The sequence below is a fragment of the Coptis chinensis genome, chromosome 3 (assembly GCF_015680905.1).
Source record: "Coptis chinensis isolate HL-2020 chromosome 3, ASM1568090v1, whole genome shotgun sequence".
In the NCBI taxonomy this organism is placed as follows: domain Eukaryota; kingdom Viridiplantae; phylum Streptophyta; class Magnoliopsida; order Ranunculales; family Ranunculaceae; genus Coptis; species Coptis chinensis.
Genome location: NC_141458.1, coordinates 11,415,105 through 11,522,713, shown reverse-complemented (window position 1 = coordinate 11,522,713; position 107,609 = coordinate 11,415,105). Strand labels below are relative to the sequence as shown.

Here is a 107,609-nt window from a genome sequence, read left to right as displayed (position 1 = left end):
ACTCCAGAGGAAGAGCACGCATCGCCGAAAAATCTTTCCCCCTTTCCAAGGAAATCAGCCTGTATCGCGAATATTCCAAGGTAGTGGTGAATAATGATGATACTGAAGAATCTGGTTTTGGAAAAGAAAACTTTAGTTTCTCTGGGATTCCAACACGTGGAAAGGGGCTCAGAACCTTGGTTTTTAGAGGATCAAGTAAAGGAGGGATCAGAAGAGGATTTAGAGCTAGATCAGGAAAAAGCTCTGGTGTGGGAACAAAAAGAAAGCTGAACACAACGGTGGAACAACAGTGGCTTATTATGGCGGATAGAGGTGAGGGGAGACAAAGGTTAAGGATGGCAGCTCTATAGTTTAAGAGAGTTAAAAGAGAGGCTGATGACTTGAGGGCTAGAGGATTGGGGCATTTACTTATTCCTAAAGAAGCTCCTGTGATTGAGGTATCAAGTGATAGTGTTGTTTCTGATGAGCAAACTCGTTCAGACCACGCTCTGGATCCAAGTGAACCGTCAGAAGAATATGGACCAGAAGTACCAGAGGATCAGATACCTTCTGATGCTTTCACGGAGTGGGGGGAAGACTATTTCTCTGATGGTAGTAATCGGAATTTGGGGGACAATGTTGGGATGGGTCAGGAAGAGGTGTCTATAGGGACTGCTCCTTTGGATCTGATTCGAGGAAGTCTTGAAGAGGGGGGGTTATGAGTCTGAGGAGAGTATCTCTTTGCCTCTGGTCTTACAACCAACGCCTTTGGCAATGGATGACTATCTGGTGGTGAATATAAAACAGGCAAAAGACAAGCAGATACGCTTGAGTGAAGAGGAAAAAGGTCCAAAAGTAGCAGCTAGTGGGTACTGTGGGGATGTTAGTGCTAGTAGTGTTAGTGGTGAGTCTACAAGCATTGGAGGTCTGTGTGGTCCTCCTCCAAGGTTCGCAGCAGCTGTCCCCAAACAGCAGCCTAGTCAGAAATTATTCACACCTGTAATTGCCGGGGAATTAGTTCCTTCACGACGATTCAACAACTAAAGGACTTGATAGGTAGATATGACCCTGATATTGTTTGTCTTTCAGAAACTAAAGTAGGTAGTGAAAGTATTAGTAGGATCGGTAGAATGGTCAAGTACAAGGGTTGCTTCAGCGTCCCAGCGGTGGGGCGCAGTGGTGGACTGGTTGTACTCTGGAAGGAGGATGTGGACTTGGTTATCATGGGAGCTTCTCGAAACCAGGTGACAGGTAAACTAAATAATTATCTTAGTAATGAGTCTTGGTTTTTCTCCTTTGTGTATGGAGAACCTTTAGCTTGCAATAGACATAGAGTTTGGTCTGAGCTTAGGGATGTCTCTGATCCCTGGGCCTTGGTGCTTGTTTGAGGATTTTAATGATATTACATCTTTGGATGAAAAGATAGGGGGTAGAAGCATGTTTAATAAAAGTATGGTCGAGTTCAACGATCTGATTGATGACCTGGGGCTTATTGATTAAGGGGCCTAAGTTTACTTGGAGTAATAATAGAGCCCCACAGGACCATATTTATGAAAGGTTAGATAGAGCCATGGCTAATGATGCTTGGCTTCTCTTGTTTCCTCATATGCAAGTCAATAATGTTGTGAATGCTACCTCTGATCATCTTTTCATTAATATTAATCTTAATACTAAAGATGCTATAAAGTCTGAGCATGATAAACCCTTTAGATTTTTTAATATGTGGTTCTCGGATAAGTCATGTATGTCTGTCATTGACACTGCATGGAATTCTATAACTCACAACATGCCGGATATGAATGTTATTCTTAAGCATAAGGTGACTCAACAACACCTTGGCATTTGGAATAAAAAAGTGTTTGGAAACATCTTCACCAATGTAAAAAAAATGAATAAAGAGCTGGAGGAGGTGCTGAAAAAACCCTTTTCTCCAGCCAATTATGAGAGAGCAAAGAAATTAAAATATGACCTATTTGATTGGCTTAATAAATAAGAGAGCTTTTGGAAACAAAAATCCACCACCCATTGGTTGAAAGAAGGAGGAAGAAACACTAGATTCTTCCATATGTCAACTATGTATAGGAGAAGGAAGAACAGGATTGAGAAGTTACTCAAACATGATGGTAGCTAGAGTATGGGTAGTGTTGAAGTGGGGGAAAACATTAACACTTACTTTAGAGAGCTCTTTAGCTCTGACCATCCCACAAAGAATGACAGAATTCTCAATTTGTTCCATCCCTGCATCTCTTAGAAGGAGAATAGCATTCTGACTGGTGTGCCAACCAATGAAGACATCTGGAGAGTGGTTAGGAAGATGGGTCGTTTGAAGGCTCCTGCCTCCTGGGCCTGATGGGTTTCAAGGGTGTTTCTATCAACAGGCTTGGGAGATAGTAGGGCCTAGTATCTCTGCCTTTGTGAAGGATTTATTCATTAAAGGGATTTTGAATCCTACCTTCAATGAAACCTTTATTGTTCTCATTCCCAAGATGAGCAACCCTGAGGCTGTGTCTAATTTTAGACCTATTAGCCTCTATAACTTCTGCTATAAGGTGATCTCTAAAATCCTTGTCAATAGGCTTAAATGTCACTTGAACAAGATTGTCTCCCCTTTCCAGGGGGCTTTCATAAAAGGGATAAACATTGGGGATAACACTGGTTTGGCCTGTGAATTGTTCCATCAAATGAAACACATGAATGCTAGGAATAAAGGGTGGGTAGCCTTGAAAATGGACATGGCAAAAGCCTATGATAGGGCTGAGTGGTCTCTTATTGACAATATATTTGAGAGGCTGGGTTTTAATGTTAAATAGAGAAGCATGATTCAGCAATGCCTATCTACTGTGACTTTTCAAGTTCTTCTTAATGGTAGCCCTCTCAACAAAATCAGTCCTACTAGAGGCCTCAGACAAGGGGACCCCCCCTTACCTTTTTATTATCATGTCTGAGGCCTGGTCCAAGATGATTGCCAAGGCTGAGATGGAAGAGAAGATCCATGGGATCAAGATTAGAAGATCCTCTCCTTTTATTACTCATCTGCTATATGCAAATGATCTGATTCTTTTTACTAAAGGCAATCTTGAGGATGGAGGCTACCTCAAGAATATCCTCCAAGAGTACTGTGATGCTTCTGGTCAGAGCATCAATTTAGACAAGTCTAGTATGTTCTTTAGTAGAAATATTAATTTTAGAAATAAAATAAAGCTGAAGAAATTCTGGAGGATGAGGGCTTTTGACCCAAAAGACAAGTATCTGGGGATTCCTATCATGCTTTCACAAAAAAAGGCTGAGGACTTTGATTACCTTGTGGATAAAATACACAGTAAGATCAAAGGGTGGAAGGCTAAGGTCCTCTCACAAGCTGGTAGAGCTACCATGATCCAATTTGTGGTGCAAGCCACTCCTTTGTATGTTATGGCCACCTACATGCTCCCTGAGTTTACTTGTCAAAAGATAGACAGAGCATGTAGGAATTTCTTTTGGCATGGCACTGAGGAATCAAAAAGTGTCCATACCATTGGGTGGGACAACTTATGTAAACCCAAGTCTCAAGGAGGCTTAGGGTTCAGGAAGACGAGAGATATGAACCTAGCTATGTTATCCAAGCTACCTTGGAAAGCAGCTACTGACATACATTCCATTTGGACAAAAACTCTATCAAGCATATATGGAAAAAACTGGATTGGGGACATTTGGAAACCTCCTGGATATGCCTCCTATTTCTGGAAAGGCATACATAAAACTTTTAATATGATAAGTGGAGGCTTGATCTGGGGGATACATAGTGGAACCTCCACTTCTATCCTAGATGATCCTTGGGTCTATATGAATGGCAAACCTAGGACTTTAAAGGAGTTAGGAGTGGAAAATTCCAACCTAAATAATCTCCATGTGGCTGATTTGTTTAAAGTGGATGGGTTTGGGTGGGATGAGGCTAAGCTTGCAGCCTGTCTCCCACCCCATCTGGTTATGAGAATAAAAAAAGTTATTGTGAGACCTTTGGGTCTTGGCAAGGATAAGATGGTGTGGAGTGAGGACAAGGCTGGGAAGTTTACTGTAAAATCTGCTTACAAATTTATTACAAAGGAGAAAGAGGTAGGGCAGAGTTCTAGTTTCAATTCCCAGACCTCTAAGCTCCTCTGGAAAACCAAACTACCAACAAATGTTCAATTGTTCCTGTGGAAGGCATACATGTATGTCTTACCTATGGGGAACATGTTGGAAATGAGGAGAATGAAGGGGGACTTTGCTTGCCCTCTGTGTTTTAAGACAACAGAGAATGATACACACTTGTTTTTTGAATGTGAATGGTTTAGGGCCATGTGGTTCACCTCAGCTCTAGAGCTGAGAATGGAGAACCAAGGGAATAATAACAGCAAAGCTTGGGTCACTAAATTCATCAGCTGGTGCCATAGCAAGGACCAAGTGGAAGTGCAGGCTGGCATCAAAGCTTGTTATCTAATGTACAACATATGGATAACAAGGAATGAAGCTAAGTTTGAACATAAGAGGCCTAATAGAGAAAGAACTATAAGAAAGAGTGATATGGAGGCAGAGAAATGCTATGCAGAAGTGGCTGCAGAATGTCTGGAGAACAAGATCCCAAGTCTCCCTAGTTTCTCTTTAAAGCAAGATAAGACTTCTTATCTAGATGATTTATTTCCTATCATCCCTAATGACTGCATTGTCATCAGGTTTGATGCTTCCTACAAGGCCACAACTGGATGGGCTGCAACTGGCACCATTGCGTGGGATAATGAAAGCAAGGTGGTAGGCGCAGCAGTAAGAAGATATAAAGCTAGGTCAGTAGAAGAAGCTGAAATGGAGGCAGCTGAGGTGGCTATTTTGCTAGCAAAAGCTAAAGGGTGGAAGGAAGTGTTGATAGAAGGAGACTGTGATGAGGTCATCAAAGCTCTGAACAGTCCATCATGCTCTTGGGCTTATGCATGTTTGAGGGATTATGTGATAACCCTAAGCTCCTCCTTTTTGTTTTGTAAGTATAGTTGGATCAGTAGGGTGGGAAATAGTGAGGCACATGAGCTTGCAAAATGGATCTATTATCAGCAGCTTGTGAGTCAACTACCACAATGCCTACTGTCAAACAATGATGTGCCGGTTATGATCTAGTTTTCTATGATATATATATATATATAAGATATTATCGGAAAAAAAAAAAAAATAAAAAATAGAGAAACCAAAAAAATACTAAATATTTGAACCAAACCAAAAAAAATACCAATCAATTTTAGGAGCAGTATCAAATAGTTGACATCAAATAACGCAGTTGTGGATAAACTATGTTGTATAGCCCACACAATTTTCGTAAGACCGTGCCACAGAAGCCCACCTTAAAAGCCTAAGATTACGCGATTTTTTATAAAATACGTACTATAATCTTTTAACCCGTGTTTCTTGCGTGGCTCTCTTCATTTTTCATGTTCCCTCTAATTCTAAACTCGTCTCCTTAGCAAAAAAAAAAAAAAAAAAAAAAAAAAAAAAAAAAAAAAAAAAAAAAAAAAAAAAAAAAAAAAAAACTACCGAAACTCTTGATGATTTTTCAATTGATCATTAATCTTCTTCTTCTTCATCGAGCTCGAGCTCTTCAAATGATAATACTGCAATTAAAACTCGTAAAAAATTAGTGACTATTACTCTATCTTTTATTCGACATCTGGGTTTATTGCATCAACAAGAAGCGGAGTCTTCTTATAAACCACATGGTAGTTCGAAGAAATGAAGAAAATGCAATAATTGTCAATACGAGGCAATACTGGCTCGTGTAAATGTTAACTACTTTAACACAAATTCTATATTCACTGACCACGACTTTCGACCCAGATTTCGAATGGGTGAGTCATTGTTTACTCGTATTTTCAGTCATCTTAACCATAATATACCATATTTTCAACAAAAAAAAAATTAATAATGCAAATAAATTTGGGATTCACCCAAAAATCAAAGTAATTACTACTATACGAATACTTGTTTATGGGGTCTCCAACTGATCTAGTAGATGATATGTTACATGATGCTGAGCCAACTGTTTATGAAAACATGTGATATTTCTGTGATGGAATTATTATAATTTTAAGAGGTGAATACTTGCACAAACCAAATGTTGCAAATATTCAACGTTTGCTTGAAGAGTCTGAGGAACGCGGATGGCCTGGAATGCTAGGAAGCATTGATTGCATGACTAACAATGGAAAAATTGCTCATCCGCGTGGGGCAATGGTCTCACACTGGCCATGTGCATAAACCAACTGTAATTCCGGAGGCGGTTGTTTCTCGTGACACGTGAATTTATATTGTTTTTTTTTAATGATGGGTTCTCACAATGATCTTAATATGTTTGACCACTCACCAATATTTGATGATATAGTCAATGATGAAGTTATTCCTTATAACTACACTGTGAATGGGCATCATTATGATATGGCCTATTACTTGATTGATGGTATGTATCTTAATTATGCCACTTTGATTCAAACGATTTCTAAGCTGACTGTTGCACAAGACAAATATTTTACAAAGAAGCAAGAAACTACTAGAAAATACATAGAGCGGGCGTTTGGTATATTGCAGTCGCGTTGGGCTGTTTTAGCGAATTCATGCAGACTATGATATTTGGAGACCATGACTACTGTTATGAGGGCTTGCATCATTTTACACAATATGATTGTGAAAGATGAATGCGAAACGGATATCCCGTAATATATTCCTGATTATGAAATGCCAAGTAGAGAAGGTGCATCTGAAGAGGAACGTCACTTTGTTCTATCTCGTTGGGCATTTGGCGTCGAGAGGGTTCGTTCAAAAGTTGTTCGTGATAGATTGAATAATGACTTGGTCGAGCATTTGTGGAGTAAGCGTGGGTGGCGTTGATTTCTATTTCTATTTGGACTTTGTGTTTATTTATCGTTTCAATTTCTATGTATTTGTGTTACAAGTTTATTTCTATGTATTTGTAGTTTTATGAAAGAATTTGTGTATATGAGAATTTTGAAAATACAAAGTAGACTCTGCCAAATTTCTTTTAGAATAATAAAAAGTATCAACTTTAAATTAAGGTAACTCAAATTAAAAGAAAATATTCAATTAAAGTATATTATAATTAAAATCAAAATATAAACTCAAATTAAAGTACGTCATAAATTAAAAGACATAAGTAGGAAGTAAATCATTCATACTATGTACTACTTTGACTACTACTAGTGATATTGGTAACTCGATTTTTCAATTTTTGTCAAATTTATGCCTTTTTGAGTTGCCAAATTTCGCACTCATCTTCGAGTAATCATTCTAATTTCCTTTATAGTATTTTAGTATCATTTTTATCTTCTCGAATTCGGAGCGCATTTTTCTTCAATTGAAGTACCTCTTTTTAGGTTTGGAGCTTCCAATCCATCGCATTTTTCTTCAATTGAAGTTTTCCGGATTCCATCTCATCTTTCTTCAATTCTCTTTTGAGCTTCCAATTCATTGTCTTCTTTGGTGATTTTAGAAATTCCACAATAAAATCATCGAGTTTCTTAGCAGATTCCTCCACTTTAGAATCACCTTTTTATTTATCTTTTTGCCTTATTCTATTTTCTTATTTATTTACAATAAGCTTATCCTCAAACCCATCAACTTGGTGTGGATTATAATCCATTGGTTAAGTGGTCGCAGTTGATATTATAACTGATGAACCTCCTTCCCCACTATTTGACTTTGACTTTTTGGTGGTCGCAATTCATTTCTCAATTGTAGCCTCTTCCATTTGGGTGAGTCTTTCACCATATTATAGCATTGCATCCACTTCCAAGCCGCATTATGCATCCCATATGTACTTATTGCTTTCTCAACCTACCAATTAAGAAAAAACTAAATTAGAATTGAAAATGTATTTGTAAATCAAACTAACAAATATAAAGTAAATAATACTTACAACCATATTATCATTATATCCACTTGGAGGAGATGCTTTAATCTTAGAAATAATAGTATGAAACTTGTTGATATTAGCTTGAATGAGAGTCCAATAGTGTTTCATGCCTGTGAAGTTGCGTTTGGTCACTCTTCCTAGATTTGCATGAAATGCATTTAGAATCTCACTCCAAAATTTATTTGACTTTTGCTCATTTCCTACTACACCATCTTGACTAACTTGTAGCCAACTATTGGTGAGAGCAATATCTTCTTCTTGTATCCACGAAGCCCCTCTAGATTTTGTTTTTGGCTCTTCACTAGTTATTGTTGTTTAGAGTTGAAAGTATAGAGTGGAGAATAGAAGTGAGTGTAAAACCTATTGTGTGAGTGCTTCAATTTATAGTGAAATAAAAATATAGCCGTTTTTTCATTTAGAGCACGCAGTGTTGTAAACACCGCGCGGTTTTCTCAAAACCGCGTAATTGAAACCCACACTCTAGCCCAATCCCATACGGTATTAGATTTGATACAGCACTAAAGCAAATACCAAATTTTGGCTAATTTGGTGTTTGCTTTGGTGTTTTCATCAACGTACACGTGTCTCTCCTGAAGATGAAAAAACACCAAATTATTGATAATTTGGTGTTTGATGCTAGGATAGTGTCTCACTTAAAAATGCTCTAAGATTTATGATTAACAAAAAAAACACAATTTTAATTGGATGAACAACTAACAGACATTTGCATACAGACTATCAAGCAACATGAAAGAAACAATAGAGAACTTCATGTCTTGGTTGAATAGCTCCATGTCCAAAAAAACAATATATGCAAATCTATCGATAAAACTTGTAGAGTCTATCACATAATTCTATTATGGAGTATATAACTTCACTAATAAACAATGAAAGAGCAAGGAAATTTGTATCATACCACTCCAGCTAGGGCTATAGGTTTGAGAGTTCAACAAACACATTTACACCGCTTTTTACACAATTGAGTGAGTGTTTGCACCCAAACCACAAACTTCAACTGAAGTTATTTTGATTTTGTTGTTTTGTTTTTTTATATACTTAATTGTCATTGAGTCTATATGGTTTATAAGTATCACCACGATTAACTCATACGTCATGAATGTTTAAGGCATTAATTAATAATGGATTAATTATTTGATGTAGAACGTAAAACATATGTTTATTGTATAATTGTTTTTAGTAAATCCAAATATATTAAAAACAATTTATTTTCGTTTTTATTTTTTAAACTTAATTTAAAAGTGTCTAGAAGTCTAGTTTGTGAGTTATAGTAGTTTTAGAAAGTCACTATTATGCTATAAATAGATTATGAGAGTGTTTTTAGTGTTTTAGTAGGTTTCTGAGATGATTTTGTAGATTTATTTATATAAAGAGGTTTCATAGATGAAAATTGTAGTCAACTATTCAATACTATCAATAAATTTATATTTCAATTTATTTATTATATGTTCAAATGAACAATTTATATTACTTCCGTTGCTTCGTGATTTGTATTCAAGAGAGTGAAAATTGTTTTTGATTCAAAAAGAGCGGTTAAAACAATAAATTATAATGAAACAATTTAACTCCTTAAACAATTGAAAATGAAGTACACTTTAGAGATATATATGAACTTATTGAAGCTAAACATACATTAGTTAGAAAGCAAAACAAGAATAACAAAAATTAGTAATCGTATATTTATTTGTTAAGCTCATAGTATAGGCAAATAAGTGGTTTATGTTTTGATAAATAGTTAATTTGAATAGAAACAAAATAAGGAAATAATAGAATGTTTAAAAACAATAAAGCAATAGTTTAGGCAGAAATAGAAATGAAACTAAATTATATAAAGTTAGATAAGTTTTGACCGAGAGAGAAAGAGGAGAAAAATAACATACACTACTTAGATAACAAAAGAACGATAACAAAAACTATTAATTTTACATTTGTTATAGTCGAAGTACTATAAGATAAATGTTAGATTAGGAGAAAAATGTCACACGTTAGGCAATAGTTTGAGTAAGAGAGTTTGAGCGGGAAAGTTGATTGAACACACAAGATATGTGCATCCTAATAAACTAGGTGTTGACTGGTTTCACAAGAGGTTGAAGTTAGAGACTAAACCTTAAACTTCGATGAAGTTTTTTTTTTTTTTTTTTTTTTTTTAAATTGTTTTAAAGATACTTAGTTATTTCCCAATAATGTACAAATTGTATTTTCTATTACATCCACATTACATTCCAGTTGCAAATCGAGAGATCCAACTCAATATCTATCCAAAAACATTCATCCACTTTTGTTTTCTAAAATGTCATTAAACGAAAAATCAAGACTAGGATGCAAGTGGAAGATCTCTACACACATAATATCTACATTTGTAATATTGAGATTTACAACAGTAAACACCAATAGATTTGTTGCTTATAAGATTATTATAAAATAGTCTGGAATGTCTATCCAAACTTAAGTGGATTATTGAAACCGTCCATTTTGAAGTCAATATACCTTTGTAAAAAAGTACATACCTTATTATTCGCCGATCTATAAGCCCTACAAAACAGTAATGTTAGACCGACTTACTCTTTTAACCTACTATTTTGATATATTGATGTGTCAAAAGTCTTAATCATTGATTTACATAGAGATATATGTCCGTGTGTATTGCAATGCAAACCAACGTTATCCAAATAGTGAGTCGCAATAGTACGTCTAAAAAGTAAGTCCGTATAGCACTACTCCCTACAAAGACAATAGCAATTATATTGAAATTATTAGGTTTGAAACATATGAAAAACTTGCATTTTATTAGGTTTGAAATGTACGGAAAAATGTATAAAACAATCTATCTAATAAAAAGCAATGGTGTGGAGCCCGCAGAGCCTCCATCCAATGGTTGTTATTATCTTTTACCAAGTTGTGACATGGCATAATCAGCCGCTCCTAAGGAGTATGCTTCCTTACATCCAATACTCGGATCTACTGGATCTTCTTTTCTCATATTCTTCGAGCAAAACATCTATGCCCTATTCTTCCTGCCGCCGTCACTCCCACATTTTTTAAGAGTTGCTCACCAACTGCGGTCGGAGCACCAACCACCAGTAGCGTTTCTTAGCAGAAGGGATCTCTAAATCGAAGAAGGGGAAGCCATCAAGAGTGGGCTCAAAAGGTTTTATCACCTTAGTTGCTTACCACTTTCATAGGCAACTCTACTCACACAAACCAGCAAAAGGCAACTCTGCTCGCACAGAGGAATCAGACACACAAAGGAATTTCCTCAAAAGGTTATTACCTGATTGCGCCACTCCTTTTTTTTTTTGTTTCCAGAGCTCAGTCTCAATGGCTAAAGCAAAGAATACCTTTAATAAGAACAGAAACCAAACGTTCAGACTTTATCGAAGTCAATGTCTACCAAACTCTAAAAAATAAAATGTTTTTTTCCTTTCTTTTACTTTTATATATGTGTGCTCCACCCTCCACTACCCCACTACTTTTATATATGTGGTCCTTTCGGCTTTTAGGCTCCTCCCACTTACAATATTGACTTGTACAAGATTCAAAAATCACCAGGAGAAACTTCTGTCCTTAAAAAATGCATGAGGATATTGGATTGTCTTCCAAATGCTCTTCTTTGAGGTCCACCTTCTTTTAAAATCGAACAAATGGCAGTAATTTTTTGTCTAGCTTGAATATTGGATTGACTTGAGTATAGTAATCAAAGTTCTACTATGTATATGCTGAAATGTTAAATATGTATGTATCCCTTATAAAGTGGACTTCCAACTAATCATTATTCGGAAAATATTCTTTAACGTAATGTGTGATTATTTTGTTTTCCTAATTTATTTTGTTTTATCAAACCTGTTCAACCCTTTGTAGTTTGGGACTTCAGCTCATTATACTCACCGGTTCTCCAAAAAGTCTCATGGGCGCATAGGAGCTAGAGTTAGAAGGTAAGCAAGGAAACCTTTTAGATAAATTCTGTTTGGATATGGCTTAACCTTTAAATGGTCAACATTTATGTTAGTTCTCCTAAAGTTTGAAATGTATTTTTTTTTTTTTTTTTTTTGTGTTTGGTTAAAAAAAATGAAACTTTGAGTTGGAAAAAAGCAAAATAAGATCAGATGACACCCTGAATAGTGTCCCGTGTGTAGTTATATGTTTTTAGTACTCAATTTAGTCATATTTTAAATGTGTTAATTATATTGTTTTAAAATATAGGGGGTTAGATGTCACTCAATTAATCTAGGTAAAACTCTTTCTTTCTTATGGAAGGAAAATCAAATTTCCACCAGAAGCGATGTGACAGTTGAAATTTAAAAGTAGGAGAGAAACAGTAATTCATGATTGGTCAAGTTATAATGAAGCAAGTAACTTACATGGGATGTTGATGGACTTTTTCCTGAAAAATTTGCCCAGGCTTAAGCCCAAGTGCCAACTAGCCTACATTAATTGAGCTTACAACCGGTGGAGTCCAGTGTTTTTGTTATATATATATATATATATATATATATATATATATATATATATATATATATATATATATATATATATATATATATATATATATAAAAGTTAAGAAGCTTACCCTGTGGAGGAATGTGGCCGTGGGTTTGGATAGGGGCCACAGTAATTCCACTCTACTCCTTGGGGGGTGTCTCATGGTGGAGACATAGGTGTGAACACTGTTCGATTGCAATATAAGAGATGATGGTTATGAACAAGAAAATTCTTTTCGTTTATCTATGATTGTATGGATAGAACATGTACTAATCAATTTACTGATTTAGTGTGTTTTTAGTTGTCTTTAGGTCTTGATTAAGCTGATCAAGTACATAATCACTGCTGTTTTGTCGTTTTTTTAGGCACCATTTTTTGTTGCAGATTTGACTTTCAATGGTATGTTATCCCTACCTATCCTTTTATGTTTGTTTATACAGGTTTTATTGAGTATCTAGCTATTTCTATTTGTAAACGTCCAATGGACCCTTATAAGGACCCTTACAAGAAAAACAATACATAATTATGTTCCAGTTCAAGATGGACTCTACCTCCAGCCACCTACTACTCAACGACCTGCTCGCTCCCAGGTATTACTATTAACAATATACGTTATTGATAACTTTTATTAACATACTTTGAGTTACCCAAATTATCTTAGCACTCTTATTGGTTTCACATCACATTTTTGAACTCTCTTTCAAATATTTATAGCTTACTACGCGACCAATTCTTGACAAGGGAAAACGCCCTATGGACTCCTTTAAGAAGCCTTCAAACCAAAACAAACATGTATTTGTTGCCCCCCAAGGTAGGCTCAATCTTCAACCGCCTCTTGGCTTCCAGGTATTTCTTGCCTGCATTGTCTTATGCTAAGTTGCATTGCCTTATTTATTTTTCTACACTGTTGCTGACGTATATTGTATTGTCTTATTTCTTCTTTTGCTTTATAAATGTGCAACGCCCATCAGATAGTGTTTCTCTATCTTATCTCCCACCATCCGGTTCTCATGTAAGATGAGCTTTAATTAAAATGTAATGTTATAATTGCTCATGCATTGTCCAAAAGGTGTTTTTGTACACTATAATTGTAGTAAATTCATTGTCATTTAATGCCTGTTTATATGTATACTATTTACCCACTAACTATGTTGCATGTGGTCATCCATCTATTCATTTATAATTTGCTTTTGTTTTTGGGTCTTCAATCACTTATTATCCTTGACTACTTTATTCATATATTTACATTCCACTAATACTAACTGCTATATTTGCTATTCAGTTGATTATACTTATAATTAGGTGCATATAACAAATAGAATGTTAGGACAGCATGCTCGAAAGGAAAGAGAAAGGAACACTAAACTAATTTGCAACTCAAACTTCACCATCCAAGGTGCACAAGTAGTCACACATCATGTCATTGACCACCAACTGATGGGTTCAACATTGAATGGCTCTCCTTCATTTCCACAGATTCCACTTCAAACACTTCTCCCGCCAGCCAGTTCTCATGTAAGACGAGCTTTAATTAAAATAATACTATGATTGCTCATGCATTGTCCAAAAGGTGTTTTTGTACACTATAATTGTAGTAAATTCACTACCATTTAATAACTTTCATTTAATGCCTGATTATATGTATAATATTTACCCACCAACTGTGTTGTATGTGGTCATCTATCTATTCATTTATAATTTGCTTTTGAGTTTTCGATCACTTATTACCCTTCACTACTTTCTTCATATCTTTACATTTCGCATTTTCTAATTTTAATACTAATTGCCATCTTTGCTATTATCCATGCATTCCCTCTTCTCCCAATCTATTCGGTTAATTATACTTATAATTAGGTGCAGATAACAAATAGAATACTAGAACAGCATGCTCGAAGGGAAAGAGAAAGGAGCACTAAACTAATTGGCAGCACAAACTTCACCATCCAAGGTGCACAAGGTTCAACATTGAATGACTCTCATTCACTTCCACAAACTCCACTTCAAGCTGACAAGCATCAAACACATAATAGTCCAGTTACACCTCATGCAACACCATATCGACGTCTTTCTTCTTATGAGTCTCTTCGGAAATCTCTATCATTCCTTAATCCTATAAGGCTATTTACACTCCCCAAAGAACGTGTCACATCAAGTACCCATGCTGATTCATCGGATCAAAACAACACGTGAGTACTTCATTTAGCGGTTTTCCTTAATCAAAATCTATATATAACTCATCTGTGCAAGTTTCATTGCAGTACATGTATCTCTTCTGCTTCCTCATCCTTACCTCATGCAATTCCACATTCAACCAATGAAAACTTTGTACCAACACCGTCTCACCAAAATGCAAGGTTAGTACGTGGTTTATTACATCTTTCTCTTGGTTCTTTGTGGTTTGGTTACCATAAGATCCTACCTAACATCACAAGTTTCTTCAGAGTAATGCAGAATCGCAAGTCTTCTACCTCATCCTTTGTCCATCCAATATCACATTCGACAAATACAGCTTCTGCATCATCATCAACTAATCGAAATTCGTGGTATACTTCTTCACACTTATTGAAATTAGAATACCAAATAAATGGCACCTTTGTCTAAATATATACAATTATTTCTTTTGTAGACAACAACCATTTGGGGATCCTGCACAATATTGTGAGGAGGTTCACAATAATGGTTTTGACCGTCCAATTTCTGCTAATAATGCTGACATAAGTGATGATGAAGACGAAGTTGACAATGCTGTTTCTAACCATCTGATTGAACAAGGAAGACACTCCTTGGGGAGAATGGATGTTTAGTGTCCATTTTGTAGTGCACTCCATTAGATGGATGAACGACTAAAAGATTCATCATTATCACGTCCTCGATTCGGGACTTGTTGTTCGCAAGGGAAAGTCAAATTGCCTCCACTACGGCCATTACCTCTAGCCCTTAAAGCTTTATATGATGGAAATGATCGCAAGTCAAAGTCATTTTGGAAGTACACAAGACAATACAACCAAGCTTTTGCATTTACGAGCATTGGAGGAAATGAGCGTGTGTTTACTGGACGAGGTCCAATGCCTTTTACTATACATGGTCAATTGTGTCATAGAACTGGAGCTTTAATTCCTGACATTGGGCAGCAGCCAACTTACTCTCAGCTTTACATATATGATCCCAATGCTACATTGGATATACGTCAACTTCGTAATCCCCGTTTGAACACAGATGTTCTGAAGATAATTCATGCAACTATGCTTCTCTGCTACTTTTCGCCATGCATACGATGTTCTTAGATCTGCCTCTATTCAACATGGTGAGAACTTCAATGTACATGCTTATTTGCATTACAGTGCTACTAGAGACAGACGTCGTTATAACTTGCCAACCGCAGATGAGATTGCTGTCATTTTACCTGGGGATGGCAGCGAGCGGGATAATATACGATATATTGTGATATATCTTAAAGGAGGGCAAGAATTCATGTAGATCAGTGAATGTCACCCAGCTTACTTGCCTTTGCATTATGTGCTAATGTTTCCTTATGGAGAGCTTGGGTGGTCACCTAATATGAGGCGTTCAAACACTAATGACCGATTAACACAGATGGATTTCTACCCTTATCGGATGTTTGAATGCTCTGAAGAATATTCTGCAATCTTATGCGGGCACAAACTATTTCAAGAGTTTTTTGGTGGATGGATGGGCAGTGACTGAACAGAACAAAATGAGATATTATAGGCTACAACAAGACAAGCTTCAGGCTGAACTTTATCAAGGTATCACTGATGTCGCAGCTAAAGTTTTCGACCCAAACCAGATTGGAAGACAAGTGGTCTTACCAGCATCTTATGTCGGCAGCCCTAGGCACATGTTCAAAAAAATTCAGGATTCAATGGCCATCACGCGTTACAATAAATATCCTGATATATTTCTCACAATGATTGCAAATCCACACTAGGACGAAGTTGTTGAGGCATTATATGAGCACCAAACTGCAACTCATCGACCAGAGGTCGTGGCACGTGTCTTTGAACTAAAGTGAAGGGCCTTGATGAAGGAAATTAAAAAGAAAGGTGTGTTTGGTACTGCCGTTGCACATGTCTACACCATTGAGTTCCAAAAACGCGGGTTGCCCCATATGCATGCACTTATATATCTCCGACATTCCGACAAGATCCGTATACCTGCTCACGTTGATCGCATTATGTGCAGAGTTTCATGATCCAAAAACCGAACCTGAATTATTTCGACCGTCCTCATATGTATGGTTCATGGTTTATGTGGACTAAATAATCCTAACTCTCCATGCATGGTAAATGGTAGATGCAAGCATCACTATCCGAGGACTTTTGCATATGCTACCACCATGGATAAAGATGGATATCCTATCTATCATCGTCGTGACAATGGTAGATCATATATTGTGAGGGGTCATACAGTTGATAACAGGGATGTTGTTCCTTATAATCCTTATCTTTCTAAGATGGTCAACTGTCATATTAATGTCGAAGTTTGTGCTGGGATCTGTTATGTTAAATACATTCACAAATATATATTTAAAGGGCATGACATGACAACAATAGTGTTTAATGAGTTGGATGAGATCCAACAATACTTTGATGCGAGATACATTGGCCCACCGAAAGCAGTTTGGAGATTGTTAAGTTTCCATCTACATGAGTAGATTCCCACAATTGTGCACTTGGCACTTCATCTCCCTGGAATGCACCACGTAGTTTATAAAGTTGACGAACCAATACATGATATACTATCAAGAGCAGAGCGCCAAAAGTCAACTTTGACTGCCTTTTTTGATTGTTGTGTATCAGATTTAAGAGCAAGAAGCCTCACTTATCAAGAGTTCCCCGAATACTATGTCTGGAACAAACAATCTCAGACTTAGACAAGAAGGATACGAGAGGGAAAATTTGCTATTGGTAGAATGTATTTTGCTAGTCCTAATTCCAATGAGCGATTTTACCTGCGCTTACTTCTAACCGTTGTAAAAGGACATCAATCATTTGATGATCTGAAAATGATTGGTAATGGTCCTCCACTTCCAACTTTCAAAGATGCATGTGTTGCACGCGGACTTCTGGAAGATGACAGCGAATGGGTGCAATGTCTACAGGAAGCTTCAGTCATGCAGACTGGATATCATCTTCGCCGACTATTATGTATTATTCTCGCAGAGTGCAATCCTTTGCAACCCCAAACATTGTGGAATGATTTTTGGGAAAATACATGTGATGACCTTCCACACAAGCTTCGCACAATGTTCAACATTCCATAACCTACCCCTGCTGAAGTGCAAGATTATGGTTTATTTATCTTTAAATGAGATTTTGATAGAATCAGGTAAATCATTGGCTAATTTCCCTCCAATGTCGCTGCCTCTGTTAACTACAAGATGGAACTTAGTTGTTGCAAACTGACTCATATGGGATCAACGACAATTTCAGTTTGATCCTCAAAATGCAAAAGCGCATGGCAATAGGGTTCTCCTAATTGCATAGAAATGCTTTTCATATCAAACATTGATAGATTAAGTTTCCCAAAATCTAGGGAAACTCTTCTTTTTGAATGGAGCAGCAGGAGCAGGCAAAACTTTTGTCTACAACACAATCGTTGCTACGTGTCGTGCTGAGGGGCATATTGTTATTATAGTCGCTTCATCTTGAATAGCTTTATTACTATTGGCTGCCAGTCGTACTGCTCACTCGACCTTTCACATCCCACTAGATATTCTTGATACCTCTGTTTGTGGGTTTAGTAAGAATTCAATGCATGCCAAATTATTCAGGGAAGCTAAACTTATTATTTGGGATGAAGTCCCAATGCAAAATAAGTTTTGTGTGAAGGCAGTTGATCGCACACTTCGGGATACTCGCGATAATAATAAATCTTTTGGTGGAATAACAGTTGTACTCGGTGGTGACTTCCGCCAATGCCTTCCAGTTATACCCAAAGGGGTTCGAGAACAGATTGTTCGTGCTTCATTGCGGTCTTCCTTCCTCTGGAGTCACATTTATGTTCTAACTCTTGCCCAAAACATGCGATTGGAAAATAGAAACTCTGCAAATATTGCGTTCACAAATTTCTTAATGGAGGTACCAAACTGTGCATTTTTCTTTGTACTATTTTGCTTACTACTGATATTCATTTGTATCATTCTTTGTACTATTTTTATTCGCACTAATATTCATTACTATTTTCTGGTTAATTAGATATGAAGTGACCCAAGCGAGACAATTGAACTACCATCAACAATTTATCGATGTGCAAATCTTCAGGATCTCATTTCTACTACATATCCTCAGCTAAATCAACCTACCACTGTTACACCATAATATTTAACTGAGCGCACAATTCTATTTGCACGCAATGATGATGTCAATGATATTAATACAACAGCTTTAAATATGTTCCCAGGGGAAAGTACTATCTTTCTAGCTACAGACAAGATGGTCGACGAGGATGCAACGAATCCAGCCAATATTAATCAATACCCAAATGAGTACCTGAACTCGCTTGATTCAGCTGGTCTACCACCATTTCGTCTCAACCTAAAAGTCGGTTGTCCTATAATGTTGTTGCGAAATATTGCTCCCAAATATGGATTATGCAATGGAACCCGATTGATGGTGGTCCGTTGTCGACCTCACGTTCTTTTCGCAAGAATTTTGACTGGTGAAAAAGCGAGTAATTATGCATTTATTCCAAGAATATCTTTGTCACCATCGTCTTCTGATTTTCCTTTTCATATGACAAGAAGACAGTTTCCTATGCGTGTTGCTTATTCAATGACTATAAATAAGTCACAAGGACAATCAGTGAAGTATGTGGGGATTGACCTTCGCACTGAAGTTTTCAGCCACGGTCAATTATATGTCGCACTATCAAGGTGCACTTCTTCAGACAAAATCAATATTCTCCTTCCTCCAAATTCGGAAAGTCGCACCCCAAATTTTGTATACCCAGAAGTCTTACTATAATTCGTAAGTTATTTTCCCATTTACTTTGAGTAGTTTCTCATTGACTTTATAGTCATCAAATTTATACATGTGTATTGGCTCTGGCTTGGTTAATGTGCTTCATTCTATTTATGTAGTTATGCGACTTGGAGTGTATTTCCATTTTGTCTGTTTTTGCATTGGAGACTTCATTACGCACCTTGGTTAGTGACTTTTTCTCTAATTGGTTGCAGAGAGTATTCCATTGATTTGAGCTTTGATTTGGTTTTGGTGCTTTTACAGGATTGGTTGGACAGGCTTTGAAGGTATGATTTGTAGATGTTAGCTGTTGAATAAATTTGCTTGTTATAAAATAGAATGAGACTATATATTCTTGTGAAATGCAGGCTGTGTATGTACTGTACTAAGATGATCATGCCTTAAAGCTCCCATATTTCATTTCGATGGCTGGATTTGTTTGCGCCCTGTTTGCATTTGGGACTCCCCATTTGTCAGCTTTGAGAATTTGGATTGGAGTTTCAATAGTCTTGAGTTTAATATATATTGTCATAGCATGTGTGCTATCGTTTCAAGATGGTATGTGCTGTCTTTCCCAAATTCTTGTCCGGTTAATTAAATCTCTCTCCGGTTCCTATTTGATATGCTATCCTATGATACTGTATATGTGAAATTTAGGTTCTGTTATACTTTGAAACTTTTCATCTCTTACTTCTCATACTATTATTTCTTAGTTCATGTTTTCATGTATATGGAAACAAAGTAAGGAGCTTATTGAAGTTTTTATATAATACTCTGGTGATAATAGATATACCATGAGGTGGGGTGATGGTGAGGGAGGTGTAGTAGAACGTAACAATTGGTCATGGAAATCTCTAGATGTGCAGGAAGTTAGTTCAAACGGTTTTTGATCTACATACGAGTGGCCAAGAAAAGATAAGATACTTGCCTTATCCATATTTTTTTACCAACAAGGATGTAAAAACTAGGCTAATGTAGTCCCGATCCTCAGGGCTATCAATTTCCATACTATCTTTGAGGTGCAGTAGAACAAATTGTGGTATCTATCTTTGAACTCTTGATGCAAAATAGCCCCATGACGGTGCCCATAGTCATATACAAAGTATAACCTGGAAGGGAGTATTCACAATTTCTTATCCTAGCAAGTAGTTCCTGCTAAAAATGTTGAACCTTATCCCACACTTACTGTTATATTGCTTACTTTGTTTTGTACTTTTCTTTGTTTTGGTATGAAGAAGGACTAAGGAGATAATAATGAAAAACTGTTGTCATTACATTATGTTTGGTAGGACCGGGTTGTTTATTCCTGCATTACATGGAGTGGAATGACTAATATAGAAAGAATAGTTTCTAGAATCTTTCATATTTATTTTTGAAAGAGGCCATTGTTCCAAGCTTTATAGTTACATCATGGCAGTTCAGTTTGCAACTTTAGATGTTGTCTATTTCTTGATTTCTCACTTGACACATTCTTCAATGAAAAATTAGTTTTGATTGTGCCCAACTCATCTCTATAGGGAATCAGGGGGAAGTGCAGTACACTGGTTTGATCTGTTCATGTAACATGTTACCTTGCCTTGGGGTTATAATGTACTGATGCTAGATCAAGTACATTAGGTTAGCTGCCAATCTTGTTTTTGCATATAACACTGGAATGCTTCCAGAGATACATGTATACCAAACATGTCAAATTGTTGATAGTTTCTGTGTGTCCTTCATTTTCTAAATTGTCAATTTCTTCTTCCCTTCAATATATAGTCTTTCCTACTCACTCTATTTAATGAATTTGAAACAGACAATTACATACTTCTTCGATGAAATATCCTCAGGGCTCGGGATTTACGATAATGACCTTGACATTGGCGAATGAGGATGGGGTTTATAGAAGAGTTATGATTGTCAACAATGTTATTTGTACTTTCGCTACTTTTTTTTTTACTTAGTATACTTTTGTGGGTGCTATTTTGGTACTGTTTTGATGTCATCTTTCAAACCACTGGTGGAAGTTGGATTATGTATTTGTTTATCATATTGTTCTTATTCGATCATTTGCTTTAATTGCTGTTCTTCTATGTTTAAGTCTATTTAGATGAATGAGTTTAGAGGTTTTGTGCAAATCACTACCGGATTTATTGAATGACAATTAGTCTTTTAACAGGATCCAAAACATTGGAAAGTCATCAAATAATAGGGAGGTTCTGTCCAAATTACCCCTAAAGTGGTTAAAGTTAGTGTCATGTCGAGTTTCTCAACCTAATAATTATTTTTGACCATGAATGGAACAATAGCCAGTATAATACAATCAAAATGGGGGTTTCAAGTTTAGGCTGCTTCTACAGATTAGTGCCGCAAGCGACTCTATATTAGTGCCGTACGGCACGGGCATACCCTAGTAACATATATAAAACGGAGGCATTTCTAGCTACGCTTAGGACCCTACAAATTCTATAAATCCCAATATTTCGTATCGGACAATTTGAATTTAGTTTCATGGAGTATTATGGGCTTACAAATTCGAACCCATGGGCCTTCTCAAAAACCCGCTTCAGAAGCAAATACTCTCTAGTAGAATTCTAAAACCCTGAGCCCTAACCTCAAAACTCCATTCTTCTCCTCACTTCTCAGTCTCGCTCTCACTCTCTCGGCATTCAACAGGTAATCTTTTCATTTCACTTTATTATAATAATAATAATAATATTTCTAACTAAATGAAAATACAAATAACTCACTTTTTGTTTACCTACACGAATCTCGAGGTCATTATTATACTTTTTAAGTCTTTAACATTGTTTTTTCTGTTCAGATTTGAGGACATGGATGATAGTTTGTATGACGAGTTTGGTAACTACATAGGACCAGAAATAGAATCAGATCAAGAAAGTGATGACGTGGACAACGATGACGAAGACGACGACGTTTCCCCAAAGCCCACCGAAGCAACTGACCATGACGACGAAGAGCCCGCTTCGAACGGGTGGATTACGGCGTCGAATGAAGTGGATATGGATAACCAGATAGTTCTAGCTGAGGACAAAAAGTATTACCCAACAGCTGAAGAAGTATATGGTGAGGATGTCGAAACATTAGTTATGGATGAAGATGAATTGCCATTAGAAGTACCGATTATTAAACCCGTTAGAAATGTTAAGTTTGAAGTTGGGGTTAAAGATGTTTCGACTTATGTTTCCACACAGTTTTTGTTTGGTTTAATGGAGAATCCTACTTTAGTCAGGAATGTGGCTTTAGTGGGTCATTTACAACATGGGAAGACTTTGTTTATGGATATGTTAGTTGAACAGACACATCATATATCTACGTTTGATTCGAATAGTGAGAAACATATGAGGTATACTGATACTAGGATTGATGAACAAGAGAGGAGGATTTCCATTAAGACTGTGCCTATGTCTTTGGTTTTGGAAGATAGCAATGCTAAGTCTTATTTGTGTAATGTTATGGATACTCCTGGTCATGTGAATTTCTCGGATGAGATGACTGCTGCTTTACGACTTGCTGATGGTGCGGTTCTGGTTGTTGATGCTGCTGAAGGAGTAATGGTGAGTGGGTTTTATCTGTTTATGTTAGACCCGCACACACTACTTTTATATTTTACAGTGTAGCTAATATGATATAAGTTCTCCTTCATGTTTTGTGCATTTGTGCTTCGTTGTTTTGGTTATCTAGTACCTGGTTCATCATGTATTCTTCTAGGAAATGTTGATTGATAGACACTATAACATGAGAAGTATTTAGATTGAAGTTAGAATCACGGAATGAGGCCTCTTAGCTACATACAGTTATTCTAGCCCGACGTTGAGAAAACTATCAAATGTTATAACCATTTGGAAAAGTTGTGTCCTAGATAATTTGCTGCTTAACAAAAAATCCGTCACAGAATAGTCTGTCATTAAATGAACAAGAGTCTGTTCCATCTCTATTGATGATTTTTACAATATTTACACATGATTGCCATGGTAGAACTCACCTAATGTCATAGTTCCGAGCAAAATGTATCTCCAATGAGTAAGCTGCCTTGAAGAGTCATTAGTGAGAATAGATGAAGATAAAGTCACATGCCACTTTCTTCTTTACATAGGTGTTTCTTTGTTACTTCTGTAGTGGAGTAGTGGGTTTCTTTTGAGATGTTTGCTATTTCTTGGGAGCCTGTAAAATGCTGAGTTGATCTTTTAGTGTAGGTATTTCTTTAACCTTTTCCTCTTCTTTGGTTTCTTTCGTGGGGTCACACAATGCGCTTACAAAACTATGAATGGTTCTGTGAAAATGGTTATCCCACAAAGAAATGATGTTTTTTTTTTTTTTTTTTTTTTTTCATGCATCCAGCATGTTGGAAGTTATAAATTGTCTTCATCTGTTATATCTATTGAGTCAAGATATGAGATCTGTAAACCTAACGAAGTAACTATTAGGGTCTCCCTCGTGTAGGAATGTGTTTAGTTGTTACTTTCTACGTCTCGTATTTTTGGTTCTTTGAATATGATTTCTTTTTCATAGTAGACATATGAATATGAGTAGTTGGTTTTGTTGTTTTATTTTAAAGTGTTTTGATGACAGCATTGATGATCCATATTTTAATGTTATGTGCAGGTTAACACAGAGAGGGCTATACGCCATGCGATTCAAGATCGTCTTCCTATTGTAGTTGTAATCAATAAGGTATACTTTTTTTACTGTGGTGTGCTAAATTCTCTCTAACTTGGTCTACTGAGCACTATTTGTTTTTGTGTATGCACTAATACTTCACTTCAACTCCTAAGGTTGACAGGCTGATAACTGAACTCAAGCTTCCACCAAATGATGCCTACCATAAGCTAAGGCACATATTAGAAGTAATTAATAACCACATCTCTGCCGCTTCTTCGACTGCTGGAGGCATCCAGGCCATTCACCCAGCAGCTGGAAATGTCTGTTTTGCAAGTGCAAACGCAGGCTGGTCTTTCACACTGCATTCATTTGCCAAGCTGTATGTTAAGCTCCATGGGATCCCATTTGATGCCGCAAAGCTTGCTTCTCGTCTCTGGGGAGATATATATTATCATCCTGATACCAGGGTTTTTAAGGGAGAAGCTCCTGCGAATGGAGGGGATAGATCATTCGTGCAGTTTATACTCGAACCTCTTTACAAGATTTATAGCCAAGTAATTGGAGAGCATAAGAAGAGTGTGGAAGCGACTCTTGCAGAACTTGGCGTCACTCTTAGTAATGCAGCATATAGGTTGAATGTCCGGCCTCTGCTAAGGTTGGCTTGCAGCTCTGTTTTTGGGTCTGCGACAGGCTTCACTGATATGCTGGTTCAACATATCCCTTCTGCCAAGGAAGCTGCGTCTAAAAAGGTTGAGCATATATACACAGGACCTCAGCAAGACTCCTCAGTCTTTACGGGAATGAAAAATTGTGATCCTTCTGGTCCTCTTATGGTTAATATAACCAAACTTTATCCCAAGTCTGACTGTAGTGTATTTGATGCTTTTGGTAGAGTTTATAGTGGTGAGATTCAGACTGGACAAACTGTGCGCGTACTGGGTGAAGGTTATTCACCGGAAGACGAAGAAGATATGACTGTAAAAGAAGTAACAAAGTTATGGGTTTATCAAGCCCGTTACCGCGTTCCTGTAGCCAAAGCTCCTGCTGGTTCATGGGTACTGATTGAAGGGGTTGACGCTTCAATAATGAAAACTGCTACACTTTGCAATGTGAACTATGACGAAGATGTTTACATATTCAGGCCTTTGCTCTTCAATACTCTTCCAGTTGTCAAGACGGCAACAGAGCCATTGAACCCGAGCGAGTTACCGAAAATGGTTGAGGGTCTCAGGAAGATCAGTAAGAGTTACCCTTTGGCAATAACCAAAGTTGAAGAGTCAGGGGAGCACACTATTTTAGGTACCGGGGAGTTATATTTGGATTGCATAATGAAGGACCTTAGGGAGCTCTATTCTGAAGTGGAAGTGAAGGTGAGACTCAACTATATATCAGTGTGCGCTTCTGTTTTCTAGACATGATTTTTGGACTTGAAGTTTGACAACTATATGGTGTTTTTGTAGGTTGCTGATCCGGTGGTCTCGTTTTGTGAAACGGTGGTGGAGTCCTCATCCATGAAATGTTTTGCTGAAACACCCAACAAAAAAAACAAAATCACTATGGTAGGAATATATTTTTCTTCTTATCTTTTGAGTCTGTTGGTACGTGCCATGTACTCTTGTAATTTATTCTTTTTATACTTCAGATTGCAGAGCCTCTTGAGAAGGGACTAGCAGAAGATATTGAAAATGGTATTGTAAGCATTGACTGGAATAGGAAAACAATTGGTGAATTCTTCCAGACAAAATATGATTGGGATTTGCTTGCGGCACGGTCTATCTGGGCTTTTGGGCCTGACAAGCAGGTATGTTGTTTCTGGATCAGGAAGTAAAACAGAGTCCAGGTGGTTTGGTTGAAAATAGGTTTCTTGGTCGTTCATCGTTTTTATAGCCTATATATATTTATTTTCCTTTTCAATAATGGTCGAAATTTCATTTCTTTTGGGAGTCTCTTTGCTCTGATGTTGGCCCCTATGTCTGGAATGAGATATTGGAGGCTTGTTTCAGCTGCCTTTGTGTTGATCATGAGTTGTTCTGGCGTTTTCCTTGTAATTTTGTTTTTCTTTCAGCTTTCCCCTTCTTTTTTATTGCAAAACATTCATCCCTGATGTGGGTACAAGGATTTTATAATTTTTTTTTCACTTGTGGTTATTTCTTAAGTAGTATATAAAGTTCTAAACTGATATTGTGTTTGCAGGGGCCTAACATCTTATTAGATGATACCCTCCCAAGCGAGGTTGACAAGAATTTGCTGTCCGCTGTTAAGGATTCCATTGTTCAAGGGTAATTAAGTTTTGCCATCTTAGTGTGTTTTTGCTCTTTGGATTTTGGGATCTGACTGTGTTGCTCTCTTCAGGTTCCAGTGGGGGGCAAGAGAAGGACCCCTTTGTGATGAGCCCATCAGAAATGTGAAATTCAAGATTGTTGATGCGAAGATCGCTCAGGAGCCCTTGCATAGGGGTACTGGTCAGATCATTCCCACTGCCCGAAGAGTGGCCTATTCTGCTTTTCTGATGGCAACGCCTAGGCTTATGGAACCTGTTTATTACGTAGAGGCAAGTCCTTTCTTTTACTTTTTTTTTTATGGAAACAAAAATGGCTATGAGCAAATGCTTGAATTTCACTCCATATGTTATTTTCGCTGTGCAGTGAGTTTGTTAAGCCTTTCTATGTATTGTTTCAGATACAAACCCCGATTGATTGTGTATCTGCAATCTACACGGTGTTATCTCGTCGTCGTGGACACGTGACAGCTGATGTCCCCCAGCCGGGTACCCCAGCTTATTTAGTCAAGGTTGGTGGTAAACTAACTTTTACTATACATAAATGAGCTACATATACATGAACCAGAATTGTATACTTCTGCCTCCATAGCATGTTCTATGTTTTCGGTTAAATCATGCAATGTTATAGTGTCATCGTTAACCAGGGATTTCTTTGTCTTCAAATTTTTTTAGGCATTTTTACCAGTCATAGAATCTTTTGGGTTCGAGACAGACTTGCGGTACCATACTCAAGGCCAGGCGTTTTGTGTTTCTGTGTTTGATCATTGGTCTATAGTTCCTGGTGATCCCCTTGATAAAAATATTGTTCTCCGACCTCTTGAACCCGCTCCAATACAGCACCTTGCCAGGGAATTTATGGTAAAAACGAGACGTCGCAAGGTGTGGTTTCTTTTAGCACAAATTCTGTTACATGGGTCTGTCCAAGCTCCATCTCTAGGAATGGTGTTTTACTGCAATCTTTGTTGTTTCTGGCAGGGAATGAGTGAAGACGTGAGCATCAACAAATTCTTTGATGAAGCCATGGTGGTGGAACTCGCTCAACAGGCTGCCGATCTTCATCAGCAGATGATGTGAATGTTGCTGAAACACCGAGTCGGGAGCCAGTCACTTTACCAATCTCCTATGGGTTATGTCCAGTTAAGGAATTTTTGTTACATAAGCTCTTTTCTGACATCTTACAATCCCTAGGTTATGAATGTAAACGACCTGTATATTGCTTTCTTGTACAAGCAGAATGGCGGCATGTTGTTGTCTTCTACAGTGTATATTGTTATTTCACATCCTAGCACCTTTTAGCTGTTCTATTGTGTGATTTTCTCTATATGAAATGCAATCTATCCTGTTTTATTTCAATTTCTCTGTGAATTTTATGATGGAAAGTCTGCTAAGCACGACTGTCAAACTGAGTAGTGAATACTTCTAGTCTAGAATTTATTCTTTGTCATTCTTACTAGTAAGCTACTAAAGATGGTCTTTTAATCCGGATTTTTCGCTGCTTGATTTGACAATTCGGAACCAAGGTGTATCTTGGGAACCAAATTTTAAGTACCCCGACTTTGTGGTTAGTTCTTACTCTTTTCCTATTTTTTATGCTCCATAGTTGTCCCCGCTATACTACATATGTTCCCCAGTTGAGGAAACAAGTATCAATGCTTGGCCCTATATAGGAATAATTATCTTTTTTTTCCCCACTAGTTGGGGAATAGGTACCTGATTTAGAACATGGTTGGACGGAATAACTGAACAATAGGCTAGAGAAGGTGGGGCACGCCTTCATGGAGTCGAAGGACTTGAAGGTGCGGTGTGTGGCTTTTTATTTGGTGGAACAAATTGCCTTGCCTTTAGTTATTGTAAGTTTGATGGGGCATATAAGAATTCTATACTACCACTAGTGCCGGGAACAAGGCATCATATATTAGGTTTATGAAGTAAGAGATTAGGTAGTTTTAACTGGAAAGGAAATTCGCTTTTTTAAACTGATTAATATTGAAAATTTTGTGGGAAAAAGAAAGGAAATTTGTTGGTGGATATAAACAATACAATCTTTTTGGTTACCTTTTGCAGGTTCCAATACCATTTAAAATTATTTCCTTTCCATTCCATTCCATTATACCCATTTTATTTCTTTCCTTTCCATAAGTTAAAATTTTTGTTGGTGGATATGACCAATCTTTTTGGTCCGTGTAATTTGTATATTACATTTTTGTGGATATCGGTATATCACCGATTCTGGGCTGGGGTAGAGTGCAATCTTAATTTTTGGCTTTAATTTGGTAAAATGTAATTGCAAAGGCTAATGAGTTTAGATTAATTCTAAATGATCTCCTCAGTGAAGACTTATTATCTGAATGAAGAACCATATGGACACTTTCTTTGGACACAAGAAATGTCTCCTTTTCATGTCATATGTAGTCAGGTTGGATACAACGTCAGGGATGTCAGAAAGTAATTTTTAAAAAATTAATACAGTGAGGTTTTCCTTTCGATTTTATTTGCTTATAGATGTGCCAAATGTAAAATATTATTTGAAAGGTTGTCTTAGACTCTTAGACGTTTTCGGTTCCCATCCTCAATTATTAATTTGTTTTTCTTCAGATGCTGCATGGTCGTTTTCTAATGAGGTATCTCTCGCGGATACAACTGTAGGACTCGGGTTCTTTGAACTTTCTTTGGTTTGTAGTTGTACACTGTTGTTCTGAACTTTGCGGAATTTAGTTGAAGTAAAGATACATGCAACACATCACCCCCTTCAGTCCACACAATCTACACTGAAACCAAGCTTACAGAATTTAATTGAAGTAAAGCTACATGCAACACATCATCCCCTTCGGTCCACACAATCTACACTGAAACCAAGCTTACATACAACGTCCACACGCTAGGGGTATATTGATTTCAGTTATTTGTTGAGTCAGTTAAAGTACCCATCCATGCGGGTGGAAGCATTCCAGTCTGCTCATGTACTGTCTGAAACAATGGGGGCAACATTTTATACACTCCACCAACCTGGTTCAAGGCAGAACTACTAGTTCCTACTCCATCCACCGTTTCACCACCACTCCCATTAGTCCAAATACTTATCTTTGGCTGCAGTCCTTGTACGGCGCCTGCATTAATCTTTGCAAGTTCTTGGAACACACCACCGTTGATCATCATATAATCTCTTAATGCCGTGTAGTTACCTCCCAGTGCTTCTAAGAGTGTACGCAAATATGTGCCTTGTGCTTGAGCTAGTGCAATTAGTCCTTCCGCCTCTTTCTGCTTTGCATATAATTCTCCATCTGCTACTTGTTGACGGGCATAGAACGTTGCTGATGCAAGTGCTCTTTGTGCTGCTGCCTCGTTCTCCTTCTCATAGAGCTCTGCTTCTGCAGCCTTTTGTTTCTTGTAAAGTTCCCAATTTGCTTCTTGCACCTGAAGGAGGATGGAAGGTTTAGGAAAACGAAAGGGAACTATATTAAGTACTTTTGAATTTCTATTGTTATTTAATCTGGTAGTTGACTCGTTAGAACTTGGACGAAATCTGATTGAGAAAGACGAGTTAGGGGCATCTTAACGAAAAATGTGTGCCAATGTAAATGATTGTTATCTTTGTAAAAGTTGTCCATAATATCAATAATTAAGAGGTGTTCTCACCTTGGTTTCATATTCCACACTAGCTTTACTCAGAAACTCAGCTTTAAGCTTCTCCGTCCGAGTCAAAGCATTCATTACCTCAACCTCTCTTTGCAACGTAGCCTCTCGAATTGCCACAGCCTTCACTGCCTCCACCTCTGCCAACTGCGCCTGTTGGGCCCAGCCGGCCTTCTTCATACTCAACTCAGCATTTGCCTCGGCTATATCAGCCTCTCTCTTATTCTCAAATATTTTGACATCTGTTTTCACTTTAATCTCTTCCTTTTTCCCTTCTCCTTGTCTTTGTGTTGATACAACCTTCGTTTCTGCATCAATCTTTGCTGCATTTTGCAATGTTTGTCCTTCTCGAAGCTTTGATCCAATCTCTCCCTTCATTTTCGCTTCAGCTACGTCGATTTTAGCTTGATTTGCGGCCTCCATTTGAGTTTTTTGACCAAGGTAGGAGAAGTACTCATGACCAGGTACATCAACAAGTTGTTTAACATTAGCATTATAAATTAAAAGCCCAAATTGGTTCAACTCAAGCTGCACCTTACCAAAAACTTCATGTTTGAATTCTTTGGTGCCCTTAAATATTTCTTCCATAGTCATTGATGCAGCAAGTACACGAGTCTCGCCCTCAATGATACCCTGAACAAGATCTTTAACATGATTAGAGAGCTTGTCATGGGGAGAAATAAGCTTAGCATATTTAAGTAAGCTATCAGGGTCGTCGACCCTGGGGCCTATAGTAAATACAGCAGGAAGAACAAAAGGGAGCTTTTCCGCACTCATGGCTTGGACGCCGAAAGTGTAGTTTACAGGGGAGACGTCGAACACGGCGCATGATTGGCCTGGGAGGATCCATCCTTTCTTGGAAATCTTTATGTCTTGTATCCCAACACCAGTTATCACTAGGTACTCAGATGCATTTGCTACTCTGTACATGATTGTTTGAGTATAGGATGTCAGAGGGGGAAAGGCTTTTAATTTCCTGTTTAATGGTAGTTGGCGTTGGGGATTTTATAGTAAAGGCCAATGAATAGGTTGTGGGACTTCTTTCGATATTGGGGTAGAGTTTAAGTTTAAGTTTAAGTTTCTACGTGTATATGTTGATGTTTTCTTGTTCCTTGACTGTGATGGGTGGTTCTGTCTTTATTTAGGACAATTTTTTAGAGTGTCCAAGAAGGGTGGACGCCAGTGTATCAAACCATGATTATTTGAATGGTACCGCACAGGCTTAGATTCGTTTCCATTACCAATTATCATCATGATAATTATCTAAATGAGAAATCTGATCATTGTGAATATGAACCATTGGTTTTACAATATAGAAATGAGTTGCCAAGTGTGGCATACATTGTTGTTCTTGGAAAATTCATGTTAGAATCTCTTGTTAATTTCTAAATACTAGTGTGCGTGTGCAAAGTGGAAGAGATGAACAAGTAGTGTTCTTTCCACTTTAGTATATAGTAGATAGTCCCACACTGGTTATCCACCACATCGGGTCGGGTTCAGGCTTGGACTTGGGCTTACTGTTGTGGGTAGTGGTTTAACCAATTGGCTAAACTTGTTTTGCTTTTTTCTTGAGCAGCAAGTTTTGGTGTTCTATTAGGAGTTGGTCTCTCTTCCTTATCTCGTTTAGGAGACCGACCTAACCTCTATAAATAGGGATTTGTGAGTCCATAGGGGATAGACTTTAATGATCGTAAAACCCATCTCGCACAAACATAAACTATAACCTATCCTATTCTTCTTCTTCTTCTTCCCGTAGAGTCGAGAGAGAGAGTTATATTTCGTTTAGAGGGTAGTCCGTTTCTAGTGCAAAGTCGATCATTGTTAACCATTGAATCCTCGTGAGAAAGACGCCATCACGCCTTTCTCGCACCATTGGATTGGCGGGCTTAAATCTTTTCCTTAAGGACAAATTTAATCCGCGCCTTGGCTATTCCCTGTTAATTCTATCATTGTCTACTGTTCCTTCTGTTCTATTCTAGTTGCTGTGTTGATGCAACTATTCTAACAATCTTAAGGAAAGATTCGTAGTAAAACAAAGGAGAGTGCTTTAAATACGGTAATCAAAAGATAAGTCTTTTACTTTGAGTTATTGTTTGTGTTATTGGGTTATGACTTTAAAAATTTTCTGATAATTTCGTTTTTGTTAGGGAAACCAATTAAAGATTGAATTTTAATTGATCTTTTGTGGTTTATCAAACTCTATATAGTTGTAGACCTTTCTCCTATGTTTGTGGGAGTCAAATTTGAGATTTCTATAAAAAAAAACATCAAAGTTCGTTTTTTGACAGCTGCGTTGCTCGTTACGGAAACTGCTGTAACTTTCAGCTCAGAACTCGGTTTTGCAATCCGCTTTTTGTGTTGGATAGCTGATTCAAAGAGCTTTCCAGTGGTATAAGGCTTGATACCCAATTCGTTTTGAGCTGGTTCAGAATTACAACTCTTTTGAACTGTTTTTTCTGGAAGGAAGAAAACATGATAATCCGGTTTTTCAATCGGTTAGGTATCGTATTCTTTCACTATTTGCAATTCTTTTGGTTTGATTATATGGTGATATTCTTACCTTGAGTTGCATGCTAGTTTTCTCTTAGGAGGGAAATCCCTAAGCTTAAACTTCTTTAATAACCTAGTTAACAAATTATACGTGTTTATCACTGAGAAATTAATTGGTTTGACTAGAAGTAGTTTGATATTAATTTTCTTTGTACATATATAGATGGTCTAAGAGAGACCTTAAGATAGTTAATATCAACCACGCTCAAATCTTGGATAGTAATTATAATGTATTCAATGCATAATTGATTACCTCTATTGAGTTTACGTGTTGTTAGACGATGATTATGATTATAATGTTGTGAAAATATATGTTAGATGAAGTAACTTGTAGCTTATATCCAATAGAGCATATGTTAAAGTTGTATAGCATGCTAGGTTTGGATATTAATCATCGTGGATTTACTTTGAACTTGATGATAGTTTATTGGTAAATTTTTTCTAGTTTAAGACATTAATGGGTTAAGCCGTTAGATGTTGTAGTAGTACTTGAGGTCTTGTTGATAGGGTATCCTATATTGCTTGAGCTCATGTAAGGAGAGGAGGTGGAGTCCTCAGTTGTTTTGCACATTCAGTGGCTAAATTTGCTTAAATATCGTATACTTTTTGTTGTGAGGGATACAGTTAAAGTTTACTTTTCCTGAACCTATGATATGATATTAACCATGTTTGGCATGAATACATTATTTAACATAGGCATGAAGCTTAACCATGTCATATATTATTAAGTAATGAGCATCGTTATCTACGAGAGGAAATAATATGGGAAACAATCATATCTTCCTAAACCTAATTTAGTAAAGGAGATGTAAGGTTATGGATTGTCTTCTTAGACAATATCCTCCAGTGACTATTTTAGACAAAGAGATGTAATGCTTGTGGATTGTTTTATTAGGCATTATCCTCCTATGATTATGAATAAATAGCCAAGGTGATGTACAAGTGCGTGGATTGTCTCTCTATGTAAGTTAGAATATTGAATGATGAAAAGAAGAATGATAATGATATTATCTTGGGTAAAACCTTTTTCATCTAATTCTTCTATTCTTTAAAATTCATTTGAATCACTTGTGAATTTCCTTTCATATAAATAGCATGAACATAATATGACTATGTTTAATATGATCTATAATCATAGACTTCAGTAAAGTATATTCTTGTCATAAGAGTACATATTATTGTTGTTGTTTCTTTTAGTGTTTGTAGTGGTATAATGTGTTTTGCATGTAAGTTTGATTAGGAACTGTGGGGGGTGGTGACCCATATGCATGACACTGTTTTACCATAGTTCATCTCACAAGATAATTGGAAAGACACTGAACTACAAAGTATGTAAATGTCTTGGGCCTATCTAAAAATGTTTCAAAATGTGGGGGGTGTCTTGCCAAGGCTATTGTGAATGAATCTAAAAGAAATATTTTTGAGATCTAGAACTATCTAGTAGATGTTCATTGGTGAAACTCATAATAGTGATGTTTGTTTTAGTTGTCATGCGTGATAACAATCTTGTAGATACCACACTATTATTGAATGTCTTATATGCTAATTTTATTTGAGGATGTGCTCTCTGTGAAATTGGTGATCTTAGCACTTTTCAGTGTTTTTAGAAATTTACTTACTACGTGCTAAAACTCAATAATTCCTTACTCACTGTTTTTCTTTTAGAATGCTGTAGTGGTAGAATCCGCGACTATCGAGATCACAGGTCGATGGGCCGACGCAAGCCACAACAATTGAATGCGGGAGTAGAGGATAGCTGGGAATAGTGGGTCCGGCGAAGACAAGCGATCGAGTCGAGTGTGTAAAGATCATACCACGGAAGTTAAAAGGTGGACCAAAACCCTACACGTGGACGGCCGAGGAGCGAGAGATGAGAGGACAGGTGGACGGCTGGGGTGCGAGAGGGGGAAGTATAAAAAGAATAGTGTAAGGAAAAAGAAGGAGAAGGAAGGGAGGAAGTGAGACATCGAGACTAAGAGGGTAAAAAACACGTTCACACATTTGGCGCCATCTGTGGGGAAGTAAAGAGAGTTGAGCAGTAGGAGGTATGGTGGTGAAAGCAAAGAGAGGTGTAGGACGACCGAGGAAAGTTCCGGCTAGAGAGGAAGTGGCTGAATCGGTGGGAGATGATGGGGGAGAGCAAGGGATGGAAGAGACAGCGGCATCGTCTTCGGAAGAAACGAGACAATTAAGAGAGGAAGTGGCGAGGCTGAGGGAAGAGAATGAGGACTTGCGAAGGGAGAGGGAGATCGTAGAGGAATCAGAAAAGGAGATGTCAGAAACGGTGAGAGAGGAAGAAGGGAGACCCAACATGGAAGAGAAGGTGGTGCCGGGGCTTACTAGGGAACAGGTGAGGGAGATGATTGCCAATGATCTGAAAACGAGTTTGGAGCAAGCAAAAGGTACATCCGGGACGGCGAACCAGGTAGTGGCGGGGTTGAACCGCAACCCATTGGCGGACGCAATTTGGAGGGCGGAGGTCCCAAAGCGGTTCAACCAGCCTAGGTTTGAGAGGTACGACGGGACAGGAGATCCAGCGGACCACATCCACCATTTTCGGCAGCAAATGCCGCTGTGGCAGGAACCCAGGTACGACGGATTATGGTGCATGATGTTCCTAGCAAGCTTGAAAGGGGGAGCCTCGGACTGGTATTATAGATTGCCCGCAAAGAGTATACACAACTTCCTGGAGATGGAGCAAGCCTTCGTGGACCACTTCATACACCAGAAAAGGCGGGTGGTGGACATAGCGGCCCTGTTTAACGTAAGACAGAGGACCGCGGAGTCAGTGAGAGAATTCTTATGCAGATTCAAGGCAGAAACATTAAAGGTGGAGAACTTGGACGAGAGGACTGCAATGATTGCCTTTGAGAGAGGGCTGCGTCCGGGAACAAGAGTACACGAATCGGTGGCTAAGAACGAGATCATATCATTACAAGACTTGTACCCAAGGGTGGAGAAATATATACGGTATGAGGACACGCTACAGAAAGAGACAAGGAGGGCAGGGAAGGCCGTTCTGGCTTTGGATCGAAGCGAAGACCGTGGAAGATACGAGTCATCAGGTAGAGAGAGCGGTGGGCGCCGTGGTTACACTTCACGGCTAGAAAAGAGTGGCGTCGAAGGCCGGAGAGAGTATAGAGAACGGAAGCCGTATCGAGAAGTGGATCCGATACCAGTGGACAGGCCGCTGAGTGAACTGTTACCACTGATTCAGGGTTTACAAGGCTATGAAGGTCCGCGGAGCAACCCCAACGAAATACCAGGCAAACCTTATTGTGCATATCATCAGATACAGAATCATGAAACAAACGAATGCTACGCCATCAAGTGGATGGTACAAAAGATGATAGGGGGAGGGATGCTTAAGGAGTTTACTAAGGGGAAAGAGAAAGCGGAGCGGTTGCCGAACTCGGGGAGAATTATGGGTACAATAAATGTCATATTTAGTGGGGAAATCTTGAGTCACAACGCTCATCGGGATCGGATACGGCGGACAGCTAGCATCCAACAAGGAGGCAGGGTATTCTCGGCCAGTCCCTTGGCCTGTGACCGGCAAAGGAAGTATCGTGTTTACAGACGCGGACTTGAGAATGGTGGATAGTCCACATGAGGATGCACTGGTGATCACGGTGGCCATGGGAAATTACATGGTGAAAAGGGTCTTGATCGATCGCTTGGCGGTCGCGGTGGATTTGCTATTCGTGGGGACGATGGAAGAAATGAAGATAAGCAGGAAACAGCTGAGGCCATCGCGGATTAACTTGTACGGGTTCAATGAGAGTATGACCGAGCCACTGGGAGAGCTTCTGTTGCCCGTGACCACAGGACCGGTGACGGTGTTCTCGCGGTTCAAGGTGGTGGACGCGAACTCACAGTACAACGCCATTCTTGGCAGACGATGGATCCATGAGATGAAAGCGGTACCATCCATGTATTACCAAGTGATCAGATTTCCCACTCCAACGGGGATGCATGAAGTCCGCGAAGACCAGGTGACAGCGCGGAACATCCATCAGGGAACAGTGAAAAGGATGATTCGGAGGGACGAGGATGAGACCTCGAAACCGAAAAAAGCGGAGCATAGCATAGCAAAGCAGTGTGCCTCCGTGGAAGAGGAGGCAGAGACGCCAGTGGTAACAAAAACGCTGGATGAGATCGAGTTAGTAAATGTGGGAACTAGGGAAGAAGAAAAGTTCATATCGGTGGGGTCGAATTTGTCGAAGGAGTGGAAAAATAAATTGGTGCAGTTCCTCTCGGAGAATGAAGACGTATTTGCTTGGACTATCGAAGAGATCACTGGGTTGGACCCCGAGTTCGCGTGTCATCGACTACACATGAGGGAGGACGCCAGGCCGGTGAGACAGAAGATGCGCAATGTTAGGCTGAGATATGCGGAAGAGATCCGCGAAGAGGTTGTGAGGCTGAAAAGAGTGGGCATAATTCGGGAAGTAGAATTCTTAGACTGGTTATCCAACATAGTCGCGGTACCTAAAAAGAATGGGAAGGTCCGTATGTGTGTAGACTTTACGGATGTAAACTCCGAAAGTGCCCTGGGCGACGGTTATATCAATGCCGCTGGTGGATGAGCTAGTAGATCGGACGGCGGGATTCAAGATTTTCTCTTTCATGGACGCCTCGATGGGGTACAACCAAGTCGCGATGTATGGACCGGATCAGGAGAAGACATCATTTGCAGTGGAGGGGGGGGGGTACATATTGTTACATAAGGATGCCATTTGGTTTGAAGAACGCCGGGGCTACGTTCCAGCGATTGGGGGAGAAGATGTTTGCGAGCAAAATAAGGAAGAGCATTAAGGTATACATCGACGACATGGTAGAGAAAAGCATGTTAGAAGAAGAGCATATGGAGGGGCTGAAAGAGACATTTGGCATATTGCGGGCACATAATCTGAAGTTGAATCCCGAGAAATGTACATTTGGAGTTACCACCGGGAAGTTTCTGGGTTATATTGTGACTCACCGGGGAATAGAGGCCAATCCCGAGCAAATACGAGCACTAATAGAGATGTCGTCACCCCGGGACGTTAAGGAAGTATAGAGGTCGGGCGGGTCGGTCAGCGCCTTAAATCGGTTCATATCCAAGTCATCCGACAAATGCAGGCCGCTGTATAGATTGTTGAGAAGGACGCCAGATTTTGTGTGGACGCCGGCTTGCGAGGAGGCTTTTCAAGAATTGAAAAGGTACTTGGGGCGGGCGCCTTTGCTATCGCGACCGGAGCCCGGAGAGAAGTTATACTTATATCTGGGGGTGTCCGAATATCGCGTAAGCTCGGATCCCGTCGTCCGAAAGTGGTAGACAAGATCGAAAAGACGGTGTATTTCAGAGCAAAACGCACCGGAGGCGAGACTTCGGTGACAACAAAGTGGGAGAAGTATGCCTTGGCACTGATATTTTCAGCGTTGAAGTTGAAACCTTACTTTGAGGCGCATTCAGTGGTGGTGTTGACAAACCTACCTCAAGGCGGGCTTTGGTATGGAGAATCGGGGAAGAATGCTCAAATGGGCGGTAATGTTGAGTTCCTATGAAGTACAAGATCAAGTGAGGACCATGAGAAAAGGCTCAGCGATAGCGGAGTTTCTAGGCGATTTCAGCGAAGACCCCACTTTGGGGAAGAGATGCTCATGGAGCCCGAACGGGAGGGAGAGCCGGATGGATCGGATCCCCGGATAAAAGGAATGGGTGGAGAGTGTTCGCGACGTCGCCGACGGATGCGGCAACGGAATAGGCATAGTGTTGGTCACCCCGCATAAACGACCGAATCGAGTTATCCATGAGGCTCGGGTTCATGGCCACAAATAATGAGTCGGAGTATGAAGCCGTGATAGCAGGGTTAGAAATGGCCGGGGAGTTAGGAGTCAGCGAGTTAACTGTTTATTCGGATTCCAACCTAGTGATATGTCAAGTGAATGGTGGATTCGTGGCTAGGTGTGCTCGGATGGCTAAATACTTGGAAGTGGTGCATCGCAAGGCAGCCGAGTTCAAGAAAATCAGGTTTGTACATTTGGGCCGCGGAGAGAATCGGCATGCGGACGCCCTTGCCTATGTCGCAGCAGCAATGCCGGGGTCAGAGGAGAGAACCTTGAGGATAAGGAAATTAGAACGGTCAAGTATTGCAAAGGAGGTCGAAGTATATCAAGCTGCGGAGGGGGAAAGAGGTTGGATGAGCCCTATAAAACATTTCTTGGAAGGAGGAGAGGTGGTGGACAAGATGGAAAGGAGGAGATTAGAGCAAACTGCGCGCAGGTATATTCTGGTAGAGGGAGAAATGTACCGAAAGAATTTTGATGGACCACTACTAAGATGTCTGGAACCAAGTTTGGCACGAGAGGTATCATGGAGCTTCATGGGGGGATGGAAGCCATTCGGCGGGAAGAACAACGGTACAAGATCGATTGTTGACGCAGGGGTACTTCTGGCCTCATATGAAGAGAGACGCGGTGGAATTTGCCAAGAAATGTGGGAAATGTCAGCGATTTGCTCAACTAATATTTGCGCCAGCGGAACCGCTGCACAACGTATCTAGTCCGTAGCCATTTGCCATGTGGGCCATGGATATCGTGGGTCCGCTGCCAATGGCGAAGGGGAAGAGAAGGTTCATGCTAGCTGCCACGGATTATTTCACTAAGTGGGTGGAGGCTGTGGCCTTGCAACAAGTAAGGGAAGAGCAGGTGATCAAGTTTTTATGGGAAAACATTATCTGTAGATTTGGGTTGCCACACACTATCATCCCGGACAATGGAACGCAGTTCACGGGGTCAAGGGTGAGAGACTTTTTGCGCGATAATGTGAAAGCGGAGGATTCGGCCCCGCATAACCTGAGAGGGGAATGGTCAAGCCGAGTCGTCGAACAAGACAATCATGAACAACCTCAAAAGAAAATTGGAAGACCGTAAGGGAGCATGGGCTGATGAACTAAGTTAGGTACTATGGGCGCATCAAGACTACATCGCTGGACGCCTACAAAGGAGACGCCGTTCTCATTGGCGTACGGGATCGAAGCCGTGATCCCTTCGGAGATGATGGCAACCACCACACGCACCAGGGCAGTTGACAGTGGATTGAACTGGGGCATACTGGCTAGGGACTTGAACTTAGCGGAGGAGAAAAGGGACACTGCACGCATCAGACTTGAGGAGTATCACCGTCGCCTGCAGAGACAATACGACAAGCGACTGAGGCCCCGCAAATTCCAGACCGGCGATTTGGTTCTCAGATGAGTCATTGCAAGCACTAGAAGGACAAACGAAGGAAAGTTGGGACCTAATTGGGAAGGGCCGTACATAGTGGTGGGCATCGGAGGAGCCGGCACATACCGACTACAAACCGAGGATGGCAAGATGATAGATAGGCCTTGGAATATTAGAATGTTGAAGAAATTTCATGTCTGAATGTAAGGCCAGTCCGAGCAAGAGATGTGGGCTGTTTGTACATATATAATACAACGGCTCTTTTGGGTAATTAACAAATGACCGTCACTCTTAGGGGCAAGGCAAGGCCTCAGCCGGCCTACCGGTCATAGAAAGGGGGGGGTAGAGCCCTTCGTGGAAATTTTGTCCAAATCAAATTCAGGGGCAAGGCAATGCCCCCACCGCCTACCGGGTCATAGAGAGCGGGGAAAGAGCCCTTCGCGGACATTTTGTCCAAATCAAATTCAGGGGCAAGGCAATGCCCCAGCCGGCCTACCGGTCATAGAGAGCGGGGGGGAAGAGCCCTTCACGGACATTTTGTCCGAATCAAACTCAGGGGCAAGGCTATGCCCCAGCCGGCCTACTGGTCATAGAGAGCGGGGGGGAAGAGCCCTTCGTGGACATTTTGTCCAAATCAAATTCAGGGGCAAGACAATGCCCCAGCAGGCCTACCGGTCACAGAGAGGGGGCCTTCGCGGACATTTTGTCCGAATCAAAATCAGGGGCAAGGCAATGCCCCAGCCGGCCTATCGGTAGTGGAAAGAGCGAGGGGAAGATCCCTTCGTGGATATGGAGTCCGAATCGAACGAAGGGGCAATGCAATGCCCCGGCAGGCATATCGGTTGGAGAAATGGGGGATTAGAATCAAATGTGCACAAAATTAGAAACAGCAAACATTGAAGTTAAACATAACATGTGAAAGCGGGACATCTCCGATAAGAGACCCACATGGTCAGCAAGTTACAATTTCATGCAAAACTCTTTACATAAGGAGAGAATTTCACATAACAGTGTTCAAAAGTGTTTGGGGCGCCACAATTAAGACATTCAGAGCCTAAGGAAAACACAAACAAGGCAAGTTCAGAATCATGGTGAAGCTAAACGGGCATCCGAGGTGGCATCGACAAAGTCACCAACAGGGGTCTCTTCAGCGGAAACATCAGCGGTGTCTTCGGCAGAAACGGTAGCGGCCCTAGCACAGGCTTCATCAACGGCTTCCCGGTTTTCTTCTAGCTCTTCAACATCGTCCCCAAGTCCAGTCGACCCCTCCGGCCCGGGTGTAACCGCGGTGATCACCTCCTCACCAACGGGGCTCGGCGACACCTCAGGCAGGAGGCGGCCTTCCTTGAGAAGCCGGAGTGCTCCTCTTGGATCTTCCTAGCAACTCTCTTGTCAGCCAAAGACCGGTAATGGGCCTGGAGGGTAGTCATATCTGCCTTGTGTTGGTCTAGAAGTACCACCAGATCTTTCGGTGCCGTTGGAGGAGAGAGGCGCGTTGGCCGGCTCAAGCGTCATTGACCGAGTCCATATAATCCTGATGGTTGCGCTCCGCGATCCTTAGTTCATCCTGAGCTCGGGATTTCACCAAGTCGGCGGCGTCTAGCTCTTGTTGGAGTCGTACACAGGTGGCTCTCAGACCGTTGGGACCGCCGACCTCTTTCTCCAGGGAATCTACCTTAGACCGAGCATTAAACAGACCGCGGATCATGTACGACATGTTCAAACTCACCTAAGTATAGACAAGATGAGTACATCAAAAAAAAAAAAAAAAAAAGGGAGGGATGGAAAATACCTTCTCCCAGTTGGTATACAGGGAGGTGCGGTGATGTTCAAAGGTGCCGGCGTCGGCATAAGCCCGGTCCTTTGGCAGATGGGAGCCGTAGAAGATTGAGGATGCCACCGCGGGATTCTCAAGAGCCGAGTCCTCAACATTGACTTTGCGGTGGCGTACCTTGAAAACTGGGGCAAAGTCGGCGGGAGGAGCAACTTCTTTTCCTGGACGCCGAGGGGCGGGAGGGGGAGCATCTTCTGTCACGCGAGCGGGGGGAAGGGGGTCCTTGATAGCTACCGTCCTTTGACGTTTGGTCGGCGGCCCCTCAACAGGAACGGCCACCGTGGAGGGGGAGACTTCCGTTACTTCATCCTCATCCCTATCAAACAACTTCATCTGGGAGAGATCCATGTTCGCGGAAGGGGATTGGGGAGGGTGTATTGATCTTCCCAAGTGGAGATGGCTTTATAGGAGGGAAACCGTTCGGATGACGCGGACCGAGGGGGAGATGATGGTACAGTGGGCGTGGAGTGAGAACTTCGAGTAGGTCGGCGGCGATGAGGGTGAGAGTGGTAACGGTTTTTGCGGGGTGGTGAGGCTCTGGGTCTGCGTTCCTTGGGAGGGGGTGGACGGTAAAAAGGGGCAGAAAAACCCAGGAAGTCACGAAGTTGAGGGACTTCGAGCAAAGGAGTACCAGTAGAGGGATTAACGCTCAAACGCTCCGCAAAGCAAGCATCACCAAAGGTCCACGGAGTCCCGGCCGAATATGGGGCGAGGTAGCTGGAGTATACTCTGGATTTGGAATCAGACCGCCAACCTGAGAAGAAGCACAAACAAGAAATCTATGTTAGTTCGCGAAGCTGAAGCCGAAAGAAGAAAAGACGGTAGCAAAACTCACCGCTAGATTGGAAAACAAGGTGATTGAGTGTCACTCCTACCGGGAGGTCTGTAGGCAGGAAGTTACCAGAAACATACAGCGGGTAGTGATGCCACTGTTTACCCGAGGTAGTGACGCGGAGTAAGAAAGTTTTCTTTTGGGGGCGGACACAGAAGGATTAGTATCCTATACCCACATCCTTGGTACTTTTCTTTAGGAAATATTGGGAGATAAGGTCGCGGCAGGTTATCTGAGGGTTGCCGGTCCTGTTGTAGTAGTTTGCGGGCATACATGATCCGCCAGAAGTTGCCGATGCCTTGGCAGGGAGGGATGTTGAAGTGGTTACACACCTCCACATCTAGTACGGTGAGAGGGAGCCGCGACCGGACAATCTGGACCTCCATCGTCGCAACTAGGCACCCGGACCGCGGAGGCACTAAGTGGGGATAGTGGGTGACGGACGGCACGTGTTCTATCAAAATGTCGGCTGGAATGCCGTAGGCAGCCCTAATCGCATTTAAGTTCGGCCTACGATATCTAGAAGGTGACAGTAAAGGGGCAAGGAAGCTGCCAGAAGTAGAGGGGGCCGCCGTAACGGCCATTGGAGGTGGAGAGGCCACCTCGGTAGATCTAGAGGGTGAAGAATCGTCAGAGGGAGAGGAAGAGGGGTTCTCAGAGGCCGTTGCTGACATCGACGAGAAGATGAACAAACTAGTGGAGAGAGAGGGTTCTAACAGTTATGGGTGGAGCTGTAATGGGAAGGTGTAGAAGCAAAAAATGCGGATAAAACGATAAGAGTAGCAAGAACCAAGAAAGACAAACCTGAAACTGAGTCCAACAACGTCAAAATTCCGACCGGAGCCACGCCTAGGAGAATGAATTCAAGGGAAAAAGTGCAGTGAAGTTGGAGAGGGGGAAAGAAATGTAAAGCAAGAAAAGCCAAATGAAGAAAGTGGGAGAAAGAATGGAAGCAGGAGTTTAAATAGGGCAAGGGCAAAAGGGTAATTGCCAAGGTGTGGAAATCGAAGGGACAGCAGAGGAACCGCTAGGAGCTTGACACGTAGGGGTGAAGAACACGAGGAGGCACAGGAACGGCGCACGCAATGAGTGGCCTGCGGCGTGTGCAAACCCCGAGGGAAGACCAATCAGATCCAATTAAAGAAAAGAAGGATAGAATTCTCAATCTCGGACCAATCTCATAGGCCGTGGCATCGAGAAGGGGCATCTGTAGTGGTAGAATCCGCGACTATTGAGATCACAGGTCGATGGGCCGACACAAGCCACAACAATTGAATGCGGGAGTAGAGGATAGCTGGGAATAGTGGGCCCGAAGTAAGACAAGCGACCGAGTCGAGTGTACATTATCATACCGCGGAGCGTAAATGTGGACCAAAACCCTACACGTGGACGGCCGAGGAGCGAGAGATGAAAGGACAGGGGGACGGCTGGGGTGCGAGAGGGGGAAGTATAAAAAGAATAGTGTAAGGAAAAAGAAGGAGAATGAAGGGAGGAAGTGAGACATCGAGACTGAGAGGGTAAAAAACATGTTCACACAAATGCTAATCTAGTTTGAGTAGGGATTTCGTTCCAACTTCTAAAACAAGAATCTAAATGATCACAACTGAAATCTACACCTTGGAGAACTAAGTGAGAAAGATTTGATAGATAGATTTTTTTTTAACACAAGTTATCTAAAATTTGTAAGTTTGTTTTGTAGTTAAATGAAAGAGAGAGAAAGATAGGGAAGGATTAATCCTACTTATGCAAGGTCTAGCTACAAGTCTTTTAGAAACAGGTCACTACCATCTCAAATCCCTAACATAATATACCTATCTCTAAACATATCATGCTAGCATGTGGAATTGAAATAATATTTCATCTCTGAAATATCATTCCAACTCCTAGTTCTACTTTACAACAGTTGATCATATATTTGTCAATCTCTGTCATTTTGGGACAGGATGAAAAATAGAACCTAAGTCTTTTAAGTAGTGATTTTGGAATCCTAAATTTGTAGCCTGATCCTCACATAAGCATCATTAATCCTCCCCTTGGGAGAGTTTTAGCTCATGATCCTAGGATTTGATTAAAACTACAAGTAAGATAAGTAAAAAGAGATAGAAATAAGAAATGAATACAAAGCCAACTAATTACCTAAGGAAAACAAAAGTTTTTATTCAAGAACTAGAATGTGTAGTCCTCCATTAACAAGTTACAAGCTTTTTTTTTTTCTTAAAACTAAAAACTAAAAACTAAAAGTAAAGACATGGAAGTAAATAAAAAGTAAAAGTCAAGGAAGTAAAAGCTAGCAAACTCCCAAAATCAGCCCCCCTTTACATAAGAGAGCTTTTTTCTCTTCTCCCACGTGAAACACTCTCATCTCATTTATTTTTCACTTATCCACAACTAACCCCCATTTGACACCTTTCATTTTTTTAGATAAACATCACCTAAATCCAACCAACTCATTAACTTCATGCAAGGTGTTAAATTTGCATGACTCATCAAATCTTATGGGCCCGCCTAGTGGGTCCACGTGCATTGTCCAGTGGCAGTCCGGTCTTTTGGCATTTTTACAACTTCCTGCCTATGCGTAGAGTTCGTCCCACTGATCGTCGGAGCAGCTCACTCGTCACATTCGGAGTCCTGGTTCAAGAGATATGAGCTTCGGAAGTTTGACGCTTCTGTGCACGTAATCCCGTTTCTGACTGGATTCTGTATTATTTGAGTCTTTGGGCTTTAGTCTGGATTTGTTGGGCTTCACATGGGCTTGATCGGAAGGCATGTGTATACTCCCTATTCCGTGCTTAAATGCTGGCTTTATCATAATTTTTACATTAGCTGCTCCAACCTGCAAAAACACGAAGATGCGATTATTTCATGATTATTAAGCACAAAATTGACCGAAATGCTATGTCTCTACAGGTTTTTATAATACAATTTTGGGTGCTTATCAATTGGCATAGAGTGGTTGGATGTTCATAATGAACTACATAAGAGGATCCCATAATTTTTTGAATAAGAAATTTGGAAGACTATTAGTGAGTATATCCACCTTTCACGGTGATGATGTTTATATGTTTCTTGAGGAATATTCATTAACCTATAAGGAAGTTGTCTGTCTATGAGAAGTGTCATTTTTGGAAGGATACAACTCCTCTAAACTGGACTCTTGTTTTATTGGGGGATCTATAGGTTGAATTGGATATTCAAGAGAAAACTAAAATGTGATAGTTGTATTGCAAAATACAAGACTAATAATAATAGCCAAGGGGTTTCAATCAGAGACAAGATTTATACTACTTTAAAACTTTGCTCATGTAACTAGAATTTTTTCTATAGAATTCTAAAGACTCTAGTTGAGTAGTTATGCGGAACTACAATACCAAGTAGTACCAAGTGATGAGCTGAAGGTATATAATTTAGTTAAATCTTTGTATGAGTTGATTCAAGCGCCTATAAATGACATTCAACAACATATTAGTGTTATATGGATGTCAAAGTACCGTTGTTGATAAAGGTGTGTATTTTCTTTAGAATAAAACAAGACATATGTGTTAATCTCTCTTTGTTTAGATGATTTAATATCATGAGTGCTAACATTGAGAATATGTATGAGACATAGAAATTCCTATTTGAAACACATAATAGGCCGTCATTGAAAATGATAGTTCATTATGTTGTTAAACTCATTTCTGTAACTGCTATATTTAATTGTCAAAATGTTAACGTTTGAATATGGTTGAAACCCACAGCGTACCTTAAACCAGACCGACCGGATAGTCTAAGAGAATTTCGGGCACTACATAATTGAATGATTGGTGAATATAGAAATTATAACTCATGTTGGTTTTATTATATTATTTTAGCACGTAGTAGAAATATTTTTCATTGAAAAGTATGGGTATTCTGATAGTAAGCATGCGTTAACACCTTTTGTGGCAAATATCCATCTTATGAAAAATAATCTACTTGGGTTTTCTCATCCTAAATATGTCAATATCATTGGTAGCCTATTGTACTTGATGAATTATATATGTGAGACATGACATTGCCTACATTAATGACATACTGAGTTGATAACCCATTGTTCTTATAATAAACATTGGATGTATATTGTAAGTTTATCCAAGTACTATAACGGAGGCATTGATTATGGACTTATATTTAGTAGATTTTCATCATTGTTGGAAGGGTAATGTGTTATAAACTAGATCCAGTAATGTTTATGTGTTTACCCTTGGTGGAAATTAAGTGTCTTGGATATTATCCAAGCTGGCAAATCTTCCCATTTATAAAAGGCATGTGATGATGTTAGTGGGTTAGCAACTTCTTGGCAAATCTTCCCATTGGCTAAAAATTTCAAGACTCTAACTCTAATATTTTTGTATTTTGTTTATAATTTCTTTTAACTTTTGTAGAAATTTGAGATATATGAATACAAACATATGAAAGAAATATCATATATTCAAGGAAATGTATATACATAAGTTTGAGATATAACTTATTCATTTTGAATTCTTTTAGTTTAGATTATTGTTTTGTTAGGTCGGACTTAGTTTGGCCAAATGGTAAACAATAAATGTCGACCGATTCAAATTCAAGTTTTTTATTTTTGGAGGCAAGTGGTTATCGTAGAATGTTTTTTTTATAGTGGGGATGAGACTTATGCCCATATATAGGGCGACACTAACGGCAACTCTACCTATGTGATTGGAGATCCTATGAAGTAGGTTCAAAGGGAAAAACAAGTCATAAGTTTGAGATATAACGCCGTTTGTCTGCTTGAGTACTTATCGTCTTATTTATTTATGAGACGTCTCACCTTATGGCGAGATGGTACTATAGTATACTTTATATAACTAGAATTGCAATGAGTAAGGATGAGTTATTTTACTCTTATTGGAATCCATAGTCCATTTTATAATGAGATAGTGTATTTTAACTGCAATGTACACTTGATGGATATCCACCTACGTGAATGTAGAACTGGGTCGGTTCTTATGAGTATATGGGCAAGTACTTTAGAGCATTCATGGAACACAGGCAGCGCAAGCGCAAGGGCCAAAAAGCGCAACACCGCAGAACAGACATATAATGAAAGAGCAATGTGGGTGCATGTGATCTGTTTTACTACAAGGGAATGTTGGTTCAAAGATTTTTTAATCCACTACTTTCACGTATTATAAGACATGTTACCCTATGACTGATTCAAGCCCGTAAAACACCAGTATCTTATGCATTGTTTTTTCGATTCTCTCTGGCATTTAATTAACCTTTTTTTTTGTAATATCCTATTCCAAACTAGTGGGGGACTATTAGTATTTTGAAATAGTAGGGGATTGTTGGAATCTCTTGTGTATTTCTAAATACTAGTGTGTGTGTGCAAAGTGGGGGAGATGAACAAATAATTTTCTCTTCACTTTAGTACATAGCAGATAGTCTCATATTGGTTATCCACCACATCGGGTCGGGTTCAGGCTTGGACTTGGGCTTACTTATTGTGGGTAGTGGTTTGACCAATTGTCTAAATTTGTTTTGTTTTTTTCTTGAGCAGCAAGTTTTGGTGTTCTATTAGGAGTTGGTCTCTCTTCCTTATCTGTTTAGGAGACCGACCTAACCTCTATAAATAGGTCTGTGAGTCCATATAGGAGATAGACTTTAACGGATCGTAAAACCCATCTCAAAAAAAAAACGTAAACTATAACCTATCCTATTCTTCTCTTCTTCCTTGTAAGAGTCGAGGAAAGAGTTATATTCTCGGCCATTCAGAGAGTAGTATGTTCTAGTGCAAAAGTGAGGCTGGCTGTTAACTATTGAATCTGTGAGAAAGACATCACTCTTTGTCTTTCTCGCGACTATGGAAGGGCTTAAATCTTTCATGGGGACCCTAATCTGCGCCTTGGTTATTACCTGTTAATTCTGTCATTGTCTATTGTTCTTTCTGTTCTACTCTAGTTGCTGTGTTGATGCAACTATTCTAAGAGTTCCAAGGGGCTGATTTCGGCCTGATGGTCCTAACAATTGTGAACATTATGTCTCCACTCTCCAGGACAACTGAAGGTTGGACGCTTAGTGTCCAAAGAAGCTTAGAGCTTAGACACACTCCCCCTTCATGTATTCTATTCTAATTCCAATAAGAAGTTGCACGGTAGGTTCTTCTGTCAATTGCTGGCTGTCAGACATAAACTGCTGAGTCCTCATCACATACCATTCAGAGTCCTCATCAACGATGCATTGAACAAACAAGTGTTTGGTAATCTATCAAACTTTTTGACAAGTTGGTGTAGAATAGTATAATACATGCTTATACAGTTTTTTTTTTTTTTTTTTCGCTAATCATGCTTATACAGTTATACACCTTTCATCCTTAATGAAAATGAGTTATTCTTTTTTGCCTCTGTTGCTGTCATCCTCTTTCCTTTGTGTAATATTTCGTGTTCTTTAATTTTTGAAGAAAATTTAGAAAATGTAACTAGTTATAAGTTATTTTCGTTATATCGTTTGTTTTATATTCGAACCTTATTTTTTTTTAACTCAATACAGACTACAGTCTACAGAGACAACTAAAGGTGAAAATTCATCATCTTGCTGGCGTTGTTATATTGATGGATCTGCTAGTGCCTAGGTTAAAGCTTTCAGTACAAAACATGTGTACAGGTTGTTCAAATATACATGTACTGTAAGAATTTAAGTACTAAGTACCCTCGTATATAGTCAATATTAATTATAAATACTAATTTTATTCTATGGATTCTTGTTATAAATACTAATTTTATTCTATGGATTCTTGTGAATTGTGATTACTTGTTGTCTCGAGGGATGTTGCCAAATACTAAAAGGTTATTATCAAGAATGCAGGAAAGTCGTCCACCAGGAAAAAAAATTAGCAATAAGGATATATTATTGAAAGGGGAGAAACCCGCCGTCGTGCACGATAAAGTTGGAAATATTGATGACTATAACAACTCAATCACACGGTTTCTTTTGTAATTGACTTTAGTATGATTAGTTATGTTGCAAGTCCAGTGCAATTGTAAGGAAGCCTGTTTTTAAGGTACACATAACTGAATTTTAAGCGCTCTTGGGATAAATCAAATAACTGAATTTTATTCGTTTGGCACTATCGACATAAATCAAATAAGTAACTCGGTGTGTCGAGAAGCCATATGGCGAGGCGAGGCGAGGGGCGATGTGCACAAATGATATTGGGAGTCTTCCTTTGCCAGATCAACATTTGGGGGCTTTCATCAAATTGCTCGAAAGTCCATCATATTAAATGAATCATGAATGAACTTCGTGCTAGCATCTTAGATGGGCTTAGACTTTAGAATAGTACATAATTACATATTGTTGGGCACGAATTTAAAGTAAACTAAAAACAGAGGTACTTATAAACTTATATGGTTTTAACTTTGGGCCTTCACAGGCCAGGTTGAATGTTGTTAAAACTGTTAAAAGATTATATTTATATCTTAATATTAAAGCTCTTACAAAAGATATTTTTTGAGCTGTATTAAAATTTTACGTCATCAATAATAGTTAACTTAAAACGGGAAATTATTTTCTTTTTAGAATCCAACTTTAAACGGGAATCTCTTTTTCTTTTAAAACCAAAACTAAAATAGTAGCATAAAAACTCTTTATTTCCGAATTAAAATGGGATCCTTCCCCCAATTAAAAAACATGAGTTTTAAAAATTGAATTAAAACAATTTGTTAAAAAATTAAAACGGATTTTTAAGACTTGATTAAAACAATTTATTAGGAAATTAAAATAGGTTAGTGACGAAAACAGGAATTACAGTTTGTTATAATTGTTGAACAAATTTTTAAAAAACCGGTACGTATGTACGGGTCTACTTTCTAGTCTTAATATTAAAGCTCCCACATGGGGTATTTTTCGAACTCTATTAAAATTCAACGCCATCAACTTAATAGTTAACTTAAAACGGGAAACTCTTTTCTTTTTAGAATCCAACTTCAAACGGGAATCTCCTTTCCTTTTAAAACCAAAACTCAAATAGTAGCATAAAAACTCTTTATTTCCAAATTAAAATGGAATTCCTCCCCCAATTAAAAAACACGGATTTTTAAAACTTAATTAAAACAATTTGTTAAGAAATTAAAATGGATTTTTAAGACTTGATTAAAACAATTTGTTAGGAAATTAAAACAAGTTAGCGATGAAAATAGGAATCACGATTTGTTATGATTGTTGAACAAAATTTTTAAAAAACCAGTGCGTATGCACGGGTCTACTTTCTAGTCTTAATATTAAATTTTCAAGGGCATTTTTCTAGCTCTCTTAAAATTAATATTAATTAAAATTTCCTCCTATTGAAAAGAGAAATTTTAGCATTTTTCGGGAATCTTTCTCTATTTAAAAATTCCTATAGAAAAAGAAAAATTCATCAATTCATATTAAAACGGAAATTCGGTTTTTTCTAGAAAATTGAAAGAGTTAGAAAAATTATGTATAGTTATGATTGTTAAAAACCGAAAACTATAAAATCAATTAAATCCTAAATTAAATCAAAATTAATTTAAATCCTAAATTAAATCAATTAATTTCAGTCACACAATTGATAAACATATACAAAATTAATCATAAATATTACTAAAATGCCATTTTATCGGTTCGGTGGAGGACAAACCTGAAACCAAACCAATATCTTATCAGTTCGGTTAGGTTTCGGATCGGTAGAGGACAAACCAAATTACCAAAACCCAAACAATTTTTTATCGGTTTGGTTCGGGTGGGTTATCGGATTATTGAAACCATTGACAGCCCTACGCAGACCTAATACCATGCAAATAACATCCTGGCGACCAGGCCTAATAGCAAGTTAACAAGGCTGGAGACTTGTGGAGTTGTTGTGGATTCTCACCAGCAACGCTATTGGAGGTTGTTGCAACAGGTCTTAATTGGGTTCCGTATGGGGTTGGCGAGGTAGAAGATGGGTTAAAAACTTTGGTTTGCGCCCAGGAAAAATGAAAGAAACTCCGTTGTGCCCGTCTGCTAATTTTCCTACTCCAAATTTCCTAAGCTTCGTTCCCATTGTCTTAAAGTAAAGACTGCCAAAGGATTTTGATGATCATGTTGAACATTAGGCTTCGAGAGGGAGTCAACGTTTACTGCCTGAACGATATTTTACGCCTTTTTCTTATCCCTATATGAATTTTTTTTGGCCTGGATATATTCCACATATCCCGAATTTTTAGTTAGCATCAATATTTTGAACTACGGAACCACTTACTTAGGGTAAATACTTGACCCTCATTTACTTGTTCCTGTGGTTTTTTTTTTTTGTTTAGAGGGTAATTGATTAATGAAATAAATGGGAGGTTACAATTGTTCCAGTGGCCTTGATCAAGACACATAGCAACGCCTATCTGAGGCGAGGTAAAGTGTTTTCCATCCAACTTGAACTGATATATTGGATTTTCTCACATTTGGTATGCTCATGTGTTGTTATTGCATAGTCGTTAGTTTCGACCAGTGCTCCACTAAATCCTGTAAAATAAACGAAAAACGATTAAAAAGGATATCGAATTTACAAGTAGTCAGAACCAAACTTTTTAATTTTTGTAATGTCTAAATTTCTCACACGGTGTTTCATAATTCACAAGTTGCATATATTGTTATACACCGTGTTAACATTCTACAACCTCATGACCATAGAAATTAATTCGAATTGTGAAACACCATGTGAGAAATTTAGATGTCATGTTACACATGTCCCCACATTGCAAAAATTAAAAAGTTTGGTCTCCAAATTTACCAAAAAAAAAATTTAGCCCCATATTGTCAAAACTTGTAAAGTTCAATACCTTTTTTAATCGTTTTTCGTAAAATAAACTCCTCTAAGCTTGTCGAAAAAATCAGCTCGCAAGACCCTTCAAGGTTGTTCGAAGAGGTCTTGAGCTTGAGTTGGGATTTAGAGAAGAAGTAAAGCGATCACAATTTTCCTTTAAATACAATTTGAAATTACATAATATAAAAAAATGGTATCGAATTTAAAAGAGGCCATGCTACCCCTTTATTTTTTACAAGATAAACATTATTCAGATCACACCAACATGGCAATACGAAGAACACTATGCGTAGAATGGTGCACAATTTGGGTGCACATACATACTTAATCAGTTGTAGAGTCAGTTAATGTACCCATCCAAGCTGGTGGAAGCATTCCAGTCTGCTCATGTACTGTCTTGAACAATGGTGGCAACATTTTATACACGCCACCAACCTGATTCATTGCAGAGCCACCACCTCCCACTCCATCAACAATTTCCCCACCATTGCCATTAGTCCAAATGCTGATCTTTGGTTGTAACCCTTGCACAGCCTCGGCATTGATCTTTGCAAGTTCTTGAAATACACCCTTATTGATCATCAGATAATCTCTTAGGGCATTGTAGTTACCTCCCAGTGCATCCAAAAGGGTACGCAAATATGTGCCCTGTGCTTGAGCCAGTGTAATTAGTCCTTCGGCCTCTTTCTGCTTTGCGTAGAACTCTCCATCTGCATACTGTTGGCGGGTATAGAATGTTGCGGACGCAAGTGCTCTTTGTGCTGCAGCATCTTTCTCCTTCTCATAAAGCTCTGCTTCTGCTGCCTTTTGTTTCTTGTAAAGCTCCGCGTTTGCTTCTTGCACCTTATATTGTCCAGAAAAGATTGAAAATATTTAGGATTCATTTTTGTTTGGATTTCAAGTGTACCTACTTGTTAAGTCTTTTATTTCAATCTATATGTTCATATATGCTAATATGCACTAGTATTTTTCTGAAATGTGTGATTGTTCAAAATTGACTACAGTAACAATGACAGTAGTTCTTACCCTGGTTTCATACTCCACTGTAGCTTTACTCAGATGCTCAGCCTTAAGCTTCTCTGTCCGAGTCAAAGCATTCATTATCTCAACATCTCTTTGCAACTCAGCCTCTCGAATCGCCACGGCTTTCACTGCCTCCACCTCAGCCAATCGTGACTGCCGGGACCATTCGGCCTTTTTCATACTCAGCTCAGCATTTGCCTCAGCTATATCAGCTTCTCTCTTATTTTCAAATATTTTTACTGCTGTTTTAACCTTGATCTCTTCTTTTGTCCCTTCTCCTTGTCTCTGTGTTGATATGACCTTTGTTTCCGCATCAATCTTCGCCGCATTTTGTAATGTTTGTCCTTCTCGAAGCTTTGCTCCAACCTCGCCCTTCATTTTTGCTTCAGCTACGTCAACTCTCGCTTGATTTGCAGCCTCCATTTGAGTCTTTTGTCCAAGATAGGAGAAGTACTCATGGCCAGGTACGTCAACAAGCTGTTTAACATTAGCATTATAGATTAAAAGCCCAAATTGGTTTAACTCAAGCTGTACCTTACCAAAAACTTCATGTTTGAATTCTTTGGTGCCCCTAAATATTTCTTCCATGGTCATTGATGCTGCGAGAACACGAGTCTCGCCCTCAATGATACCCTGAACAAGCTCTTTAACATGGTTAGAGAGCTTGTCGTGTGGAGAAATGAGCTTAGCATATTTAAGTAAGCTCTCACGGTCGTCAGCCCTGGGGCCTATAGTAAAGACTGCTGGGAGAACGAAGGGCAGCTTTTCGGCACTCATGGCTTGGACGTTTAAGGTATAGTTTACTGGGGAGATGTCGAAAATGGTGCTTGATTGGCCGGGGAGAATCCATCCTTTCTTGACAATCTTTATGTCTTTTATGCCTACACCAGTGATTACTACGTACTCTGATGCACTTGCAACTCTATACATGGTAATGTGTTTTGTGTTAAAAGAGACCAGCTATTTGAGTTTTTATAGTGAAGAATGGAATACTCTTTGCTATTGATGAAGTTATCAATGTACTTGAGTTGTAGTTTCTTCTGAGGATATTTTTGATTGCGAAAGATGCTTTAAATTTAAATGGGAAAACATTAATTAGTATACACTGTGGCTGTACGAAAATGTATCAAACCATTGCTTATATGAGAAAAACGTAGATGTTTAGATTCAATTTTCTATAACGATAAGCTTTCATCATGACCATATATATTAGTTGAAGATCCACATTTCGTAAATTGAAAGTAGTCTGATAATTACAAATTTGAGGAGGTTTGAAATTCTGAATCCACATGTTTGGTCAGGATGATATCTACAATGTCAACTAGCTATTAGCCTATTCCGCAATCACAGCCTGAATGGATGCCATATGTCCAATAAAACTGCGCAGCCTGATATTGGACACATTTGTGTCAAACCAAGTTGGATGTTATTGACAACTTGTTTATATTTTTTTGTATGAGCTGAGAAAGTTGCAGTGTAGCTTCCTAAGGGTGGATTGTCGAAAGTCAATTGTAGAACGGATCTTTATATTTCTTGTTCATTAGGTGACAGTTATTGCAAGGTAGGTTCTCAGCTCAATTGGCAACTCTTGAAAAATGACGAGTTGATCATGACTTTGTTTTTATATTATTGTATGCTGCTACATGCCTATATGTAGAGTCATCGTCAATGCAATGGAGTAATCCTCTGCTTAAGTTGATCCTCTAAGCAAATAACACAATTTTTTTTCCTTTGCTAGAATCCTTGCAGAAATATTTGCCTCATCTGTGGTGCATATATACTAAAAGTCAGAAATAGTTGCATTACTGATCTAATAAAAAGTCAAAACACAGTTTTCTTTGTAAGTACCTACAATGGCTGCAAGTTTGTTTTTTAATAGTCATGTGAACTGCGAAGTATGGTTTACAGCTGACGATCACATTTCCATCAGTGATACGTATAATCCTTCCCGTCACGTATAATTCCTTAAATAATAGGTTTTTTTTCCGATAAACCTTAAATAATAGTTATTACAACATATTCTGGTTATTGAACACCCAGGTCAGTTGCAACCATTACTGAAGTTTCCAATCCGTCTCTCTACTCCCCCCTTAGTGCCTTACACATCCATATATAGCAATCATCTAACGTTATCTGGTCATTGTATACTGCATATATATTAATTATTAAACACATAACAAAATGGTCCAACTGAAAGAGTATGAGTAACTTCTATGTTAGGTGTAAATGCGGAATGTTGATGCTACCGTCTTTCAGTCATGCTATACATATGGTCGACTTACTTATTTACAGTTTCTCCCAATCAGGCTCTATATGTGTTCCCAAAAAAAAACATCCATTTTATATGACAGTGTCATATATACGGTTTGCTTTTCACTGTTAGTTACTCAGTTTATGAACAGAGAAAATCAAGTGTAAAGAAAGGCTAATTATGTTGGTACAATATATGGTAACATATAGGGTTGCATAGTTCTAGTTTTCTAAAACCATTTAAGATATATAAGTGAGAATTTGAGACATTGGAGAAAATCAAATGTTGTAACCAATTTTATAGTACTATGGTTATTAACCTATTCATCTTTGATTCTTTCCATTATATGTTAATATGTTTCCTCTTCATTTGGTGAAGCCATGGCTAGCAAGTTGTAACTGTTCGACATATGCAAAAGCTATTGTATCATTGAAACAGAGTTGAAGTATTAGTCACTTCCACTTATTCGTGACAAAGCATTATTCACCTTGGGATAGAGCTAATAAAGAGTACGAGTGTTGCTACCATAGGCTTCACACATCACTAAGCTAGTCCACCTTGTTTTCAAGGATCGATAAATATATCAATTATACCTAAAACTGATATATATCGGATATATTTATTTTTTTCGTTTAAATTATTTAAAATGTGGATATATTGTAAAGTTTTATATCCGATATATATGAAAAAAGTTCTATATTCGGTAGATATATATATAAAAATATCCACCGATATATATGTTTTGTCTATGGTTTTTTCATCATAACAAAGAATATATATATATATTGTAATAGTTCTGGCATTTATATGAATACAGTGATCATAAAGCTTAAATGCTTCAACACCAGACATTAACTGTGTGAGAGTGAGAAGAGCGATAGCACTTCGCAAACTTTTGAAACATTTCTTAAATTTCGCGATATACGTTTATTTCACCACTCAAATTGTTCAACGGAACTAGTCTGACTTACAAAAGACCAACGAGAATAACTACTTTCAATTTTCCTACCAAAATAAATGTACAAAATAAACTGTTATTCCTCTTCTTCTTGTTGATCACCTTCCTCGTTTCACCAAAACCCCTAAACAAAACAAATTTCAATAAAAAAATGGAAACCAAAACCCCAGTTCACAATCTCTTCTCTACAACAAACCACACACAAAGATCCCATCTTTATTACCAAATAACAGTACTTCTCCTCACATTCTCAGCTTACGCTTCATTTCACGCTTCTCGTAAACCCCCAAGTATTGTTAAATCAGTATTAGGCCCTCCAGAAACTCATAATTCAGATGGTTGGGCACCCTTTGATGGGAAACAAGGTACACATAGATTAGGTGAATTAGATCTTGCATTTTTATCTGCTTATTCAATTGGTATGTATTTTTCTGGTAATATAGCTGACCGTATCGATCTTCGCCTTTTTTTAACATTTGGTATGTTAGGTAGTGGTGTTTTTACTATAGTTTTTGGCCTAGGGTATTGGTTAAATGTACATAAATTATGGTTCTTTATGGTTGTGCAAATTGTTAGTGGTGTTTTTCAGTCTATTGGTTGGCCTTGTGTTGTTTCTGTTGTTGGGAATTGGTTTGGGAAGTCTAGTAAAAGAGGGTTGATAATGGGGATATGGAATTCACATACTTCTGTTGGGAATATTATTGGGTCGGTTGTTGCATCGTCTGTTTTGGAGTTTGGGTGGGGTTGGAGTTTTGTTTTGCCTGGGTTTTTTATTATTTTTGTTGGGGTTTTGGTTTTTTTGTTCTTGGTTGTAAGTCCTGATGATGCTGGGTTTGAATCTGTTGGAATGGAGATTGAGTTGGATTCGCAAGGGGAAGATGTAGAAGGGTTAGAGGAAGTTGAAAGGGAAGAAGATGAAGTCGGTCTTATTCAATCTGAATCTTTGGATTCGACAGCTGCTATTGGGTTTTTAGAGGCGTGGAGGTTACCGGGTGTTGCGCCGTATGCTTTCTGCCTGTTTTTCTCTAAGCTTGTGGCTTACACTTTCTTGTACTGGTTGCCATTCTACATTAGGCACACAGGTATATTGAGTTTTGTGAATCAGTTGCATTAGTAGATATATGATAGTTGATGTGAAAACTGAATGTTTAATAAATTTATGTTAACTTTGAAGAGGTTGCCGGTGTGCGAGTATCTCATAAAACTGCGGGAATCCTTTCCACGATATTTGATATAGGCGGAGTAGTTGGTGGAGTATCGGCTGGCTACATTTCTGATAGAATTGATGCTCGAGCAGTTACTTCCATTACATTTTTGTTGTTCTCGATTCCAGCGCTTATTCTGTATCGAGTATATGGAAGCATCTCAATGTATACAAATGTTGGTTTGATGCTTCTTTCTGGATTGTTTGTGAATGGTCCTTACTCGCTTATTACAACGGCTGTTGCAGCAGATCTTGGTACACAGAGTGTGATCAAAGGGAATTCTAGAGCTTTGGCTACTGTTACGGCAATTATAGATGGTACTGGGTCTGTTGGAGCTGCTTTGGGTCCCCTATTAACTGGGTATATATCAAGCAGGGGATGGAACAGTGTCTTTGTGATGCTTATTCTTGCAATATTTCTTGCGGGGTTGTTCTTGATTCAACTTGCAAAAGCTGAGATATATAGCAAGATGAATAACGGGAAATGGTTTTGGCAGAACACAACTACACAGTAAGTACATTACAGTATGATGGGTGGGTTATCCTACATACTACATGGTGGGGAGGGTGATGCCCCACGGCTGTCATTCATGTATGTTTTTCCTATTCATTCTTTGTATTTTTTTCCATTGATTAGTGGTTGTACACATACAAACAATAGTTACAAAGAAAGTTCACCTTTTTTTATCAGTATTTTTTTCCTATTCATGTATGTTTTTCCTATTCATTCTTTGTATTTTTTTCCATTGATTAGTGGTTGTACACATCCTATTCATTCTTTTGATTATCACCAAAGTTTTGATACCAATGTACCTGGGATTGTTCTTTTCACATCTCTTTCACGATGAACTTCTTCACTTTTACTATTTGCATTTTTGTTAAGATTTTACAGTTTCTACAAAATGTTGTAAAATCAAGCTTCTCGGAATAAAATACCCTTCCTGCATGCTGTAATCGTCACATCAGATCCTCCAATTATTCAAAATAATAAGTGGATATAGAGGCTCCCTTTGTTATTATAATAACTATTAGCTAATTCACCTAGTATCTAAGCATTTTAGGTAAGGTCTATGCATTTCAGCAATACCTTTGCCTTTTATAAGTTACACATGCTTTACATGAATTGAGAACTAAAGAGAGTTCTGTTAAATACTTGATTCTTAGGATGGATGAAGTTCAAGTCACTCTTGGGGTGTAACAAGGACTTTTACAAGCAGCAAAACTTCTGATATCAGCAAGCTTGGTGAAAAACTTTCCTGAGCCATAATGACACTGAAGCTGTTACTTATGGTATTGAATCTGAGGGAGCAGTGCACAGCTCTAGCCACCCTACCAGCTGGATATATGTAATTTAGGGGATGATCAGTTTCTTTAACAATTCTATTATTTGGGAAATTCGTTGGGGAGTTTCTTTTGATGCGCCATGCGTGGTAAGATAAATTGCAGGGTGAATGAGAGGAAAAAGGATGTAGCACGGCTGTATTTGACGTCCATCTTGGCTTGGAGGAAAGAAAAGCAGAGAGAACTTACAAGAGAAAGCTTTGTTGACGTTTCTATTTCTCGTGATGAATTTTTAGGCCTAAAAGCTATGATAGAATGTGCTACTGATTTTCTCCTTAATGATGGAAGAGTTGCAGTGACATTAAGCATTGAGAACTTAATTACCTCGTGTGGCCTAGCAGTCACCATTGGAGCCTTCAAGACGTGAGCTATTGCCAAGGAGAATCGGGTCTACATCAGGGAGATAGACTAGCTGTCACATGAAAATGTTTAGTTGGAAGCACCACATGAGTTCATAGGATTGAACTTTGCTGCCATTGGATTGGTTAAGCATGAATACACAACTTTGAGAAAAACAAAGCAGTCAAACTCGCAAGACATGTCTAGGTGCTTCCGCAAGAGCTGAGAGCCTGAGATATATCAATGGACTGGCATCAGTTCCACTGTTCTCACAAGAAGAATGACATCGAGCAAGAAGTCATTACACTAGAAAAAAAGAACGAATCTTACAAAAATACATTTGCTTCTAACTGCTTGCTTCTACATGGAACTTCTGAACAATTGCAAAGTGCTGCGCAGAACATGCTTGGTTCTAAGCCAATGACTTCTATTCTCACAAGAAGACCAAGCCTTTGAAAGAATGCACTTAGATTCAAGTGTTTTCATTCCATTTGCATCTACGTCAGAATACTGACCTAAATCCAGAAGTTCTTTGTGTTTCAGACTTTCAGAAACTATTATACTTTTGTTTACTGTACTGGTTGATAATTTTGTTTGGACAAAATTACCAAGGCACGAACAGGAAATCAATGGGTGGTGCGTTGTAGAATCAAGGTGCAGAACATATTGTCTGTAACACCAATCTTAACTTTAGTATCCAAATGTATGTTACTGCTATTGAGTTCTAGCTAGCATGAGATGCATTTTTCTCAGATTGTACGTCTCGCCGCTTTAAAGCGTTTGTAATGGTTGATAAACAAATAGAAGAATCGACAAGCATTTCAAATGGTCTCCTTACTTGTCAATTTAGATTATAGAAATAGGTAAATTCTGAAGACAGTATAGCCATTGAGTAAATTATTTAGTCCCACTTATTTTCATAAGCCTGTACGATCATTTATTTATATTTCAGCTCACAGAGCAACATGTGACCAAGAGTGGGTTGTGCGACAGAATTATGTGCTGCTGAAGGCACCAAGCAGAGTGGAAAAGACAAAAGTTGATTTAGGAATCACTTGAAACGCAAACTGACTTCAGGCGAAGACACCATTTGATCTAAAACAAAGTGATGAGATGCATGTGTGTATACTAATTTGTTCCAGGAAAAATTGTTAGTAGTTATTTCAAGCTTAGTGAGCTATTGAATGGAAACAATCAAAGCAAATTAGTAGATATTATGTTAACCATTATAACCCATTTGGATTTAATGCCCATTCTCCAAATTAGTAGATATAACGCAGTACTCATTTGCCATTTGTAAGTGGCTTAAAAAGTAGAGAGAACATACTGTCTAAAGTTTTGGAAGTTCGTATGCAAAGTTTACACTATTTGATTTATTTATGAGTACACTGACATTGTTTTAATCCACTACGAATTATTTGTACAGGTTTCTGTGTATAATTTTACGTTACAGGTCAAGCTCCTTGCTCTTGATCTGATAAACCTACCTGCAAAACTTGACCGTGAAGTCAGTGAACCACATAAATATATGTACAATGGCGTCAATCAATTGCTACTAATTGATTAGTTTTATCCCTCTAATAGGCATTTAAGACTGTGAAGTCCCTCCGCCGATATGCTTCTTCTGACTCTCGACCTGTGTTCTAAAACAATAGGAAGCAGTTCTGAATGAAAGCACACAATGACAACTGTCAGATTGTCTATTGCTCCCCGCTTTATTGCCTCCTCCACCATTTCCTTGCAGCATAGGTGGACATCATTGTGCTCTTGGAGTCTCCTCCTAGTAAAGTCTATGGCATTCTGGCTTGTGAATACATCCCATATTCCGTCGCTGCCAATAATCAAGAATTCATCTTCTTTGGTAAGGGTTATCAGTTTCAGTTCTGGTTCAGCACTCAAAGGTCCACCGAGCTCATTTGTTTCCTTCATCCCTTCAATGTGCCAATCACCAAGAGCTCGAGTTACACCCAACTGCCCATTCAAATAGCCATCATCAATGTAGCCGCCGAGGGATTCAACACGCCTCCTTTCCCTTGTACAGCCAGGTCTGTGGTCCTTAGACATCTGAACAGCAACTCCTAGTCTTGACAGCACCGCCCTGCAGTCTCCAGCATTTGCTACTAGAAGAGATCTGTCCGAGCAGTCTCAAAGCAATTAGTTTGCTTATCCAACAAATATAGAATCATAAAACTATTAGGTTTCAGTTGTGCTTGGCAAGAGTGATTGAGGACCACGGGTAAGTTTGTGAAGTGCTCTGGTGCGTGCTGGTAATAGGGAGACATAGACCAATAGCACTATCACACGTTGGGGAGTCTTGATCTGGTGATCTCCTACAGGATGATGGTGTCACATCAACCACCCAATAGAACAGGCAGTTTAAGAAAGGTTATATGGACAATTTAATGCATTCCCAGAGTATAAACATAAGGATAAAAATTAATCAGTAGTTGCAAATTTTGGCACACCTTCCAAATATCATTGCAGTAAGTGCAGTTGTGCCTGAAGACAGGGTGGATTGAAGAGAGCATTTCTTTGCGAAAGCAGTATCAGTCTTCATGAATGATCTTGTGACTACTCTTTCAAGTTTCAAAGGGAACTCAGCATCCTCAACAATAAGCCTTGGCAAATTATCTCGGACGAAATGGGCAGCATCCTTTCCTCCATGCCCATCGAACACCTTTGACAAAAGTCAGGTAAAATATCCATTTTAGACAAATACTTTTCCTTAGATATACCATCGAGTTTGAATTTATCAGATTATGGATGACAAAAGAAGAGTCATCTACTCATCTTTAAAGGCAAACAGTTTCCTTCAATGCAAAGCTAACTTTGAAAGCTTGGTCTTTAGTGGTATAAGATATGGGGCATATGAGTAATGGAACTAATGCAGCTAAGATATTTGAAGTAGGTCAAGAAAAACACTTACACCAAAGAAGGATATAGCTTCTGCATCAAGATGTTGAGAACCAAAATTCTTTGCAAGGTCCTCAATGCAGATGTGAGTGTCCTCCATATGCTGACGACCTCCAATATCTGACCACTCTCCTGATCGAATATTAGGCACATAATTTTCTAACTGGTTCTGTTTGTTCTCAATGACCACTGTGTTTTCACAAATGCTTTCCAACTGCACAATGCACAATAGTAAGAGGTCTGAGTTACAAAATTGTGAAGGAACTCTATTGATTATTCATAGTGCCTTCAGATGACGAATCAATATCTTGGCCTAATGAGAAAAATAAAACATGAAATTCGCATCCCTAACAATCAGTGCAATATCTATATTCTAACTTCTTCCAATCTAGTGGAAGATTCATATTCGAAAAATCAGTTATTCTTATTAGATCTAGTGGTAGCAACACTACATTATTTACGACTTCTTTCAAAGCAAGTGACATGAAGGTTAGAACCATCAATTACCCTGTCATGACATTGCAATAATGACTGCACTTATTTCATTTCCAAATTGATCCATATATGTTCATGAAAGTCGATTTTCAATCCCAAGAATCTAAGGTCTGCTTAGTTGGAGAATGATATGATCTTGAATTCATGATTATCTGAGCTTAAGTCTGATATTACTCAAACTTGTTTTTTAACAAAAAGAGGTGTCATATTATATATACTACATCTATCCAAAACGAAACTACTCCATTAAAATCTCTTATGCAAATGAAATTATTACAATAAAAAAATTCCAGACCATTTATTCTACCTGAAATGATCAAATGTAATCATATTAATATATATATTCTTAAAACAAGTACTAAAAAATTTCATTTCATAAAAGTTAAACATCCACAAGACCATAAGGTAAAAAAAAGAGAGCTAAAAGAAAGTATAAGATCTCTTACAGTAGGAGAATTGGTGATAACAGATTCATTTCCATCACAGATCTGATGACTAACTCCCTGTGAAGAATCTTTATCCCATTTCTCAGTCTGGGCATTCATTAATTCTGTATTAAATGGCCTAGATATAAACTCTTTCTCACACAAACCCAAGTTGTCCAGCTCTGCGTCCTTCACACACATACTTTCAGAAGCAAAGATGAAATAGTGAAACAAAGTGACGATAAAAATGAATGAAAAACACGAGTACAAGCATAAGAAGTGAAGATTATATGAAAGTGAAACACAGCAGATTTCATGCAGGAGAATGATAGAGAGATGCAACAAGTCCAGATTTTTCTAAAGAAAGCGTGGCTGGAATTGGTTGGTGTCAGTTGTTTGTTTACATGTATGGGATCTTTTTTGGTTTTTTAAAATACTGCTAAGTGGTAACGAAGTCACTTTCCACCTTAATTTACCCACTTGCCCTTGGCCCCCCTCTCTTTTTTGATACTTTGCCTACTTTCTGCGTAATTCCTTTTCATTCATTATGGTTTTCTTATTGGATATTCCACCATAAAAAGTAAAAAAAAAATTAAATCTTGTGACGATAGTTATAGTTTCTCTCACACTAATGATAAGGTCGAGTTTTAAAATGAGATTTGAAATCTGATTAAGTATGACTTGTGTATAAACACGTGAACAAATTTGAGCCAAATGAACCAAATGCAAACAACTTGGTTTGTTTATCTCGTACAGTGGTATGTACTAAGTGAGACAATTTAGCTTAGAATATTCAGGTCTAAAATGATTGAGAAGTTTTGAAATCACAAATCGGCTGCTGACTCCTGGGAATTCGAGTTTCTTTTCCAGTCCATTTATTACATATTTCAAGTTAACCCAAGACCTAAAGTTGATCAAGTTGCAGCAGACTACTTATTCAACCATGCATTTCGATGCATTCAAGTATCCAGCTGTGGCGGTGCACTAATAAGCAATATTGTCAAAAATGATAATCTAACTGTATCGTAATGTTTATTAACAAAAACAATAATTAATATAAGATTCCTTGGAACACACAGTGGTCATGAAAATGACGTAGAAAGTGTGTTTCCTACTGATATTTAGCTAGCATTCAATTGTTAATATGTCAGGTAGTGTGAAAAAGTCTCTATATTCTACTTTTTCTTGGAAATGATTCACGGGCCGCCTACGTTATGCCAATGTTGTTAGCATTACAAATAGGATCAGAGAATAAACAAACAATAATTTTGGCATGTAACTCAGGTATTGCAATATCCTAATGGTTTGGACAGCTAAAACAGCATACCACAATATCACCATATATTAGCGGGATACCGTGTAGCAAAAGCCTAAAAACTGTCACCCCATCTAGCCGCCACTCATACTGGAGTGTAGGAGAGAAAAAATTTCTTTTGTAACCACCATTCACCTCATCACCTGGTGGCTCTTTGTTTTTTCATGCCCCCCTCTCTTTTACCCTTTCTCCAATCTCTTTTTCTCTTCTAACTGTCATAGTGATAGGCGCGTAAATTTATTTCGAAATTAAATCGAATTCTAACCACTATCCACAAAGGCGTGTAGATTTATTTTAAATTTTTTTCTGTGGCCGCCACTCGTTCTGACATGCAGAGCATACACTATATCGTTAAAATTAGGTATATACATAATGAAACTTATACCATAGTGTTAGCAGGGTAGCGATTTTATGCACTATTGGATCACAATTTACATGAAATTTGGTGTTTTGCTGCGCCATTGGACTTACATTGAATTGGCCCAAGATGGACTTAGAAGTTAGAATTAGACGTATTTATATGATGTAGTGTCTAGTTGGGAGTTTTGGGCCAGGCGCTGATCCAGTTCGCGACGGAGTAGCCTTTTGTTGATACCTGATGGACAAAATTTTCTGACCAAACCCAAAAATGCATTGTCTAACTTCAATATCCAAACAAACCCTAACTCATTTCACTCCCTCAATTTTAAAAATAATTAATAATTTCGAAACTTGCACTCAAGTTTCAGCAAAACCCTCTAATGACTTCAGTCAGCAAACAGTAAAAGAAACAATTACCAGTTACAGCAACGACTGGAAACGTGCATACGAGTTTTTTACCTGGGTAGAAACCCAGGTAAATTTCAAACACAATGTGGAAACATATAATAAAATGATTGATGTTTTGGGTAAGTTTTTCGAGTTCGATTTGGCTTGGGAAATAATTAATAATAAAATGGATGCACCTGATTATACTACTTTTCGTATACTGTTTAAACGTTATGCTTCTGCTCATATGGTTAATGAAGCTATTGATTGTTTTAATAATAAGTTAGACGAGTTTAATTTGAAGGATGACACATCCTTTGGGAATTTAGTTGACGCCTTATGTGATTATAAACATGTGATTGAAGCTGAGGAAATTTGTGTAGGGAAAAATTCGACGAAATTGCATAATATGATTTTAAGAGGGTGGTTGAAAATGGAGTGGTGGGGAAAGTGTAGGGAGTTTTGGGAGAAAATGGATGAAAGGGGTATTGAGAAGGACTTGCATTCGTATTCTATATATATGGATATTGTATGTAAGTCGGGGAAACCGTGGAAGACGGTTAAGTTGTATAAGGAGATGAAGAAGAAAGGGATTGTATTGGATGTGGTGGTTTATAATACGGTTCTTCATGCCACTGGTATATCTGAGGGTGTTGATGTTTCGATTACGCTGTATAAAGAGATGATAGAGTTGGGATGTAAACCGAATATTGTTACTTATAATATCATTGTAAAGCTTTTGTGTCAATCGGGAAGGTTTAGACATGCTTATGCAATACTTGATCAAATGCCGGAGAAGGGTTGTTTTCCTAATGTGATTACGTATCATGGTTTCTTTGGGTGTCTTGAAAAACCAAAGGAAATGCTTAAACTGTTTGATAGGATGATTGAAAGTGGTGTTCGTCCTAGGATGGATACTTATGTGATGCTGTTGACAAGATTTGGGAGATGGGGGTTTCTTCGTCCAGTGTTTATAGTTTGGAAGAAAATGGAAGAACACGGGTGCAGTCCAGATGCTTCTGCTTATAATGCCGTTATTGATGCACTGATTCAGAAGAATATGGTTGATATGGCAAGGAAATACGATGAAGAAATGTTAGCGAAAGGACTCTCAGCTAAGCCACGGAAAGAGTTGGGAACAAAGCCGTTATGCGTAGAATCTGGTGATGACGATAAATGATATTTGATGAGCTTAGTTTTGCCCTAAGTTGCAATATTTCCAAACCAAGTCTGACTGGATGCTTCTGCTCTGTCAACAACATCTACTTGACTCATTAAACGTCAGAAAATTTGATGAAGGGTGACCAACCAGAAGAAAATCAAGCATTCTGATTCGCGAGTGAGCATATCTTTAACACGGTGCTCTCATTTCAGAAATCGCATTGGATTTGCAGCAGTTCATTGTTAAGTCCGCGTCTGTAAACTTGCTTTACCCGTAAGCATAGAGGTCTTATATAAGATTGCAAGAGTGACACGTTGGAGTTGAAATCTTGATATGAATGCTTCCCTTATCAAGATTTGAAATAAGATTGTCCAAGTGATATTGTGGAGGTCATCATTCTGATTTGGGAGGAGTGGAGGGATACTATGCTTTGTGCTGAGATGGGGTACTTTGCTGGGTAGCGTACAATGCGGGCTTTTGAGGAGTTAAATAACAGAAACTTTGCAACACCAGTTACCAGGATATCACCACTATCTGTTGTCACTGCTTTGGTGGCTACCTGGCAACAGAGTTTGTTAGTTGACTCAAAATGGGATTGTCTGGTGTGACGTGATATAAACCTTGGAGTCTTGTTGGTGACAATTCTATGCAACGTCATAACACAATGTTCATTCTGCACTTCCATTATAGATTTTGCATAACCCTTAACTTATATGGCGAGCGCGCAACAGCAAGACCTTCAAAAGTCTGCAGCTGGACTTTAGCCATGTGGATACTGACATCAAAGCAACTCTGTGGTACTGTATTGTGGGCTCAGTCATGGTGAGGGGCTATAGTTTCCAAAGCTTCATCCTAACTGGTTTTCTCGTTTCAGATTGTAGTCTCAGTTGCTGCCTGCTGGTGCTTTCTGCTGTATATAGGGTGGCTAGCTGGAGCCACTGAGAGAGTGTCTTATACCTGTTATGGTCTGGTTTGATTGCTTGCAAGATCAGCAGCTGAACATCGATCACCTTGTTGCTGATATCAACTCGACCGCTCTCACATTGGATTGTATGGGTGTGTGTGTCCTACAAAGAACAGGACTATAGCTCCCAGGAGTTACTGTTTCATTTGGTCTCTATTCAAAATCAGTGTTAGGGGGCTAGTGGGTGAAAACTTAATTTCAAGTTTAGAAGCTTTTTCCTGAGTCATGTATTTTATTTTATTTTACTATTTTTTTCTGTTGGTGATTGAGTACTGTTATTGCTTAAGGGACTGTTATTAGTTGTTACTCATCCTCGACTCCTCGTGGTGACAGTGTGACACAGTCTCAACATTCAACAAACTTTGTTTGTACTTATGGTAAACTATTAAGATAAAGTTTCAAAATCGTAGAAAGAACTAGGTAATCAATCACCAACCCGCACCGCATACTTCGACCCATTTTATTGTGGGCTTTGTTTTTGTTCTTTCTTCTCCTCCAAATTATTATTTGTTAAAGCTGCGAGAGTTCCATAACTTCTTTTCCCAAACACCGCCACCTGTTGGCTTCCTCTGTTTCAGGTTCGAATAATAATCTCTTTGTTAAATAATATTTTATGTTTTTATCTTCTGACTTTGGTATTATGTATACAATGAAAAGTTTGAGCCGAGCTAATCAGTTTGATAGTTTTGGTTGATGGAGGATTCAAAGTCTTCTTGTTCGAGATGTCATCTATGTGCTGGTCCTCTTTCCAAGGAAATGGTAAACATACAATTTCCTTATTCTATTCTTTTATCTTCATGTGGTAACAAAGTAAACTTACTTGCAGGAAACTACTAGTTGGACTATAGCCCCGTTTGTTAGGGATAGCTTTTCCATGGTACCCCTCTCTCTTGTTGCATACATGTTTTTAATTGTAATACATTTATTGATTCTAAAACTAAACTTGTCTTATTGAAATTTAGATTGGCTCTGCTGTTGGTGGTATTGCAAGCGCATTTTATGGATTTAACCATGGTATGGTCGCTATTCCCCATTCATCTTTTTTCTTTTTGTTATATAATAGAGTTGTTTTCTGTTGAGAAAAATTGCTTCTTTTGTTAGTTAGTCATTTTTGTGATTATTTTTTTTCCCCAGCAATGCCCGTTGTTCAGCGGTTTATAAAGGGTCCTATGTGGGTCCATTTCCTTGTTGGGGTAAGTTTTTCAGTATTATGTTGCCTTGTGTTGGAATACCATTATACTTGAAATTATCTACCCTTTAATGAGTCAAGATTGAGATAAGTACTTGAAATACTATTTATTTTGCTTCTCATCTACTGGTTTAAAGAGGTTGTATATTAAACTGCAATATCAATATAATGAACATCGGTACCTTGGGTGTGATTTTATGGGGACAAGGACGATTGCCGAAATAAAGTTTGAAAGCATTCCCTGGGGAACAACATGTGATTGTATTGGAGTATATACTGAGTGTCTTATGTTATCATTTTGGATTCTTTGCTTATAATTGATATTCTAGCATGCTGTTGTGGGTTTACTGTAGGTGTTAGATTGCCAGTATTCTTACAAGTCATATTTTGTTGTTTTTCTTTCATCCTTGATGCAGGCACCACCAGTAATAGTGGTTTCATCGGCTTGTGCTGGATTGGCAGGTTAGAGATTTGCTCCCTCCCACACACACCAAACACACATCTTATTTCGACTATGTTGCTTTCACGATCATGGGATGTTGAAGCAAACAAGTAGTTATAGGAAGCTGTTGTTACTGAGTCGTAAAATCTCTGATAAGTTGCATTCCAGACATCAACTAGTGCACAACTAGGAATCGTCTAGACTTACCAGTTAGAAATATTAGAAACTTCTGTTTGGTTCTGGCTAAATAGACAAGGAGTGGAATCATATAACAATATACCCTTTTATAAGCTAATAATTCGGCCATTGATCCTTCTTGTTTCTCCTTTCCCATCTCTCAATAACATAGAACGGTTTTTCACCAACACGTCTCACAAGAACATTTAACAGTGGAATTTAGCATCCCCTAATTGGCTAAGAAGGCACACAACTCTAATACCATTATATTCTCACATCATCCTGCTTGTATAGTTCATGTACACTGTCTAGGTGGGAAGACAGTATAATGGCTGCTCATTAGTGTATGTTCTCATTTGTAGGGCTATAGTTTGATTTCCATAATCACACTAGTTTCTATCAATAAAATTATTGTTTTATCTGTCAAGGAAAAATATAGTCATGTCGCTTTAGAGTTTTGATAGAGAGGAAGCAGGCAAATAAAGCTTTCTTTTATTTTAAGTAGTGATGCCTTTTGTTTCGACCCCACCTACGTGGCAAATGTCTATTGGTAGGGGTCTCCAGTTTATTCGTTTAATCGGTAGAGCTAAAACCCAATTTGCAATATGATAGATCAAGGTACATGCCCATTAACTCGTGTGTCTAAGGCTGAGCTTTAGCCACACTGCTTGCCACTTACGTATATTAATTTATGTCCAGATTCGTTTCTTATCAAAGAAATAATCATCAATTAAGAGTCATAATCAATTACAATTACTTGAGCTACAGGAAATCTCTACTCTACACATAAATACAAAACTATTTTTCGATTTGAGACTTGATCCCATCACTAATTTGGATACGTAGGCAATTGAAAGGTACAGTCTCATTATTCTCTCGATCACCATTACTTTTTTCACTACTTTTTTACGTTATTCATCTCTTTCGTCACCACTTTGTATTTTGATTATATTTGGTCGAAACACTTTTATTATGCAATTTCCTAGTAGTTTGGTAGCTTACTATGTATTAAGTAATATCTCATTATTTCTTAATTTTTTCAGAATTTATATATTTTTTTGCCAATGATCATTATGTTTGGAATTGCACAGGTGGTGCTGTTCCAGCACTAGCACAACTTGTCTCGTCATCATATCATGCATCTTTCTCCTCATCATCCCTGCCACCAGCTGCTTCACAGGATAATGCAACGCATACATCAACAACCCCTACACTATGAGTGCACCTTGCGTTAAAGCTACGAACAAGTGTCATGGATTCTGTACACCTAAGACACCATGTTGTCTTGTTGGATCTCCACTGCAGTTGTGTAAGTATAATTGTGTCGACACGCTTGATTGCGTCTTTGTCTGCAAATCCAATATTTAGTTCGGAGTGGTGTCTTATTGCATGACTTAACTGTTCAAACCTCACGTTATGGTCCAATTGTTACCCGCTTTTGCGTGATCAAAAAGTTATATGCACAGTATCTGTGGAAATTTTGATAAACTAGATTATGAGTTTACATTATAAAGATTCTGTCAGAAATTGTTGTACATATGGCATTGCATCTTCGTTACTGTATGCGTAGTTCAAAGATTTTTTTAGTATATGTCACACTTCAATAAATCTGGATACGTTCCTTGTAGAGGAGCTCTGGGAGGAAGGCATAAAAGTGGGCACCAGGTTGTACAAAATCAATCATAGATTCGAGATCACAGGATATAGGATTAGCATCAGCATCCCTGGTTCTTGTGATGGATTGCGGGTCATGAACTCATGACTACCCATCCTATGCAAAATACTTGGGAAAACCTATATGCATGAACGCATGATAATATTAAGGAAAAAGGACACGAGCTAAAATTGGAACGGGGGATCATGCTTCTTTTAGTTGTGGTTACAATGCAACAGAAAAGTAGACAAGTAGTAAGAGAGTTATTAGAATGATTGTTCTCTCTTGCTGAACGCTAGTTTACTTTGTTAGCAACTCACTCTTCTAACCCCCATGGAATAGTCCAAAAGTTAAATATAGCTATTAGAAGAAAAATCTGTTTAACACAAACCTCTGTAATTAGTGTAAAGTTAATGGCTACCTTCGTATAGTTTTCACTATAAGAACTCCTATAAGAACCACGCCGAGGAGTGGAGACTTAAGGATCACAGTGTCTTGGATCAGGCTGTTTTAGTAATAGATTCTAAATGTGATTATGAATATGAATGTAAATAATTTGCCACCAATATATGCTTAGTGGGAACAATGATTCCATTTTTGGCAGTTGGATGGAACAAGGAGAGAACACAAAATTCCTGTCCTGGGCTTTGCCCACTGCAAGATACTTGGACAGTCGGACAAAGCAAAGGGTGCGCCTGCAATTGCGACCCAAGGGTCCATATGGTTTTGCAATTTGCATCATTTATAAAAGACAGGCTAGTTTTGTCAAACAATAACCGAGCTCCGAGCTTCTGGCTACAGTTTTCATTACCATTTAGGCCCGTGAAAACGGAACCGGTCACAACAATTCAAGAAAGAAATCTCTATTTGAATACCATGCATGTAGAACCTTTATTTGAATCTACAGAACAGCGGCTGGCATGAAATAGAATCGAAATCCAGTTAAGCGCATATACATCACGCACAACAGACAAAACTATCCATAGACAACTGTTGCCTGTGGGTAGCAACACAACTGCAATCTATTTTACACGGTTTTAAAGGCTCGAGATCATAAACAAAACCAAGGGGGTCTACTACCATCTGTAACCATATTGCGATAAACTTTGTCCATTCCAGGCTATTAATGAACAAATCCTTCAAACAGGTTCACTCACAACTAACTCTCAGATAACACTAATAATTGTAAAGATGAATAAATCAACAAAAAAAAGTTTTAAGCAAACTCAATGCTATTCAAACTAGCATAATGCCTGTGATTCAAAATCCATGAAGTAACACTTGGCAACATAAACATTTAACAAAGTAGCCTAGACACCGGTGAAAGCCTTTTTGCCGGAGCTACCAGATGAACCAGCTGGAATCACTTTCAACACATTGAACCTCACTGTTTTAGACAGTGGCCTGAAACAGAAGGTTATAAAAACAATTAGTATCTACCACAAACTCGGAACAACCAAATTGCATACGAGTGCAACTGGAAGGAGAAACATAAGGGTATTTTCAATGTCTAACCTGCACTGGCCAATGGTAACACGATCTCCTTCCTTCACACGAAAACATGGTGACACATGTGCTGGGATGTTAGAGTGCCTCTTCTCATATCTACAATGACCATTTTTAATAAGGATGTTAAGACCACTCAATAACCAAGAATAAAATTTCCACTGTAACTGCTATCTAGTTCTTGCCTCTGGTACTTCTTCACAAAATGAAGGTAGTCTCGTCGAACAATTATGGTCCTCACCATCTTGGCACTGTGGCAAACACCAGACACGATACGGCCCCTGATGGAAACATCACCAACAAATGGGCATTTCTTATCAATATAAGTCCCTGCACAGTAAAAGAAACAAATAAATAAAATACACTAATGAATAGCATACACCAGCTTCACCTACAAATAGCATACACAAACAATTTAAAAGTTCACTCTAATTGGTGTCATTCTTAGCTCGCCATTCATTTAAACATGAATTTTAAAAAGATATAATTAACCACACCATCCTCCTTGACAAAATATGACAAGAGAATTCTTTTAACTTCCGTTTCATTTTTAACCCCCATAACACCCTCGTAGGCGGTACTATACTTCACAAAACAAGGGCAGGCATTAAATTGAGTAATTGACCACATAGCAAAATTTTATGTCTACCATGACTATTTAGGACAATATAGTTGTTGTCTGTGTGTCAATATAAAAGTGATTTGTGATTTCATTCTAGGTGTTTTTTTTTTAGTACTCGTAAGAAATTAAAAATAAAGTTTTTTCCGTCTTAAAAATAAATTGCAGCAAGCCATTGGCCAATGCAAAATAAAAGGATATGTCCCGGAATGGATCAATAGTCCAAAGCAAAACAGAACTATTGTGTCCCCAAATGAATCGGCAAACATGAACTTTTGGTAGATATTCTTATATATATGGTCAGGCTACGTTGACACCCCGAATTGACACCCATACCAAAAAGTGCACTTCTACAATGAATTAATGGTTGATTTTTGGTGAAGATGACCCTCTTACCATGTTGATCATGCCTCCAAAATTTCAATTCATTTTGGCATCTCTAGCCTTGTCAAATTTATTTGCAAAATTGAAAAAATTTAGACTGTTAAAAAATTGCAAACTTCAAGACAATTTTTGACAAGGTTACACATATTGAAATGAACTGATTTTTTTTGGAGATCATATCCTTAGTGGGGAGATCATATCTACAAAAAATCGGCTATTAAATCATTGTGTTTAGTAGGGGTGTCAATTTGGGGTGTCAACATAACCTGACCGATATATATATATATATATATATATATATATATATATATATATATATATATATATATATATATATAGGGTCAGGCTACCTTGACATCTTATTTTGACATCCACAACTTACACAATGAACTAAGGGCTAATTTTCTAAGAATATGTTTCTCCATCCAATAGAGATCACCTCCACAAAATATTAAGACATTTGAAAGTGTCTAATCTTGTCAAAAGTTGTGTTTAAGTTCAATATTTATTTAACAATCCACAATTTTAGCATTCTTTTTAATAAAGCTAGACATCTAATTGAGACAAGTTTTGGTAGAGAGAACTATCCATGGTAGGAAGATATTCTATACCAAAAATCAGCCCTTTGTTTAATGTGCAAATTCACTTTTATGTTTTGGACGACAAGATAAGATGTCAAGGTAGCCTGCCCCACATAATAAACTCTACCACCAAAAGTGGATTTATAAAATGAATTGAGGGTTGATGTTTGGTGAAGATAGTCTTCTCATAATAGAGAATCTTCCTACCAAAAATCAGCCCAAACGAAAATATTTAACCTTGTAAAAAATTATTTAGAAATTTCAAAAATTTGGACCGTTGGATAATTTTATAACAATGTAAACAAATTTTGATACATCTAGACATCTTCAAAAGTGCTGATTTTTTCTAAGGATGATCTATATTGTGGGAAGAACATCTCAACAAAAAATCAGCTTCTAATTCATTGTTTTTCATGGTGGAGTTTCTTTGGAGTTCGTTTAAGTGGAGTTCATATAACGGGCAGGATATATATATATATATATCGAGTAACACCAAATGACAAATGTCACCACTTTATTTCAACTATTGTGTACCTTGTGCAGTTCAATCCACTCAACATACTTTCCACTGTAATCTAATATGCTTATTAAACTCCAACTAAAATCCCCCAACTAAATAACTGAATTCCGATTATCATTAGTATTGGCATTCAAGATTAGAGCGTACATACTCTTAGCAGTTAAAGTCTTTCATTAACCAAAAAAAAAAAAAAAAAATCAGTATATTATACATAACTTGAGTAAAATAGTGGAGCTTCACAGCTACCTTTTCAGAGCATAAGCAGTTTTCACTTGATAAAAATATTCTTAACTGTTTTTTGTAACAAGATACATAAAACAGACTCGAACATGTTATAACTCTATTATACCAATTAATTCAACTTCAACATATATGTACTCAGCTGAATAAATTAATTTAACGTATACCTTCAATAGCTTCTCTAGGAGTCTTGAAATTCAAACCAATACTCTTATAGAATCTGTTTCCACCCTTTCCAGGCCTCTTCCCTTTCCCAGACTTCTTCGAGCTACATTTATATTCCACACATTTTCAAATATCCCATGTTTATTAACCCACAATATAATATTACTTACCAGAGAAACACCTTGGGCTGCTTCAAAAATGCCTTCTCAGTCTACACACACACACAAAACATCAATATTAGAAAACTAAATGTAGTAGATTTATTAAGTTGTTACAGAGAAAGAGAGAGAGAAATGAAACCTGTTCAGCCATGATTATTGAGATTTGCAGTAAAACCCTAATTCTGTAGAGAGAAAGAAAGAGTGTGTGGCTGTGCTGAGACAAGACTACTTATATATGTGGTGTGGCTTTAAGCCCTAATGTTTTCAATGACCTAAATGCCCCTCATATATATATATATATAAGTTGTTACTTTGATTTGAGTTTATCACGGGAGTACCTTATCAGTTTACCCTTGAGAGTATCTTCAGCCTCCATTTCTTTTCCCACTCACCCATTTGTGATGGAAATAAAAAAGTGCATCCTAGAAATAGCAGTGCAAAATCCGGCAGGAGAGGAAGATTTCTCTTCTGCTGATCTTGAGTGGACCAAGTATGGAAGTGATGAGCACCATGATGATGTGGCGCTTATTCCTTATGAAAGAGTGGATTCTTTTATTATGGGAGAGTGTTTATACCCGGAATGCCCAACACGGTTTCATATCGAAAGAGGGAGAAGAAGGAAAAAAAGAAGCTTGAAGACATATAAGAGTGATGAGTATCTGGAACACAGGGTGTGAGTATATAAAGTTTTGTTTTATTTTTTTAATCTTTATTCGGAGATGCATAACTCTGATTTGTTTGTTTAAATTTGTTGAAGCTACTGGTGCTCATTTGGTCCAGAGAATTACGGAGAGGGTAGTACTATACTATACAGCAGGAGATATCGGTTGAATACTAGAAACAGGGCAGCTAGACCACAATCCATGAGGGGTTGTACTTGTCATTTTGCTGTGAAGCGCCTGTATGCCCGTCCATCAGTTGCCCTCCTTATATATAATAACAGACGGCAACATGTAAATGAGTCTGGTTCTATATGCCATGGACCACTAGACAGAGATGCAATAGGCCCCGGGGCCAAGAAGTTTCTTTACCATTGTGATGAGGTTAATCAAACGGCAATGTCAATGATCTATGTTGGCATGCCTGAGGAAAACGTTAAGCAGAGATACATAGAAGGGATTCAACGTTATTGTGGGCCAAACCCAAAAGTTAATAGCCATGCATCCCAGTTTGTGCAGAAACTAGGAATGATTATCCAAAGATCGACACATGAGTTGGATCTGGATGATCAGGCTAGCATACGGTTATGGGTTGCGCGGAATAACAAGATGAAGTTTTTCTATCAGGATGCCTCGGAAAATAATGCTTTTATACTGGGGATTCAAACGGAGTGGCAGTTACAACAAATGATTCGTTTTGGCCACCAGAGTCTCATGGCAGCTCATTCAACCTTTGGCATTAAGAAACTCAAGGTAAGTAGCACATTGTGTTAGATGTTTAGACAAGAGTACAGGAATGGTTTTACTGAATACTGCAATATCACTGTATGTTTTAATTGTAGTATCCTGTGAGCACAATTCTCGTTTTTGACTCTCACCAACATGCACTCCCTGTTGCATGGGTCATAACTCGTAGCTTCGCCAAGCAAGATGTGTCTAAATGGATGAGAGCTCTTGTTGATAAAGCTCGCAATATTGATCACTCTTGGAAAGTTAGTGGGTTTCTTGTTGATGATGCTGCTGCCGAATACGATCCAATCAGGCAAGATGCTCTGAATTTGAATATCTGGACTTATTTAGATTATTTTGCTGTACAATCTTTCCAGGTCTTAACCTGATATATGTTTAATTTTCAGGGAGATATTTTGTTGTCCTGTTATGTTTTGCCTTTGGCGTGTCCGTAGATCATGGCTGAGGAACATTGTCAAGAAATGCAGTAACGTTGAAGTTCAGCGAGAGATCTTTAAACGTCTTGGGAAAATTGTGTATGGCATATGGAGTGGAGTTGATTCTGACAATGCCATTGAGGAATTCATCCAAGATTTTGCTGATCAAACTGCATTCATTGACTACTTTAGAACCTCTTGGGTGCCTAAGATTGGTAATTGTCTCCCCGAATTATTTGATTGTTAAGAAATTTTTGTTTTTCACAACTTGGTAACATCTTCACTTGCTTCTTGTGTAATGGTTAATAACTCCCAACTTTTGTTTGTATTGCTAGAAATGTGGCTCACAACTATGAAAACTCTTCCACTTGCAAGCCAGGAAGCTTCTGGTGCTATTGAAGCATATCATTTGAAACTGAAACAAAGACTTTACGATGATTCACATCTTGGTGCACCCCAACGAGTTGATTGGTTGGTGCATAAGCTGACTACTGAGTTGATTTCGTGCTACTGGCTTGACCGTCATGCAGATGAACTTGGTTATTTTCATGATGTCAAGCAAGAGTATATTGCTTCCACCTCCTGGCATCGGGCTCTGCAGATTCCAGACACAGCTGTCTCCTGGGATGATAAAGACCACCTCTTTGCTAAGGTTGTAAGCCAGAAAGACAGTAATCAAACACATCTAGTATGGAATCCTGGGTCAGAGTTTTCTCTTTGTGATTGTGCTTGGTCGATGAATGGGAACCTTTGCAAGCATGTTATCAAGGCGAACATGTTGTGTCATAATCGTCAAGGTTATGACGTGTCCATGTCTTTTCTCTCGTTCAAGGAAATCTTAACCCATCTTTGGAAAAACCCCGTGGACGATTCATTTTCACTTGATCTATCAATGGCCTGGACTCAACAGGTTCTTGACCAAATAAAGAGGCTAGTTGAGCTGAACAACTCAGAAGGTATTTCCAACGTAATAAATAATCTGCCAGTAAAATGGATTGCTAAGAAAGGCCGAACCTTAAATGGCATGCCATCATCCAAGTTTACCCTTCCCCCTAATCTGAAGAGTACATCAAAGAAAGTTGCTCCCAGGAAGAATCGGAAGCGGAAGAGACTATCACGGTTGAAGTGACTGGTATATACGATTAACAAAACAGTTACTATTCTTGGTACATATTTAGCTTTTTGCGTTTTGCGTTTTGCTCTTTGTTCTTCATTTCTTGTTTCTATTTATATTTATATTTAGTCCATTTGGTTGTTTTTTACTGAATAAAATCCGAGGTACCATGATATACATGATCGTCTTGAATTATGTGAAGTTAATAGTCTGCCTGGCTCCCTCTGAACACATATTGTTTTCCCGCTGTACTGTGCAGATGACTGTTTTATCTTTTTGGAAATATTGTGTCATATATTCCGTCGAAGTTCAAAGTTGCACTTTTATCTTTGCTAATAGTGGGAGTTCATAGGAGACCTACAAGGTGCATGGAGGATTACACCAATCGTAAAGGAGGTGGCATATTTCCACTTTGCTCTGACATAAATTTTATGCAAGTGAGCAAGATTGTCGAGGGGAGACCAAAGCTACAACTTTAGAAGGGCTTTTGTGAGAAATTTTATTCATCTTGTTTGCCTGGAAGACAAGCTCTGTGGTGTTCCTTTTCTAATGATCAGTCAACTTCTTCCAAAGGAATGGGTCATTTAAAGTTTATTTAACGGTTAGCTTCGTTGATAACTTTAAGAGGCTAGCATGTTTTGTTCTGATTCGCCACATTTATCTGACTTTTCAAGTACACGAGTTCGTACTTGTGGTATGCTTAAATTCTTTGGCTTTGTTTGTAAACGTTAAAGATCAAGGACACAGAGAAAGCTGTTAGGAGGCAATAAGTAGGTTTTATGAAATTTAGCAAGTGCGTAAGAGAAATACCTAGGCTCTTTTATGCGTTTTTACATCTGTTCATGAAATTCATTATCACTTTAGTATAAAAGGAAGTTGATTCGAATAAGTTATCATTCCTTTAAAGGGTTCTGTGTTTCTTCCCCATCACCATTTTGCCATCTCAAGTCTCAACTTTCGAGTTTCGACTACCCAGAATTCAAAGGCAATAGCATCTACTTCACAGGCGACCATATTGAGTTTTATGATGATTTCTTCAGCGACATGGGATGATTTCTATGATTACGAAGAGAAAACCAACGGTGAACACTATGCGGCTATTAGTCATCAGCCTTTTACTAGAACTCTTTGTCTAATACCTCTATCTCAAATCAAAGTTCACAACTTGTTAATATATATGAAAAGCTTCGTTAGGTTGCTGTCAGCTGTCGACCTCTTGCCAAGAGCTGCTAAGCTCATAAGGCTTTGGTCAGAAGTTTATCTTTCCGAAAGTTGAAGCCAAGGTAGCGCTGCATTCTTATTATCCACAGCATCTAATAATTAATTGATTTTAACAAATAAATATCCAAACTTTAATAATTAAACAAGCAGAAGGTCTAAGAATTTTTCTGGAATCCATATATGAAATTCATGTATTATTCGTTGCATCACAGTCTTGCTAATGGAGAGACTTCATGTAGCCCAGTAGCTGGACAGCATCACAGATTCACAGCATACTAGGCTATAAAATTGAATGGAGAAGTGCGAAAAAAAACATTCAGACGTGGACTGCAACAAGCTATCCTCAGAGGAGAAATGGAATTCTCTTTCAGCAGAAAACTGCACATTTACACATCTGCATCAACTATGGGCTCCTCGTGCACAATCTGGCAAAACATGGTCAGCTTAGATAAAGCCATCAAAGATACTACATCATTCACCAAATTTTTGAACCTTTTCTCCAACCTGTATTCCTCTCAAATCTTCGAACCTTTTCTCCAACCTGTATTCCTCCCAAACCAACTGTAGGTTATGAAAGCTATGATTTCATTATGTAGGTTATGGATTGACTGTAGAACCCCAAAAAATTACAATGTTTCAATTTTCCTGACTGCCCATCCTACTGCATTCCGTAGCATTTTCCACACTTCAAAGACCAGTACCAACTTCGGCCAGCATTAGATGTCAGTTGGAACTTGGAAGGATGTTTTAGTTGCAAAGAACACAAAACAATCGGTAGTAGCTGTAGACAACTCCATCCAAGTAGACATGGCATTGTCACCATAAGCTAACAATGGACTATTGTCTCATTACGCTGTTTACCAAGTTCCAACGGAGCATTCAGTTTGACAAGAGGTGCCAATAGAAAAACTTAGTTTGAATGGGATGGAAGTAATGAAACAACACGTGTTTCATTGGAAAGCGTTAGAATAGAAATTTTGTCACTATTTCAACTATAATATCAACAAACTTCTGACCAAAAAAATATCAACGAACTGTAAAGGTGCCAATTCTGTAGCAGTGCCAGATCGATTCATCTTCTTGATCACAAAAATTACCTGTCCATCTCCAGAAGCTAAGCCACAGTTGGAATCCACCAATCATTGATGTTCCTCACTTCACAGAACTTCCATGACTTACCAACAACCTGACAGTCAGCAACAAGTACATTCTACATTAGAAATGCACACATTCTCCAATTCCACCTAGTGCATCATCCTATTCTCTTCAGTTAATCCCCATTAAAATTCAGAATAACAGACTGCCCAAAACAGTAAATTAGGACACAATACAGCCTATATCTGATAATCGGCCAAATGTGCTATAATGTTTTTTTGATGGATCCAAATGTGCTATATAAGACAAGGGAAGTCCCCAAATTCCATTAACTTGGTAAATATGCACAACTTTTCATCAAAATAATAATTAAAAACCCCTTCAAACAACGACATCGCTTCTAATTTCAAAGGAGGTAGCAAAAGTATAAATGTGTACTTGTACGAAACAATAAATATTCCTCCTAGTAGTACAATAAATATTGGAATACCGTACATCTACAACCTCTACAAAATATAAGTTACGCCTCAATCACCAAGCTGCCTCGTCAACATCTACAACAGCCATGGTGGTAATATTCACTTGCTTGAACATCCGGTCTAGAAGAAGAGTTACTCTTTCTGCATCAGGAGTAAAAAAATACAATCAAGACATTTCACCAGAAAAGGATACCTAACTACTCAGAAGGTCATTAGCAAGGTTTACAAAAAAAAAAACCTTGAGGCTTAAGCCTCACATGTTTTTATACCTTTTTAGTTTTTTTTTTCCTTCTATTTTTTCAGTTTTCAGAAGACTTTAAAATCCCTATTAGGTTATGTTTACTAATCATCAAAACACCTCATTTGATTAGAAATCACAAACTTCCATCATCAATCCGATATTTCCTTTTTTTTTTCAAAAAAAAATTAAAATAAAAACTATTGAGGTTTCCTCAAGCGCCTGACGCCTGTGAGGCTCACGTGTTTTTATACCTTTTTAGTTTTTTTTTTTCTTCTATTTTTTCAGTTTTCAGAAGACTTAAAAAATCCCTATTAGTTTATGTTTACTGATCATCAAAACACCTCATTTTATTAGAAATCACAAACTTCCATCATCAACCTGATATTTCTTTTTTTTTTTTTTTAAAAATTAAAATAAAAACTATTGAGGTTTCCTCAAGCGCCTGTGAGGCTCACGTCAAGCCTCACAGAGGCTGTGAACCTCAAGTCTTTGATGCATTTTTTTAAAACGCTGGTCATTAGCCTTGATTTCTTGGAGTTCCTATAATGGAACTATAAGTCTATAACTATACTATAAATACAATTCTACTAATATGAATCAGTGGATCAAAGCAGGTATCACCCCTCAAACCATATGGATCAACAGAGGGAGGAGATACATAACTAGGCAGATTAACGACGAATAACATTGGTAACTGTACCACTGCCCGATTTTAAGGCCAAACGATACCAAATCGTCGAAATTCAGTCCAAAAACATTATAAAAAGCAGCAGATGGAATAAGATCATGTACCTTCCAACAAAGTCTTCTTAAATTAGTAAGACTTCCACCTTTTAAGTTTGTTATTCAGGCATTTTTTACATATTTTTGGGGTTAATAGAAAAACAAGTGACGTGAAAATAAATAAATAAAAGAAAGAAAGAAAGAAAGAAACAGGGGGGGGGGGGGGAAGAGAGAGAAAAGGAAAGAGCTCCTGTGCAAACCTTCTGACGTTTCGAATTCGGCGGAGTTGGTGGACAATCGTCCCGATGATGTGAGGCCTCAACTTCTGGTTGTTCTTCCGCAGTCTGCATATAAATTCGATAATTTAGTTTCCTAGCAAGAATTTTAACCTCTGTCTATGCATTAAATAAATGTAACAAGTAATCCAAGGTCCAAATACATCTATCTCTGTGGGAAAAGAGAACAAAAAGACAGATTCAGAGGAACCCAAATAAGCATACATACTTGTGAAGTGGATTGGTGAGAAATTTGGTTATCCGAGCCATCATTTTGCTCTGGTACTGAGATTTGAGATATGACGGGCATAATCTGATGAAGTATTCTGGACAAAAAGATTCCCTCATCAAAACCCAATCTTGGCTCTGTGTCATGACTATCAGCACCGACATTGTTTCCTTCCTGAGTGGCATTCACAGATTCTGTAGGTAATTGATCAGACCCAGGAATCTGGCTTGCAGATTCTTGGCCATTTTGAATCTCACTACTCGGTTGAGTGTTATTATGAGAATTCACGGGATCCTGTCTTCTAGAAGCTGGAATATGCACTGTCCCTGCAAAAGAAGAAATTTAGGCCATTTATCTACAGTGAATAGCAGATTCAGCTCAATCTAAAGACCACACTCAAATAATCAACTTAAATGGCAAAGACCAAAGAGTAAAAGTAACCAGCTAGTGGATAAAGAACCACATACAGCATTGTAAATCCCTTGTTACATTTGGAAAAATATCTATTCTTTCAGTAGACCAAAAACACCCACATTCGAACATAAATTATTTTTTTGGCAATACCTTTATCTTTATATATAGGATAACATGACAGCCAGTCTCATAAATACTTCCTAGAACAGGCATTCATCTAAGTATTCCCGAACCTATATGTAAATGTTCATAATAATTTATACATATATGTAAGAGTTCTTTCTCGACCAGATATAGCGACCAAACCCATCTACCCATCTACGAGTGAAATTAAAGAATAGAGAAAATGGTGCATCATCTAATTTCAAGAAGATGATAAGATAGATGACAATTTCTTGATATCCAGTTTAAGGACAAAACAAGTCAAAGTTGAAAAATATTAATTGGATGGAGTAAATTCTACGTGTCTAACAAGTTTATATCATCTTGTCTACTTTTAATAAAACTGACATCTGACACATTAAAAAAAAAGGAAAAACTACAAACATATTGTGTTGAGAACCATTCGTAATAGTTGTACCTTGTTGATGAAGTTGGAACACTACATTGGCTGGATTCAGCTCAGAGACTGTAGATGCAGTACGTACAGTCTGTAAACCAGCCGTCTCTGGGTTACCATCTCTTACAGGAGCTCCAGGGCGAGGTTCACTAGATGATTGAGCTCCTCTTGCATCATTTGACAGCCCAGGAGTCATGTGCTGAACTCTGGCCAGAAGAGGATAAAATAAACCCATACCAGAAGAATTGGACGTGGAGCGGCTGATAGAAGCAGGTACTGCAGCAACCACAGTCCTGATGGGTAACACACGTACTCCAGTCTCTCCGCTGAAAGATGGACCTCCTGTGACCGCTGCTCCCTGTGGTTGAATGGAACTTGCACTACTTGGACCTCTTTCTGGCCCACTCTGCCCAGGGATTTGCTGTGAACTAACCTGCTCTCCTTGATTAGCATTACCTGTGCTCAATGAAGGTCCTAACGGTAAAACAGACTTTAGTTAGTAACCAAAAGAGCCATAAAAATCACATCGAAGGACTAACTTTTAATGAAGTAAATAGGGTACCAGCACGTATTCGTATGTCAATGTTCCTTGGAAACAATCCCGAACCAATAGTGCCACCAAGCAAACCGGACCCAGCATTTATCGCTCCCATGGGGGCTGCACCAAAGCTAGCTCCCGGTTGAAGAGGCTGTTTACAAGAGATAAATATATTATTTTTATGAATTTAAGAAATTAACGAGAGGAAAAAAAATGTATTAAGTATTAAGAGTATGACCTGCACCATAATAGGGTTGGGACCAGATGTGGATATGAAAACAGCAGGTCCAGCATTAACTACAGCATCAGACTGCAATATAGATTTGCTATGTTAGTGGTAGGCTAAAAGAGATTGCTGTGAATACAACAGAAACAGGAGGGACAGAGAGACTACCGGGGTTTGGCCCATACGCAATGTCATTGTTGTTCGGCCAAGCTCAAGAAGCAAAGCACCTAAGTTTTGCAACGAAATTCCTGTTCTCATTGCACTTGTCTGGAGGCTATTCCGCCAAGATGAAGAGGTTACATTTGCTTGGTCTTCGAGTTGTCTTGCAAGTTGCTGCATTATGAATGATGAGATGCTATGGAACAGAATTTAACAGAATAAATTTACACTTGAAAGTTGAAGCTAAAATAACAAAAGCAGGTTAGAAGAAATACTAGTACCATCAAGTTGGTGGGAAGTCGGAACTTAAAAAGTAACCGTGTTTCGCTTGCTACACCCATTTTCATGACAGTTCATTTGAGAGGCAGTGGGTTTAAACTTTAAACAGAAATTAGTAATATATTTTACTGTTTGGATGTATACGAATTAAGTGAAAGAAAAGCTAAATAAAAGTGTGTTGATCTTAATGCTGATGTCAGCATGTGATGAAATGTGGTACCATGATTCTGCATATATCTGAAAACATCTATTATGACCTAATGATGTGCCGAAATGTATGATACAATATAAGCCACCAAAAAACCACCTCTAAGGTGCCCTTGATATTTCAGTAGTCAAACAATCAATCCCAAGATCTTATCCAACATATACGGTGATATCTTGCTATAGTAGTGAATATCTATGGCAAACTTTGAGATCACACCACCATGCTCAAACTCTATATGGATGTCTGTAAACTACTATAACCAATCTTAAAACATATCTTTATCTAAAAATTCACTCTAGAATACACAAAAATCTATATACATTTTAACACATCTCAACAATTGTCTACTTGCATTGTGCACAGATTCCTTTTTTTTCTTGTATCATGCCTGTATTTATACTTCAGAGTAGGGAATTATGTTTTGACTACTAGGATGCATGATAAGGGTGGCACTTAAATACATACTAATAGGCGCTCCCCAACTTGTTCAGTAAGCAATTGTCTTGCGGATAGCATGACTTCTGCTAAGGATGCAGCAGTTGGCAACCCTACTTGTCCAGCATCTGAATGCACGGCAGTGCTCTGGCTAGCATCCACAGCGGGGTTACTCTGGTTTGTGCCTGCCAAAAGCAGCATGTTTCATCATCTTAGTCGGCAATGATATCCAAGTTAAATGAACCAGAGTAAGAACCAAAAATAAAATTAATAAAATAAATAAATAAATAAAGAAGAAAAAAATAAAAGAAACTGACCTATAGGACTGAATTCCTGCCTCAAATGGCGTATATACTGGACCAAAGTTGTCAAAGAATCAGGAATAACCTAAGCAAAAGTTTAAATAACGTTATCCTCAAGCAAGAAAAACTTCTTCGATGATATTTCACACTCAACCAGACAAACTTAAGTACAGCTTCATGTCTAGGAAGGCCATGAATCGTACCGGCGGCTGCACAGATCCCAAAGAAGCTGTACTGGGCATCCGGAAAGCACCAAGCAGTGGATCAAATTGAAGTCTAGCAGTGGGCTGGTCAGGTTGTGGTTGGTTTGAATCTGACACAGCACTAGCACCAGATGTTCTTTCAAGTCCATCTGGTCCAGGCTCCTGCCATACAAATAACTTAGTACTGAACAGATAGATCAGAGAAGTAGAGTTATACATAAGCTTCTTCTATAGAGTACGCCTGAGGATCTAATTAGAGTATTTCTTTTAGATGTTGCTCCTCCAACATATTCATGATTGATGAACAAGAAAAAAGGCTGAAAACTAAGAGACAGGTGCAGATTGTTGCAAATCTATATCAGATGCTAAGGTGTTTGCCATCAAAAGATACCATATGATCAGTTCCTTCAGTGCTGCCTCCAATACTAGTTAATCCAATAGAACTGAGAACAGCTGAAATAATCTGCTCATAACAAAAATGCACAGCTTTAAATTTTTCCTACAAAATGCACAAATTAAAAACAGATAGTAAATAATAAATTACCATTCATCCATTACAGCAGATACTCACCCTATTGAGATCTGGAATACCTCCATCTCCTTGATCAGCTATGTTAAAGCTTCCAAGTAATACTCTATGAGCTATGTGGGCGCCTCCATTTTGGCCAGCACTTCCAGCAGAATCACTTGCTGGGAATTCCATAGCGTCTTAAAGTTAGAAGTTGCAAAAGGTAAAGAAGCCTTTCAGTTGTTTGCCATAGTGTCTTAACCATTCAGTTGTTGGCCTTTCTTTTAACTGAAAAATCTCATGTATTGATATATTAAAGAAATGAAATTAACACCAAGATGGCAGGCCAAGGCTGTTACACATGGACCAAACAACCCAACCCCTATCCACCACAACCCCTCCGAAGCAAAGATACCATAATGAAAGGCACAGTTGTTGACCACATATAACAACGGCACGGAAATAGAAATATACTAGGGGAAAGTTGTATCATGTATTTTGGGTGCACCCTTAAACGGCTTAGAAAGTGATTTTCCTTATATAAGGGGCATAACATGTGAAAAGCAATTAGTGAAGGGCAAAGCAGAAAAAGAAGCTAAAAACAAAACAAACGTGTTGCAGATAGAAATAGCATACACATTGTAGCGAGAAAGCCATTATACGTTCTTAACCCAAATTTTGGAATAAATGTTTGGAAACACTATTTAGAATATTCAAAAAAGGATAAAAATGAATACCAAACTTTAAAAAGGCAATCAGCCTACTTTGAAAACAAGTGCCAAAGGCACATGGATTATACATGGGGTGCCAACATATCTTAAATCTTGCTCTACGAATAAATTCAAAGGGACATGTATGGCCAACTGCTAGTACATAAATATACACTAGGTTCTGAATGGAAATCAAGATTTTGGACATGTTAGCTTCTGACTGGATTCTAATAATAAGAAAAGTCGTAGATATCTTCCCCTCTCTCTCTCTCTCTCTCTCCCTCTGCCCCCAAAATAGTACTAAAAATAACAATATCATTAATAGTAATAGTAATAAAAATATTTAAGGGGAAAAAATTATCAACTTTCTAATTGAAATTACAGATTCACAGCAACATTTGTTTGGAATTTGGATCAAGCAGCTAATAAGCTTTAACATAGCAAACCTGGATTATCGGGTGAGCTCTCTGATGATGGAGGAATGGGTTGTCTAACAACCAAATGCAGAGTGTGACCATCTTCCACATCTAGATAGAGTCAAGGACAAAACTCAAAATCCACATAGTTAACTAAAATTATAAACACATAATAAGCTTAAAAGCTTACGATACATATAACTGCACTTCTGAGAATCAGTAGTAAGAAATGACTTCATGCCCATGCACCAATAAATCAAACGGGAACAAAAAAGGTATCCGCCTAAATGGGTTAAAATTATGATTCTTAAAAGTACTCTGTTTGTCCCCAGATCATGAAAGTAACTCCATTCACATTTCAATGTACTTTATCACATCTGATTAGAATAATAACACGTAAGCACCAAATTAGATAGTAGATGGGTCTTAAATCCTATTTTCCACAATAAACTGTGTCTGACACCTCTATCCATGTCGGATTGTGACATACGTATCATTGCCCATCCCCATATCATCTATATGCCTATGACACTAGGTTGGTCCCCTTAACACCACTTATCCGGTGATTTCCTTTGTGGGAAAAAAAAGGTGGGGGCAAGAGGGGATGCAACCAACCCCACTCTACAACATGAGAAACACCCTTAATCTTGGAGACCTCTTACTGTGTCTCATTGTCTCCAATCAACTACAAGATCCTCTAATAAAAAAGTCCTCTGCTAAACGCCATTCAATGTGCACCACCAAGGAAATGCTTTGAAAATATCATGAATTGTGTTCGAGACATCCTTAAATATTGCTCTATTAGTCTATTTCTATCAAGCCATCGGACCAGCGCGTAGTATAAAAGCAAAATCTTCCAAATACCAGTCTCATAATTTAAAGTAGCGACTTTGGCCCACCCTTACCAGAATAGGCCAACAATTCTTAATCTCAAATGTACACCAAAGGTCAAGCAGCTGAGTTGCTGAAAACAAAAAGCTCGAGCAACCAAACAAACCAAGAAGAGATGATAGATTCGCACCTATTTGGTATCCTTATTCACCTCTCCCTCTGTTGCATGGGTACTTCATATTTTCAGTTGTGTCTCGTGTCCGACACTCCCGTGTCTGCGTGTTTGACGCGGACACACGACCCAAATACGACACCTACACTTCTACAGTAAGAGGTGTAGGATAATGTATCTTTTATAAGATATGACCCACAGAAACATAAAATATTAGAATTGAGATCCTGTAACCACAGAATTTTACTTATCTTTTCAATAACCTTATTGCCAAATAGTTTTTCTAATAAAAAAATTAAAATTAAAATAAATATTAGCCGTGTCCACGTATCTGCTTTTTAGACCATGCCATGTCTAAATCTCCGTACCGGTGTCCAAATTGGACACTCGTACCTGTACCCATGCAACACACCCCTCTCCCCTAAGATTCATAATCAACATTTTGCCTTGAAGGGAGTGCCATGAGCCATTGAGTCTACTCAGCCAGGGAACTTGCTCTATACCAAGTTTTTTTGTTCATATACATATACAGTGGCCCTTCTGCGTTAAAGAAGAATGTGCTTAAAAAATGGACAAATGGAGAAAACAATGGCAGCAGAACTTCAAAAACTTATTATCAAAACTGCAAACAGAGCAGCTTCCTCAGAGCCTATAATGCACATCATATGATATAAAGCATAAAACTGAATCAAATTTGTAACAAATTTTACCAAAAAACTAAAAAGTTGCACGAAGACCATTCTTCAAGAACCAACAAAATTATTTTAAAAAAAAAATCAGCTTAGACATCACATATGAATCGGAATCAAAAGAATATATAACGCATGTTCTCTAAAATACTGAATATATAATGCCTTAATATTTGAACTTCCATCATCACCACCAACAAAGATCACGCATATCTAAGGATACGGTATGCTGAAAGAAGCTGATCATCTTTCAAAACCTTTCCACGGCATATTAGGCGTTGTTGTTCTGATACTACTCCAGTAACAGTTTGAATCTGTTCCTTTAACTCAGGAACCGGCACCTGTAGACAATGATATTTTTGAAAACTTAAATCGACTTGAATACTCGGAAATCATGTTTTAACCGTAAGGTGTGACTTACTAGCAAAGGCCTCAATGAGTTAGTCTCAACTCATTTTTTAAAACGCAAAAGTGCGGTGCGGGGCGTTTGACTAGCTCATGATGTGATGCGCAAGCCTCAAGGTGTAAGGCGTAAGCCTCAAGCGCATAGCCATTTTTAAATCTAAACAAATTTTTATCGTATAAATATAGTTCTAAAGTTACAAAATACTAAAAGATGAGTTACTTTGGTTTGATAATACCATTCAACGTTCATCTCTGCTCTATAACAAAAAAAAAAACAGAAATGCTATAATGTGGACAAGTAATTTTTGCAATCGAGGCTTACTGTCTATACATTGGAAGCTTACACATTAGTGTGTGAGGCGAACGTAAACTTCAGGTTCGCCTCACACACTAATGCTATAAGAGTTGCGCCTCACAAGCACAGATCTTTTTAAAATATTTAAACAATTAGCATCATATAAAAATGTACTGGAGGCTTCAAAAACATACGAAAAACTGAGCCACATCCATAGTTTCATACTTCAATAATTTCATAGTTCAAACCGAAGAAATAACATTAATAGTGCAACTATATTAATGAAAATGCACAACAGCTCTTGAAAAACCAAGGTAGTGGAAACTTTCATGATAGTAAAAACACGGGCAGAAAATAGAAATAACGACATTGCCTTCAAGAGATTGACTTTGCACATATTACAAATTATCTAAAACTGATTCAGCTACTTGTATATAAAAATGTGATTATGTAGAATCCTTTAATCGGAAAGAGATGCTCTAAACCTACTGTGAGAATTATATTGCAATTACTAGAAACATGGAAAATCTGAAATTATAATCAATAATCCGTGGACATTCAAAATCCCACTCAATTCCTTCCCATGTTTAAATGTTGAACGTAGACCAACGTTGAAAGCCTTAAAAGGAATACAATGCATTCAAAGCATCTTTGCGTTAAAAGCAACTACATAATTTCTTCTAACTCAAATCAAATTAATAATCAAGAGGCCCCAAAGCAACAAATGGAACTTACACGCTTATTCACTCGTAACGTGTATGTTTGAGAATCTAATGTCTTTATCTTGATTTCGACAGTAGTCTCGGAACATTCTGCCTCGTCAACCAAATCAACCATTACCTCATCAGCTCCATTACTCCCCATCTTCCAAAAAATCTCAGTTAACCTGAAAATGCCGCAAATCAATACAAGATTGGTATAATCAGCATTGCAATAATTAACTTAAAACCAACAAGTATACAAATAATATCTTACATAAATATATAACAATAGCACGGTTCATATATGTCTTCATATTTAGAACAATAAAAAAAAGAGTATTACGGTCTAGCAGGTTGAGATAACATGCTCAGAAAAAAAAGACATGACAAGCACTGAAAAGAGGCTCTCCTATAACGAAACCAACAAGGCATTCGGACCTCACAAAAACAAGATGAAACATCCATAGACTGACACCTAAACAATTAGGATAACTAAATAAAACAACAATCTATATATTAAGCTACACTATTTTCTGTCACTAAAATACAAAATAACAAAGAATGGCTAGGAAGCACTTGAAATGTCTCGAGATTTGCATTTTTCTATTGCTGTATTTGCATTTCATTTCCCCGAGTTACGTGTTATTCGGCAAGTCTAATAGATTATTGTCACTCTCATTTTCGGGTAAGCAGTCTGGCCTAGCCGGATAGATTTGCCCACCCCCAGTGGCAGAGCCAGGAATCACCGACACATGGGGCACATGGATACCTTATCGGGGAAAAAACACCTTGATTTGAATGGATTTAAAAGCTTATTATTAAGCCACTGAACCCAGCTAAGTACGGATTTTTTTTTTGAATGGCCTAACCATCATTGAAAAATGTGGTAAATTTAGATTGGGGATAATATGTACCAAGAACCTTTGAGTCTGTACACATGTTTCACTTGAAATCCTAGCTTGTGAATCGACAGTAGTGCAACGTAGCTTATGTATAACAGCATTGTTAAAATGTGTTTTGGGTAATTGTACTAGATAATTCACCTGGAGTCCTTCAGTAATTGACTAATTGTGCTTTGACTTAAATGGTGGAAGTAGTCCATGACGTCGCTAACACATTGGCAGTAACTACAAACTGATTTCTGCCCCATGTAACCAACATTTCATTTCTATTTTCTCAAAAATAAAACTATAATAACTGTTATTACGTAAACCACTATAGGTCAGTATGATAATTCGAACCTTGATCCTAATGTAGAACGAATTTACCAATGAGTGTCTTTAAGGCACACAACATTTCCCAGTAACATATAAGCATAGCTAGTCATCATTCTCAAATTTTCAAATAATCTAAATAAAAAAAAAAAAATGCTTCCACACTACACTAGTCAGTAATCAAATCAAGCCTAGGGTTTCTAATCAATCAAATGCACAAACAAACAAACTAATCATTGAACAAAATTTCTTATCTACAAAGCATTTGATAATAACTAATACTATAAACACGAAACAATTCAATCGATCAAATTGATGAATCCAATTCAATCAATCAAGAATATATATATATAGAGAGAAAGAGAGTTTAAAGAAAAAGATAAACCTGAAATTAGGGTTTTGTGTGTGTGTGTGTGAAGAAGGTTCGAGAAGAAAAGGAGAGAGAGGAAAAAAAAAGAAAGAGTGTTGGGGCTTATATATCTTTGGCCTTTGCCTTTTTTCAGTTCTCTGTCTTGTTTTCTGGCGCCGTCTGACGAGGCACGAGGAAAAGTTAGGTTCTGATCCACTACTCCTTGTTTTATTTTATTTTATTTTACTTTACTATTTTTGTCCAAGCCCAACCCGATTAATCATGGGCCGGAATGTTATGGGTTGGGCTAGAGTTATTCGCTTGATTAATTTATAGTGATGTACAGTGTTCATGTTGTGTATAATTAATGTGTCGGGGACAAAAATAGTGATGGGTCACTTTTACATGATGATTGATTGTAACATTTCATTATCTGTTTACAGCTGAATCAGAGAGTGAATGTTTTTTTTAAAAAAAAAATTCTGTCCTATGTATCGTGGTGAAGATGGTGAATAATATTTGACTTCGCTCATCAGTTATGTGTTTGTTGGTCTGGACTCTGTTCTTATCCATATATATATATATATATATATAGTTTTTATTAAGGACTAGTCCATAGGGTTTCCCAGGAGGTTCGAGTTTTAGCTTTCTGCTAGATAAATGAAAGGGATCTTGCAAGAATGAAAACATTGTATCCGATCTAAAGTTGTTTTTGAAAGCATGAGTTGTAATAGATCATAAGGTATGGAGGTCATCAGACTTGGAGTAAATTTTTACTTGCTCTGACATATGGAGTAGTCCTTATTTACTAGAGTACGATGACTGAAAATATGCAGTTGGAACTGATGATACCATCAACTCGCCGAATGCTCACAACATTTTAACGTACGCCACACAAAATAGATACATTATTATGATGAATGAGCATCAATGGAGTACTGTGTACATTTTTTTACTCATCCAAAGAGTGAAGTGTATGGAGACTAATAGCACTATTCGTCATGGACCTTTTCACGGATCTAATTTTGTGCTGAGTGTTTTTTCGGGGTAGGGGTCTGGTCTAGGGAGCCAGGGAGGCATGATGGCAATTCCCTATGTCACTTCAAATTTTTGCCTGCAGGTAGCTCTAATTCTCCAACGCCTAATTGAGGATTAATGAAAGAGTTTTTATTGGAAGAAAAAGGAAAGGACTAGAGAATTAAGCATTTGTGTTGTTGCTTCACTTTTTCTTTTAAGTATAGTGTACTAATAGACTCTATGATTTTTTTCTCTGACTTCCAAAGCTTCCAATGCGTGTGCTCTGCACTTCCGCTTGTCTAAGTTTCTGCACGATATTTTTGTTGGCTTAAGTGAGACCTCAGGGACCTGGTGTTGAATAACATTGACTGTTAGCTAATACGGCCACAAACGGGCACATTATTGAGCCAACCAACACCATATGTTGATATCTGTGGTTCTCAACTTATCTCTGACTCTTACTGACTTGTTATTCTAACTGCTGATCCTTCAACTCATCCGATTGTTCAGTCTGAAGTCTGAAGTCTGAACTGATGTTTCATCAATAAGAATTTAGAACTGATGTTCAACAACCAACAAGGCCATCCAAAGTTACTGGACATTTGCCAAACCTTCACATATTACACATGAACCTATAGAATTAGAAACATAGTCCATCAAATGGAGGAATGACCATTGAACTAATTTTTTTCTGGATAAGCTAGGTGCTGCTGCTGACAAAGGTATGTGCTCGGTGCTCCTCCTATCAAGGGTCTTACACGGGCCACCTATCACGATACAAAGGTCCATATGGTTCTACATAATAGTAGGACATTATATCGGGTTCCACCATGGACAAAGTTATCGAAATCAGAATAATGAGCATGTCAAGTGCAACGTGGTCTATATGTGCTCTGTATTAACTGATGTAATACCACATACTGCAGCAACGACGTGGCTTAAATATGGTTCTTCCCTTGAAATTCTATTACAATGTCAATTCAGGAGACCAAGGCACGTGTGACCCAACATAGAACATGTGAGCCCACACCTAAAAGTGACCACTCAACTCGTACATTAAATTGCATAAACATGTTAACCCCACATCAAAATCCTCTAATAGACCTTGCCGGGGTACAAATGCATAAAGGGTTGGTCACATAAAACACATTACCTACTTCATTCAGCTGATGCTTCTCTAAGCCCTAATCTTCAACTATTCTCTAAAATGATTTGTGGTCCCTTCATAAGTAATCTTTACGGACTCTATAATTGGGATGGTGATCTTGGAAAAATGAGTATGCAACCCATTTAACATTATGAAAAAATTGGTATGATCAAACATGTACATTATGCCGCGCTTACACATCCAAAACTAACTCTGTGATCAGTATTCATTTTTGGATCTTTTAGTATTACCCCCTACTAGATGAGTCAATTAAGATTTCTCCCAACTAGATGGGGAAATTAGAATCTCTCTTATAAGTACACACAAAAGATTGACCGTGTTTTTTTTTGTGTGTACTCGGGGAAGAGACCCTAATTTCCCCATCTAGTTGGGGGAAATCCTAATTGGCTCATCTAGTAGGGGGTAATACAAGTTAACCCATCATTTTTTTATTTTCGAAGTATGATTAATTATGTACTATATATAGGTTGATCGTCAAAAGCATTGACAATATGGATGAGTCGTCATATCAAAACTGTTGTTAACTTCTACATTTCATACACAATTTTCTGGATTGCAACAAATGCAGTGAACACTTAATAAAGGAAGTAATGAACTTTTTGTATCATATCCATGTCACCCAAATTCTTGAACTTCATAGTTCACAAGTACATCCTTCTATACCATGATGGAATGATAAAAATGGGACGTACAATAATTAAGACCTAAAGGAGAATCTATGTTATCAATATATTCACACACACAATTCAAGCATTAAACTCATGTTATAATATAATATAAAAGGTTACAAAGACTACTAATTAAGGCCTCAAGTGATCATCATGTATTCAATCATATCATCAAAAGTAATAGAATATACTATATTACTATGTACAGGATTAGCTCTAATCCTAAAAAACTGCTGCATTTCTGTAATGCTGTCCAACTTAATTCTATATTCTTTTGGCTTTATGCTGTTTAAATTCTTGCTTAAGTTGTTGACACATTCAGTTATGAATTGGAGGTTTTCTCCTTGCAGGAGAGTAGTCCATCCCAGCAATATCTATAATATCCGGATATTGCCCCGTGGTGGTCTCCCTTTGTTCAGAATGTGGTAATGATTTCACGGAGAAGTTCTCCTCGTTCTTGATGGGAGCTTCTTCAGTTGGACGCTTGGCTGTCGGGCTGATCTTAGTCCCTTCATTCTTTACAATCTGTTATAGGGAATATGATCAGAAAATGGAGGTATTAAGAGATCGGTCTATATTTCCAAAGTACTCTAAATCCTATGTTGAAATTTTGAAAGTAATAATAAGTTACTATATATCTCTTTTCTTGCAAATAGACCAACCTTTTGAGTTGTGGTTGTAAATGGTGTCACAGTGATAAGTTTTCTACTCCTTCCTGCACCAATAGATAGAGTACTCAGATATAGTTTAAAATCTATATGAGAGTACATGTTATGCATGCAGATTCTTTGGTTACTTTGCATGTAGGGGGTTTACACAAGAAGCTAGTACTGCTAACAAATAACTAAATAATGTGAACATTAAAGAAGTCATCTGTTTGTAACAAAGAGACTTAGCTAGCTAGCTAGATTAACAGTGATGGATGGGGCAGTATTGTCTAGATGACCAAATTCTGAAAAGATTGATTTCAATCAACTGTCAAAATTGGGGAGATTGGACTTGACTTGGGGTTTTGTTAGAAAATTAAGGCGATTAGAACTTAAAAAGTAAATTAGAGAGACTCGATCAATGGTGCTTGGGCTTGTGAGACCTAGGTCCTAAGTAATCTTCATGAAACCCTGGTTGCTGTTGGTGGATTTCCTTGTGTAGAATTATAATTAAATAACCTTCTGTTCGATCTTCAAGGTACCTGAACACTGTCCATTTTTGCATAAAACCACATCTTCAGCACCATTACTGCCGCCGGCACTTACTTCAGCTTCAATCAATCTGTCCTTCTCCTTCTGCATATTAACACGTGTTCATTCAAAAACAAAGCAACTAAGAGAACACTTACTAAGAAATAAACACCAAAGTTTTCTACAAATTAACAAGCAAGTAAAAAATGTAAGTTATGGTGCTCACAAGGACTCTTTGCTGAGCAAGTGCTTTCAACCGTATTCCTGCATACAATGATAAACAAAGAAGAATAAGATATGCTCATTAATGTAAACTCCGTTTTTGTGTGCAAGAGCTCTATTGTGTTTGTGTATATATAGCTGGACATACCTTGAACATCAACAAGGAGAAGAAACAAAACAAGAGAGGCTAGTAAAGCAGGCTTCATTTGGAAATAATTGTAATGCAAGCTAGGAGGAAGATAGGGAATGAATACACAGATTTTTGGAGTTCTTTTAGAACGAGATGAGTTTAGATTTTAGAACGTTTGTGGCTTTTGATCTGTGAATGGTGAATAACTAGGCAAATGCTTCCTTAAATACATAAGCCTGTACAGTGTTTTGAAAGATCCTGTACACCATAAGTAGGTTAGCTACCAATCCAAGGCCCTTATCTGCCACAGAACCACCACACAACACAATAAAAGATTAACAGTTAATCACTATTTTGAGCATTCCATAGAATTAGTGAATCAGAACTTAGAAAGTTAGAAGCTTGAACATCCCTCTGTATGGAATTTTTCAACAAGCCAAAGAGTGAGTGAAAAATTTCTGCAATTTAAAGATTCAGTACAGGCAACTTTCTTTTGTAATTTTGTCACTGTGTGAGTTCTATTGAGTTTCCGTACGTGGCAATTTCGAGAAATAAAAAGTAATCCGTAATTTTTGTATGTGTGTTCACATGTTTCAAACATTTGAGAAGTATAGAATTAAATATGTTTCTCCATAATTCAAAAGATTAATGCATGCATCCAAAATTCGGAACTATATAATATACCGATAATAATAAATAAATAAAGTTTTGTTGGTTTTGGTAATGGAGTTTTTGAAGTAGGGCAAAAAAACAACTAATTAGTATAGCTACAATGAAAATGGAGAAACATACAAAAAAATGTGCATGACTAACTAACACTATTTCGTCCCGTTTGCATTTGATACATTTGGTTTTTTTGGCACCATATACGTTTGAGTTGTTTAGAAGGATGTAGAAAGAATTAGACAACAATGGGTTTTCATGAATAAGTGTTTTAGAAGATTGGTTTTGCTATTCAGAAGGGACTAGCAGTATAATTTGTAGCGCATTTGACCTCTAAATCTTTTGTTTGATTTATTTTTCATATCAATAAATATATTAATAATTATGGTAGGAGTTAATCAACACTAACGTTTTTCTTTGTATTTTTTAAGGGAAAAAATACATTAAAACCTAAATACAAGCTCTTTTAAAATTTTCATTTTCTTTCTTTTTTCGATAAATCAAAACACTCTACGTCTCTAGCTAGATAAAGATAGGGCCCAAATAAAAATGCAGTAGGCCCAAAATAATATAGGTGGTTCTCCAATCTCCATGAAGGGACCTTATGGCCTTATGGGGGTATGAGTTATGCCTCTTTAACGCTAGGATCAATATGTCTCGAAAATAAAAATAAAAATAACCTGGTAATAGCATATATTAGCCCATCTCTTCTTCAAGCACATAGTAAAGGGCCGCCGGCCCAATTGGAAATTTATAATTGTCCATTAGAAATTCTTCGAACAACACCACACTGGAAAAAAGAATTTCTGTTTCAATTCACACAACTGCAATGGCGGCGAGAGACTTTAGACTTTGGACATTGTTGCATATACAGTACATTTGTACTGCCCTAACTAATATTGGCAAGTTGCAACCAATTACTAGTATCCAATGTAATTCACCATTTATCCTTTAAGGTACTTTGTTCTCACTCCTTCCTTGCCTATGCAGATACCAAAATCTAAGTTCAGGAGGGTACATTAGATACCCTTAAATTGTTAAATCTTAATTACACGGTGAAAAAATAATTAAATTAAATTTTGAATAAACATTAACTAATTAAAATGACGATCAAATACGCAAAAAAAAATATTACTTTTTTCTTTACTAGAAAATATCGTGATTTTGCTTTTCTATTTTATTTATAAAATATTTTAGTTGGCTAGGACTCATATTAGCAACCAATTTCCAATTTGTTTTGGCAAAAAATTAGTCCGAGGACCCATTTTTGAGTGAAAATAACTATCACAACCAGCGTTTTTTTTTAAATCACTCTCAAATACAATTTTTGGGTAAAAATAATCCTGAAAACCAATTTTTGAGTGAAAATAACCCATAAGAACAAATAATCTAGATTTGAAATAAATATTTTTCGATTTTACCATTTTTGTCGTTTTGCTATGAACAATGAGTGTTCATACCTTATGTCGATATGTGAACAATGATTGTCCATACCCAAATAAGTGAATATACCTCATACAATATATTAATGTATGAACAATGATTGTTCATAACTCATGTTGAGGTATAAACAATGATTATTCATATTCCAATAAGTGTTATTACTTCTTACTATCATACATTATGTTGAGGTATGCATATTGATTGTTCATACCCCAAATAGGTATGAATAATAATTGTTCATAACTACTCATGTTGATGTATGAACAATGATTGTTCATATCCTAAATATTTATGAACAATGAACAATGAATTTTCATACTTCAATAGGTGTTCTTACTGATCATCCATTATGTTGAGGTATGAACAGTAATTTTTCATACCTGAAATAGGTATGAACGATAATTATTTATACGGACAATAATTGTTCATACCCTAAATAGGTATGATTATTGAATGTTTATATGAACAGTGGTTGTTCATAGCTTATGTTGAAGTATGAACAGTGGTCGTTCATATCCCAAAAAGATATGGACAATCATTATTCATAATATATACACCAGGTCATTTCAGTTAGGTCGGACATTTATTATTTCGTACTAGGGGTAGTATACTTGATTTTCCATCTACCCTAGCCGTTTTTAATTTCGCATCTAGGGTATACTTGACCTTTCATATACCTGTTCCTTGTGAGTGATTAAAAAAAATGGTTTCGAGAGTTACTTTTAATTTCCCCCGTTTTGTCATGGAGACTCCATACTGTTTTGGTCCATGCATGTCAAACAAAGACACGATATTTTGGATTAAGGCACTGATTAGTTGATAGTCGGTAACAAAACAGGACCAAAGTGTACACTATCCGCTAAGGCTAAGTTTAATGGTGCAACAAAACACCAAATATGATGGGAATTGTGATCCAATGGTGCGTCAAAATGCTAACCCACCAACGCTATCGGTTCGCCAATGCTATTGGTATAACTTTACCTATCTATACCGCCAATTTTAACGATATAGCGTATAGTTTACACGAGTGGCGGCCATAAGAAATCGGAAAAACCTAATCTACACGTTATACTGTGTGGTGGCTGGAATTTTGGTTTGGTAACAAACGAGGGAAAGGGAAAGAGAGTTGGGAGAAATGATAAAATGGGGGGGGGAGGGGTTTGAAATAGAAAAATCTACACGCCATGACCAATGGCGGATACAAAATAAATTTTTTTCACTCCCCTTCCCATTACCAATGGCGGCTAGATGGGTTGATTTTTTTGGGCTTTTCTCTACACGCCTATGCCACTGCGGATAAAAAAACAAACCATTGGATCCCGTTATGCTCTCCGACTAATCCCAACAGTAGTGTGGGTTTGGTGTTTTAGCCCTCCGAACCATTGGACTCAGCTTTTTAAACATTATGTGGTCACGTATATGAGACAAAAAATAATAAATTCGACGCGGACAAACGATGCAAAAGTTCCACGTTAACTATGACGTTTTGTTTTGTCTTTTAGTTACTTGGTTTGTTTTCATCCACGTGGACGTCAAAATCCCAGTTTTGAAATTGCTGACTTGGATAAAATGCCACGTAAGCACCGTCAATATCACACTAGCTGTTTAGTTGTCTCTGTTTCTCAAAGCAAGAAAACAAGGAGTGCCGACGCTTGCCGGGTATTGAAAGTGGCAGTGTCTGAATAAATATTAAGACTACCTAAAAAGGGCCTTTGCTTTTGGCCATTTGATCTTCCCTTGTTTTGAAACTTTGTGTTGTGGTGATGATGCACTGAGATTTGTTGGGCTGCCATGTGTCATATATGATATATCACATATGTGTGTGTAAGACTGTAAGTTCCAAAAAGGAAATTTTGATTTTTGATGCCAATTGCCAAGAGATTTTGAGTATTCTGATCTTATTCTGTTGATTGATTTTAACTTGTGATGCTAAGTAGGATTTCATAATTAAGGTGATGCTAACTATATATGAACTATCTAATCAGCACTCCGAGTATAAATTTTGAAGCTTATTAAAAAAGAATTCAAACCAAAAGAGAAGTACATTTTCTGGCAAAACTAGCCAACGCATCTTCATGTTTATCTATGACCACTAAGTTCCAACTATCAGTAACAAAGTTTATTTCAATCTTGAAACTCGGAAGTCAAGTCCCAATACTACACTTTTGGAAATAAAAAGAAATCGAGTTCAATTCATAAAATTTTCTCTTTTACACATAAGTACATAACTATGTGGAACATGTTTTACATAGGAAATGGTGTTGGCGTAATGTTCTTGGTAAACAATGGCTGCTGTCGTTAGGCAGCAAGACTTTTGGAGTCGATCCTCGGCAGAATGGGCTCTTGGGGGAAGAGACTTCCAGCTTCCACCAGTGTTTAAAACTCCACACCACTTATTACTAGTAGCATGCACACTGCAGCAAGTGAACTTTTTGAACTTTATTTCCTTTTTCTGATCGAGTGATTGAAGTGTGTTTCGATCTTGTTGCACTTTCCTCCTCATTAGTGTATTCTGTATAATTATATATCTATATAGTTAGGTACTTTGTTAGTATTCCTGGTCTCTCTTTTTCTATTTTATTATAGAGTCCATTTTGCAGTGTTCAAAAACTGAACACTTGATTTGCTTGAAAGTAGAAGGTGCATTGGGTCAAGTAGTTTTACTCTTAGATTCTTATTCCAATTCGGCATGTAGTGTAAAGGTAGTTTTTCTATATGATTTCGTCCACCAAATAAATGCTTAATTTAATTGATAACTAACTAACTATCAGTCTTTTATTGCATAGGCAAACTAAAGGTGACTTTGAGCGTGGCAAAAGATCTGTTGCAACGCACCAGATGGCGTTGCAAAGGCGTGGCTAAAAAGTGCGTCTCAAATACTCAAATGCAACGCCAAAAGTGGCGTGGCAAATGTTCCTAGTTTGTTGCGACGCCTATGGGCTGCTAATACACTAATTAATTCGTTGCTACTTCATTTATGAAAATTAAATTAATTGCAAATTTATTTCAAACTATTTTTGCGCTTTTGGCCGCAAAAAAGAGAGCTTGTAACAACTAGGATGGCGTTGCAAAAGTGATACCTTTAGCTGCACAACTAGGCATCGCAAAAGGCAACCTTTTGCTACACTATTTCCGTTGCGGAAAGTTTAAATTTTTAGCTATACATTTGGCGTGGCAACAGACGTCCATAAATTTAGCGACACACCAAGTGTGGCAAAAAGTGTCTACGTTACGGTAGAATCAAATCTTTTAGCTACACCAAAATTGTTGCGAATGATATAAATTTCAGAAAAGCACACACTTTATTTGGGACGCATTTAGCATTACAAATGGTGCAATTCATATATATACCTGTACATTTTCATTTACATAATCCTGCCAAAAACAATTTTTATAGAACACAGTAACCCTATAACAATTCACCACAAATCATAACAAAATGAATTTCATTACTAAACCATTCAATATAAAAGATCTTAAAGAATTCACATAACTATTTTTTGCGAAAAAACATCGTCTCACATAATCTTAACAACATTCAACTAAATTAGACGAATTATTCAAAACTAAAATTCCACAAATAATGTCTATAACATGCTAATTTGAGCAAAAGCATCCACTTTCGGAGCTTCTTCTTGATTCTACTACTTACGGCGACCAATCGACCAATCGGCATAACAAAAAAAAAAAAAAATCACGTAAGTAAATTTATTAGAAACATTAATAAACCTAATACACACTCAAGTTGACAATGCATGTGAAACTATGCACCTCCTATATGCGTAAATTGGTGCCCATAGCCAAAAGCTTAGAAAGAACTTATCAAAGTTATAACTCGATCACATTCATGAAGGTACAGATCAAATAAGAAGACAAAAATAGCAAAAACCTAATAGATTTTGAACTAAATTGTACATGTAAATGCCAAACCATTAAAAAATCTTGTGTCATAAAGTTATCACCAATGAAACAATAAAATAAGTAAGGCTAAACATCAAGTAAATCAAAGCAAACAAGCTCAACTACAAAAGCGGTTCAACGGATGGCATAGTCGGATGTAAAGGTATCGACCAACCTATAATGAGATTTTTAACCCCCGCCTATGATTTAGGAGTCAAGAAGTCCCGCCCGGCTATTCCTTTATATCCCACTCTTGTTTAACAGAGCGGAATATCCTTTGTCCTAACCTTTATCCTTCGGCTATTCCTTCTATCCTTTGCTACTATTTAATAGGGAGGCTCGGGGAAAGAACCTAAGCACAAAAAACACGCACTACCGCAAAAGGAACAAGGGCGAGATGGATAGGCTAGGATCGGGAAGCTCAACCATCAACAAAAATGCTTTCGAAGGAAGGTTTGGGGCTCTAGAATAGCGTTTAAGCCATATGTGTTGAACCAACTCTTTTAAGGTAACATATGAGACCGATCAAGTGTAGGAATTAGTGCTGGAAATTGACCCTATCTTTCTTTCGGAAGGGAAAAAGTTGTTTGGCCGAACCACTATCTCTTGATTGATCTGATCATACACTTGCTTTTCCCGCATGCTAGTTCTCTTGATATTCTTTCTACAACTATAGATTTGGAGCCAATCGGGGTATGACCGTGTGTCAAACCGCGGTGTCGGGAGAGAGCGAAGGAATATTTAGCTGATTCCTTTCCAATGAGAACTAGACAGGCGTCCCATATGCTTTGGGAAACCATTAGAAAGTGCAAAGTTGAGAAACATGACCACACAGGAGGCTGCTACTGCTGCTTGTGCAATTTCAGATGTAGAAACTGCTATGTCTGAAGTAGAAGAGGCGGCAAAAGCCGATGCCGAGGAGGTCTGCTTTCTTTTGCTCATGCGATTTTGATCAAACCGCTCCCCGGTTGGCTTAAAGATCACCGATCATTAAAAGTTAGTTCCCTGCATGGACCCATTCTTACATTTGCACTTTCTATTTCATAGTTGATTTCCATCTTAGTTCTTTATCCGTAGACCATTTATATCAAAATTTACAACATATGTATACTTCCATCCGCCCAAAATGTCCAACAGAGTGAGTTACTCAAAAGTTATTTTAGTTTGCAAAATAACTTCTACTCTCGACAGAAAATTAGATGATTTTCGGCAATCCTATCAAAGCTAAAAGTAAAGACCAAAAGTAAGCATCTCACTCTTACCAAGTGATGTCCTAGTGTACTTCGAGGAAGAAAAATCGGTAGACATTACACGCGGTCATGTCCTCCATAACATCAAGTGTCCTTCCTCTAATGCAACACCACACTCATTGAGTGCTTGCTTTCTTAGCAGCTCAATGAGTTGTAGATGTATCTCGATACTCTGTGAAAGTTGGTCACAAAATGTCAGATGCAGGTTGAGGATTGCAAAGGAGAGAGGATAAAACTAGAAGGGACTTGAATAGTGTCAGCATATGTCTGCGGACAATAGGATCATCTGAAGGCATGGCTTTGGATAGAACTAAATAGGAAACAATCAGGACCTCCAACCCATGAATTTTAGTTAGGCAATGAGTGTTGATATTTATTTGTGCATGTGACTACAACATGAACCAAAAGTAAGAAGCTATGAAGCACGGACACTCGATCGCGATTGATCCTAAACCAGCAGAGACGGTTGATCGATGAAACGGAAACAAAGCTAGAAGGAGGGTCAAGAACAGACAAGCGAAACCTTTCTATCCAACACCCACACTTCGAGCAAGCACTCTCCTCCATTTCAGCCTTAATAATTGGATCGATAACATGAAAAGGAGCTATCTGTTCAAACAAATTTTAAAATTGAAAGTGTGTATCTTTGAAAATGCAAAGATAGAAGACCTTAATAGTTATGATCGACCAGCGAACGACCCTAGATGCACTATTGGTGGACTAGAGCGCAAAACATCTTGCAAAGCTTTTTAGCTTGTGATCAATAGCGAAGTCTACATCTTATTGATCAACTATGGGTGCCTTTGAAATCGAAAAATCTAGCGGATCCATAACACTAGTTACCTAATTGGATGATTATCACCAACCACCACCTAGAAACTCTCCACGGATAATAATAACCTTCCTCTTGGATGCCCAAATAAAAATAAAGCAACCACAAAGACTGCTCTTTACACCAAAGACAAGTGTAGGGTTATCTTCAATTCTAAGATCTCTTCTAAACCATACTATACTACTACAACGCTATTATTACCACCACCACCACGAACAAGTCCACTTGACATTTTTTTTCTCTCTTAGCAACTCAAACCCAAGAAAACAATCTCGTATCAAATCTATGTTACGGTCATGCGGTAATAATTACTATAGACTGTGAAAGAGAAGTTTTTAGGACTTATAACAAGATTGTTTTTCTTTTTCTAGTATGGTTTAGGCCAATAAATGTATGGGTCATAGATTCCGCTCTTATCCCCTTGAACTTGTAATGTTTTTATCCTTATTCTAAGTAAATTATTACTCGTTGTGGTCAGTGGAGAGTGGGATTATGGCTGGTGAAGAGGCTACAAAGGAAGAGCAGAGGGGCGATCTCGATGCGATGCAGGAAGCTTTTCTTTGAGCGGCGAATGATGACACTAAAAAAGAAATCGCTTAACCTTTATCCTTTGTCCTAACCTTTATCCTTCGGCTATTCCATCTATCCTTTGCTACTTGTTTAATAGGGGGCTCTAAAAATAGAAATCGCCTAACCTTTTTATCCTTTGTCCTAAGCTCGAGGGGAAGGTGGGCTCTAGAATAGCGTTTAAGCCATGCATGTTGAACCAGCTCTTTTAAGGTAACATATGAGACCGATCAAGTGTAGGAATTAGTCTTTGGTTATCGGCGTCTTAAAGGTTCGGACAAACCAAGCTTTCAAGGAATTATCAATGCCTCGATGTGTACACCTAATTGTCAATCATATATCCCTAATTGTGTGAAAAAAAAAAAAAAACCCAATACATCATTAATGTAAGATAAGATACCAATATTTCTTACTTGCTTAAAGTTTTCAAACTACATTACCATTGAGAACCTCCACTGAACTGTAGCATCTAAGCCTCCATCCTAGCTTGAGCGGCCAAAACCTCTTCTAATTTAGTTCTTTGGGATACCATTTCAGTGATGAGCTTTCGTCATTACGTTTTTCAGCTTCCTCGACCCTCGTCCTTTGTACTTCCTCTTCAAAGATTGCTCCTTTGCACTTCCTCCTCTAAGTGAATGGATCTCATCCTTCTAGCTGATGGTGGCATGACACCATGCCCAAGGCCTTTATAATATCCAGATCTTACACCCAATCTTGTACTAAAAATTTCATCCTCGGTCTTTGGCTCACCACCTTACGCCGGACTCAACTTTAAGTTGTTGCATCCGGTTACGTAAGTTTAAACTAGGGATAAATATATGAAATTAAAGTGCAATGGTAAAAGCAAGTAAGAGTCATTTAACTTACATAATTTTCTTGAGCTACTGGGACTAGTCCATCCCTTACTACTAAAGTGGGTTCGACGGTAGAATTCAATCTTTCCACGGTTTGTTGGGTTTGAGTCGCAAAAAAAAAAATATTTGAAAAGCATAATTTATTTTTAAATAATAGTACATAACTCCAAAGCAACATAAATTATGTAAAAAAAAAATAGTACCGATTCCTTAAAGAAATGTAGAAATGACTTTGAACCAGCACAATGGTTTGTTGAGAGCTTTTGCCGATTACTTGAATTCTGCTCGCTAATTTTCTAAAGTAAAATGAATATTGTATTACAAGTTGTATTTGAATCATATAATCATATAATCAGTGGCTCATTGGACTCAACTTTAAACTAAGATGGGATAGATGCAAAGAGCTGCATTATTGCCTAATCTCAAGTCAGGAGGAAAACAAAAGGTCTCAGCCTTAAAAAAAAAAAAAATTAGAACAATCCTTTCCTTGGAACATAGCCAGACTACCACGTACTTCAATCTCAAAAATATAATTATATCATCTTCTAGATTTCCTTAATTTCCTCAAAACACATGAAACCAATCACAACAACAATAACCAGCCAACAATAACCATTTAAAGGAGACCAATAAGTAAACTATCATACCTTGAAATCTTCCCTTCGAAACCAATCACATCAAGCATCCCATTTATTTTGCGCCACGCCACTATAAGGATTTCTTTGTGCCACTGCATCATTTCCAAAACGTTTATAGTGCAAGTGAAGAAGACACCTATATCCTCTTAAGCGCTCCCCTAATATCTTGTCCACGACGTACTTCACATGTGGAAGTTGCATATCCACATCAAACTTGTCCTACAAGAAATGCATTACAAAGTTACAAGGAATCATTCTGATATGCTATGCAACTAGAATAAAAACTTTATTACCTTAATGCGATCCGCGTAATGGTCCTCTCACGTCCTCTTCCACTTTATCCCAATCTGCATGCGTAAGAGGTCCATGTTGTCGCTGCTACTACTCAATCTCCCTCACGAATTGAGTACTCCACCTTCCCACAGGTCTTGCATGATCTTTGTGGATCTCTATCCTAGGTTTTTGACCAAGAGTGACTTTGTAATCAATGAGTTTCTTATTCATAGCCTTGCCTCTTTTTTTCTTAGTTGGAACTGTTAACAAAAACATTCATAAAAAGAAGAAAAAAAAAAGAAAAAAAGATGCCTAGTCTTTTATTATTGAACTATCCAATGCATTAAATAAATCAAAATATAATCTTATTACCAATACTTGATGTGTTCACTTCGCTAACGGCTGAAATTGGTTGTGCCCTCACTCGTCGAGTTACACCTGGCGTCATAACTATACATGCAAAACTTAAATTTGATAAAAAACAATTTATATCAAATGGCACATAATCTAAATACAATAATAAAGCACATTAAAAGTCATATATAAAAAGATTAATATAGCATTAAAATGGAGAGTTTCAATTCTTAATATATAAGCATGTACCGACTTATTAGCACTTAAATAGATCCAACAACAAAACTATCACTTAATGTAATGCAATCCAAACAACCTTTGTCCTAGCTAGAATATGCTTTAACGGCTTAATGTGAATGCATGGCATATATATATATATATAGATATAGATTACCCACATACAAAATGGATAATGAAGTTTTTCATTAACATTGACCAATGTCTGTATCATCATCACTAGATACAATATGCTCCTCTTCAGAACAATACTCCATTAATGTGTCATCTATTTCATCATCTTCCTCGTCAATAATGAAATTGTCATTGGTTTGATGACTTTCCATACGCCCGACCACATTAGCATCAACCGTTTGGGTCCAAATCCTCCCTATCTAGACGTATGGGTATGAATGGTGCATTTTGAACCCCACTGCTGCTTGCTTCATGAGTTTGATCAAGTTGGACATTGTCAATATTCACCCCAACCTGCTCCTCCTATTGATATGCTACATCACTA

General features: G+C 37.9%; 14 protein-coding genes, 1 long non-coding RNA gene and 1 pseudogene across 24 annotated transcripts; 9 read left to right on the top strand and 7 right to left on the bottom strand.

The window, feature by feature from the left end:
• The first annotated feature begins 2,916 nt into the window (after positions 1–2,916).
• On the top strand, positions 2,917–15,204 carry LOC147507930 (uncharacterized). The gene is made up of 4 exons (XM_086596590.1): positions 2,917–5,046; positions 14,255–14,586; positions 14,659–14,754; positions 15,027–15,204. The coding sequence occupies exons 1-4, from the start codon at positions 2,917–2,919 to the stop codon at positions 15,202–15,204; spliced, it is 2,736 nt and encodes a 911-aa protein (XP_086452716.1).
• Positions 15,205–15,231: 27 nt separating this feature from the next.
• On the top strand, positions 15,232–15,684 carry LOC147507929 (uncharacterized). The gene has a single exon (XM_086596589.1). The coding sequence runs from the start codon at positions 15,232–15,234 to the stop codon at positions 15,682–15,684; it is 453 nt and encodes a 150-aa protein (XP_086452715.1).
• A 6,214-nt stretch (positions 15,685–21,898) lies between these two features.
• LOC147507928 (110 kDa U5 small nuclear ribonucleoprotein component CLO) lies at positions 21,899–27,619 on the top strand. The gene is made up of 11 exons (XM_086600579.1): positions 21,899–22,038; positions 22,187–22,940; positions 23,989–24,057; positions 24,159–25,355; positions 25,446–25,544; positions 25,628–25,786; positions 26,179–26,264; positions 26,338–26,536; positions 26,665–26,775; positions 26,939–27,145; positions 27,242–27,619. Exons 2-11 carry the CDS (start codon positions 22,197–22,199, stop codon positions 27,338–27,340), a joined length of 2,970 nt encoding a protein of 989 aa, XP_086456705.1. The 5' UTR covers positions 21,899–22,038; positions 22,187–22,196; the 3' UTR covers positions 27,341–27,619.
• Positions 27,620–28,956: 1,337 nt separating this feature from the next.
• Positions 28,957–31,006, bottom strand: LOC147507927 (flotillin-like protein 4). Its single transcript, XM_086600578.1, has 2 exons — positions 29,903–31,006; positions 28,957–29,680 (listed from the first exon to the last, which is right to left on the bottom strand). The coding sequence occupies exons 1-2, from the start codon at positions 30,827–30,829 to the stop codon at positions 29,162–29,164; spliced, it is 1,446 nt and encodes a 481-aa protein (XP_086456704.1). The 5' UTR covers positions 30,830–31,006; the 3' UTR covers positions 28,957–29,161.
• Positions 31,007–36,162: 5,156 nt separating this feature from the next.
• LOC147507926 (uncharacterized) lies at positions 36,163–37,038 on the top strand. Its single transcript, XM_086596588.1, has one exon. The coding sequence runs from the start codon at positions 36,163–36,165 to the stop codon at positions 37,036–37,038; it is 876 nt and encodes a 291-aa protein (XP_086452714.1).
• Positions 37,039–38,244: 1,206 nt separating this feature from the next.
• Positions 38,245–38,997, top strand: LOC147507925 (uncharacterized). Its single transcript, XM_086596587.1, has one exon. The coding sequence runs from the start codon at positions 38,245–38,247 to the stop codon at positions 38,995–38,997; it is 753 nt and encodes a 250-aa protein (XP_086452713.1).
• Positions 38,998–52,257: 13,260 nt separating this feature from the next.
• Positions 52,258–54,308, bottom strand: LOC147507924 (flotillin-like protein 4). Its single transcript, XM_086600577.1, has 2 exons — positions 53,153–54,308; positions 52,258–52,969 (listed from the first exon to the last, which is right to left on the bottom strand). Exons 1-2 carry the CDS (start codon positions 54,077–54,079, stop codon positions 52,451–52,453), a joined length of 1,446 nt encoding a protein of 481 aa, XP_086456703.1. The 5' UTR covers positions 54,080–54,308; the 3' UTR covers positions 52,258–52,450.
• A 2,004-nt stretch (positions 54,309–56,312) lies between these two features.
• On the top strand, positions 56,313–60,073 carry G3PP5 (Major facilitator superfamily protein). 4 transcript variants are annotated; one of them, XM_086600574.1, is made up of 4 exons: positions 56,455–56,723; positions 57,175–57,440; positions 57,533–58,073; positions 58,727–60,073. In XM_086600574.1, the coding sequence occupies exons 2-4, from the start codon at positions 57,206–57,208 to the stop codon at positions 58,758–58,760; spliced, it is 810 nt and encodes a 269-aa protein (XP_086456700.1). In that variant the 5' UTR covers positions 56,455–56,723; positions 57,175–57,205; the 3' UTR covers positions 58,761–60,073. The 4 variants fall into 4 exon arrangements, 3 of the variants coding, with proteins under 3 accessions (XP_086456698.1, XP_086456700.1, XP_086456699.1); XM_086600573.1 differs by having other exon boundaries at positions 56,547–56,723; positions 57,212–57,440; XR_015217833.1 differs by having other exon boundaries at positions 56,313–57,440; positions 57,533–58,154.
• A 514-nt stretch (positions 60,074–60,587) lies between these two features.
• Positions 60,588–63,974, bottom strand: LOC147507922 (putative protein phosphatase 2C 27). Its single transcript, XM_086600575.1, has 4 exons — positions 63,097–63,974; positions 62,169–62,369; positions 61,708–61,919; positions 60,588–61,373 (listed from the first exon to the last, which is right to left on the bottom strand). Exons 1-4 carry the CDS (start codon positions 63,274–63,276, stop codon positions 60,812–60,814), a joined length of 1,155 nt encoding a protein of 384 aa, XP_086456701.1. The 5' UTR covers positions 63,277–63,974; the 3' UTR covers positions 60,588–60,811.
• Positions 63,975–64,928: 954 nt separating this feature from the next.
• LOC147507921 (pentatricopeptide repeat-containing protein At1g80550, mitochondrial pseudogene) lies at positions 64,929–67,573 on the top strand (annotated as a pseudogene). The gene has a single exon (XR_015217832.1). The product of XR_015217832.1 is annotated as a pentatricopeptide repeat-containing protein At1g80550, mitochondrial pseudogene (transcript).
• A 128-nt stretch (positions 67,574–67,701) lies between these two features.
• Positions 67,702–70,606, top strand: LOC147507920 (uncharacterized). 3 transcript variants are annotated; one of them, XM_086600570.1, is made up of 7 exons: positions 67,702–67,841; positions 67,948–68,022; positions 68,090–68,140; positions 68,226–68,277; positions 68,398–68,456; positions 68,869–68,914; positions 70,163–70,606. In XM_086600570.1, exons 2-7 carry the CDS (start codon positions 67,957–67,959, stop codon positions 70,288–70,290), a joined length of 402 nt encoding a protein of 133 aa, XP_086456696.1. In that variant the 5' UTR covers positions 67,702–67,841; positions 67,948–67,956; the 3' UTR covers positions 70,291–70,606. The 3 variants fall into 3 exon arrangements, with proteins under 3 accessions (XP_086456696.1, XP_086456697.1, XP_086456695.1); XM_086600571.1 differs by having other exon boundaries at positions 67,720–67,841; positions 67,963–68,022; XM_086600569.1 differs by having other exon boundaries at positions 67,733–67,841; positions 67,921–68,022.
• Positions 70,607–71,819: 1,213 nt separating this feature from the next.
• Positions 71,820–75,159, bottom strand: LOC147507919 (small ribosomal subunit protein uS17y). Its single transcript, XM_086600567.1, has 6 exons — positions 75,041–75,159; positions 74,911–74,951; positions 74,743–74,843; positions 72,417–72,561; positions 72,241–72,330; positions 71,820–72,129 (listed from the first exon to the last, which is right to left on the bottom strand). The coding sequence occupies exons 1-6, from the start codon at positions 75,050–75,052 to the stop codon at positions 72,036–72,038; spliced, it is 483 nt and encodes a 160-aa protein (XP_086456693.1). The 5' UTR covers positions 75,053–75,159; the 3' UTR covers positions 71,820–72,035.
• Positions 75,160–75,222: 63 nt separating this feature from the next.
• LOC147507918 (SWIM zinc finger family protein) lies at positions 75,223–78,729 on the top strand. Its single transcript, XM_086600564.1, has 6 exons — positions 75,223–75,574; positions 75,659–76,313; positions 76,403–76,602; positions 76,697–76,941; positions 77,062–77,892; positions 78,100–78,729. Exons 1-5 carry the CDS (start codon positions 75,303–75,305, stop codon positions 77,853–77,855), a joined length of 2,166 nt encoding a protein of 721 aa, XP_086456690.1. The 5' UTR covers positions 75,223–75,302; the 3' UTR covers positions 77,856–77,892; positions 78,100–78,729.
• A 675-nt stretch (positions 78,730–79,404) lies between these two features.
• LOC147507917 (uncharacterized) lies at positions 79,405–79,725 on the bottom strand. The gene is made up of 2 exons (XR_015217831.1): positions 79,603–79,725; positions 79,405–79,565 (listed from the first exon to the last, which is right to left on the bottom strand). It is a non-coding gene; the product is annotated as an uncharacterized LOC147507917 (long non-coding RNA).
• Positions 79,726–79,992: 267 nt separating this feature from the next.
• LOC147507916 (Ubiquitin-like superfamily protein) lies at positions 79,993–91,930 on the bottom strand. 4 transcript variants are annotated; one of them, XR_015217830.1, is made up of 17 exons: positions 91,753–91,928; positions 90,188–90,338; positions 88,976–89,093; positions 87,091–87,171; positions 85,998–86,116; positions 85,818–85,889; positions 85,427–85,588; positions 85,239–85,308; positions 84,952–85,106; positions 84,009–84,173; positions 83,853–83,924; positions 83,639–83,765; positions 83,098–83,550; positions 82,104–82,429; positions 81,860–81,943; positions 80,652–80,776; positions 79,993–80,247 (listed from the first exon to the last, which is right to left on the bottom strand). XR_015217830.1 is itself a non-coding variant. In XM_086600566.1 (16 exons), the coding sequence occupies exons 2-16, from the start codon at positions 90,314–90,316 to the stop codon at positions 80,768–80,770; spliced, it is 2,142 nt and encodes a 713-aa protein (XP_086456692.1). In that variant the 5' UTR covers positions 90,317–90,338; positions 91,753–91,930; the 3' UTR covers positions 80,451–80,767. The 4 variants fall into 4 exon arrangements, 2 of the variants coding, with proteins under 2 accessions (XP_086456692.1, XP_086456691.1); XR_015217829.1 differs by having other exon boundaries at positions 85,998–86,134; positions 91,753–91,902; XM_086600566.1 differs by lacking the exon at positions 79,993–80,247 and having other exon boundaries at positions 80,451–80,776; positions 91,753–91,930.
• Positions 91,931–94,650: 2,720 nt separating this feature from the next.
• On the bottom strand, positions 94,651–96,315 carry LOC147507915 (uncharacterized). Its single transcript, XM_086599090.1, has 5 exons — positions 96,118–96,315; positions 95,974–96,011; positions 95,759–95,852; positions 95,232–95,284; positions 94,651–95,094 (listed from the first exon to the last, which is right to left on the bottom strand). The coding sequence occupies exons 1-5, from the start codon at positions 96,173–96,175 to the stop codon at positions 94,888–94,890; spliced, it is 450 nt and encodes a 149-aa protein (XP_086455216.1). The 5' UTR covers positions 96,176–96,315; the 3' UTR covers positions 94,651–94,887.
• Between the last annotated feature and the right edge of the window lie 11,294 nt (positions 96,316–107,609).

Bases quoted from the DNA above. Each gene is read 5' to 3' on its own strand.
- LOC147507930 (XM_086596590.1), top strand. From the start codon at position 2,917: ATGTCTGAGGCCTGGTCCAAGATGATTGCCAAGGCTGAGATGGAAGAG. The intron at 5,047-14,254 runs GTGAGTCAACTA...ACTTATAATTAG, and splicing joins GGATCTATTATCAGCAGCTT to GTGCAGATAACAAATAGAAT. The intron at 14,587-14,658 runs GTGAGTACTTCA...GTTTCATTGCAG, and splicing joins TCATCGGATCAAAACAACAC to TACATGTATCTCTTCTGCTT.
- LOC147507929 (XM_086596589.1), top strand. From the start codon at position 15,232: ATGGATGAACGACTAAAAGATTCATCATTATCACGTCCTCGATTCGGG.
- LOC147507928 (XM_086600579.1), top strand. From the start codon at position 22,197: ATGGATGATAGTTTGTATGACGAGTTTGGTAACTACATAGGACCAGAA. The intron at 25,356-25,445 runs GTGAGACTCAAC...GTGTTTTTGTAG, and splicing joins ATTCTGAAGTGGAAGTGAAG to GTTGCTGATCCGGTGGTCTC. The intron at 26,776-26,938 runs GTTGGTGGTAAA...AAATTTTTTTAG, and splicing joins CCCCAGCTTATTTAGTCAAG to GCATTTTTACCAGTCATAGA.
- LOC147507927 (XM_086600578.1), bottom strand. From the start codon at position 30,829: ATGTACAGAGTAGCAAATGCATCTGAGTACCTAGTGATAACTGGTGTT. The intron at 29,681-29,902 runs GTGAGAACACCT...ATCCTCCTTCAG, and splicing joins GTGTGGAATATGAAACCAAG to GTGCAAGAAGCAAATTGGGA.
- LOC147507926 (XM_086596588.1), top strand. From the start codon at position 36,163: ATGGAAGAAATGAAGATAAGCAGGAAACAGCTGAGGCCATCGCGGATT.
- LOC147507925 (XM_086596587.1), top strand. From the start codon at position 38,245: ATGAGGCTCGGGTTCATGGCCACAAATAATGAGTCGGAGTATGAAGCC.
- LOC147507924 (XM_086600577.1), bottom strand. From the start codon at position 54,079: ATGTATAGAGTTGCAAGTGCATCAGAGTACGTAGTAATCACTGGTGTA. The intron at 52,970-53,152 runs GTAAGAACTACT...GGACAATATAAG, and splicing joins CAGTGGAGTATGAAACCAGG to GTGCAAGAAGCAAACGCGGA.
- G3PP5 (XM_086600572.1), top strand. From the start codon at position 56,510: ATGGAAACCAAAACCCCAGTTCACAATCTCTTCTCTACAACAAACCAC. The intron at 57,441-57,532 runs GTATATTGAGTT...TTAACTTTGAAG, and splicing joins ATTCTACATTAGGCACACAG to AGGTTGCCGGTGTGCGAGTA. The intron at 58,074-58,726 runs GTAAGTACATTA...CTTGATTCTTAG, and splicing joins TGGCAGAACACAACTACACA to GATGGATGAAGTTCAAGTCA.
- LOC147507922 (XM_086600575.1), bottom strand. From the start codon at position 63,276: ATGTGTGTGAAGGACGCAGAGCTGGACAACTTGGGTTTGTGTGAGAAA. The intron at 62,370-63,096 runs GTAAGAGATCTT...TGCATTGTGCAG, and splicing joins TTATCACCAATTCTCCTACT to TTGGAAAGCATTTGTGAAAA. The intron at 61,920-62,168 runs GTAAGTGTTTTT...CTTTTGTCAAAG, and splicing joins AAGCTATATCCTTCTTTGGT to GTGTTCGATGGGCATGGAGG.
- LOC147507920 (XM_086600570.1), top strand. From the start codon at position 67,957: ATGGAGGATTCAAAGTCTTCTTGTTCGAGATGTCATCTATGTGCTGGT. The intron at 68,023-68,089 runs GTAAACATACAA...ACTTACTTGCAG, and splicing joins GTCCTCTTTCCAAGGAAATG to GAAACTACTAGTTGGACTAT. The intron at 68,915-70,162 runs GTTAGAGATTTG...GGAATTGCACAG, and splicing joins GGCTTGTGCTGGATTGGCAG to GTGGTGCTGTTCCAGCACTA.
- LOC147507919 (XM_086600567.1), bottom strand. The intron at 74,844-74,910 runs GTAAGTAATATT...ATATAAATGTAG, and splicing joins CAGCCCAAGGTGTTTCTCTG to CTCGAAGAAGTCTGGGAAAG. The intron at 72,331-72,416 runs GCAAGAACTAGA...TGGTCATTGTAG, and splicing joins TTTGTGAAGAAGTACCAGAG to ATATGAGAAGAGGCACTCTA.
- LOC147507918 (XM_086600564.1), top strand. From the start codon at position 75,303: ATGGAAATAAAAAAGTGCATCCTAGAAATAGCAGTGCAAAATCCGGCA. The intron at 76,314-76,402 runs GTAAGTAGCACA...TTTTAATTGTAG, and splicing joins TTGGCATTAAGAAACTCAAG to TATCCTGTGAGCACAATTCT. The intron at 76,942-77,061 runs GTAATTGTCTCC...TTGTATTGCTAG, and splicing joins CTCTTGGGTGCCTAAGATTG to AAATGTGGCTCACAACTATG.
- LOC147507916 (XM_086600565.1), bottom strand. From the start codon at position 90,316: ATGGGGAGTAATGGAGCTGATGAGGTAATGGTTGATTTGGTTGACGAG. The intron at 89,094-90,187 runs GTAAGTTCCATT...CATTGTCTACAG, and splicing joins CGTTACGAGTGAATAAGCGT to GTGCCGGTTCCTGAGTTAAA. The intron at 85,589-85,817 runs GTATCTTTTGAT...TTTGTATGGCAG, and splicing joins CTGAAGGAACTGATCATATG to GAGCCTGGACCAGATGGACT.
- LOC147507915 (XM_086599090.1), bottom strand. From the start codon at position 96,175: ATGAAGCCTGCTTTACTAGCCTCTCTTGTTTTGTTTCTTCTCCTTGTT. The intron at 95,285-95,758 runs GTACCTTGAAGA...CTATTGGTGCAG, and splicing joins CAAAAATGGACAGTGTTCAG to GAAGGAGTAGAAAACTTATC. The intron at 95,095-95,231 runs GTTGGTCTATTT...TCCCTATAACAG, and splicing joins TTACAACCACAACTCAAAAG to ATTGTAAAGAATGAAGGGAC.